This window comes from Pagrus major, chromosome 5 (assembly GCF_040436345.1).
Source record: "Pagrus major chromosome 5, Pma_NU_1.0".
NCBI lineage: Eukaryota > Metazoa > Chordata > Actinopteri > Spariformes > Sparidae > Pagrus > Pagrus major.
Genome location: NC_133219.1, coordinates 31,569,903 through 31,685,240, shown reverse-complemented (window position 1 = coordinate 31,685,240; position 115,338 = coordinate 31,569,903). Strand labels below are relative to the sequence as shown.

Sequence of the window (115,338 nt, the reverse complement as noted above, 5' to 3'; positions counted from 1 at the left end):
GCAACAGGCCACAAGTCAATTTCTATGAAAGCCTGAAGCCACAAACTGACACCAGAAACTTGTTGTGGCTGTGACTTGACAACAATGCCACACCTGGCCATTTTGGAGGGCTCTGGTGTTAAAAAATACAAAAGTAGTACGGACACTAAAGTAGAGGAGGGGACTGCCAGGTCCAATATCAAGCTGCAGAGTGTGGTGCTCAAGCCCAGAGTGTTGAGTTTTCCAATCAGATTCATGGGTGAGATTGTATTGAATGCTGAGCTAAAATCAACAAAACGCAATCTGATGTAGCAATTCTTATTCTCAAGGTGTGTGAAGACTGAGTTGAGGGCAGTGGATATGGCATCCTCCTGGATCTGTTGGTTCTGCATGCATACTAGAGGGTCCAGGCTGGCTGACACATGTTGCTGCATAACATGTTAGCAATCAAAGTTGAGCAAGTTTCAACAGGGACTTGGCAAAGTAGCAGGCCACTTCTGGCTGTTCTGTAACCAGGCATAAGAGAGCCAACAAGGGCCCAAAACACCCCTCTTACCCTTAAAATAAAATGCTGGAGAAACCCTTGGAGATTATCCTGTTCAGGGCACAAGCAAGACTATGGTGGAGACAGAGTTTTTGTCGGATGCAAAACAAAATGTTTGTCATGTGCAGACTAAGCAACTGTGCAATAACAATATAATCAGATCATCTCCGTTAAAGTTGGATTTGATAATCATCTTTGGATGTGAGGGTCAATTTTTGTTCTGTTTTCAGGCACTTCTGTGTTTGACTAAGTTGGATAAATCGGATCTGTCAGAAAAATCCCAGTCATATTTATGACTTGAGGTTGACATGACCACTATTTACACTTCTGGACTATATGACATGAGATTTTTAGTGTACTAATTCACACAGCAGTCTGGAAATGTGAACATTTTAGCTCACTATGCATCGTGCCTACATGCATAATGAGTGCAGAAGAATCACAATAGCCCTGAAGATACATACAGAAGTGGTATTTACATGTCAATTTGTTAAAAGCATTTTTTAAGTTCTCACATGACATAAATCAAATCTCTTGCATATTCATATTCAACATGACTGACCAAACGACCACAGCTGGTTGGTACCCCTGAGTTGACATTGATGAGTGTTGTTTGTTGCCATCCCGTTGCGTTAAACTTCTCTTTAGCCTCCCGATCACTGTAAGAGGATTTCAACTCTAAAGTAGATCCTCGACTCGGACATTTGCAGCCCAGGATCAGGACCTGTCTGCTTAAAGGACTTTCCTTTGGTGAAGACAGACCGACCTTCCTTCCCCTCTAGAAACAGCAAGAACATACCGTGATAGTCTGCCTGTTAATGTGCTGACTGGTGGTAACCATGATACCACCGGGATGAAAAACAAACATGTTTTTCCACTGACATCAGACGAGGTACATTTGCATGCCGTGGTTTATATGGTCTATGTACACAGAAAGTGAATGACACACCCAAAGATGTGTTTCATTTGAAAACACTTTGTTTCAGGTCTGCATTTCTGAGACAATGTGGTTACAGAATCCCACTAATGGTTTCTGTTCCTTGACGCCTGCAGTCTCACTGGAAAAAAAGACAAATCAGCTATTCTGTTGTGTAAAATCAGCACCTGCATCACGTCCAATGATCCATTCATTTGCATTGTATTTGCATTGATTTTTTCTAGAGACAAAACACACATGAATCACTCTCCACCTTTTGGACAAAGTAGCAAAATGGAGCTCTGTTTATTTGTCACACATCTTCCCGCAGTACTGCTATAAAACAAACAGTTTGAAGCTTCTGCATGGACAAAATCACAAAGACCTTCGTACAAACTGTAAAAAAAGAAAGAAAAATCGATGCATTGTGTTTGCCGTTCCTGAAATTACACCAGATACAAAACAGCAGGTAGCAGCAATCTGTCTAAGGCAAAAAATTAACAAGAAATATATTATTTCTCAGTTCAGTCTCCATTTTAAGTTTAAGGACAGTCCAGGTTTTCTTATTCACAGGTGGCAGACTCCCTACAAGCCTGCTTGCAGTGCGCACACAGACGCTCATTATATTCTGGGCAAAAGGAATTTCATTCATTCATGATGGCAACACCAGACCAACATACACTAGAAACCACATTTCCAACAAGCTCACACTGTAAAAAAAAAAAAAAAAGAAAAAATGCAACTTTTTTCTAACGTAAACCCAACATGCTGTATTTTGTTTTGTCATTCCACAATAAACTATTCACCCAAATCTCAGCAGAAACTTCTGAATCTTTATATCTCATTAAAGTGCAAGTACTGTCTCCTGCCGTGCACTTTTCTTCCTGTATTCAAAGTTTACTGACCACACCAAAGGCAGCAGCTAAAGCCTGCAGGCTGCAGCGATGGCTCCATGCGGGCACACTCCGAAGAAGAAATGCACAGAAACAGCTGGCAGTTAATATCAAAAACTTGCAGATCAGTGTGGGTTTTAGCTCTTCTGTGACTGTTTTAAAGGGATAAGGGCCCCGATACAGCTTTTGTCTTTGAGGCCTCGGAGTCAGTCAGTGCTGCCATAGTGGTTTCCATTGGAAGGGTTTTCCTGTAAACTGGTGTGTGAGGCGTCTTCCTCCTGTGTCACCACCGGCTCCACTGGTTGCTCAAAGAAATTGGCTACACAGAAAACCTGCAGAAAAACACGACAAAATCAAAACTTTATTATTGTAAGTGTGCTGTGAAGATGGACGTTATTAAACTAGACTTCATTTTTGTGGAGAACGGACCAAATATGATGAATATTTCCGTTTGATTAAATGGCGAAGTCATGGCTTTAAATATTTAACTGTGAAAAATAACTTCAATAAAGAGTTGAACAAGCTAAAACAGAATTTAAAGCAATTGATAATGTTAGGAAGCGTGATGTGAGATGTTTTTTCTAAGCTTAAAGCTTTTTGGAAGGAAATAACATGTTCAGGGGTTTAACCACATTGTCCTTGTGGATGTTTAGATAAGACTTACTGTGAGAATAGCTACTAAACCCCCCTGCAGGAGGCCAGCGAGCACATCGCTCCAGTGATGTTTGTAGTCGGACACCCGGGACAGACCCACATACACAGCAGTCGCAATCAGGAAGAACTGGATGGTGGGACGCAAAAGCCTCGTCCACTCCGACCTCAGTCTGGCTTGAATGTACAGCTACAGTAGTCAGAGGGAGACAATGAATAAAAATTTTAACATCACACCAAGGCATATCACACAGTAGGTCACAGGTGTTTGCAGCTAATGCTTTTGTTGCAGAGTTATGTCATTTATAACACAATAACTCGACTGCATTAGATTATGAAACTAGGTACAAACATTTAAGCAGATGCTTAACGCTACATATTAGGATTAAAATAGTTTTTAACATCTCTAGAGCTCACATGTCAGCCACATTTAGGCGATAAATAGTTTTTAAAGTAGAAAATAAGTACTTACTACTAGGAAGAGCATGCAGTACATAGAGAAGGATGAATGGCCGGAGTAGAAGGACAGTCTGCAAAAGATCCACAAAAGATACATCAGCTTAATCAAGTCACTGTTCATGACATATGAAGGCCTTTCCCCCTCCAAAAAAAAGAAGCAGCTCTTGTGGGTTTCATTTCATTCCCGTTCAAGGGTTTACCTGGCCTCATCCACCTGGAACTTGTCTCCAGTGCAGCTGAAGTTCTCGATGTATCCACCAGCTTTGCAGTTGATGCGATCCCAGACTGGATTGCACACAGCCAGGAAGTTTGGGCGCAGGCGACCGATGGAGTACTTGGCTATGTCTGTCAGAGACTGGCTCGCAGCAGCTCCAAACACGTAGCTCCCCACAGCTTTGTAGACACACGCCGCGTACTTGGTCCCCAAAGACTGGTTCCTGATGCGAGACATGTAAACAGAAAGGCACTCGCCACAGATGAGCTGCAACAGAGGACATGAAACAATAAGAAACCTGTTTTGTTCCGCAACATTCAGGAGAATTTATGCAAAAAGACGACCGCTGACTCACCACGATCAGAGTGAAGGGGATCATGACTCCTCCCAGCAGCTGGTATGATATGGTGTCCTCTTTGAGAGGGTATCTGATGGACTCATCGTTGCAGAAGAAACCCCGTTGGAAAGGCTTGTGTTGAGGTGTAAGGATGAAAAATGGAAGTCCAACTGTTCAAAAAAAGAAAAGGACAGATAATGACCTAATTTTACCTCACTCACATGTAATATCATGCACATCACATTCACAAGCAGATGTGACTCAGACTGATGACCCACTCCTACCGTTACACAATGCTCAATATCGTACGACTGAGTCACAGGAAACGTGCTATGTTGGAATCAAGAAAGTGTCTCCCCCTCCTAGAAAAGCTGGAAGCTGTTGGCTTTTTCCTTGCCTCGAGATAAACTCATCGTCAAAAGCACAAAGTTACTCAATAACTGAATTAAACAGTTCAGGCCTTCAGTTACGACAGAACAATATCGCAACAACAAGCAGAGGACGCAGGGAGACTATAGTTATACAGTCTTGCTGGCGTGTTTAATTCTAGACACGGGAACAATGAAGGTATCTGGAGAGACTCATCAGGATGTTTACCTGTGCAGAACCACATAAAACATGCTTTGACTTGCTTTGGTTGCACGTCCTTTATTCCAAAACTGAACTGAGATGACGAAAAACAGGGCTTTTGGCTAAACTGAAATCAGTGTTGTAAAACAGGCATTCTTCCAAAGAGGCTACGATCACTGCCGATGATGCTTTTTGGCGTAATGAGTGATCACAAAGGAAATTACACTGCAACACTTCTGCCTTTTGTAACTCTGGGCAAACTAAAACTGGGCTGATCTGATCAGGCAGTTAACCCTTCAAAAGATGAGGAAGACTTTTTCTTATTTTTATTCATTTCACTTTTTATTAATTCTGTCTTTTCTGCTGTAATTGAAGGTTCTGGATAGCGATATTAAAGACCTGTTTTTATGAGAATATTTGCTGTGTGCGTTCTCTGTATGAGTGCTTTAAATCCCCTTTATGTTGCAGTTGTTGCCAAAAAGTAGATTATCATGAGTCTCATGTTCAGATATGGTAATAATAAAACCAAAAACTATGAAGGCATTAGCTTATGAAACCAAGTTTAGTCAGTAAACTTAATAAGATGGGACAATGAAATGAAAACATTTTCACAGAAAACTTGAAAAGTGATTTGTATTTGACTAATAAAAAACATGACAACAGATAAAACATAACACACAACTAAGGTGATATAAGAATAATACTTATATAACCCTAAGATTTGTTTTGGCTTATTTTGGATGAATTTATTGACAACATTTTAATATATTTATAAAGGTCTAACATATCAGGGAAAGAATAATAAAGTCCTGGATTTATATCCATCATTGTCCCTGGACTTCACAAAGTCCAACGTCCTTTATCAGGGCGGAGACGTCCACTCAATGTCTAACATCAAGGTGTGTTTAAAAAAACACTTAACTTTATAAGATAGATGATTGAATCATGTCGACAATTAACTGATAACACTCTCAGAGAGTATTATGGACGACCAGAAGAGTTGTGTGACATAGTTCAAGGTACAAATATTAATGAATTGATAAGTAAATAAAAAGTACAGAAAACTTAATAGACATACTGATGGAATATTTATTACTTTTATGAAACAAGGAAATGACACTGTGGTTAAGTTTGCTACATTTCTTCAAGTACTGGAGTGAACATTTTAGATACTTTAGATACTTTATAGCTGTACTTTAGATTTCAGAGAGAAATATCGTACTTTGTACTCCACAACTTTTATGTGAGAGCTCTTTTATTACTTGTACTGTATCCATAACAGAGTTAACTTCACGTCAGGGCCGTCACTTTGAATCTTTAACATATGTGATTTTAGACAATGTAATAAGGGGAGCGTTTTTAAGCACAGTGTGGTGGTGAGGACATGTCGCCAACATCCACAGTGTGAATGATACCGATGCTTAATATACATGTAGCCTATTACATACATTGTTATAGATTAAACAACAAAACAGTTGATAGGTAAAGTCAGATTTAAAAAAAAAAATATGCTGCTGATCTAACAGTATAATAAATAAAAATGTAACACACACTGGGGAATATTTTTAAGCATAATGGGTACTTTAACTTTTGATACTTAAAGGGGCACTACGTAACTTTCTTTAACTTTCTATTGTTTAACTACAGGACATCTAGATGGGCAATGTGCTGTTTTTGTTCTCACCCTGCCATACCTAAATAAACAACCCCTTTTCTCACATTTCTACACATATAGATGTAAACATATTGCTTTAACAGTGCTATTTGTAAGAAAAGTTATTTTTGAGTCTCATTCCCGACTTGTCAAATAATGACGCTCTGGAATTGTAGGACGGGTCGGCCGCCATCCTAAAGCGTCAGTTTCTGATGAGTTGGGAATGAGCACCTTTACAGTAAACATTAAAGTCATGTTTCCTTGTATCAAGAGCTCTGTCTCTTTTCATAGGCCTGTAAAAAAGTTGCACAATGCACATTTGAAATAGATTTATAATAGTATGTACTTTTTAAACTATGTGTACAGTTTTAAAGCTATGCAAGTAAAAGTTTGCTTGAGTATTTCTGCTTTTATTGATGAATAGGATCTGAATATTTCCTCCACCTCTGTTTGTACGGTGACGTCCTGTTTGGACTGGAAATAAAAATGAAATTTTCCTGTTTGGATTGTTGCTGCCAACACTTAACGAGGGGACTGGTGCACAGTCAGCAGCACGGACAACCACAAGACACTGACTAAGCAGAGGGAGTGAGCGCAGATTAATCAGAGGGAAACATCTCTGGAGCTGTGTGTGTGTGTGTGTGTGTGTGTGTGTGTGTGTGTGTGTGTGTGTGTGTGTGTGTGTGTGTGTGTGTGCGTCCAAGCCTCTCTGTCCTTATCAAATACAGCAGCTATCAGACTGAACTCTCTGGGTGTTCCCCTGACTGTACAAAGGTTTCTTAAATAAATTTTTTATTGCAGTATCACTGCAGCATTGTCAGTCACACTCAGTGGTCCAGCAGCTTGTCTCTGTGCTGTGATTACACTCCAAACACTGAGCTAAAAATACAGCTTTGCTTGGAAAAAGCAACACACACACAGGGTTGGACTTTTTCTGCCTTTTTTTTTTCCATCTTCCTGCCTGCTTCCCTAAACCTCAAGCCTTCCCATGTGTATTTATATGACGTGTATGCAAAACATGTGAGTGGATTTGCTTAAACATCTCCTTTGTATAATACAGTATGTCTCTGCAGCAGGAGCAGTGCTGTAATTTCTGGGAGTCACTTTAAAAAGAGCTGCAAGTCTTGATAAATAAACAAACCTGATGAAAAGGTTGGTTTAACAGATAGGACAGGACGGGACAGGGCGGGGGTGGATGAGATTTACATACCCAGGATAAGACAGGTTATGTCCAGGGCGAACAGAGGGATCCCTGAAGCGTCAAACATATTGCGTCTCCGTCCTCTGGTGTCCGTCTGTGTGAAAAATGTCCGGTGGTCCCGGCTGCTTTGAGGCGAGACCAGACGCAGCCTATCTGCCGCACATGTCTCGCTATCCCAGCACAAAATTAAAACACACCAGTGTCATTGTCCTGCGTGGAAACTCCTGAGAGCTTAAAAAAAAAAACTAGGGGTTTCCAAAAACGGTCAAACAGAAGCTACTCTAAGTGGAAAAACACTCAACTAAAAGGCTAAAACACTAATCTAACACCACCAGCACACACGTGAAGAGCCTCTCACCCGTTCAGCTGCTCACAAACCATCATAACACAGCGGGATCTCTTCTGCTCATAATACCGTCCTGTCCTGTCCTCACAGGAGACATCACAGCTGAGGGACAGACACCAGCGCGCCTATACCTCGTTGCGATTAACGCCGCCTTCATGTGCAGCTCGGAAAAATGAGCGACGCGGTGAAAGTAGCTGGAAAACTAAGGGTTATGTCATTGAGTGGGTGGAGAGAGAAGTATTTGTAGACTACAAGGGAGATTCCTGCATTCAAGTAAAAGTACAGAAGTGTTAGAATAAAATATGTTAAAATATTAGATTGGTAAATGTGAAAGTCACACATACAAGTAATACTTGAATAAAAGTCTTAAAGTATCTGATATTAGATAGATGTTTTAGTCCACAAGGGAAATTTAGGATATTGGGTAAAGTCACAAAAACTCTCAATAACAAACAATATGAAGCCGATACAAGAATGGTAAAAATATAAACAAACAAAATATATACATATATACACCTGCCATACTATGTCTTCAAAAAAGATGAAGTAACACAAAAAGAGGGAACCTTAAAAACAAAAGCACAGTTTATTTTTAAATTAGATAACAAATGAAATGTATAATCACCAGATGATTAACAAGGGTGTGGTAAAATATGAGTTGAAAGGTCTGGGGAGATAATATATAAAATAAATGCAGCATCACTATAGGCTGTATTATGTGAGACAGTGGTCAGAACACAGTGATCTGTTTGGACAATTATGGAGGTCATTGATGTGATCTGGAGTGAGGCCATGGAGTGATTTCAAAGTACTTGTTTATAACCAACAGTCCAAACCCCAGGGATATTTAATTTGGCAATAGTGAACACTAAATCACGATATCACCTAAAATTAAGGCGCTCAAAGGGTTGGTTGACTGTTTTCTGTGTGTCTTAAAACATTAGGTGCCGATATGAACAGTGAAACCGGTTTAGCTTGCTGTAAACGCTGAGCAGAGGTCCCATCCTGAAGCACTTTCACTGTCAGTGATGGGAGGCAAAGTCTTCAGTCCTGACTACACACTAACGTCTTCATAAGTTTATGTGACTTACTTGTGCACTTACAGTCAAAGTGCATTAGGAGGGGACCTTTGAAAGGCCAGTATGAACAGGAGGAATCATCACAGCGAGTAAAACCTGTTTGTTTTAAGACACTAGTGTGTTTGTGAAACTATTCTTTAGGGTGGGTCCTGCTCCATCTTGGGGTGTACAGGGTGTACTTTACAGTTTCAGTTTAATAAAGTTTTGTTCTTACATGTTGCACACTCACACATATTGCACAGAGAGTGGGAGGTAGCGGGGGCTCAGCCATGCTGTCGATTTTTTTTTTATCAATAGACAATATTCAGTGTTCTAACAGATCAATACATTTATTCTTTGTTCTCTAATGGTTAAATGTCTAGAAATGAGCTAATGTTACATCGATTACTGTGTATCGTCTGACTCCCTGTGATTAAAGTCATCCTGACCCGAGCAAACAGAGTGATGTGTGTTTGTGACATTCTTTCTTGCCACTGGAAAAGTCTTGCATGGGATTTCCGAGGTGCACTTGAATGCAACACGAGACAGGGAAGTGGTAATGGGAGTTTCGGGCCTATCGCGTGCCTGTGTTGACTCTACGACAGCCCTCGGCCGATGCAGAGCTGCTCCTCCCTCCACTGTGTTCATCTCCAGAGGTAATCAGGTTAAATCAGTCTCACTATTTATAGAAGGAGAGTTTTACTGTCTTCTCATCACTGCACTGCAGAGATTATATCATCGATAGATAGATAGATAGATAGATAGATAGATAGATAGATAGATAGATAGATAGATAGATAGATAGATAGATATTGATCATACTTATTATGTTAGTGTATACTGTTGGGTAATCTTTAACAATACTAGATATTTTTTTATTTGATCACACTTTGATTTTTAAAAAATATTTTAGTCAGCAGAGGAAGCTATCATGTAAAATGTGTATGAACTACAAAACTCAGTAGAAGTAAATAGAAGCATACAGATTAAACTCACACAGGTACAAACACCTGGAGCTGATTGACAGATGTTCTCTGAGATGATGCATATGTCTGTGTGTGAGCCCTTACTCAGAGAAGGAGCCACTGTAAGCTAACACTGTATGTTGACACCAGTCTGATCATGTATGTCATGACTTTGTTCACACGCACGTGCATGCGTCTGACGTCAGACCGGAGGCCTATATAAACTCTGCCAATCCTTCCAATCTCCCCTTTTTTTTGCACATGAGTTTGGCACCAGTGGTCTGACGTTACTGCAAACATCTGAACGCTGAATAGCTGCATTGTTGGAGAGAGAGACAAACATCTTTTGGATTACCGGACGAGAGGATAATTACTGGAAAAGTGAACTGCTGCTGAAAAATGGCTCCTCGTTGGCTGGCTGGACCCACCTTGGAGGACCACCTGCTGCTTGGAGCTGCCCTTGAGCCAGACTGCCAGGATGGAGGTAGGAAAACTTTCATATTCACGTTTATTCACTTCCAAATATTTAAATTCATCCTCTCTCAGGTCAAAAATCAATTATGACAGATTGAAAACCACTCGGTTGATGTTTACTCGACGTTTTCTCTGTGTAAAATCGTCATTTTTCATTAAGAATACATGAAATTTCATGGGACAGCTGCAGTAACAATTATGTAGTAATTTGAAAACCGTTATTTTTGTTTGAGTGGGTCACTTTTTGCAAATTTGGGGTCAACATTTGTCCAAAAAAAGATGGCGACTGGGCCATTTTACGAAAAATGCCCCAAAATCTTAATTTTTTTTCTTGAGCTCCATGGAGACGGTGGAATTATTAGGAGCCCTGACGTCAGAACGTGCAGGACGTGCAGGTGTAAACAAACATGGCCGCTCCCTCTGCGTGGATAACTTAGTAGATTAATCAGTGTGTGACAGTCCAGGGATGTCGCTGTCTAAATGTCCCTGTTATTTGCAGCTCATAAAACGAGAGACAAAAACATGTATGAGTTACTGTCAGTGTGAACAGAAGCAAAAGATTATTGTGTGCTTATTTCAGAGAAGCCTTGCTGGTCACGATGCTCATAATTTATTAGGAAAACATTATTCATGTTTTTGAAACACCTAATAATTGCAATATGACTGTAACTGTGATACAGGTACTGTGATCCTGGAGGTGATCGGGCCCATCAGGAGAAGGTATGTATTGGTCCCCAGATGACAAGGGTGAGGTAAGTGAGCTTGATAGTGAGTATTCAGAAGGTGAATTCTACCTGATGTCTTCAGATGAGGAAGTTGAGTATGAGGAAGGTGAAGACATCTCCTCTCCCCCATCCCCTGTTCCTTCTCATCTTACTTCTCTTCTTCTTGCTAGTATTCAGATGCTGTACCTCAGCGACCTCAATCTGTCTTCGTATTTGGAAGGTGAGTACTACCCCGTGCTGTCTTCGGATGAGGAAAGTGAGCTTGACGGTGAGTTTTCAGAAGGTGATTTCTACCTGATGTCTTCAGATGAGGAAGGTGAGGACATCTCCTCTCCCCCATTCCCTGTTCCTTCTCGTCTGTTTTCTCCTCTTCTTGCTAGTATTCAGATGCTGTACCTCAGCAACCTCAATCTGTCTTCGTATGAGGAAGGTGAGTTTTTGGCGAGTATTTGGAAGGTGAGTACTACCCTGTGCTGTCTTTAGATAAGGAAGGTGAGTGTGAGGAAGATGAGTACATTACCCGCCCCCCCCATTTGTTCTTTGGGCACCCTCGGCTTCTCAGAAGAGGAGATGTGAGCAAAACATTATGGAGGTAAGTAACTCTAAAGAGTCAGATCCTTCACCGTCCGGAGCAAAAAGGAGCATTTGCTCACCTGGTTTGTGTGGGCGGCCCATATACTGAAGCAGAGTCCTCAGCAGCAGCCTGGGTTCGATTTCAACCTGTCACTTTCTTAGCTCGGTAAGATCAGTAAGTAAACAGGTAGGTAGATCACGTCAGAGTTAGGCTTGTTAGGCACAGGGTATTTAAGCAGGTAAGGTATACGCTGTTTGGCTGGCAGGCAGGAAGGCAGGCAGGTGGGATGGTAAGTAGATGTGCAAGTGAAGAATTTTCCTTCCAGTTCCAGCTGCAGGATGATACCCTGCATCCCCTGATCCAGGCATGGTCCCATGTTACTGCTCCTCTGACACCTGACAGCCAGAGAATAAAATACAACAAACCTGCAATTAATGGTGATCCATTCAAACATCACAGCATGTGGGAGAAAAGATTAATATAAGCTCCAATGAGTTTTTATCCTACTCACTTTTTTTCTTTTCTTTTTTTTCAGAGATGTGAAAAAAGTTTCCAGCAGTTTCCTTGATGACAAAGAAGAAGTTCGTTCTCCCGACCAGATGAGAAGGATGGCTGACCACATGATGAGCTGGAGACTAAGACTTCAAAAGCAGCGAAGGTGACATAAAGTGGTTATAATCTGAAGCTTACATGTTGATATTTATAATCATCTCTCGCTCATAATCGTCATTGTAAAAGATGGAGACAAAAACTTTCTGGCAGTAGACGTTAAAGTTGGTTTATTTAGAGATGGTTGAGTCTGCGGGAGAAATGTGGTCAACATCATGATGTCTGTTAACCTAAAGGAGGAACTGTGATGTTAGAAAAACAATTGTGACTTGCTTTTGTTTTCACAGCGCAGGACTCTTCCTGAGGCTCCTGTGAGTGGACGTGGACCAGCCAATCATCCCAGGATGTCCTCGCACCACAGCAGTCCACTGAACACCCTGAACTACTCTCAGCACACCTCCTGTTTCCAGACCCTGAAGATTATCTGAAGGCCCAGTGAGTCGGCCATTACCAGAAGATGACAGCCCTCTGAGTGGTCCAGACTGCCTTCCTACGCAGCCTACCCATCACTATTTTTTACAACTTGACTGGTTTGCCGTTGAATTCAATAAACGGCAACATCAGACATCTAAAATGATGTGTTTTGTGAGTTCTCTCAGACTAATTATTTATGTGTCCAAATGGCCTCAAAACAAAAAAGCCTTTAGTTTGAGAGGGTGATATATCAAAGGTATCTTATGTTTCTAAGACATCAATCTGTTAAACCCTCACAGTTTCAAGAGGTGAACTTTACTCATGAGTTAAATACACAAAACAGTACAGATCAAAACAAATGTGTGCACATTTGTTTGGGCATTTTTGTACAATGTTACAATGCACAGGTTTCCATCACTATTTAAGGTCTAAAGACATGAGAGGATCTTAAAGGGAAGATCCACCTCTTCTAGATTACATCAACATTTCATGGGTTATATTGTAAATAATTATTATATATTATTATAATATCAATTATTAGTGTTCTCAATTTTCAACACCCTCTACTTTTTATTTCAAATTCAGTTACTGTGATTTCTCAGAGCGCTTTTTGAGCAATTTCAGAAGAAAGGATGTAATAGTCACAGCAAACAGAAAAATTACTTTTATTTCAGCTGAGAGAATTTTTTGTGTATTAGAGTGATGTAGTTCAGCATGGTGTAATGCAAGAGGGTTAAAAAAGGAACTTTTTACGGCAAATATAATTCATTTTTACTTACAATGCCACACAAGGCTGTGGGGAAAATGAACCTACATCAAATAGTCATTCATACAGTTTTCTCTTGGCAATTCTCAAACATACAGTGGATGAAACCTTTGGAAATGATGTGGGAGGGAAGCAGACGCGTAATGTTTTGACGATATTTTACTGCTGAGGAACTGAGAGGCATGACTACATCATTCCTTCACATTTTCAATTTTGTCATCTTTTACAAAAACAGAATTATTTGATCAATTGGAAGACACAAAAGCTGAGCTAGTTTAATGTTTGGATAACTTGCAAGTGGTTTATTTATGTTTCTGAGCTGGAGTGGCACTGCTTCCCATAGGAGTTCATTGGACCAGGGTGTAAATTCTGCAACGCTGTTTTGCTGTGAAGCTCCATAAATGTTTTGTGGCATGAGGATGTGTAGATAATGACTGAATTATCATTTTTGGGAGAGCTGTTCCTTTACGACAGTAACTTATTGACATGAGGAGAAAAAGAAATAAGTTGTAATGCATTACAGCATTCTGCTATGAGTCAAAAAGTATGTCTATGAATCAGATTTATTTGGGAAGTGTCCTCAGTGTGAACCTGGCGATGCTCATCCACATGGAATTCAAGTTACTGATAATGGAAATTCAATAAAATACGACCTGTTGTTACTAGTTGCCCAGTTGAGAAATATGTATGTGCAAGGGGATTTTTGCTGCATGACAGGAAAAGTTTGTGAACGCCTGCCATGAGTAAACCACATCAAACCACACAAACATTAAGGGTATTTTTGGACTTCTGTAACTTTTCTGTGGAAAGAAATGGACGAGTAGATCACACAGTTCATTCTTTTATTGAAATATCAGTCATTATTGGTTTTGATGTCAGTTTTGTGTCCACATGGAGAACATAAATTATCATGAACATAGTAACCTATCACATCACCAAAGTCCTTTATATCTCATCTCCAGCCCCAGCTCAACTGTTCTCATTATGTTTCTCCTTTCCTCTGCATCTGGGAGTTCAAATGCAGCTCAATCTCTCGCTGGAAGAACAGCTCCCCCAGCTGTCCGTGCGAGGCTTCGCTCATGGCTTTGGTCTGCATGCACATCTTGTACTTGTCTGGAGGGAGCTCGTCTGCGCAGTTCTTCTCGTGCCACAGGTGGAAAAGGCCACGAGACGGAGAGCGAATCACCATCAGCTTACTGTGGAGGTACTTCCTGTACAGGTGCACGTCCTCCAACCCCCAACCTTTGATGTTACGGTCAAAACCCCCTGGGAGGAAGTAGAGAAGTTTGGACATATGTAGTGAGAATCAGAAGATGCATACAAGTTCAATTTAGTTGTATATTTAAGAGGATTTTGTGTCCATAAGATTTGAGGACTTAAAGGTTTTAGACAATCAGTAAAGACACAGAAAAACAGTGCAAGTTTCATATAAAAATCCACAGAATCATGTACTTCATGTATTTATTGCTACATCCATACGTTCATATTGTGAAACGGACCCTTGACAGTAATATTAAATTGTATTACGTCTTTGAAAACATGGAATTAGGAATGACACAAGCCTTTTCCATTACCTATGTTCATGAAATCAGACCTGTACTGGCATGTCATGCCAAACCCGAAGTCTCTCCAGAATCCGGTTTCCTTCCTCATCACCTGCAACAAAAACAGCAGCCGGACATGAGTGTTATATATCCTGACAACATTAGCTCTGATTCATTCAAGTAAATTTAACTCTATTGTTTGTTTTTTACCTACCAGTTGTTGTTGAAGAGAGGGTAGAAGTGTGTGATTATGGTAGATGATAGCTGGGTTGTACTGGCTGAAGAGCACTGGATAGTACACTTTCTTACCTTGAGAGAAAAAATAGTTACAGAAAAAATATAGTTAAAACAGTCAGTCACATAAACTCAATAATGTGTCTCATTTCCTACAAGTGCAGCCTGTAATAACAACAACACAGGCGGTGTAAATCGCTAATGTTATCCTTTTAATACCGGCAGCAAGAGCAGACGTTTGACCGGAGTGAAAAGAATAAGAAGAGGGTAGTTTGTTGAAAGCAACATAAACACCAGACCTGAACAGAGAAATGAATGACTGCACTCAACAGAAACTCACATTACTGTGCTGGACATAAAAACCACAGGTGTGGAAACTTATTGATCACGATGAGGACAAAATCAGCAGAAACTCATAGATTATGATTTTGATTATGAGGTTAGCACAAGTGTTTTTCACATCTTGTTCCTTTTTATGATCTGTGAACCTTCAACACTCTTCTCCACCTTGTTCCTGGTTGGCCACATGATACTTGTGTGAATTATGGCTGCGACTTCCGGTGGTTCCTTTCACTTATACGAGCGAGAATTAGGTAAGTGGATTTTATTTATATAGCCCAATACCACAAATCAAAAATTTGCCTCAAGAGGTTTTACAATTTGTGCACATAGGACATCCTTTAATGGGGAAAAATGGAGGAAACCTCAAGAAGACTAACAGATTAGGGATCCCTCTCCCAGAGTTAGCAGTATGTGACCAATATCTTCCCTTTTCTCAGACTTTTTAGAAAAATGATGTCATAACCTTCAGATAACTTACAGTAGCATAATTAGCTATTTTGAGAGGCGATCTCAAAGCCGACATAGAGCCAAGTCAAAACTTCAGAGTCCTACATGACCACATCATTTATCTAATCCCATCCCTTGGCATTTGAGGGGCAGAGGTACAATCACGTTATCTCCTTGAAGCCATTCCCCAAATTTCTCTGAGAATGGAGGAGACATCTGTTGCATGTTGCTAATGCTCATAGATGCAGTTCAGCGGAATGAATGAATGGAGCGAGGATTAATGTGGAGTGGCTGCTCTCCATTTGGCCGTGGCTATTGAGACGGGGTGCAGGCGGCAGGTGTGACGTTGAATCTCTATCAGTTGATACTCAAACAGCTGCTGTTGTAAAAGTAGCCGTTGATTGAGGTCATCATAGCAGCATGTGCAGTTTTGTTTGCCAAATTTAAATGGAAAGGAAACCACTCCATTTCAGTGGCTAAATACCGGCACTGTACATGGACTACCAACATCAACCTGAGCAGCCAGAACAATTGAAAACATGTGTGTACAGGGCCTTTAATTAATTCAATGAAACAGATAGCACAGACAATATGACACAAATAGAACATATAAATGCAATATGATGTAAAAAAGCAGTATACATTTTTGTTACAACTCCAGTAGAAACAGGTTGTATTATGAATCAGGCTGGATCACCCTCTCTGTGGTATAAATGTTGCATGATGTTAAAAAAGCTCCTGTGTAAATGTTTCATAAAGCTTCAATTGAAGCAATCTCTCACCAGGCTCCGCGTTGAGACGACAGGAGGTCAAGAAGTCAGCGGTGAAGTGGATGTCGACATCACAGAAGAAGAGCAGCACGTTCTGGCTCCGCCTCCACGCCCTGGCCCCCACGTCCAAGCCCCGCCCACGAGAAAACTCCTCATTCATCTGGATCAGAGTGAAGCTCCTGAACCGGGTCTCTCTGAGGGAAAGAAGACAGGAGGACTGTTTCATCAGACAGGTACTCTGAAGCTTCTGAGTGTTTTAATCTGAAATGTCAATGCCTCATGTTAGCCTTACTGTGAATTTAGGCATACGTATCATGCAAATGTGTAACATGGTGACATAGTGTGATGTCACGAAGTCACAAAGTTAAAGGCGGGACTACTGACAAGGTGTTTAAGGCACTTGAGAAGCAGTGTTTTCTGCGTTAACACGGACTTTAGGCTGTCAGTGATTGCACCTGCACTGGGCTGTCCTAGATCAGAGGAAGATATTGTTGGTGGATTTTGTTTAAAAGTGGCATTTTACTTGTAATGGGACCTTGGCTGATGATTAAACCGTAAATATGCTACATTTACCTGGTGGTTTGGTCCAGTATGGCTTTCACCTGGTCTATCTGATCTCGACCAAAGTAGACCACGGTGAGATGAACCCGGCCGTCCTGCTGGATGCAAACTTCTCTGAACCAAAAAAAAAAAACACAGAAGGAGTCATTATACAAATAAACACATGTTAAAACTACCTCTATACTGCTTTCTCCAGAGATAGCCACAAATTGCATTTTCTCAGATAAGAACAACAATTACATTCACACCTGTGAAACCAGCCTTTAAAATCTCATTTTCTCTGAAGTGGTGAGGAGTCTTATTGGCTTTCAACCAACCACTCTATTAAGATAAGGATTCACTCAGCACTTCCAAATGAATTACTATAAGACTGAGATCAATAATGTCAGGATACAATCACATTTAGAGCCTGCGAGCTGCTGCCAGCATGTTAATTTACTTTTCAAATGATACCTGAAGTTGTTGATGAACTGCCTGAATGCGTCCGCCCTCTTGGAAAGAGGTACGATGATGTTGATGAGGACGCTGCGCGTGTCCAGACTCTCGCTCTTCACCTTCAACACGGGACCGAACGGCCTGAAGAGCACGAGCTGAGTGAAGTCCCGCGGGCCGTCGCCTTTAAACACCAGCTCATAGATGGTTCCTCTGTCCCGCTCTGTACGAGTCAACCCTGTGGCAGAAAAAAAACAGGGGAAAGATTTTGCATTTGAAACATTGATGGAAAAGGATTATAAAATAGGATGTTTTGCTATCAACTACCCAATAGCATATACAAGTACAGCTGAAACAATTAGTCGTTTTAATCAATTAGTCATGTGGTACCGGCCAAATCTGACCAATCAACATAAATGATGCACCAGCAGAGGAGGAGAAAGGACAAAGCTTCTCTTGAAGAGTTGTTGCTTCCAGGCTGGGAACCAGAAACTGGACACTTTGCATTGACAAACGTTTTCCAGCCAGCCAACGATGATAAACATCTGCAGAAGATGAATGAATGAACGGAGATCTTCCTCACCTTCTATGAAATCTGCAGGGGAGTAAGTTCTTTTCCGCTTGATGTTGTCTGCGTGTTGCTGAGGTCCGTTCAGGACGTGCAGAGCTGTTTCCACTGTGCCTATCAGCTCGTCCCTGTGGTCTCTCCTCACAGGCCTCTCCTCTGGGTGCCTGGTCAGCCCCGTCTCCAGCTGGTACACCCTGAGTGAGTGACACAGCACAAAACCCTCTCGTGAGACATCAGAAGTAGGTCACACAGTTATACCTGGCCTCGATGGCTCCGCTGTCCCACTCACCTCCGCAGGGTGAACGTGTCAAAAGGAATCACTGCATATTCGCTCGGCAGCTTTACACCTGAGTTCACCTCCGCCTGGTTCAGCTGGGAGCGGAAGAACTCCTGGAGGACATGATGTAACATTTACTTCTACATCTACAATGTCAAACTTCATTTATCTCATCAGCACACATGGATTCAGCATCTTTCCTACCTTCAGGTCAGTCTGTGTCGAGGTTTTGTGCAGACTCTCCAGACCCTGAGGCAGAATCCCTTTAGTTTTAGCTTTATCCAGGGACTCCTGGAGCTGTTGCGTCCTGTCCTGGAGAGCCTCCTTCAGCTGGGCTATCTGCTTCGTCAGGCTGTTGATGTAATGTTTGTGAGAGTCCTCCCTCTCCTGCAACAAGGCCATGTATCCCTCCTTGCTGGTGGTCCCTCCAGACCACAGCAGAGACTGCTGGCTGGTGTGAGAGGTCGGTTTACAGGCCAGGAGGTAGAACAGGGACAGGCAGCAGCAGAGGCCCAACACAATGAGGCCCACTCGAGCCAACAGGGCTAGAAGCCACCGTTTAAACATGGTGGATTGTCTTTGTAAAAAATCCTTAAAAGCTTGAGGCCTTTAAATCATGTCTGTGCTTTTGTCACGTGGAGACGCACCCACAAAAATGTGAGCAATCCATAGCTCCTAAACAATACATTCAAAAATATGGCTGTTATATTAGACGTCCTCCTGTTTTCTCATGTTGTCCTTATCTGTCACATCCTCAGGCAGCATCTTCAAGCACTGTCCAAACATTCGATCCTCTGAAATATTCCACTAATGTGTTTGTGTTGCTTAATGAGAAGAGGAGAGCATCACCAGAGCGCTGAAACTCCCTATAATGAGAATAATATACATGTTTAACAGTCATATCAGCAAGTCTATTAAAGGGAGAGTTGAGCCTAAAATCAAAACTAGACATCTCAACTGTCGATATCTCAAAACTCTGCACCTCAGACCAAAACAGTCCGGACGGATAAATAGCACTACTGGTAAGCGAAAAAATATGTAATTTAGATTTTGGTGCGTACTGTGCCTTTAAATTAAATGCAAAAGCCTAATTACAGGATCTGGACACAATGTGAGCGGCAAGGGGTGTTTTTTCTCATTGATTGTTTTATTTTCAGGGTCTTTTAGACGCCTCAGTAGGTCAAAATATTGCAAAGCAGGTGCAAATTTTACCGACTCACCATGTTATTTTAGAGAGTTAGCATGCTAGCATTTGCTAATTCCCATGTAAGGTATTCTAGTATCAGGAGAAACTTCAGAAATGTTTAGCAAAGTATACCGGAGTACAAGCATGCTCTAGTTGTTGAGATATTTCAGTCTGGACTGACATTTCCATCACTAGAGCTATGCCGAGTAAGAAGCTGAGACGTGAAGCCGAGGCACTTAGTAGAGCGCATACCTCCGCCAAGGCCCAATAGTCCCCTTAAGCTCAGTCAAGCCTAATCCAATATTAAATAATACATATTTAAATCTATTTTTTTAATTGTACTCACTCATAGATAGCAGCCACCTTAATACATGATCCGTGCATTATTCCCTGAGAAACTTACGAAATCAACCAGTCTCGCAGCGTTAAAGAATGTGAGAAAATATTCTTGAATCTTTCTCTATCTGGATCCACACCAAAAGTTAATGGGATCTACTCTGGGCCAAGACCCATCCTCCATCCTTGTTTTGTAGAAATCTGTTCCGTAGTTTTTGTGTAATCCTGCTAACAAACCAACCAACCAACCAACAGGCACAGGCGTAAACATAACCTCCTAAATATCTTACAACATCCAACAAATCAAATGACAAACTGGAGAAAAGCAAACCGACCAACCTCATCAGTCTTGTCCTGGTGTGTGTGTGAGCAGCTTACTTCATTACCAGCCCGTCTTCTCGCTGCTGTTGGACCGCTGGTCAGGTTTTATAGGTTTGCCTGCTTTAAAATGCACAGGAACGAGAAATAACCTGACCTTACATTCACTCTGAGTGCCACGACGCTGAAGGTGGGAAGTGACAGAAACAAGCATTTCTCTGTGTGTCTCTCCACCCTGTATGTGTGTGTACGTGTGTGTGTACGTGTGTGTGTTGCCATCATCAGTTTATTCACAGCACAGATGGCTCTTTATTGCTCAGGTAGAGGCTGATCTCATGAAAGACTTGCTTATGTTTCCAGGTCCACTCAAGCAGTGTGTGTGTGTGTGTGTGTGTGTGTGTGTGTGTGTGTGTGTTGGTCATTACACATACATGTGTTCATACCATGCAGACCCTTTTAAAGCACTGGACAGGTACGTTTTTATAAAATTTCACCTTGTTTTCGACCCTTTCATGCTATTAAAAATCCGTCCATAGCTTCACCAGCTTTTCAGCTTAAATAATACAGTTATGGCTGTAATCTTTCATCTCTCGAGGCTCGCATTAAAGCCTTTCATCTGTTTTTAAATGACTGCAAAGCTTTTATCTCGCTGTCATCTCATTCGAACACCTTACAGGCAAGTTAATCACAGTGGGTCATCTCATTTATGAGCTATCATGATAGAAACTGATTGCAAAAAACTGACATCACAGGCTGAAACATGCAAACATCACCCTCCAACACATACTTAACACTCTACAAAGCTGAAATGACACTTTAAAAAAAAAAAAAAGCTATAATCACCAGTTGCTGTGAATCTCAAAGGAAAGTTGTGACCCGACGTCCATCATCCTAAACTGATCGTCTCTTCCTGCTTAAAAAAAACAGAGAAGTTTACGAATCCATACTATGATTTAATAACTCTCTATCTTGAGGGTTGAGTGGCCTTTCAGGAAGAAAGCGAACGTTATCCTGATGAGGTGCCTCCTCTCTTCCCCATCCTCTCTCCTCTCAGTCTCCACCTTTTCCCAGCACCTCCCTCTCCTCTCCTCTCCTCTCTCCCCTCTCCTTTTCCATCTCTCGCTCTTCTATCCGGCCCAGTGTTCACTTCCATCCCTCAGAGATCTCACACCATCTGCCTTCATCCTGAATTCCCTTTCAGGTCGTCCAAGGCTCCACCCTGCCCTTAAGTCTAATTAGAAGGCAACCGGGGTAAGGACTGCCCTTCAGACTTTCAATGCTCTGCCACCTGCAATCTGTTGCGGGGAAATAGCTAGGTACCGCTTGGATCCCACCAATAGGACGGGGTCTTGCACATTTAATGAGGCAGCGTACAGATGGTCCTTGTTTTCATTCGGGTGTCAAATCCTGAGCTCTGACTCCTCTAAATGTTGGAGTTGTGTCTTCGATAGAACGGATTTTCTTTTAAATGAAAACATGAATGCATTAAGTATAATATGATACAGAGTGGAGCTTATTTTCTGTCTATTGTATTGTTACTATTATTACCAGAGTTGGTTACCATTGTTTTTTCCAGCAGAGGACTATTGCTAAAGGCAGCTGAGATGGAGATGATTATTCACACTATCTGTATCCTGTCTAGACCGCTGTGAGGCAACTTTCACCTGTAAGACATCTCTGGATTGTTGCGATGTCTTTTATTGTGCAGCTGTCTTAGTGGTGTGTCTTACGTAGGTGTCGAGCAAATAATTGATACAAACACACACATTACTAGTGCTAGGACACACTACTTAGAAATAACAGAACAAAATTATGCCTAAATAAACTAAATTAACTCCTCATTTTCATGACTGAATGAACTGAATAAACAGACCTTATTTTCCTCTGAGAACAGCTTGTTTATTCAGTTATAGAAAAAAATGAATATTTCTGAGTTTGCATTATTACCTCATTCATATTGTAGTTTGAATTTATTCTCCAAAAACTACATAGTGCCCCTTTTCACCCTAAGTTGAAAACTAAATTCTCTTAATTGCCTTCAGCAGTGTGCAGTCTTGCAGAGAGTCTTGGTTTAAATTGATAAATCTCAGAGACAGACGAGTCAAAATCTGCGCTCAAACTGTCATAAAACAAAAATCCAAAATGCTCGATACTACTACCATTTTTTCTGACGCTAAAGACAACAGTGCTTCATATTCTGTAGAGCAGTGCCCCCTTTAGTTAAAACAATAAATCAAAAGAATAATCAAAAATTGCATATTAGACTAATAAATAATTGTTAGCAGCCCCTTAGCCCCTTTAAAAAGCAGGGAACATTTTAATTTCGATGGCTGAGTAAAGAGTCTCCAACAATACCTGAAAAGGGTAAATATTTCAGGAAATGTACATTATGAAATAATCATAGGTGTCATTTTCAATGGTGACGCCAGGGACATTTTTGAAAAGACTAGCGTTGTCCCCGTCACTTTTTAAAAACATTTGGTTAAAAATGAGTTTAAAAGTGAAGAAAAGTGAGATTAAATTAATTTTGATGCCCCATTATGCAATTTCTTTGACATCATAACTACTCTGAGCTCATATGATCTTATGTCTCCACCACTTTTCAACACAAAGTGACACTCTTGGAAATGATTGACTTTTTCTCTGAGGCATGCAGCTACAAAATGCTGAACATACTGAAAAACTAGAAATGTTATTTGAATCTGAAGTGAAGTGAACTTCGTATTATTTCCCTCTGCTTTTAGGAGTGGACTTAAGTTTATAAATGTCATCAATCAGAGGGACCTGTGTGGTTTTAAAGGACAAACATGAACATCAAGGACCCACAGAATGTGGTGCTGCAGTGTAACCCAGTTTTACATGATGTCCTTTTGTCTGTCTGTCAACAATAAAAAAACAAGTTTAAAAAAGAAAACAAGCAGGACAAACAAGAAAACTTAAGTGTTTGGTTAAATTACCTCTCACAGGAATTTAAGGTATTGTTTGGCTTCCGAGGGTCACAAGAAAAAAAAGGTGAAGAATCAGCAATCTACTGTAGATAGACTAACGTTTTCATACCTTATATGACCTGGTGATGGCGCCAGATACACGACTACCGGGAAATAAACAAGAGAAGCTGAGCAAAACAGACAACTGTATTTATTATTGTTTCAAGTTATTTACATCTGTTGGATTACAAAAATGTGGAATGTGGCCAGAATCCCAGTGAACGTTTCTCACGTGTCGACTTTTCCTTTTTTTTTTTCTTCTTATCTTTGCACACAACCGACTCGTGTGACTCCAGCAGCCTCACCTGTGTGTGTTTGGCTTTTAATTACAGTGCAGGTGCCGTCTGTATCTGCTTCAATGTGCTTTTGTGAGTTTTGTGCTCAATTTAGGCAGTGTTTCGCTTTCTGAATCGCTGTAAATCACAAAAAAAAATAACCCTACGGTACAACCGAGGAATGTAAAAACTGAATCACCAGCAATAATGCCACAAAAATGCAAGTGTTTGAAAGTGAGATTAAATTGCTTCCCCAGATGGATTCACAGAACAACACAGAAGGTCTGCTTCCTTTATCTTCAGAAGAAGCAGCGTCTCTGATACTTCACAGACTTTTATAAAAGATTCACCACACCTGAAAACAAGAGGACCTGCTGTGCCGCATCCAAACCTTAGTCGAACATTTTAGAAGAACAAAGGCATGGAAACTTTTTCTTTTTTGTGAAATTCAAAGTGCAATATCTAAAAAAAAAAAAAAAAAAATATCAACATATTTCAACAAGGAACCAAACTGTTACAGCGAGAGACAGGAGGTGTCAGTTCCTTCCATCTATATTAACACTTACAAAAAAACATGTCTGAACAAGAAAACAACTGGAGCATGAACATACATTATATCACTGTAGAGGTGGGCACCCATATGGATTTTACACATCAGTATCAGTTCAACAAATCAGCAAAGACACTAATCTGCTACACGTGGACTACAGTTTGAGCTGCTTCTTCTATGAATAATTTAGATCCTCATGCTGAGGCGTGAATCCGCTTTAATCACCCTGTTGATGTCTTTGCCACAGTATTTTTTAAATTTTCTTAAATTTTTTGCTCCTGGACAACTTTTGTTAAACCCTTGTTCTACCTCTCCTTTTTTTAAAAACTAAATTACTGGATTGTTAGAAGTGTAATCTCCTCTGTGTCTCAAATCCTCTCCTCCAGTGGCATCCAGAGTTAAAATAACCTCTTCCAATATCGATAATATCTCATATCAGTGACCACCGTGACAAATAGCACTCATTCATGCTTAGCGAGGCGGTCAGTGCCTCCCTTTGTCATCCTTGAACACTCACTTGTTCACATTGCTGTGAAAAATGCAACCGTGTCTCCTCCACTTCAGCTGTGCCATTAACCTCACTCGAGGAGATGTGACGGAGCGGGTGAATAGGGGGATGTTGAAAGAAGAGTGGTGGAGTGAGTGATGTGTGGGTGGATGGAGATAATCTCTCAGACACTACAAGGTGTCGTGCTGCCATCTCCGAGATGGTTGCTAGGCAACAGCATCCTTCATAGTCTTTCTCCGGGTGGTAACTAGGTTACCCCAACTTACTATCATCATGTTTGCTGTGTTTTTACGGCAAAAACAGTGTCCCTCGTCCTGTTGGTCGCTAACTTAAACCAGCTGGTTTTGGGCCGGGGGCGCCGGCGTCCCTCCCAGGCTGGCAGGGGTTGAGCGGTTACACCAGTTCATCCAACAGAGTCCCTATGCTGTGGTGCTGCTCAGGGGGGCCGGCTATGGGTTTGTTGCACATGGGGCAGACGCAGCGCACCTCCAGCCACTTTACCAGACACCTGTGAAGAAGAACATAGACAGGAGACCTCAAAAGCGGAGCCAAACTTCTTATCAAACAAACCTAAAGCCAGTACTTGTGACCCATGTACAGTGGTAGTATTGTGTATTGAGGTCTTTAAACGCACCGTGCGTAATTTCTGGCGCTGCGGGCCTCTCAATCCAAACAATACAAAAGATGTAGTTAATCACATCATGAAGCAGCGTGGGATCATGGGAGTCAGTGTCTTCATTGAGTGTGTTGGACGGAATAATGTTCAAGGACGAGGTAATGTGTTAAAGTCTTCACGTGTCATCTGATGTTGCCTCAGATGTTATAGCGACAGGCGACCAAATGAAACACACCTTGAATAAAACTATTGATTTTTCTGGATTTTAACCATTTGGGTTCATGTACGCACACAACTCATTAAAACACAAACAAAGGTCTAGTAATTTTTAGACATTTTAGTACAGAGATGTTACATATTTAACCTTTTAGGGAAAATAGCATAATATGAAAAACTCCATTACTGCCTGCAAGACTTTTTTTTTTTAATAAAAGTTATAGCAGCAAAGAGTTCTTCAAGTATCAAAAGTAAAAGTAGTCAGTAAGAGTGATCAATTAGCAGCATTTTGATGTTTTTAGCTGGTTGGCTTGTAGCTAATTCGCTTCATACTGTATTCAGTTGGCTGATTTAATCTTCAACCATTATACAATTGGAAACCCTGAGGGGCAAGTGAAGATTTATTTTTTCTGGTGATCCTTTTTCTAATCTGATCTGACTTGTTTTCTCTCCCGTGTTCATATCTTGTGGAAAACATTTTTTGCCAGGACAATCTTTTTTAAGTGCCTTAATTTTCTTGTCCATTTGTGAAAACATGTGAAAAAGAAATTTGAAGAGAAATTGTTTTTCCATGTGTGAAACTAAGTGATTTTTTTTTCCACCGGACTTTGTTTCACACATGATTTTTTTTTTTTTTTCACAGATGGAAAAAAAATTAGGGAACTGGCAAAACTTTTGTCCCACCAGTTCTCAACTCATAAACATAGGAGAGAAAATAATTTAGATCGGACTTAGAAAATGGATCACTAGAAAAAAAAAGAATTCTCACTTGCCCCTCTTTTTATTTTTATTTTTTCTACATTTTTATTATTATATTATATATTATATTGCCTTGTACACATACTAAAACATACAGTAACATGTAGAAACAAAGAGTAATAAATAAAGTCATAAAAGAATAAAATAAAATAAAATAATAATATGCCAAGTGGTTCAGTGGAATAAAGGAATCTATAATAAATAGAAGATGTTAATAAATAGTTAAATAGTTTGAACAGAAAAATCAATAAAAAACAATCTACAGAGAATTTAAAAGACGAATCGCAGAGGGAATAAAATATTTCTCTAAGGGGCTTCCGTATTATATACTTCATAAACTGATCATATTTTTTTGTGTGTAAAATGTTCAAAGTAACTAGTAACTGTAACTTAAAACCTAATAAACATCAGGAACATACAAGATCTTACTACGAGCTCGAAGCATGAAAGTGAACGAATGTCAGTGCTGCTGAACAAGACGTCCTGCGGTGCCGCGCTGCAGTCAGGAACCAATATTCCTGTGTAAATCCTGATCACCGAACTTCGGATCTCACATGAGCATTTTCATTTTTAACAAGCCCGGGCAGGCGGGCGCAGAGTGGTAACAAGAGCAGAGAAAGACCCCACTGTGCTCTCCTGTACTCACTTCCTGTGGAAGGCATGTTGGCATGGCAACACTCCCAGCTCGTCTTTCACTTTGAAGTCCTCGAGACACACGGCGCACGTCTGCTGTGTGAGGGACAGACAGGACGCAGTGAGACAGACAGCCATTAGATGAAGTGATCATGCATTATATAAGTGTGTTTGTTCCTACGAGTGGAAATCACATCCTTACCCCATGAAGACTCAACTTTTTTGGATCTCCTTTTAAAACCACCTGCAGGAGTGACAAAAAACAAAATGTGCTTAAGAGAGATTTTATTTTGATTATTTAGGCCTTAAAGAGTGCGAAATATTAAAGTCAGTTTTTACCTCTCTGTATCCAAACCGCTCACTCTGGGCTTGGTGTCGTAGTTTGCTGTGGATGAATAGAAACACATTCATGAGTAACTTTCTTTACGATCTGTGTAACCTTCAGGAGTACTGAAGGAGTACTTCTGCATATGTGAAAAAAGCAGTATAAAGCATTTTGTGGCCCCAGAGGAAGCTGCATGTAATCTAATACATTGCCTGCAGTGATGTCACTCTGCGGCTACGTTGCATTGTGGGTAATGTAGGCGCCAGGTTTCGAAAAGCAGTCCATCAGCCTAGCATTGTACTCCCATAACTCTGTTGGACTCTTAATGGACAGTTTAAAAACAAATGATCCAAATCGATACAGCAGAACCAGAGATGTCGCCTTTTTTTTATTCCACACATTTTCTTCCTATTTATTATGCAGAAAAGTTATTATTATTAGATTATTATTAATGATGCATTAGCATGTAGGCAAAAAAGCATTTTATTGCTGTTGCAAATGCAAAACAATCATATTGCTATTGTTGTGACAGATATTGTGATTTGAGTCAAGATTTTAGTGGGAGGGTAGTTTTTGCATTTTATTTTCAAAACACTTACATCTGGAGATTTATAGGCTGGGACGTCTCTGTAGTACCACAATGATTGATTTATAATGGTATGTTCTTGGCCATATTTCAATAATATTTTGATTTATTAAATTTCAGAGAAATGTAACAGACTAAACTACAATATTTCCCTCTGAACTGTAGTGGAATAAGAATAAAGTCTGACATTAAATGGATACTTGTAATGTAAGTACAGTACATGAGTACATGCACTTAGTTGCTTTCCACTGTTTTGCACATTAGGGTATAAAGATGCCTGCATTTATTCTAAGCTGAGTTCAACAGCAGGTCATTGTATTCACACTGAGATTCAAGTTTATGTGGTAAAAAGATGAGACTGTGATAACAGAAGCCGTGTAACTGCAGGGTAAACTCTGATAATTAACTGTCTTTTCAAACAGCTACGGTGGCCACACACACACATGTTCTCTGCAAACACACACACACACATTGTTCACAAGTAATCATGTAACTACACACACGCACACACACTTGTACACAAACACGGCTAATGAGTATGTTACGTCTTTGAATCCCTGCAACGCCCCCAAAACCAACAATGGAGAGCAGATCTTTATCACTTGGCGAGCTGTGTCTGTTCAGCCGGTTATTTTTGGCCTACTGTTTTTACACGACTAAACATAGACGCAAACGTCTATCACTGTCTGTGATTTGAGCCTGAAACTAAATGCAGTGAGCGCAGCTGAGATGAAAGATGAAATGTTTATTTGTGATCTGATGCTTCGAAAAATAAAAAATAAATAACTGAGAAATATCTCCGTGAGTCACTGCTTAAAGTAAGGAAACGACAGTTATTCATTGTTTTTGTCATTCGGTTTATTGTTTACGCTGATTGCCACTAACAATCCTCCGTGCAGAACAATGTGAGGATACACGTTTTACATGTGTTGAGGTTTCCCATGACTGGAGAATGATGTGAAGTGGGTGAGAGGGGGCCATGATGGGGATTTTCAGTGTTTCAGCTCAGCTATTGTGCCCAGTGTGCAGGAATAGAAAATCCTCACACAGCTACTGTGGACCAGTTCTTATTGTATGAAGTAACAATGAACTCAGCAGGTGTAGACAATATAATGAGAGGTGCACAAAAACTTCCACAAACTCAGTGAAATCAATGGTTTCCTTCTCATAAAGAACTGTTGACACTTTATTCAATGTGTTGAATGTGTGTGTAATATATGTTAACATTTCTACATCTTAGATATCAAAAGAGATCAAAGACGTCATTCCAAATCAGGCACTGACATTGTGTGTTTGAGTGCCGGCAGAGTAAAGACCATACTTAATACTAGCATGCTGATAATTAGACAATACATTGATTGGTTTAAATTAATTGGCAACTAAATACATGCTGCTGATGAAATAATTGGTGTGAATATAATGCAGTTTAGCTCCCAGCTATTACTCCTTCAGCAGCTTCTCCTTACAAATATAAGCCAGCTATGCAGTTCAGCTCCCAGCCATTATATCAAGCAATGCGGTTTAGTTGCCAGCTTATAATATATTTGACTTAGCTACTACGATCTCTAACTATTCATACTCCTACATCTGCTTCCTTATGCTATTTAAAGACAGCAATTCAGTTTAGCATCAGCTTTTAAACATACCTTAAAATATTCCACATCTGTCATACATTATTATTTTTATTCAACTTTTGAACTCAGCAATGCAGTTCAGCGTCGGCTTTCCAACATCCAGCATTCACACTGCAATTTCTTCTGAAACTGCTTTCCCTAGTTGTTTGAATCATTTTATAAGCAAAAACTATCAATAAATTACTAAGTTCCAGCTTTTTAAATGTGAGCATTTGCTGCTTTTCCTTGTTTTATATGTGTGTAGGATTTGGCATGTTAAAATACTGAACTTAAATATATGTCACCTTGGCCTGAATTAAGAGAAATACCAGCAGTTGCAATTGTTTTTTGCAGTCAACGATCCCTGTATACATTAAGAAAACTTTCCAATAAATGTCTCAAGATGCATATTTATGGTTCTACATGGTCCAGGAATTGTCTTATTTAAAGTTCAAACCGCACTTAACCACCTTGCTCCAAATAGTTTCATTTTTCAACTTAGTAGTTGTCCTTTTTTTTTCTCTTTTCGTTATGTTTTGTGAATTCACTGTGTCGAAAAAAGTATTTGGGAAAACAGTAAATACTTTTCTTTACAACAAAGCTCAATTTCACTCAAATTTTAGAGTACTGCTTGTAGGATGATGTTTTTGATTTGTTACTCTGTAAACAAAAGTGAATTTAAATGTGACAAGACATATGGAGAGACAGATGTTCTCATAACATCAAATGCAAACGTGCAAACAACTAGATACTTGAATCAACCTTTATTTCTGCAAGAAAACAAGTGACTGATGATTTGGATTAAATAAGATAAAACTGTTATTATTCCAGTGGTACACTACAAACTTGGTGTCGTGACAATGATCTCTACAGTCACATGTATTGCTTTTTTTTTGAGCACCATGGCTTTATGCAGCACTGGCCACAGTGGGGCGCATGCTCTACCAACTGAGCTACTGGCGTGTCCCACAGGTGTTGGTTTTGGATAACTTTTGTCTCAAGTTGAGCTCATTCGGGGTAAAGGAGACAACTTTCATAATGTCCTAATGTCTGTGACTTTAGTTGGGGAGAACGTTCCTGGTGGCTTAATATTTATGCTCTCAGTCACTGTAGTGTCAGACTAAACACACCTCTGCACATTGTGGTTCTCATAATATCTCTCTCAGTACTGCCGCCGCTGTGCTATTCCTTAACGGAGAAATAGACCCGCTGCTGTTCGAGCAGATTGGAGCATAATTAAAGATATGATATTTTTGGTGAGAGCTTTGGCACCCTTGCAGTTTTGCACTCTTGTGCACTGCCGTCACTGCTGTGTACACCCCCAGTTTGTTCCACAGTTTGAATATGAAGGGCTAAATGAGATTGCGTGTGCTCAGCAAATCCTCCCCACATCTCAAGGCTTTTTAGAAAAACTTCATATAATTGCTTTGTATGACTAAAAGGAGAAAATCTCACATCGATGAATTGAGACAGAGGGAAATGTTTTAAGTCATTAGATTAAGTTGAAATCGAACATCACAAACTCCCTGACACACAGGATTTACACAGAGCCTGTCTGAGAGGGATAATAGGAAACCTGCCCCTGACGGCGAATAGCATTCATCGCTCAGTATTCATCTGATGAATCATCCCGTCTATAAATGAATTCACAATCACACTCCTACCCAAGACTACCTTCAGCATGTTAATGGGGCCAAAAGGAAGTGACTCATTGGTTATGATTCAGAGGCTTTAAGAGAAACAGGAAGGATCCCAGCTTTTCTGGAGAGTTGATGATCAATTTATTGGCGAGCCCAGGCCAAACAAAACATTCATAATGACAGAAAAGTGTCTGACCTCACTACAACATGATAAATCTGAACTAAATAGTGATATGTGTTCTGGTTGTGTGATTGGTGCTTATTTTGTTGGATGCCAGACTGGACTGGCTGAAAGAAACTGAGAGTGTCAGGCCAGTTTTAAAAATGCTAAATGAAATGTGTAACTCAAACAGAAAACAACACAGGGCAGCTACAGTCCCTCAGAAACGTAGATGGACAGCCCGCCCAACTGCTTTTAACCTGATGTCTGTATCACATACACACACACGTCAACACAACGTTCAGTCAGTGCATGGAGTGTGTGTGGACGACCAATGTGGCGAGAAAATGGACAGCACAGGAGAAAGAAAAAATTACAAATACCTTCTCGAGCAAGGTAGAAAAAATGATCCTAGCAGGGTCGCCTTCGGTAAATCATATCACAGCTACCTCTCCTGTGTGGATTCTGTGTTTTAATAAACGCAGTCATGCTATGTCGGAAAGCAGGGAAGCGAATGCACTGAAATAATCTGGAAAATATGACCTCTGGAGCCCGACTGATGCTTGATTTTGGGGGGTGGATGCTGATACTGATATTATTCCGATGTCAATATATTGGCTGGTATAGACACTATTTTTGTGTGGTTATTAAACAATTGTGACATAGATGTGTAATGGAATTAATTAATCAACTAATAATTATATAGCACCCAAGCATCTTTTTCTGCATTATAATCTTTAAAAAAAAGAGTAGCAGAGAAACAACATATATGCTGATACGGATCTATCTGTGAGAGGCCAAAGTCAGCTGATAACTTAAGCCAACAGATTTATCGGTCGGCCTCTAATGACCTATATCCACTTTTTTGTCAGGTGGAAGTAGTTATTCAGAGCTCCCATAGCTTCATGGTCATCAACACAATTCCAGTCAGAGCTGTGAGGAAATGCCAGATGGAAAACAAACTCTCTAAAAGTTCACAATAACAATATATGTAAATATGTATTTCCTTAATTGCTCTTGAAACTTGAAACTTAGCAAGATTCTGGCCTGAAATATGATCCCAGTCCAGCCGTTTGTGACCGACCGACTTAATATTTAACAGAGTTCAGATAGGAATTCCCCGTTTTTCAAAATAACTACATCTCCAAACTAAACTAAAAGAGAAAAAAGAAATTAATACGGGGCAGGATTCATCCTGTCACTTTCTCAAAATGATTTTTATCATTTAAAAATGAATCTAATGACAGCGTCCACTTAATAGCTCTTGATCGTAACACACGTTGGATTAAAAAAAGAGGTTCAAAGTTCATTCCTGCGCCTTCCTGAACAGCTGTTAAAAAATAATTGTACCACGAAGTAAGAACAGCATGATCTTCATCACCAGGTGGAGTTTTTTTAAGTCAACATGAATGAGACATCCTTAAAACTGCTCAGAAAAAAACGGAAATCTGACATCAGATAAACCTGTTAATGAAGATTATGTGATATGATCAAAAGCTCCAGAACAGCTACCGAATGGACCTGCAGGTCAGACTGTAATCACCAAATCCCTCATTTATCTGTCAAAAACTAGTCAATTTAATTCAAAAACTGTTTGGGGGCAGCAAAAACAAGCCATGAAACAACGCTGACCTTTTGACCTGTAAGATGTAATGCAAGCGTGGTAGAAAACAGATGCTCATTTACACACAGCAGTTACAGAGCAGCATTAACATTCATTAGGAGTTATAAATATTGTTGTTTGGGGGTATTAACGCTCTGATAGCTCGCAACCAACTCCTGAGGGAAATAGCTGGCTCTTTAGCTGCTAAACAGTCCACATGTTCACCAGCTAGTCGGTAACTGTGTCTGCTGGCTGTTTCGCGATCATCAGTGTGTTTTTTGGAGGCCTGCAGTGTTTGAAGAAGAAGGAAAGCAGTGAAGGTGAAGTGAAATAGTAAAGCTGAGAGTCGGACGGTTAAACAATGAGATGAATCTCACTATAAAGTCTGTGAAGTCGAGCTGCAGGTTCAGACCAGTCACAAGTTCACCTGGTTTTCACATTTGATACATTGTTCTTATTAATTATAGCTAATTTAAAATATTGTAATCACTCTATAAAATATCCAACAAATATGGTGGTGTTGTGGTTATAGGCTGTTTTGAGGTCAAGAATGAACTTTAAACATGTTTTAAAGGCATCAAGATATTGATTAGGTTGTTAGGATTGTGTCTACTTCACTCGGTGCTGTTGACAGAATTCATTTATATAATATGAAAGAAAGAAAATGAGCCACACAAGAGGCAATTGCACAAAGTCCATCAAAAAGCACTGTACCCACTGTTTACCAGCTATCACTGTTAGTGACCTGTTCCAGTTGGTTCTGTATGTCTAACTTCCTCCCCCTTTTTTTTTTTTTTTTTATGCTTGACATTTCGACAACGCGGGCGATTTGGACAGCGCTAAAATTAGCACACCACATTACAAGACATCAGGAATTTTGCCAAATACAGATGTTCAGGCTCAAGATAAAAAACAAACCCTGCAGCAGGTGTTGACGTTTCCTCATGAGGTGCTGTACACCGCAGACGTTCATGTGTGTCGTTTTTGTGTACTCCCACTGCGTGCTATTCAGGCCGTGTTTATTCTGAGCAGAGGCTCTCTGCAGCTTTCCTCTCTGCTGTCCTCACACATTGTGACGGGAAGCTTCCTGTTGCCTCATATCCCGTCCTTCAGACACAAACGTCCCCTCAGCTCATCAGGGAGTTCACAATCAACAGCGGGAGAGGTCACCCTGTTCCTCTTTCTTTTTTTTGTCCCTCCCTCACTGTGTTTCACGCCTTTACACACACACACAAACACACACAGAGACACACACAATCTATCTACTGTGACTATTTCAGGATGGCAATGTTGGTCAGTCCACCACATTGGTCCAAACGGAAATATCTCAACAACTATTATACCCCTTTTCCACTGGTCAAAAATCCCACTTACACCCGCTAAGATCGAGCTTTTGTGAGCAATGGGAATGTGTAAACTCGATCAAATGACTCTGCAGTAGGCCCGGGTTTTTATTACCTCAGCTCGGCTTTGATCTAAATGTAAGACCCCGGTGAACCGCTAAAGTCCACCGCGCGAAGTGATGACATGTTATCAACATCCGGTGGTGGCACGTAAATAAAGAAGGAATTTGCGATGCAGTCTATGGGAATGGGATCAATAGATCAATAGTTGATTTTTAGCGGGTTGACCCGCGTTTAAAAGTCCTGTGTAGACCCGCTCTTTTTGATGGCGGTAAAGCGGTATTAGATGAATCGCCGTGAAATGTCATTACAGACATTCAAAGTCCCAAGAGGGTGAATCCCAGCCACTTTGGTGATCTTTTGCCATCATCAAGTCAAAATTTCTCTTCATCCAATACTTCAGTTTATGACTAAATGAATGTGTCACCCCGACACATTTCCTGTTTTTAATCACACATCCCTGCTTCTCTTGCCCCTCACCTGATGAAGTAACAGCAGAAGATGAGGCTCAGGATGAAGACGAAGATGCCTGTCCCAAAGATCACCATGTAGATGTTGAGGGGCAGGTCCTGGAAGGTGATGGGCGGCATGGTGCACGACTTGTTGGAGTAAACCAGTCCCAGACCACAGAAGCACCCTAAACAAAGACAGAGAGGGAAGATTTACAGAAAGAGATTAGCCAACAATATGTTTCCAAACATGAAGACCTGCAGCTCCATCTGCCGCTAATGGAAGCAACAAATTAAAGCTTCACACACACGTACGCACAGACACAAAGAAAGAGGTAGAGGAAGACGAACACTGCACTTTCCTGTCATGGTAAAAGAGTCCTTTTCAACAATGTCCTTAATAATCATGTGAAACACTATTAATGCGGTATCCAAGCAACACAGTTGTATCTGTCAACACGGCAGATCTACACCTCTTTGTTCTCCGATAACAGTCATAGATCACTCTAACCCCTCTTTTTAAGACACTGACGACTAGATCATGATATCTGTATTCTTCTGTAGAGGGAGGTGATTCATCCATATGCTCTACAAATGACATGTACGTTACAGATGAAAACTTAGCAGCGTGTTCCAATGCAAACACTTGGTTTTCCCATTAAAAGTGCCCATCTATGTTTCATCCTTCTTGCTCTGATGCTACACTCCTGCGCGTGTTTGTTTTACCATGAAATAGATTATCACTGTAGCACTGCTGTCTGCGGTCAAGGTCAGAGGAGGAGGGATGGGGGAGGGTAAGGATTGAGGGGGAAACGTGGCGTGACATCGGACAGGTTGCAGTACATTTGCAGTTTACAGTATTCAAAGGTCAGTTTACAGTATTTGACGGGTTGTGTTTATTGTGCTACTCATCAGGTTTAAATAAATTGAGAAGAACCACAAATCTCAAGGGAGAAACTAACCGAGAGAGAAACAGCTGTAGATTATACAGACTGAAACAAAGAGAGACAGCGAGCACACTTGTGTTTTGTCCGTCTGTATGAGTAATGAGAAGTCAGTATCTGTATGTGAGAGGGGACATTGTGAGATCAGGGTCACACTAACCCAGTGAGTGATAGTGAACCGGAGGTAACGCAAGACTCATCGCAGTCTGCTGATTACGAACCTCTTCACATTAGGAGACAGGAACAGGAGGCTGTGTACCACAGAGGGCCGCGGCAGTGTGCAGGTTTCCATTTTGATCAAACACTACAGCAGCTGATGTCACTGATTAGCACGACTTCACCCAGAGACAAGGTGGTAATCAGCGAAATCAGCTTGTGTATTGTTGAATCATAATAGAGAGCCCCTGACTCTTGGCCTTCAAAGCCACACGACAACAACTTATCTTTTAATAGACACAAAATGTACTACTTGAAATTATTCAAGAGCTTTGCCAGGAACAAATTCTTCAGCCACTCCTTATTGTGTAGCACTTCCTGTGTCTCATGCAGCTCATGTGGACTGCCTGTAGGTGTGTATGTGTCTGTCTACGGTTACTAGCCCTAAGATCAACTGGTAACCTGTCCAAGGAGCAGTTCGCCTCTTGCCTAGTGCATGCTGGGATCGACTCCCGCCCTGTATGACTGTATGACTCTGAGTGGGCTAAGAATTCTATAAAGTAGACGGATGGAGAAACAACTGGAAATAAAGAGAAACTAACTAGATGGATGGATGGATGGATGAACGGATGGATGGACGGCAGACGGACGGATGGATGGATGGATGGATGATGGATGGATGGTTGGATGGATGGACGGCAGACGGACAGACAGATGGACGGACGGACGGACGGATGGATGGAAAGACAGACAGGTGGATAGATGGATAGATGGATGGATGGATGGACGGATGGATGGACGGTTGGATGGACAGACAGACAGACGGACAGTAAGACGGAGGGATGGATGAACAAATGGAATGATGAATGAACAAATGGAATGATGGATGGACAAATGGATGGATGTGGATGGACGGACGGATATATGGATGGACGGACAGAGGGGCAGGCAGTCAGACGGACGGATGAATGAGCAAATGGTTTGATGGATGGATGGATGGATGGATGGATGGATGGATGGATGGATGGACAGACGGACTGAACAATGGGTACATGTACAGGTGGACAAACATATGTATAGCTGGACAGACGGATGGGTGGATGTATGGATCAGTGAGCAGACAGATGAACAGATGGATGGATGGATGGATGGAGGGATGAAGCCCTTTAGCAGTTTCATATCCCTGTGATTGGAATTGTTTTCTTGGGGCACAGTTTTTTTAATCGATCCTGGTATTTCTAGTCACTCCTGCAGCCGAAGTGACACGTTGACATTTCTATTTGACATTTCTCCCGCCTCACAGTGGAAATTGCAGTATGAGAGGATCAATACTTCCCACCTCTTAGTTCCACTCTCTCTGAATGAGCAGTGATGCTTCATTTATCGAGGCTCGTCGATGGCTACACATTCGAGATCCACCACTAAATGACTTCTCTCAGCGAGAGTCCTTGACACCTCGGCCTGATCCTGATCGTCAACATGAGTATGGATATTAAACACACACCAATAGCCAATATTTTACATAAACTGGGGTCAGGAGTCAAAATGATTACTGCCTTTTTGTGACTAGCCACCAACCGAAATCTGTAAGAATTTCAGAGTATTTAAAGATTAAACACTAAATTTCAAATCGTTTAATTGTATTTTCTGCAAAACGTTTAAACGAAACGTTTCTCTATGTTGCAACTTTGCACTCCTTTAGGTTCAATTCTCTATTCTCATTCTCACAATGCTGTGCTTACGGTCTGGTTAGGTTTAGGCACAAAAACTACTAGCTTATGGTTAGGGAAAAAAATCACGTCTTGGCTTAAAATAACTGTTTTAGTTGCCAAAAACATGCCTGGAAATGTCCCACAGTCAGGACATTTCACTGTAGAAAAATAAACTTGTCACTACTCTTTGGTGGACAAACTATAGAATAGTGACGCTCTCTGGCATTTCTGTACGTCAGTTTCTTGTCATCTATCGACTGACATATGTGCAGAAACGAAACATTGGTCAGGGCCTATTAGAAAAATCATTATTAAACTACCCAATTGTATGTAAAGTGGTTAAAACTAGCTTCAGATTTAATGACTACACCAGTAAAATGTTTTTTACACATTGATGCAAAAGTCATAAAAATCTAATAATGTCATACAATAACATATCAGTCACAGGGGCATTTTTTATTCAGGATGAATACTTTACAGTTTGATGATAATCCTTCTGTACTTTTACTTTTGAATGAGGGACTTTTTCCCTTCCCCATACAGGACACCTCGGACGCTGTTGAGGTTTTGTCAGAAAATCCCTACTCTTGTTTGTCATTGGAATCCACCTTGAAAACCCAACATGTGCAGCATATTTATGATTGTCTCCACTGCAGCTGGACACACGTGAAGATGTGAACACGCAAACCAACAGACCTAATTTTCTCCATCATCTTCACATTTGCGGAACGATCTGCTTCGCACAGATCGTCAGCAGACAAAGAGACACACACAGCGAGGAGGTTGGGGGGGGGGGGGGGGGGGGGGGGGGGGGGGAGTCATATCTCTGTTCCTGTATTCATGTCACTGCACAGCTGATGGCACAAATCACCTGTGAAGCTGCTGCAGACACACAAATCTGGGTCATTTATATTCAAGTCTTTGTGTGTTTGTCATGTCATGACTGTCTGTATGGATGGGCGCCCACGTGTACCTTTGTATGCTTGGAGAGCAGACAGCTATATGTGCTCTTTCACTTTGGGTGGAGCCCCACATAACCACTGACCTATATATTGGCACACTCAGGAGGCGCCCATTGCCATGGCGCCCAGGGTAGCAGATGCAGAAAAAAAGGATGGAGGCTAGCCTTAGCGAAAGTTCTCATTTCGACGACAGAGGAGATTGTGAGTCAGTCGTATTGAGCTGCCAGACAGATTCTCGTGTTTTTGTTCAAAAAGGCAGGAAAGTCCCTCCGTGATTTGATAGAGCTGTAAAATACCTCGACTATGGCAGCTTCCCTGACAGCTCCTACGAGATGCCTGGTGGGGTTTTGTCCTATATACGCCGTGTTCACACAAAGCTGCTTCTGCTGCTGCTGCTGCTTGCACTAAAGACAGAACTTGCCATCAAATATTCAACAGTTCACATGGGGGGAAACACTCAAGCCTGCCTGCATGACTGCTGCTGGTTTTCAAGCAGAAAGTAGGTTGGGCCCAAAAGTCCCCATCACATGCACGAAGGCTCTACATGTGTCACGCATAAATACAGGGACAAATAGGCATGATCACAGATATCCTGACACACAGGAGCAGACGCTGAGCTGTGGCTGCCTGATACTGCTTCATTTTCCAGCAGAATGTCACTCTTTGATACCGTGTGTGTGTGTGTGTGTGTGTTGTACTATTTCCCCTATGAATAGCAGGGGAGTTGAGCAGCACAAAGGGAGTAATTGTTCTTGTCTGAACACCACCAACAGTCGGCCGAGGAGGCTGCTGTGGCTGCCGCTGCACTTAAACAGGCGAAAGTCAGGGGAAAGAAGACCACTAATCCATCATCTTCACCAGGTCTCGCCCCGTGACAGTGAAGCACACTGACTTAACATGAAGGGATTCATTTTGTCTCCAAACAGCAGTTTCAAAACAAGACGTAGACGTTTTTAAGATAATTGGCCGAGGCCGAGAAGAGCGTAAGTAAGCGAGAGGCTTCAGATAGAGTCAGTCAGTGTAAACAGGATTACTCAGAGAGGCAACACGTTATACAGAGAGAGCACAACGACGGGCCTTGTGTGGCGCTCGGTTAGAGTTAGTTTAGATGGAAATAAAGGATTCTATTGATTAAGCAGTCCCTTATTCTACCAGTCAATACACAAATTGATTAAATGTTTGGATAATCACTGTTTGAACATGTTCACATCAGACCTTTAAGGGAAATTAGTTTGGATACACACACATCATTACGTGCACGGCTGCTTCTAAAGCATTACTTCATTATTGATGAATCCTCTTGTCAGAAAAAAAGCCTGTTGTAATTTCCCTCAGACGAAGGTGATGTACTGAAATAGCTTGTTTTATTTGACCGATAGTCCAAAATCAAAAAGATATTCAGTTAACCATCGCGTACGATAAAGAAAGGATCCAAAACATTGTAATTTAAATTTAGTATTTAAATAGCTTATTGATAAATGATCTGTTCTTGATGTTGTAGCTCTAATAATGTAATTATAAGCAGATATAAGGACATTTTTAGGTGTATTACTGTAAAGGATTTGCCAATAATTTTAACTTCACCTACAGAGACATGTATTTTTTTCTCACAATAAGTTGATCGTTGTGAATTTTCATTATCAGGATCATCGTGAATTTACATAATTGAGAATATATGATCACGCAAATGACTTGAAAAAGCTGTCTCGCTCGCTGACGTACAGTCCCATTCTGGTATTTGTTTTAGTTTTTATTGTAAAGTTTTGAGAATATTTTGATGATTATCAGGATAATATCGTGAATCACATTTAATTTCAATTCATCCCGTGCTTAATTATAACAACTGTCTTTTACTATATTGTCATTCAACATTGGAACATCCTGCATCAGTTATGGCTGCCCACAGGAGGAGCTTTAGTTGTTAACACGTACATTAATTAACATATATATAGCTTACAGTACTTTATACACCTACATTATAGTGTGTTACACAGGAGTTCCCAAATATTTAAGGTCAAAACCCCCCAAACAGATGCACATTAGACCCCTGACCCCAAATTTGAGAGGTTTCCCTCTGACTGTTTGTTCTGTTTTTATGCTTTAAGATGAGAAAAGTCTCGTCGATGGCTACACATTCGAGATCCACCACTAAATGACTTCTCTCAGCGAGAGTCCTTGACACCTCGGCCTGATCCTGATCGTCAACATGAGTATGGATATTAAACACACACCAATAGCATATTACGTTTATATTTTACATAAACTGGGGTCAGGAGTCAAAATGATTACTGCCTTTTTGTGACTAGCCACCAACCGAAATCTGTAAGAATTTCAGAGTATTTAAAGATTAAACACTATGACAATAGAGAAACAATGAGAACAATGAGAAAAGTCTTTATAATCAACCAATGATCAAACTAAGATCAATATGAAGTATAATCAATCAAAAAAAGCCAACCATATGCCTTCCAAGGACCCCAGTTTGAACACCACAGTGTCATAAAGCATTGATGAAACGTTTATATGCTGCTTATAAAAAAGTGTTGACACTTTCAAGTCACTGTGAAGCACAATGTGAGTCTCTTAAGGAAGTCTTTTGTTTTTTTTAGTAGGTGAAGGTGCGACGGATTGTCTTCTCTCACAGAGGAAATGTCTAAATATAGAAAACACTAGAGACTACAGTCTTGTCCTACAACACCGCTGCCGTGGAGCTACTAGAGATACCAGGCTGTACATTACACACATTGTGTGACAGACAGAGAGGCCTAACAGATATAAAATGACTGCTCACCGTTACACCACTGAAACGGGTGCATCAATGCACCAGAGGGAGTCCTTGCCGGCGGGATCCGATTCGTGTTTACCAACAAGCCGCAGCCGCCCGAGCAGATGGATGGCCGCAATAAAGTGCAGGAGCAGAGCCAGAGACTGTCTGCCAGCAGTGTGGTGAAATAAAAGGTGAAGCACACAATAGCACCTGTGGTAGAATAATAATAATAATTAAAAAAAAACAGACGAATACAAAGAAGCGTTTGTCGGAAGTTGAAGCGGGGTTATGTCACATTATTTGCGCGCTGGTTGGAGAAAAAAAAATCGAGAAATGTAGATGTGGATTTCCTCTCCTCGTCTCCTCGCTGTGGCTCTGTTATTATTAATAGACGGGCATAACAGTGACCCAGCAGCAGCATCTGTTAGAGAGAAGAGGAGGGCGAACTGGAGCACTGGCTCGATGCTCCTGCTCCCGCCCCCCCCACCACGCAGACGTGACTGACGTGCGGCGGGGCCAATCGTCAGGTCGCCCGGGTCGGCGTGTGTTGGTGACGGGCCTGGCTGTGTCCTCCACCATCACCTCCCTCTGTCTTATTCATGCGTGCTTTACGGGTTAATTCATCACAGGACGACAGCAATGCCAAGATATTAAAAACTATTGAGGTCATGAGTCCAAGTCGTCTCACAGGGCTGGAGGTAAACCCCGGGGCAAAGATTAGTTGTGGCCCCTTTTGCCCCCCCCCCCCCCCAAACATTTTCTATGCATGGGGTAAATATCAAATACATATATCATATGTGATTGATTTGTAATATTTTCTTCATAAATAGCTAATTTTCTTTGTCTTATGTGATAATAAACTGAATGTATTTGGACTGTTTGGACATAAAATGGCACCATTCAGTTTTTGTGGCATAATCCAAGTCTCCAGAAGCCCTGACATCCCAAATGGATTTGAAAAGATGTTATTTACACCCTTGACACGTGGTCGAGCTTGTGCCCCCACTTTAGACGGGGTGTACGCGCTTACGATTTTAGCTTAGCAGCCGCAGTTATTTCAGATTTCGGCATTTAGGATGTAAGTGAATTTCTAGATAGCTTCCAGAGACTTGGATTACGCCGTTTCTTTGTTGTTGTTGTTGTTTGCATTTAAACTGAGGATGCTTTGAAAAAAGATTTTTTTTAAAACATGAGATGCAGTTTAAAGACCCTGATGGAGATTTTTTTTTTTTGTCCAACTACTCTTTCCAAGATCAAGAATAAACTTTCAACCAAAACCTTAAAGGTGCAACAAGAAACATCCATTTTTGTTGATTCTGGCGCCCCCTGTGGACAAAAGCAGCATGAGCACCACCGCCTCATGTCGTAAAGATCTTAATCAGTGTGGAAACAAACACTACATAATAACAGCCTTCTATCCCTTACAGCCATAATGTACCTACCTGCATATCAAATCAATTGGTGAAACAAAGATTATTCTCATGATAAATTATCTCATTATCTCGAGAAAACAACATTTGTTATTTTGTGATAATGACATGAATAAATGTCTTTGAATAGTATTTTCCTTTTTTTTAAACGCAGCTGTTTTCAGGTTTATAGGTTTATGAGGTAATCTATCTATTAGTGGCTTTGTAGGATAAATAAGTGTAATATGATGTTGGTGAAACAAAGCAAACCGTGTTTTAGTGCCGTACCACCAGAATACAGAGCAGCTTCTTTCCTCAGACAGACCCCTCAATTCAATCTCAGCGCTCCACCATAAAAAATTATTTTCATTTAATGACTTATGATAATAGCTTATGTGACCTGCTGACAGGCATTATGAATAAGTATATAGAAATAGCCAATCTTCTTGCAGAATGTCTCGTTTACTGTGACTGTTTCATAGTTAATTTTTCCTCGTAGCACATTTAAAACTAAATGTATCAACCTAGAGGTCTTTGTGGCCCTTGGAGGACAGTTGCCTTATGCTGTTTAATATGAATACAATTTTATTTATTCAGTTAACTTCTCTGTCAATTTCATTTCCCTATGAAGGTCTAAACGCTGTCTCAAACAGCCGCCTCCGCGCTGTCAGGGCTAAAACTCGGTCAAGGGAATAATGAAGCCTTTATTATCTGAGACTGAAGGCTCATTCTTGACCTTGAAAATACTGAATGTTTGTGACATGACATTTGTGGTGAACTGCAAAGGTCAACAAAGAACTCTCAATCACAAGTTTCACTGTACAAGGAAGAGAAATCCACGCAAAAGCACAAAAAATAGATAAATAAATCTGAACATTTAAAATTGCATCACAAGTCCGTCTGCTGCTGAACATCATGGGATATGAACAGGTACTAAATGGACCTCGCAGTGAGATAGCTTGGTCAAATCCTTCACCTCTTTATTGGCCAATATGTAGTCAAATGTAAATATTGTGAGTCCCTTGAGGTTTTTAAAACAAATAATATACAAGATCCATCCGGACATTGTAATACAAAGGCTTTCATTTCCAAGAGGACAAAAAAAAATCAGAGTTTCTTTATGCGAAATAAGAACTTTAATAGCAGCAACAGCACATACAAGTACAGTATTTTAACTTCTTCTAAGTTGGTAAAACATCAAGTGCTGGTGCAGAAACCTCTCCTCAGTGTGATGAATGATCCCTGAATCAACGCATCAAGTGGCTGAAATCAGCCCTTTTTGTTTCCAGGCGTAGCTGTGAGACACTCAGAAGAAGTAGAGCTGTTCATATCCTGTGAAGTTTGCGGCGTAGACGGGCGTGTAGTTATAAATCAGCGATGAGGCCTCTTCCTCAGGATTGTCAAACCGATGTAAACTTCTCCTTCCTAAACAAAGCAGAAGTGAGATGCATGTGATTACGGGAGAATAAATAGAGCACAGCAGAACAGATTAATCATCTCCATGAGGAGAGAAGGTCAAACAGGTTATAGAAATGTTAAATGTGATATTTTTATGGTGGTTTGAGCATAAGTGGACTGAGATATAATGTGATTTACCCAACAGTAAACTTTTTTTCTAAACCCAATATGTTGCTCATGTTAATCTCTGTCTGTCCCTCCTGAATTAAGATCTAGTTGGGTTTCTGCGCGCTATGTGAATTTATAACAAATATTCTGGAAAATCCATTGACACATTTTTATGGATACAATAGCTATACATTTATGTTTTTTTCTGTTAAATCCAGTGAAATAAACACCATAAACACCTGACAAATTGACGTACTGCTTCCCATTAATGCAACAATTATATAAAAATTCATATTTATTTATTTATTTGCTGAGTCCTGATCAAGTAGGCTACCTTGTGCTCTTTTTAATGTAGCTTCCATTGTGTTTCTACGTTAACGTGTTTTAATGTGTCCTGTTTTGTATCTGATATGTTTTTAATGCACCCTTTTCTGCACATGCAAACAAGGACACATTTCTGCTTTTTTGTGCACAAAAGACAGATTATGACTATATTTTATAAAACAATATTCTACGTCTTTATATGTCGTCACCCTGTAACAATGCAGCTTTACAGGTATTCTTTATCTTCTTAAGACTTCCATGTGCATACATCTGTATAAGGTAACAAATAAAAACTAATACATTTCCACAACCACACTTAATACCTTATCATACAGACAGTAATTATGATTGATAATGTGTAATTGTCATTTCACCTTCATTGGAGAAAAACTCAGAGAGCCGAGCAGACAACTGAACAGCGTGACGGGAGTGAGGAAAGTTCAGCCTGCTGTCCCACTGAAAACGGTTCACCTCTGGGTGCCACTGTACTCCGTAGAAGGGGTATCTCTTACCTGGCAACAAAAAATATGGTTGTAATAAAAACTCTGTGACAGATCAACACTTATGTTAGTTTTTGAGCTGAAATAGTCTTGTAACCTTCTATGGTTGAGACGAAGTGGGCTGCGTTCTCAGCAACGTTTGTAGACAGGACGGAGAAGAAACTCTGCAGGTTCTCATTTTCCTGGAAGTTCTGTAAGAACATTTGTGTTATTACTCCTGGTGGTTATTGTGTATTTACTTTATTATTATTTTAACTCTCCATATGTTTTTGTGTTCATGTGCTTTCTTCTAAAGCTGTGTCCCTTTGTTTTCCCTTCAAGGTATCAGGCAAGTTTATCTGATTTATCTTTCTCAAGCACATGGATCTGTTCATGTGCTGAGGCGCCGCAAGACAAAAATACTCATCTCTCTGTACACTGTGTTCAGTCTTCTTCTGCTGGAATATTGAATAGAACAAGGTTTGTTCTCTGGCAATTTGATTAAAGACATATTGATTTAGGAATATGCACCATGCAAAATTAAGATCGGTTTAGACTTCAAGGATTTAATTAATCAAATTACCACAAACTGCCACATTGTGAGCCTGAGTTTGTGAGGCCCTGTGGAATTTATCCAGCCAGAAAAAATATTCTTATTGGATGTGAAATAATGCTTAATAAATATTATACCTGCTAATTGCTCATACATAGATTTATGTCTGCATACTGCATGTCTCATTAAGGTCTTGCTGAGTCAAAGTTTCAGTCAGAAACCCCGGGAAACACGCTTCTAGATGTTGAAATGATCAAATGGTTCAGAAAAAACCCAGAGAGGAAGTGAAACATCGTGCACAGTGACACAGGTCAGCAGAGGGATTCACTGTACCTTTACTTCAACTCCATAGTGGTGGAAGTTGCCGGTCAGAGGTTCATGGGTCAAAGCCTTCATGAGCTCGCTGGGGAAACCGTCAAACATCCTACTGGAGCCTGCCTCTGCAGGGAGACAGGTGAACGAGTGTTTAAATAAAGTGAGTAAACTTTATGTAAATATTGAAAACAACCCAACTTAAAAGATACAAGAATTCATCAAACAATGACAACACCCTCTGATTGGTAACTGGATTCTACTGACACCAAGTGGTACAGTTCAGTACATGCAAAAAATAAAAAAGTCCATCTCATATACATGTTCAGATCCTGTTCCTTGGTGCCCCCAAGGGTTAGGGTTAGGGTTAGGGTTAGAAAAAGAAGGAAGGGTCATTGCGTCACTGCATCTTGCTTTGGTGACAGCTGTATTGAAGTCAATGGGAGATGCATGGAGAAACACACTAAAACCTACAACATATCTACGTCTTGTGACATCCGATGAAGAAATGCCTCCAGGAAATGAAAGAACACAATTCACACAGTACTGTAGGTTAACGACAGATTGTTTTTTTTCCAAACAACTGATGGGGGATGAACTGTCCCTTTAGCCTGAAAAAAAAAACAAAAAGGTTACACATGAAACCAGCAATACAGGAATACTCTTACCTGTGGTCAGGTTGAGGGGCATCGCTACGTTCTCAGCTGTGGTGTTTGTCAGCAGATTCTCGCCGGCCACCAGCACAGTCAGTAGCTGCATGCCCATGCATGTACCCCAGATAGGGAAGAAGTCCCCGGCATCATTAGCCTGGAACACACACACACACACACACACAGACAATAAAGCAACACATCTTAATAATTTTAAAATCCTGCAATCTTGATAATAATAAAATGTATGTTAATATATATTAGTCCCCTGTGACTGATTTTAGAGTATTAATTACTGATGGACCGTCATGTTGAAGTATTTTAATTTTGGAGCTGGGTTAACTATTCCCCATACTTCAGGATGTTTTATGAGCCTTTGCTACGTCTTACCAGCAAAATCTAAGAGTGCAAAGGAAGTACAAGAGTACCAATCATTTAAATTCAGGTTAGTAAAAAAGTTTAATTATTCACTCTGAAATGCTGTGAGGTTAAAGATTGTCTAACGCCATGAAAATACTCCAGACAGGCGCAAGAACAGTCCCTCAAAACTGTTCTTCAGCACAATAAATTCAAATTTAAAAAGAAAAAGTACGTAAGAATATTTTTTAAAGAAGAGTTAGAGCGAGAGAAACAATGAAAACAAAGTTCTGCTGTACAAACCGTCTGAGCAAGTTTGAAAAAAACCTTTGCCACCCGGGCAAAGTCTGAGGTCTCCAAATCTGCAGCTCCCCCGATGAAAATCAAACTAAAGAGACAACACACAGTTAGAGCAGTGATAGACTGAAAAAACTAAAATGCAAAAAGTGTATTTATTTAAGATATGAATGTATTACACTCACCCATTTATCTTCCTAAAAATGTCTTCATACTCAGCAGTAGTAAGAGTCAATCTGTGGAAGGCAAACAAAACAAATAATGCCCCTCACGATATAATTTGACAGTGTTCAGGCAACGTAAAAGTGCAGATTACACAGGTGGAGACAAAGGAACCCAGGTAGCAGAAAGTTCCTCTTTTTCAACATAAGCAGCAAATGTCAGCAGTGACGTCATGAGTAAAAAGTAAATAAAACTATTTCCTAAACTATTGGTCACACACTTTCTATCAAGCCCGTGTCCATTGTAACGCATTATGAACATAGACTTCTCTATGAATAAATGAAGCAGCAAGTAAAAGCATAATGCAGACTACTATGGAGTAAACATGAAGATGTGACTAAAATCTTTTTTGGATATTTTAATGTTAAATGAAAAGTATTTGCCTTGTGATATATAACAGGAAGGTTGCCATTTCCAGGAAAATAAATATTTATGATTGTTTATAACTACAGCCACATTGTGTCGACATCATCATTATAATGAGTTATGATTATTCTTATAAAGCATTTTGAATGTTCCTGAGTGCTTCTATGATTAAACAGTGCTGTAGGTCCATCATAATGCATTATACATATGTTAATAATGGACTATAATGCATGGGCTTCATAGAAAGTGTTAGCAGAATAACTTTCTCTTACATGCTGCTCACTGATATCAACTGATTATATTTCAAAAAGCTCCAGTCAAACACGATTTATCATTACTGTTATTAAACAACATAGGAGGATTCAACCCACCTGATAGGCATCACTCTGCTGCCCCCAGACTCAATGTATTTCACATAGGAGGAAGGTATGTAGGTCCTCCCGAAGGGTTTCATGACTTCATCTGAAACTAGCTGAGTCAAAATACCTGCAGGACAAAAACACAGCAGCTGTGAATACAAAGGGGAATAAACTCAACAGCTAAAAATAATTTAGTCAAGTTTGCATGACCTGAAGTACATTTCACTTACCGATCACAGGTCTGTCGTTCACAGCCTCCTGGGTGAGTTTAGTTGGCATGGCTCTGTTGCAGCAGAAGCAGCCAGCAAGAAACAAACACAAATATGTCGAAAATCCTGTATTGGACATCTTCTCACCTTAATTATTTAATACTAGTGATCACACAAGACTTAATTCAGCATTTGTGAAGCTACGAGGCTGTCAGAGAGTGTCGATGTGAGAAAGAGCTGCAGCAGCTTAAATAAGTCGAGTGAGAAGAGGATATAGTCGGTACAGGGAAGTGAGGAATATCCAGGTTTACATGTGATGACTCCACAACTGCACACGCCGGTCGGGTAAGATGGTTGCTGATGTAAACAGAATTTTTTTCTGCTGACTGCACGGACTTTTTGGCAAAATTTGTATCACATTGTTTGCTGAGAAATTATGCACTTTCATGGGTCAGAGGAGGGTTTTGCAATAAAGTTCATAGAAGTTACATGAGAGCTTTAAAGAGAGCAGCTCTCAGTTCACACTGTCAAACAGGTTTCAGTGTGAAAACGAAAGAAGGCTGTCTATTTATAGGATTGGAAAAGTAGGGCACTTATTGAGGAGGGAGAGGTGTGCACAGACTCTAAGACATGAAGCCAAACTTCTTTAAAGGGGACCAGTTCAAGTTCTTCTAACAAAGAGTCCTGAACCTCGTAGTCACTTCAGTTGTCTCTATTTTAAATAAATGCATGAACAGACCTTTCTGCAGTAATGCTATGTGGACATTTTTGACAAAATTTTGAGCAAAATCACATCTCACTGATGCAATACCCTCTAAAAAAAACAATGATATCAATGAAGCAATGCAGCTATTGCAATAGGCGAGATTTCTACAGAGATTGGGCAACAGACAGACACATATGTCTTATGACAGCTGAGCAAAAACCATCCACTGATGAAGGAAGAAAGAAAGAAAGAAAGAAAATATCGGGTGAACTTTTGGGAAATGGAAGTTACATCGACAGCAAACAAGTCAAACATTAATTAGCCTCTAAACCAAATAAATTGGACGTTTTAATAACAATAACTTTCATTCTCCATCAGATCCAGGAAGTAACAAACACCAGTGTGTCTGTCCCAGGCTGATGTTGTCGCTTCGAGTTTATCTGGTAGTAAAATGCTGCTGTGACAACGCGTCCTCGCGGTACCAGCCACTGTGCTTGTGCAACATTTGAACCCTTCATCAGATCTAGGCCCTTATTCATATTCAAGTACACAAATCCCTGAAAGCCTTTGTACCAAGGCTGGATCACTTACTTTGCAAACTGTCTTATTTACAGACCCACAGATTAACTGACTGTGAAATGGTCTTATTAATATGATAAATATGTAGGGGAGAATACTAATGATTAAGTTTCAATTCCTTTTTTCTCTTTAAAACATAATGCATTCACATGATGCATATTCCTAAATAAAGTTTTGTTTAATTAGATCCCTACAGACTATGGGACATAGTTATTTTGGTATATTACAAATTGTGTTTTTGTCTCTGTATATAATAAAGCTGTCATGCAAATCTGCAGTGTGAAGTGTAGTTCATGAGAGGTAAGAGGGTGAATGTTTCTTTAAGGTGTTGAAGGGTCTTCAACTCAGGGTTTCTCTTACATTCACAAAAACATTGAATCCTAATCAGTTTTATGACAACACATAAAAAGTGCTTCAGGTGACTGAGTAGCGAGTTTCAAGTGTATAAGACTCAACCACCAGGTGGAGACAAAATGCCACTAATGGTTCAGATATGCAGAGTGTTGTTTCAATCCAGATTCAAAATCTGTTTTATGAACCCAAACTGAGCAAAGTCTTTGACAAATCATGCAAAACAAAAATAATCTTCACCAAACAGCATACAATGATTACTGTCTTATATTTGTGACATCCAAATACAAGTGAGAAATGATTAAAACCGATCTTTAGAAATTAGGCACACATTATGTATCTAATTATCTGGAGCTATATCACAAGTTAAGGTTGTATGTATGAACATGTGTAGTTAGACGGAGATTTATTCAGACTTTTAGGTCTAAATCCATAAAATATTAAAAGTCAACGCAGTGAGAGAGGAAACATTAGTTCACTGTATGTTTTATACCGAGCATCACCCTCATAGAGTCACAAATTCTTCATATATTGAGGTTTCCAAAAATTAATCCTATATTTTAAAAACACTGTTCATTACTATGTTGGCAAAGACATCAGGTTCACTGTGATTCATGTGAGACTTGGTTTGGTCCTTTCCGTCACATATTAGTTCAGATATGAACTTTCCTGACATCCATGGGAGCAGCAGGTACGATCTTCCATGAGGTAAACAAGTAAAACTCCAACTGTTTCAGTCTTTCTCTGCAAACAAAATGCACAAAATAAAATTAGTATTGTTTTTCTTTTGAGGAGCGCATCTTCTAGGTCTTGAAGACTCTCCACAATCACATTAATATTCAAACCTTTGAATTCAAAATAGTCTCAACAAGGAAAACAGAGTTGGTACAAAATTGTACAATTTGTCTAATGACTTTCAAATAATTTGTCGTTGAGGTATTGTTTAATATTGTTTGCAGCTGTCTGGCTTTATATCACGTCTGCTCGGCTGAAACATGTTTGCACGTCTTTTAAGTGTGGTTTTAAGTGTGTAGAAGGCTCACACTGTTAACCATTAAAATGTCAGTATACATACTAAAATACCCTTGATTTAATAGTGCGCTGTGGATGAGATAATCTGTGACAGAAATATCTTGGAAAACGTCCAAGCTTTCCTGCGACTAACCTCTGAGCCTTTCTATTTCCTGACAAACATCTTCATATACAGCAGCCAGCAGCTCTTCCTTTGGCTCCAGTCCATCCAGAAATACTGAAAGAATAGATATTCATCATATACATGTAATATATTCAAACATTTCATACCAGTACATCTGCTACAGTGATAATAGTTGCATTGCTTAACATGACCACAGTTTTTTATCCCATCAGCATCACATCTGTGCACATGTCATCTTTGACTGGACGCTCACCAATTCCAGACACCATGCTCTCCATCTGCTCACGGTTTTTCAGGTACATCGGCCACACGTGTCCATCAAAGTAGCCCGGAGGATCAGGAGGCGTGTACACCCTCGAACTGTCAGGAGGTCAAAACATTAAGAAGCAAACTTTTTCACACAGCTCAAACAGAAAACAGGGACATTTTGTTTAGATATTCTGATAATAAAAATGACACCTTCTTCTCCTTTTGCACACATCATAGGGTATTTCCATGAAGTATCTTTTGTCAAAGAGCTCATTCAGAGACCTGCAAAGACAAAAACATATCAGAAAGTTATTATCTAGAATTTCATACTCACTAATAAGAGATCAGTTTTAATATTATTAAATAAATCCTCGTGAATAGTTGACCCTTATTGTCAAAGAAAACCCACAACTGAATGGTAACTGTCTAAAAACAGGAACAATTTACATGGAAATCTCTACCTGAAGAACATAATTACATTTATATAATAATTTTATAAACTGAAATTATAAGAAACTGTAACAGTAACTTCACTAAAGCCTCTCTCATGTACCTATGGTTGAAAATGAGGAAGCCTTCCACTATCAGCACAAACACCTCCGTGTCAACTGGTGGTGTGGTGCGCTCTGGGTTCAGGCCTCGCTGCCTCAGGAACGAGTCCGGATCTCTTCGCCACGAGTCGACGTCTCTCATCATCGTGTCCATGTGGAGAGCACTGAGCACTTAAACAGAACACAGTGACACGGATTTCCTTTCTTTTTACAGAGAAGTGCATGTCTGATACATTTGTCATTCTCTGGTTCCAGCTTTTCAAATTTGAAGATTTTCCGCTTTTTCTCTGTTTTTATATCATTTTAACCTGAGGATCTTTTCGACTGTGGACAAAACACATCATCTGAAGACGCCACCTCTCACCAGGCTCTGGGAAATTATAATGAATACATTTTGTTTGATTTATTCACAGTATAATGCCATCAGTATGTTTAGGGAGGATTTGTCGTCTGTCGTGTCCTTACTGTCATATTGCTTGAACCCACTGCCGTCCACTGGTACCACAGAATTGTCCTGAAGAAGAAAAGGACCCACTGAGATCACTCAGTCTGAAATTTCCAGCATCACCTTTAAAGTGTAAAAAGCAGTATTCATTTTAAGAGAAGTCTCACCTTAAAATATGAGTCCTGTGCAATGATGCAGCTGTTGGGTATCTGCTGGTGTAGACTCCTAGAAAGAGTAGATTTTCCTCCGTTGGTCATCCTGACAGACAAACAGTGCGTATCGATTAGAAAACTTTAAAGCTGCACAAAAACATTGAGACCCTCTTTTATAAAATGGCAAAATAACCTCAACTACTCAACTAGAGTCAACTATTACAGTATGTGCCTCAAGTCAACAATAACCTTTAAAAAATAATTTACCGAAAGCTGAAAGTCTTGTTTTTGCTGACCTCTGGTGGTTTAACTTTTACTTGAGTACTCATTTACTGAGTCATAAATCAGTGTTTACACCAGCCGAAAAATAACTGAAAGAAATTGTAGAAATGCTTGTTTTCTACCTGTAAAATGTCCCGCTCAGAACATTTAAATGTCCTCATGAAAAAGTGTTTGTTTATGTTATTTGTTTAACTAAAAGGAGAAATAAAATCAACGCTGTTATAAGAATTTTGTGACTGATCAGAATCTGCCTCCAAACTGAGTATTTGACAGCTCGAGTTAACTCTCACAACAACAATATCTTGGTTTCTAATTAAATTCAATGAAACACATTACCTGGTGTAAAAAGATAAACATATCATTAGCAAATTATTTTCAACTATCCAATATCAGCATCTGCCTCAGTCATCCATTATCAGTTTGGCTGTGGTCGCAATGGTCCAAAGTGCAACATACTGTAAACCAGAAAAGGTCCGTGAAACACAACCTGATAAGTTATTATTTCAACACCACAAGTCACATTATGAAATACTGTAAAAGAGAGTAAATATTTATCGCTAACTGTTAACATTAGGGGTTGAACAATATGGCTTCTTCAGGGCCAGGGCCAATACCGATACCAATTATTAGAAATCAGTGTTTTTGAAAGCTGAAATTTGGGACGGATTTTCATTTGCAGTAAAAAAAATGAAACTCTTTGTGTCAAAATTTCAAACAGCCAGTGATGAAAGTACAATTTTCAGGTACTTTACTACATTTATTTGATACATTTAGTTACTAGTTACTTTGCTGATTCAGATTATTCGTGTTTATAGGCTCTTAATTGTGATGTGTGATCAGATAGTGTTGTGGATGGGACATTGTGTGAGAGGACGCTGCATCAAAGCCAAAGTAGCTCAATTTAAAATGAGTTTATTCTATCAGCGATACAGATAATGCTGAATATCGGCCCCGAAAATCAGCCAGGCCGATAATCAGTCTACCCCTAGTTAAAACTAATTCTCTCGAAAATGCAACATTTCAGTCATAGATCTTTGTCAGGAATCCTGACATTCCTCAAATGAATGTCAGAAAAACAAAAAAAGCTCTCAGGACTCTGATTTATTTTTTTCTCTGCAAACCAAACAACTCTTATCAGTCTCTGCCACATGGTTGTCACATGCTGCTGTACTGATCTGATGCTGTCCCTGCTGCCCCCACTGCATACATGCAACTGCAACATCAGCATGTCATTATTAGTGTTATTAGGCTAATGCATTTTCTCGTAATTAACCACAATAAACCACTAAGGAGCATTTCTGAATCTGAAACTGACTTATGAATTGAGAAGTATTGATAAAAACTATTCCTTGTAGTAAACATGCAGCTACAAACAGGCTCTCTGGACGCAGAATGACCAGAGGGAACAATAACAGACATGTTTCTGAGCAACATGTTAATGTTTACAATCCTTGAACTCACTCACCCGCCAACTCCAACAACTAGTGTCTTCATTTCAGCTTGTTGTGGATCCTCACTGCGACGTTTCTGATACATAAGACTGGTAAAAGCACATAAATGAACGAGCCTGCCACACAGGCATGCTGGTGCTGCGACGACTCCCTGAGCTCCCTCAAGCTGTTCCGCTATTGGACGCTTGTGATTCGCTGAAGGAGCTGCTACGTCATTCACGACCTACTCATTGAGAAAAAAAAAAGCTTAAATATGATATAGGTCCAAAATATATGCTACACTAAGTAAGAAAGTAGGAAAGAAAGTGTCACGTTTCTATAAATACAGTAAGATTACATAAAATAAAAATAAATATAAATAAAATAAAATACACTTCACAAAAGTTTAAAATAAAATATTATGAAAATTTAAGTACATAAAAAATCGGATAAAATGTTTCGTAATAAAAATATTTCAAGTAAGTTCAAATAAAATTAAATACAATTTTAAAAAATCTATAAATAAAATAAAATGCACAGCGCAAAAGTTCAGATTTTACATACAAAAATGTCATCAAAACATTTTAAAAAGTTTTGTAAGTATGTTTTTAAACTTATAATAGCAATAGAAAAAACAATAAAACCTAAAATAAATTACATTAAAAATAATGGAGAATTAATTACATAAAAAAAGATAGAAAATATTATTATAAAAACATTTCATGATAAAAGTATTTCGAGTAAGTTCAAATAAAATTAAATAATAAACAAATATAAATATAATAAAGCACGTTTTTCAGAAAGTTCAGGGTTTACACACAAAAACAAAATGAAAACATTTAAAAAAGTAATGTAAAGTAAGTTGTGCATTAAAAATTGTAACGATAATCGAAAAGAAATGTAATTAAAAATAATGGAGAATTAAGTTATGCATTAAAAACTGTAATGATAACAGAAAAAATCATCAAAATTACATTAAAGTAAAATTTAAAAAAATATATAGAATTTCGTGCATTAAAACATAATAAAATATAATTATAGAAACCTAAATGTTAGGCAATATAAATTAAAATATGAAAAAAATTGGAACATTTGTTAGATAAAGTAGAAGTAGATGTGTATGGATATGCAATAAAAGTTAAATGAAATGTGTCACATTATTTTTGGGGACCAAAAACATTCACACAAGACAAAATAAAAATTCAGATAAGTCACAGAGTAAACAACCAGCTGAAACACTGAAATACTATAATGTCCCTAACTAATTTGGAGTAGTGTAAAATAAAAGATAAGATAAAAATCATGATATATCATGAAAGTGTACACATGGAGGAAAATCACCCAAAAATGGAAGTTACAGCTTTAGATGTGCGCATGCGCAGCTGAACTTTTCCGCGTCCCCCGTAGAGCGCTGCTGCACTTCCTCATTGTGAGTGATAGCAAAGTGCTCCTCAGTCCTGCGACGCCTCTGACTGAAACAACACACACGTTTTGGTTTATATCCGAGCCTCGCAAATGTCGAAGCCTCCTCCCAAGCCGGCCAAGCCAGGTAAGACTCGCGTTATGAAGGTTTGTGGTTTATTTTTTTAGCTAAAACTTCAGCTCCTGTCTCTCGCGGGGACAACACACCTTGTCGGCGATGTAAGCTTAATGGGCGGGCGGTGAGCGGTGAGCACTTCACAGTCAGTGAAATCGGCTGATTTCTGTCGTTTGTTTGTGAAACTTTTATCAGCAAGTGGACAGAAGGCTAATTAACTGTGATTAACATCAACATCCTTGATTACTGACTGCACCAGGAGCACAGTGGGGTTGTTTAAAGTGCCCTGACTGCTGACTGACAGGGAGATCCAGCTCTCAGCTGCAGGCCTCTGCGACTTCCCTATTTCCATCACTCACGCAAGGAGGGAACTGTCATCCAGTGGCTTTGGGTCGTAGGTGAAGAGGTGATGATGAGTCTGCATGGTCAATGACATCAGTTTTACTTCCTGCAGGCTCAGTCTGTGCTGCTTCTCTGGTTTCTCAATCCCAGAGATAAGGAAATGAGTCTATTAGGCTGCTTCTTGAGTTATTTTTAGAGCATGGCATGTTTTTTCAAATGAGAATAAATAACATTTGCCTTCTCAGATTGTCTCTGTGCAACAGGTGTTGTCACGAGGATTGAGAAATTGTCATCTTTAGTAAAACCTACATTGCACTTTCACTGTCGAGTCATCTGTTGATTACAATCTCGATTAGTTGTTTTCAGAAAAATGTCGATCAGTGTTTCCCAAATCCAAAGATGACTCTCAATTGTCTTATGTGTCCGCAACCCAATGATATTTGGCTCACTGCCATGTAGGAGTAAATAAACCAGAAAATATTCACATTCAAAAAGCAGAAATCAGAGTTTTTTAAAAACGTATTTCTTGTCTTAAATACTCAAACCAATGAATCATGTATCAAAATAGTTTGTGATTAGTTTTAACTAATCGATTAATCGCTGCAGCTCTACATTTTATTGTCCGGGTCCAAAACTTTGTGACTTCTGCCTCCCGAGGACAAACTGTACAACACTTCCTCTAAAAAAAAAAAAATCTGTTTCATTTCATGAGAAAAATGACAGATGAGTTCTCACTGATTTGGCCTCAACATGTAAAACCTTTAACATTTAAGGGAGCGTTCTTCAGTGTTGTGAATCTTTAGGAGACAGAAGTCACGCTTTATTCGGCACAACTAATATTTATTATCATGTATTCCAACCGCCCTGCAATAGATTGTGATGATCATGAAGATTATATGTTCGGTTTTTGTTTAAACTGTTTTTAAATGGTCATTTAGGAGGTTGTAGTTCGTCGAGCTACTGAACTATATCACGCTTTACTGAGAGGTGAGTTTAAAAAACGCACTTCACCCACTTAATAAGATATAAATAGTATTAGAAACATCTTTCAGTGTACCGCCACAGCCTCCATCAAGTTAAACCAACACCTAAAACTGGACATCATACGCCTCGTGAGCCTTGGATTTATTTCAGGGATGTTATATTAGACCACATTAGTCTTTGCTTACCTAATAAACACACAGCTGAGTGTATTTTTGTGCATCAGAGGTTGTTACACAGGTAATGGCAGGTGTAAATAAGGGTCACATGTAAAAGCTGGTAGCACATGATGTCAGAGAGTTACTTAAATAATCTGAATATGTCTATTAAAAAAACATGCTTTGAAGGCGCGTTTCAGCAGACATCTGTGTGTCTGGTTTCGCCCACTAGCTCAAAACTTAAAGGATGGACGCATTATTATCAGTCGTACTCGTCACGGGTGTTAATGAGTCGGCTCCGTGACACCTCAGCCGGCGGTGAGATCGTCTGTCCTGACAGATGGCTGGTCGGCGTGTGCCTGTGTGAGAGCCAGCAGTCTCATTAGGCACATAGTCAGGACTGATGCACTCTTTATTTATGTGGCAATGCATGTTGAGACACAAAATTGTGAGACTGTCAGGAGCAAAGAGCTTGCTAGAACGCAGCGAGGGAACAGTTTAGATGTATTTATGTAGTATATGGTGGGGTGGAAATTAAAGGGCAGCTCTTGAGCTGAAGGCAGCTGGGTCAGACCTCCATGTTGGTTCGTTTTGGTCCTTTTCAAATAATTTTTTCTTTAGGGCTTCTGGTCTCTGTCTCTCTGATGGACATTTTTTAATGAGTTTCTGTATTGAGATCATTTTTTCCCAATGGCTGCTTGAAGAGATATTTGGCATTACATGAGTGCTGAGATAACTTTTATTGCAACACCCTGAGCAGTGTACTACTTTAACAGGACCAGGCTTGTGAGTTGACTTGCTTTTTGTGTTAACCAGAAATTTAGAGAGCTGTGTGTGTTCTCCCTATAGTTTGTGGACCTTGAGTCGTGGTGTCATATTTTCGGAGGCTTAGATGGCTTTTGGGTTGGGCTTCTTCAAACAGGAATGAGAAACCGAGTGTCAGACACATTTTTCTGTCGAGGCAAGACTTGAGCTGTCGGAGCTGCTTTTGCAATGAAATAACACAGCTGGAGATCATCTAAGAAACCACAGGCAAATAAAATATACTGTCTGTGTTGTGCTCACATTCAGATTACGTTTTCCTTCTGTTTTTTTGAAGCTAGAATAAATCTTTGAATGTGCCTGCAGCTTTAAAATGCAGAGAGAACGTGGACTCGTCAGCACAGGCTTTTGTGTGTTGTGAGCGACATGACCGGGCCTGCAGAGTAGACGCGCTCGTTGTGTTGAACAGAGCTCTGCTTGTGCAGCAGAAGCAGCAGCAGCTCAGCCCCTCTCATTCTGAGACACTGAGACAGTGTGTTAGCTAAATTGAAACCCTGAGTAACGGCAGAGGGGAGTTACAAACCGTCCAACATTTAGGTTTGTTAGCTGAAGCAATCAGCAGATAGAGGAGACACTCGCTCAGCCTTATGTGTCCGGAATAAAATGCACATATTACCAGTAAATATATCAGAGAGACAGACGCTGTCCACGAGTCAACAGCCTCTTTATTACACCATCATTAATTTATGAACATGCTTGTCTATTTATTGTTCACCAGATAAACATAGGGATAAGTTATGCAATAGATGAAGTAATAACAATGATATCGCTCTTCATTTGTATGGTGCTGTTATTAACAAGGCACTGCACAAGTACAAGCAACAGCTTTTAAAGGGTAACTCTGCCAATTTTACACATTAAAGTGTGTGTACAGGTATTGTACTACTGCATATGTGAAAAAAGTAGTTTAAAACCCTTTGTTGCTGCTGAGGAAGTTGCATGTAATCTAATAAATCGCCTCCATTGGTGTCAACCTGTGGTTAAGTTGCATTGTGGGTAATGTAGATGCCAGGTTTTGAAAAGGAAGAAAACCTGCATGGTTCTTGATTTTGGCTTTGTACAGCACTTTGATCAGCTGTTTCAAGCTGTTTTTTTAAACGTGCTTTATAAATAAAATACACTTAAATTTAGCCCTCTTCATGCCAGGGCTCGTCTCCACACATGCAAATGTCTCACCAAACAAGTCCTCCCGGACACTATTTTGCAAGAGCACCATCACTGCATCCTGGGCTTAGTGGTGCCAGAGATGACTATGATTGATGTAAAGAAATGCATACAAGCCAGAGTGTGTTTTTCTCCCCCTGTAACAGAATAATAATGGGTTTCAGGCAGACCTTTTTCTAGTGCTGGCACAGTACTCAAAGCAAGTGTGGAGATCAAATTAAAACAACTAAACAAACAAACAAAACAGATAACACAAATTCAAGATTAAAAAGAGATAAAACGGACTGTTTGCATCTTTATGCATTGTTTGTGTTGATGTTTTAAAGTGCATTATTTACATATCCTATAAGGGTGTGTACAACAGGACAAATTTATGGAAGGGAAGTCAGAAGAGTAAAAGCGCTGAGTGTCGTTTATCTACGAATCTGATGCAAATCAGAAGAGTTGCATCCCATGTGCAGTAGTGCTGAACGAGATTGGAGGCTGGTTATTTCAAAACAAAGGCTGCTGGTTCTGTTTAGTCAACATTGTGTGTTTGTTATAGTGAATAAAGTACAACATACCATACATGACTTCAGAAATCAAAGGTTGGTATAAATGTAAAATACGTCACTGTTTCTTTAAGGCCTTTCGTTGGTCTCCATGAAGTAGTTCAGCTGTGTCAGCTGAGGCCACAACCACTCTGGTAGCATTCCAGCAGCAGAGCTAACGCCAGGCTCCACACAGGCCCTGGGGGAAGCTACCTCAAGGCTGCACACACAAGAACCATCTGTGTGTTTCCGTCCCTGCACTGCCTGTAAAAATGTGTATTGTTGTTGGCTGAAGTTGTTTGTAGTGAACGCAGACATCAGGAGCTCTGTGTGGCAGCAACTCGTGGCAGTTATATTTTGAGGTTTTGGAGCAGGTTGCTTCGCTCAGGCACGGCATCAAGCAATTGGATTTATTGAGGTGATGGATGATGCTGCACTTCTGATTTATCGCTCTCGTATGAGGGTAATTTATCACATTAAAGCTGCGTTCTTCAGGCTCGATGTAGTGAAACTACTCTGGTTTTCCTGCAGGGCAGTGAAGTGGCAGCATGCGTGGTCACTTGATATCTCTAATTCTCTATTCTCAACTACTGTGTGCTCTGTTCACCACTATCTTATGCAAACAGCGTGAGGCTAACTTGCCACAAACGGTCTATAAATATGAAATCTAACGTGCATTCTTTGTGTGTGTGTTTTCTCTTTGCTAGGCCAAGTCAAGGTGTTCAGAGCGTTGTTCACCTTTGACCCCAGAACGGTATGAGCTCTTTGTTTATTATGATGGATTGTTTCTCTAATGTTTGATGATTGTTGAAGACTGTTTGCTGTGTCCTTTTAAAAATATTTTTGTCTAATCTGATTCATTTGACGTAGTTCTTTCATGGATTTCAATTAGGGATGCACGATATATACATATTACCCTCATATTATCAGGTATAAATCTAAAGATTTTTATGAAATTATGTAGAAAAGCTACATCACATGTTTTGGTACTGATTTCCACCGGAAATGAAGCAGGACAGAAAAAAGTAAAATCAAAAAAGTATTTTTTTAGGCTATCGAAAGTTCTTGTTGAGTGTACTGTTGTTTAAATTAAGAGTATCTAAGTGCATCTTCTTTCCTGTTTACAATCATTAACATAATATGTTAAGAAGTGAAATCAAAATGTGTTATTGGGTGCATCTAAATAATGTGCTGGTGCGCGTAAATGGAAAGGTTTTGTGCAAGAAGTTTGTCTGCAGCCTCGATATTGTACTGATAAAAACCAAACGGTTGTGAGCGTTATCATCTTCCTTTGGAAAAATATTTAATTTCCTGGAGAGCCGCCTACAAGTGGAACAAGTTAAACCAGTTCTAAAACATCACTTGACACTGGGAGTATTAATCCCTGAATTATTGTGCCGGATGGGAAGAAGTGAGATTAGCAGAGGTGTGGTGATAAACGGATGAAATCAACTGAAGTAACATATTGGAATGTACTTTGGTGTATGCATGCACTTCTCGTCTTCATCATTACAGAAGCATTACATTTGAATGGCTTCAGCTCTAAGATTAGAGAAGTTGCAGGGAGAAAAAAGAAAGAACAATAATTAAGTAGAGACAATATATTTCCCTCCAGTGAGGAGGGAGGTTAACTGAAAAATGTCCATCTCAATTTGTCAGGGCCCAAGGTGACATCTTCAGGTTGCATGTTTTCAGGCAAAAACCTAAAGATATTTAATTAACTATCAATTATCATCATTCATTATCAAAATAGTTGCAGATTACATTCTGATTGAATAATTAATACAGTTAATTAATCTTTTTTTTGATAAAAAACACTGAAATGAATGAATGAATGAAAGTAAAAACTCCCCACCCACCAGAAATTGTCACTTACCCCTCGTTTATATCCTCCGTCGACACAATGTAGCAGTCATGACTGTTTCCATTTGTGGTGAACAGGGGAAGATTGCGTGGGAAGAAGGGAGTGAAATGTAACACAACAGTCAGCCTTGAGGTCAGAATATTGTGAAGGCAAGAAACTTCTTGTTTCTGAGCCACTGTGACTGATTAGCCTGGAGTAACTTTGTCTTATTATATTACATTTTCAGCCGGACGAGCTGTTCTTTGAAGAAGGAGACTACTTGTACATTTCCGACACAGTGAGTAAAAACTTGGAGAGGTTCAGCTGCCGTCTTCATGCCCTCATATCCCGTTTAGTTTGACTTCTTCCTCTTTCTGTGGAAGCTGAGCGCTGCACTCTTGTTACTCCCTTTTGCTGCGTTTTATTTCTGCCATTTTCCACCTTAAGTCAATTTTTCCTCCATTTCATTTGACTTTTCTCTCCTTTTTCATTTGACTACTATTTTCCCTGCATTTGTTTTTTTAAAAATTTTTTTGTCCGTACTCATTTGCTTCTGCATTAATATTATCCTCAGAGTGACAGTAATTGGTGGAAGGGGACGTGCAAAGGAAGGACAGGACTAATTCCAAGTAACTATGGTGAGTAGAAACTATAGACAGACTGACTTACCAGAATATTACTCAATACTGATCAGATACTATCAGATGCACTAATTGTCTTATTTTGGTTTGTTTCAGTGGCTGAGCAAGCAGAGTCCGTCGACAATCCAATGCACGAAGCAGCCAAACGAGGTGCGACAACTACCGACAGATCTGAATTTTTTTCATGTGTTTATTTATTGTGACGTGTCTCTTTTTTATACTCAACAGTTCCTTCATCCAAGACACTTCTGTCTTACTTGAGACAAAACATTTTTGACAAGAGCTCTGACACTGTTTGCATCTATTTGTGTATTTTAACAGGCAATCTGAGCTGGCTGAGGGAATGTTTGGACAACAAGGTTGGAATCAACGGGCTGGATAAGGCTGGAAACACTGCTCTCTACTGGGGATGCCACGGAGGACATAAAGGTAATAACTGTGGTGTATAAAACATGTTATGATTGTCTTTATAATACGGCATTGCATTGATTAAAGTAGCTTCTTTGTTTGCCCTGTTGAAGTACTGACTGGATCTCATTTCATAAATCTTAATATTTGACACAAAGGAAACAAAAACAAGAACTAGTTCCAGTTTTTTCTGTACTCCTACGTTTGTTCCTGCATGTTTGTTATGTGATACATGTCATTAAATGGTCACACGATCCGTCACTCAGACTTCTCCTTTTGTTGTTTGAATCAGATGTGGTGGAGCTGTTGCTAAGCCAGCCCAACGTGGAGCTCAACCAGCAGGTGAGATTCACACGTGAAAGTTCACCAAAACTGACAAAATCAAAAATAAATAAAGAAACCAATGAATGGCTCACTAAATTAATTAACATGCCCTTAAATGCACCAAAAATACGATTGAAAATTCATGTAGGTATGAATTGATTTTACAAAATGTGACACAAATTGATATTTCTGCTTTAATTTCCCTCTGTATTTATTTACTTTTTTAATAATTCAACTATTTATCGACTTTTCCATTTAAGTTTCTATTTTATTTATGAATTGATCCTTTTTAAAATGTATTTATTGATTTACTTGTTTCTTTATTTAACTAATGAATTGTTGGATGAACGGTGTATCTTCCACATATTTTGCCGATCTCCATCTTAAATTTCAATGTGATCGCATAACTTAGTTTAATGATGTCTGTGTAAATGCTAATGTGAGCGTTCGTCGGTGATGAAAATGTTTTGTGTTTTAGAATAAACTTGGGGACACTCCTCTGCACGCTGCAGCCTGGAAAGGTTATTCTGACATTGTGGAAATGTTGCTAACCAAGAGTGAGTATCGAGTCACATCTCTTATGTGGTTTTATAAAAAAAAGAAATCAACCAGCAGCAGGTAGCCTTCTTTTTTTGAAATGATATTGAAACAGATGAGGGAAGGAACAAAGAGAGGAAGCTCTAGAAAGATTTGATCAAACCCTAATATGAGAACATGTGGTTACAGATTGAGGAAACAACATCCAGTACACAGTTCTACCTTTTGTGTCTTTCTGCGTGTAGTTTCTAGTGTTTTCAGCGTGAGTGTGTTTGTTTCAGATCCAAGGACAGACATCAGGAACAACGAGAATAAGCTGGCTCTGGACATGGCCACCAACGCCCAGTCTGCTTCACTTCTCAAAAGGAAGCAGGGAAGCAGTAAGTACAGCAGCCACTAGAGGGCAGCGCTGACGGGCCACACACTGAGTTTTTTTTACCTGAGCTCTCCATCGGGACTGATGAGCTGTAACCGGTTTGACCTATGTATGTACTGCATGTGTGCTCCCTACTGCTTATTTTCAGAAGCTTCAAGCATTGAGGCCTAAACAGAAACCTTTTATCAACAGGCTACAGACAAAAATAATTCTAATAAATAATCTTTAAACTTTAGCAAATAAGGAGCAAATGTATTGTAGTCTTTGTGCCAATTCGAGTTAATGTGCTTCAGCAAAGATAATGACATTTCTGTCCTGTGAGAATTTTTTACACAGAGTTATATATGATGGCTCATCTCATGTGATATTCATTTTAGTCATTAGCCAGAGATTATGAGGCTATTAAAATTAAAAAACAGAATGGCACTCAGTATAGCGCATACCACCCCCAAGACCCGACAGTCCCCTTTAATTCAATCAAGCCTGATCCAATATTAAATAAAACACATTTAAATCTGCTGGGTCCTGGATTTCTGTTTGGATCTACATCAAGTACGTCTTTTTACATCAAGATCCATGCATTATTCCCTGAGAAATAAATGAAAATGTATTTTAAAAAATGCTTTAGTCTTTGCGATGTGTTCAAGTGCAGCTTTTTGGCCGAGATAAAGGAGACGTGAGGCGACGCAACAGACAGCCTTTGTCGCAGCTAGTTCTTTGATGTCATTTTGGTGTGTAGGAGCCTTAACAATAGACAGTCAAGGTGTTATTTCTAGTCCTTGAATTACCGTAGAGTACTGCACCACATGAAGTCATTTTATCCATAAAGTTGAGCGTCATTCACATAATGAATAAGAATCTTATACAGGGAACAAATACCCTGTATCAGAGTCTCATTGATGGTGATGCTAACACTAACCTGAAGATACAGAATAACATGTGTAAAGCAAGGATGTTACATTAAAATCTGGACACAGTGTCGGAGTTGGAGCCCTGTTCATTCCTATGAAAGCTGCTCAGTGGTGCGTGAAGTCAAAAAGGCTCGACTTCTTGGCTGTAAAATTGCCCAGGCTCACTTTCGATTTAGTGCCCAGCTAACTTGAATAGAAATAAAATTATATAATCTTGCGACTGTTCTAGACTTTCCACATTTTATTGGACCGGATGGCTTAACTCATGCTAGTCTAACGAGTCGTTTCGCGCGGGGTTGTAATGTTCAAAAAAGGATGTAACAAACATTTAGCCACTAATATTTTAAGTTGATGTTTGACAGATGATTATTAACTGTCCATTTCTCTTGTTTCAGACATCACCCGCACACACAGCAACGCTGAAGAGTATTTGGACGATGAGGACTCGGACTGAGTCGACCCTGTCGAAGCACCATCACTGTCTTCCATTGGGTTTGGGGTGGGTGGGGTCGTGGAGCTCGGAGAGATTTATTACAGACCTAAAATGGATTTGATGCTCCGTTTCAAACTGCAACTCCATTTTGGTTCTGTTATTGTGCACGAACACGTCAGTTCTCGGCCCTCTGTGTCACATTTGTGTAAATTTCAAAGCGTTGAATTATTAATGCCTTTTTAAAGATCACCTGCTTTGCCAAGTGCATTGCTGCACGTTGGGGATTTGTCTTGGAGCAGCTGTTGCACACTGTGAACTGAGGTGTGGGATATGTGTCGAGGTGGAAAATGGACCAAAACTCTAAGAAACACATTCCAAACGTACAGATTATGTTCAACCCATTTACACTGGGCATTAAAGTGCCAGTGCAGATTAAAAGATTGATCTGGTCTGTGTCTCATTAGGTTTTAATGCTCCACTTTATCTACTGAGCTACAAAATCTCTACACAAAGAATTGGGAGCGCATCATCTCTATCACAACGTAGATCTCTTTATGTACACCAGGGAGACAACATGTATATTTAACCTTAATATTTCCCCTTTAAGTGGGAATTGCCCAATGAGACCTCACCTCACCTGTTACTCTCTGTACTGCAGGTGTTATAACATTTCCACTGCGGTTCAAGACCCTCTATCAGTTCAGTTTAACTAAAAAATCTGCCTCGTTTAAAACAGACTTTAAATCACTCTCTCGTCTTTCAAGCTTTTGATGGTTTGATTTCTATCCTGGGAGCAAATTTCTGGTTTTATTGCTGCTTTCTGACAAAAGTGCCTTAAATATGTGTAACATAGCACGCGTGTATTTGGTTATGTATCAATGTGAACGTGTATTTCTCCTCTGAGATTATGTGCTTTTGTTCTAGATTTCTATCTGCTCTGTTTTCAACCTGCAATAAAAGATTTTTAACATAAAATGTCACGTTGAGTGGACGTAATATGAAAGCTGACAATGAAGTGCATGAAAAGGTTTCAGGAAAAGGAAAAGCTGTGTCAGGATTTGGGTTTTTCCCACATTACAGGCGCCAAACTAGAGATTATAATTAATTACTCAAAGCTTCTCACAGCAAGACAAATTCCTATCATTAGTAAGTGTATGTGTGCAAACAAACGTACCCTTTACATGTAAAGTAATGCGATTGTGAGCTACGTGTAATTCTGAGCAGGAATGCACACTAAAATATGCTGAAATACTCCAAACAATATGTTCAAAAGTCAGAGAATTTCTTTATTACAAAGTCAGCATGTTGATGACATTCCAGAGAAGACGGAAAGGGCAAAAGAAGAGATGTGTGGACAGAAATACAGCGAGTCTTCATGACAGATTCAGGTACATGCTACATAATGTGCCAGACCAGAAAAAAAGACAGAAAAAAGCAGAGAAAAGGCTCCAAACTTTCAAATGATTTCCTTTCCACTTCATTTCTGACTTCAACATAAACAGGAACGGCTGCTTCTGGTTTTCCGGTTGTTCTTGCCAAACCCAAAGAAACAAACTCAAAATAGATCAAACTTTCTGTCCTTTATGAGAAGCAACGGGAAAACGTGGAGGGCCGAAACTGCCAAAATCAAAAGTAATTAAAGAAATAAATAAATGGCTCAATAAATAAATCAATGTCATTAAATTCACCAAAAATATATATTATAATCATTTATAAAATGCTTTCTGTATTTATTTACATTTGCAACAACAATTTATTTACTTTCCCATTTTATTTATTAATTTATCAATTGTTAAATGCAATGTCTTAGTGAATCAATTTATTAATTAATCATATTAATGAATGCCTAATTCTAAATTTCATCTTTGGTGAATTTAATGGCATATGACTAGTTATTGAGCCATTTATTTATTTTTGATTTTGGCAGTTACAATCCTCCAAACAAAAAGAAACGAATGTTGCTTATCAAGAGTGGAAGTGCCGACTAAATCATTTCTGCCATTCAGGTAATTTTTAATGAGCTGGTCGGGAGAGCTTATAAAAAACAAGAATTCTTGTCTCTCTTCTTTGAACAGAAAAGAGACGAAGTGACGAGTGGAAGCTACTTAATATTAGTGAAATACATCTGAATGTCAGTCTGAGGGAATCCTGCAGCAACAGGAGGAGAGGGACGAAGGGTCTTCAAAACCAACTGCCCTCTGGGATTTTTAGTAGCACTGAGCAGTCAACAGCAGCTAAATTGCGTCCGAACATGACTGTGTGTTTCCCTTAGCTTTTCATTTTTTATTATGGAGTATCAACGTCAGCATACATGCCTTGACTCTGCAGTACAAAATGCTAATCGATGATAATGCTCAATCAGGCAGCGCCCTGTGATTTAGGCCTCCAGAAACACAAAGCAGCTTTAGCAGACTCGACACAAGAAACACACATAAATTAATAACACACACATCCACACAGCAGCTTGAGGCTCCACTTTTAGTGAGCTCTGCTGATTCTGCAATACTGTAAGTTTGATTTGCTCTGCTACAAAATGTATGATCGACATAAGAATAAAAACTTGACTGCTGCACGTTAAAGCAAAGGTTTGACAATTCTGCCTGTTAACTATAAGGCCACAACACCACTACAGCTCACTAATTAACATGCTCATGATCTCTTTTTTGATTTTTACGAAAACTTTAAAAATTATGTGAATGAGCGCTAGATGGCAACCGCAGATTTGTGAAACTCGCATGATTTGTACGTGTTGTTTCTTCATTGTGCACACTTTATATGCACTCTATTTTATAAAGTGACAAAGCGTTGGTTAAGATCTGGTTAGGTTTATATTTATCTCCCCCCCTCCTGAATACCCAGTCTCCTCTGATTGGTCTGCTCACACACGCCTGAGCCAGCATCGCTCACAATGTATCTGTGATGTGGTGGGACTATTGACGAGGCATTTCAGGAGCGGTGTTTTCTGTGGGAGAGAGGAGCTTCTGTTGGTGCAGACTTTGGCCTTTTTAACTTTCAAGATCTTTTACATGCACAAGATCCCCTATAACAGACTTAAGGACATGGGGTGAAAAAAAACAAAAAAGCATAACAGGTCTCCATTAAGAAATAGTTTGGACTGTCAATAAATATTTATTGACCGTTTTACGCTTCAAAATTTGAAAAGGATTTTAAAAAACAAGATAAAATGTGTTAGTTTGTGAGCCGACTAGCAGTTTTTCTTACATTCGGACAGAGCCAGGTTAGCAGCTTTCAGTCTTTATGCTAAGCTAGGCTAACTGGCTGTGGCCTTATATTTAACGGACAGATCCAAGTGGTATCAAGCTGCTCATCTCGGGCAAAATCTCAGCAGTGAATAAGCATATTTTCCAATATGTTTAAATGTTTTTTTTAATGCGTCAGTGGAGAAATAAGGGGAAACAAGCAAAGAAATTAAAAAATCTGCTTTTTGGAGGAGAGATTTCCCCCCAGATATGATGCTAATGCAAAGTGAATTTCAACAAAATCTTGCCAAACCAAATTGTGGAATGAAAACTCGCATGAAAACAAGCAAATCACAGCCGAAGGGGCAGATATCAATCAGTACTCACAATGATTCTGAGTTTCAACTTCATCCTGTAATTCATTTTCAGGATGAAGATGCCGCCCCATCAACAAGGCACATTAGAGTGTACAACTTAGCCATGTCATAACAAGGGCTTTTCAAACATAAAATGTGGTTAATAGGAAGTTTTTTCCAAGGAGACTGGATGACAATCCATCATCACAGACAGGCAAAATGAGCAAATGTTTGTTTTTTAAACCAAACTTAAATTAGAAATACAGACATAAAAAATTGCACTTTTTCTTCATGTTGGTTACAAATGGTGTGGAAAAGATGAGTTTACTGTCACCGCCCTGTGTCTCCAATACCTATCGTATCCATGAGCTGAGGAAAAACAGCCTTGTTTTAAGGTATGTGACACTGCAACAAGATAAACCCATTTCTTTCCAGATGGTTTACTTATCTCATGAAGTAGGAGAATTTTCACCCAATCGTTCGTTTATCACAGAATGTCGAAATCTGCAAAGTTTCACTGGACTGCAAGACACTGCAACCATGTTTGCTAATTTCTGAGAATAGAAATGTCTTTTCATTAAGGTAAAAAACACCTTGATGAGGGGATTTTCTACCAAACTTCTGAGGATTTTTTTAAATAAATAAAAAACATTATCGAGGAATAATCACCAGGCACTGAACAAGAGAACTCTCAGCCATCTAAACCCTGTTCTGTCGTGTCGACATGGCCTCATGAACATGACAAATATTATCAGATATGACTAGAGCGCTAGAGCAAAGTCAATGATATGAAATTAGTTCGAACTAAAGGATGAGGATGAAAGAAGGGCTGGAGCATTTGCTGGTATTCAGACCATTGAAATGAAGTAGGAAAGGTCAGACAGTAATACTGATGGACTGATACACACTATCTCACTACCATGCACTATGAATACATGATAACATCACTGCCCTATTGCACATTCAGTAGCACAACTGAAGTCCTAAGAGATCAGTTTATGGATGCTGAAACTTTTCCTGCTGATCTGATGTTGACTACATTGCACCAAAATTGCCAGGTGTCTTTCGTGTGTCTGCTGGCTCCCAAGAGCAACTTAAATATTAACCAGCCCTGGTCTGAAATCCAGTAGATTCAACTTGTACGTCACAGATTGCGTCACTTTCACAGATCAACAGCTTTAACTGAAGACTAAACTTAAGACCGTTCAGAATCACATCAAAAATGGGAAGACATAAAAAGGCAAATATTTGAGATAATTTGCTTCATTTTTCTTGCCAGACAAACTTCAGAAGCTGACAAACAGTATCATCACTTCATGAGTATGAGTTGGACTCCAGCTGAGCGTGAAAGGAAACAGCTCAACAATAAAGTTTTAACTGGAGCTTTCGTTCGCATCCAACAATCTGAAAAACCTCCATCTTTTAAAGGAAACTGTGAGAAGTTAGAAGCTTCAGAAAAGGCTTGTAAGTGGACCTCAGGTTAAATTGTTTTGGTCAAATAACACTGATCAGGACAAAACCCAGCCACAGTGCGTCAGTCTGCTTTGATCCATTAAGTGTCCTCTCTTTCCAGCATAAAAAGGGGATGTGACAAAATTAATTTGAGGCTGCATTTGTCTATTTCATCACACTCTCTTTTCTCTATTTCCACTCTACCTTGACCTCTGTACATCATAAAAGGTCAAGGGAAAGTTACACAAAAACAAAGATTTAGATAACTTAAAACGCAGTCTGAGATTCAGAGTGTGTGTGGAAGTACAAAGTCACATCGTAGACAGCTTCTCTCTTAACTTTAAAGCCCACTGCCCGGCTACAAGTAAGGTATAAAATAATGGAACTCTTTCTTTAAATAAATACAATTCTTAGGATGGTTAAAAGAAAATAAAATAGAATAAAGTGAACTAACTGGGATAAAACACGTGACGCCTTGGACAAGCAGCTAATAAAAATTCCCTCCCAGAAAATAATTTCTTTAACTGATTTTTCTCTTCTTTTCTCTTTTTTCTTTTTTTTGCAAAAATGAAAATATAGTTTGTTTTTTTCAATTTTTCTTTGCAAGTGTCCATTTAAAAAAAATTATAGTACCAATGAGTCCTCTTTGAAATATATCTACAGCTGTACAATAGGTCTTGCAAGTGGATTCATGAAAAAAAAAAAACATTAGCGCATCATTTTACATAAAAAAGCCTCTTTACAGATATGGGTTAAAAAGGGTCATAATAAACAATATAAAAAGAAGATAGAAAGACAGCGTTTGCTAATGAGATTCTTCAAGATTCGTTTTCTCTTCAATGGCCTGTTTCACTATTTCAGCCAACTTCAGGCGGTCGACTTTATCAGAGAAGGATCGACCTGCGGAGAAAAAGAAGGTGGTTAAGGACCTTCGTAAACAACAACAACAACACATAAATGAGAAAATGATGAATTCCATTAACTGGAGAGGAGATCAGGAATGTGTTCCTTAAAGCAGCAATAGACAACTTTGTGCTTTGACTCATCGTTCAGACTAATAAATGCCTTGGGACAGACTTTTATGTATTTGGTGTTATGTAGTCTGGAGTTATGTCAAATTGCCGAGTGTCTGTGGGATCAAATAACATAATCATGATCCCATAGACATCCAAGAATTGAGGTAAACTAAGTAAGTAAACTGGAGATGCCTTTTTCTGAGGGGAGACACGCAGTTTCTGAGTGTAAAAAAATAATAATGAATTAAGGTCTTCAAAGTTCACAAAGGTGATATCTTGGTTAGTCCAAAACTGGAAAATAATCAGTTTTTATGATCTTGTAATACAAAGAAAAGCAGTTGATCCACACGCAAGTTTGGCAATTTTAGCTTAAAAATGACTTAATCAGTGAACACATTCGTTATTGATTCATTTTCTGTTGTTTTGAATGAACTGACCTATCACTTTTACTTTACTTCACCGGTAATCAATCAGTCCTCAGTCTTTCAAGATCACATCAGGTTTGAGCTGCTATGTCACATTTGGATTATTTATTAGTTGATATGGACAACTGAGCTGTGTTGTAACTGCAACTGATTAAATAAACAACAAGGAAAAGAAAAATATTTAATAGTTATGTTATTCATTGTTAATTCATCTGACATCACAAACATGAGACAGACAACCACAGGCCCTTTCTTGAAGCTGCTTTGTTTTTATCTGTTAAATACAAAAGAGAATGAAGAGAATTTTGCCAGAATAAGATCAGATGAAATGGTACTGACCGTCCCAGCTGAGGCCCTGCAGGCCGTCTCTCAGCAGTTTACAGTCTCTGTTAACCCTCCAGGCTTCATACATCACCTCATTCAGCTTTTCGTCCTCGTTCTCTCCTGCACAAACAAAAACATCCACTTTAGAAGCTGCGAGAGCTACAACTTCACAATCATTCCTCACATAAACTATAAAATATATTATATTTTGGTTGTCTTACACAGCCAAATTTAAGTCATAGCCAATTAGATTTTTGGAAAAGCAGAACATTATTAATAGCTGATTATTTTCTAGCTTATTTCCGTAAGTTAAATTTAATGTGCACTCCAAAAGTAAAAAAAAAATCTTCTTAATTTAATGAAATGACTGAAAAACAAACACGACTTCAGGAGAAATAAAAATTTGGCATCATGTGGGTTTACTGACCAGCTTGTGGTAGTATACACTGTGCAATGACGTCTCGTAATTTCTCCACCGCTACGTTTGAGTCTTCCCCTCCGTTCTCTGGGTCATGAATGAAGAAACCGTCACTGGGCTTCGGGCTGCAACACGGAAACAAGAACACACTTCAGACCAAACTTTGACATTTTAATCGAATAAAAGGACCCCCAAAATACATAATTAGAAGACCAGACTAGGGACTACTTGGACAGTCAGAGACACAATTAGAAGAAGTAGTAAGTAAAACAGGAGTAAAACATTGCTGTAGGTAGGTATGTCAGTAGAAACATCAGAAAATGTTATCACACTACCCACACTGAGCTACTCTACCTCATCAGTGCATTAATCATGTTCTAATTTTACACATTCAAATGTGTTTACAGGCCTTGAGTAGTACTGCTGTATGTGTGAAAAAACAAAAGCCATCATACCCTAGTAGTTTCCGCTTCCTGAGGATTGGGTTGTTGACAGAGTTTAAGGGCTTCAGGCTGACGTTCAGATCCTGAATTCTCATGTTGGCCAACTGCTCTGCGTGGGCCTGCTGGATACCTGCGACTACCGCCTGGGAAGGGAAGAGGACGCCAAGTGAGTTATCCGACTAACTTTCAACACTGGCCTCTGTGGGTCAGTTTAGTCAGGAACAGCTGCCAGATTTTGCACCCTTTAACTTCCAACTCACCTTGTCCATCATCATCTGGGCGGAGGGCAGCACGTTATCGAGGGCTTCGGTGCAGTTGAGCCAAGGGTGAGCCAAGACTCCCTCAATAGTCAGCCTCTCCTCTGGCTTCACCTTCAGCAGCCTGCAGGGAACAGACAAGGATGGGAGGAGGCACAAATTATTGGACGGAGAAAGGATGAATGAAGAAGGTAAGAATGAGAGTGAGGAAGTAGGAGGAAAGGAAATATGGGCAGGATAGTAGGGACAATAACAAATATAATATAGAATGCAGGAATATAGCATTAAAGGTGAAAGGTATTTAACCGTTTATTTAGCTAAATGTGGCTTGCAGCTGTTACAATGGAGAGGCACGCTACGTTTGGAGGGAATAAGATGAGACAGCCAGACCACAGCAGGGGAAAAGAAACAGACTCACTTGCGTACGATGTCCTTGGCCATCTCAGAGATCTGGCTCCACTCATCTTCAGGGAAGTCGAAGCTGCCTGTCATGATCTTCTTCCTCATGTCCTTCGGGATGGTGCGACTGTGGTGCTTGGAGTAGAATGGAGGATAGCCACACAGCATCACATAGATGATCACACCGAGAGACCACAAGTCACAGCTCTGAAGAACAATTGAAAGAGAAAAATATTTTAATATTATTTAGAGCGTACATTCAGAAGTGAAATTTGTATGAAACCTAGCACAGTCCGGAAAACTACATTAAATTAAATTTGAAGAATGATACTCTCTGCTAAGCAAAATCTCAACAGACTTGAGTCTCACCTTGTTATAGGTATAAGGAGTGGGTGAGGTAGGTATAATTCCAGACTTTTCCTTCTGGTGTCTTCTTTGAGCCTCAAGTACCTGAAAAGAAAGAACAACAGGAGGGAAACATGATGGAATCTGTGCATGTATATTTGACAAGTATATATCGGATTAATTCTAATTGAGCTTTTTACCTGAGGTGCTACGTAGTAGGGAGTGAACTGAGGGGTCATCAAGTCTCCTTGATCAATTTTGGCAAAGCCAAAGTCACACAACTTCACAGGTGCATCCTGTGGCAAAGACAGAATCACAGAGCGAGCAGCATGAACGTGGAGTAGCTTTCAGTAAAAAAAAATCTAATTTTGCTTGTGTCTCAGGGGCTTTAGTTTCAGGAAGATCACTGTGTTGCCAGACGAAAGGTGAATTGCAAAGTCTAGCACAGCAAATGCAGATTGGGTATCTACAAATCCTCAACACCATCTTTATGCCAAATACAGCCAGTAAATTTCACACAGATGCTGTGTGCTTACTTAGCACAAAAGCGTCAGCATCAGTAGTGGTTCAATTTAAAAACCTGCAATTTGCAACTGCAGCTACCTACCAGAGAGTTGTCTTTGAAGAGTAGGTTCTCTGGCTTCAGGTCGCGATGTGCAATATTTAGGGAGTGACAATGTTCCAAGGCTTGACTGATCTGCAGGAGGAAGAGACATCAGACTGAGTGACCACTCCATGTGTGTGTGCGTCAAAGCAGCCTTTAAACACACTTGATTTAAACTGGTGATGTGTGTTGCTTTCTTTTGACCCTGTGTCTCACTGTTTGACTGCCTCATTTGCTGCTTTATCCATGAAGGGACTGCGAGATATGTTGTTACACAAAAAGAAACACGCAGACAAGACAAGACATAAACATCTTAATATCTAGAGAATTACACTTTAAGAGTCTAACAGTCTTGACTCCTGGCATACTAAAGTGTGTGTGTGTCTTCAGCTACCTGTTTGGTGACCTGGCTGGCCATCTTTTCAGTAAAGTGCCTGTGCTGACTGATTCTGTGGAACAGCTCGCCGCCCTCCATCATCTCCATGACGATCAGGAGCCTCGCTCTGTCAGAAAAAACAAGAGAGGAGGTGCCGATGGTCAGAGGAAACAGCATAAGAGAGGAGGTGGATTGATGTACAGTTAAAAAGAAATCTCTTTACCTCGGGCTGGACTCGTGTGGGAACTGGACACTGTTGGCGTAAACCTCCAGGATTTGCACTATGTTTGGGTGGTTGGCACACATCATATGAAGACGCACCTGCATGCAAGAAAATCAAACACTGTGTATGCAATCATTCGTTTAAATAAGTTTCGTTTGCATTTAAAACTAGACGAAATAGGTGCAACACAGAACAGCGTTTTCAACTCAAGAAGACTGTTATGAAAAAGGCATATTCCACCATGATATATGTATTTTATACCCTGATAGCAATACATATGGTAGCACAGTACAGTCTGATCCAATATTGTGATTAAAAGTAGTCCTGCTCATTGATTTGTGACACTTCCCAGCACCCACAATGATGTAATACAACAAGAGATATTGACTTCACTGATTATGGAGAGCCTACAAGCTCTATAATGTCACTGATATGGTCTCTTTTATATATGGGCCAGCCCTAACTGCTTAAGGACTTGTTTACTGCCCTTTTCTTTCATATTTACAGACTAGAATTACCACCTTGCAGTTGTATGCCTTTTGCATGCCAGTCAAGTTACTATTCCTGTGCTGTGGCATTTAAAAATGGCAAGAACATTTTTTTGCAAAACATTACGGTGTCACAGTGAAGTTGACCTTTGACCTTTTGGATATATAATATCACAACTTCATCATTTTGGATGGATGGACAGAAGGCAAATCTGAAAACGTGAATTCATAATGCCTCCGGCCACCACTATTGCTGGCGCAGAGGCATAAAAAGGTCAGGGGAGTTTTTGTGCATGTGTGTGAGCAAGAATGTGCCTCTCGTTCAACCAACTATTGAACGAGAACACAGCATGTATCCGAGGTGCAGCCTCATTTACAAAGATGTTAATAGCGGCTGAAGAATATATTGTTGAGTGGAAATAATCTGTGTGTGCAGTCAGTGACAGCTCTCACAGTTCAGCAGTGAGAGCTTGTGTGAACCAAGTCCGTGTTGTTTGTTTTGACTGCATGTCTCCCTGCTGTGTAAGCGGCTTGATCAAAACAGAAGGCTGCTAATGACATGAAGAGGCTGCTAGACACACTGTTCACCACCGGAAAACAACGATACAGACAAGGAAAGATGAGGACAGAAAACAGGAATTAATAAAGACTGATAACAGGCAGGCAGACAGACCAAAAGCATATTGATGATACAGCCCAAAACAACAGACAACAGACATCAATCACGACTGCGACAGTGTTTCCTCTAACCTCATTTCTGGCCTTGGGGCGATCAATGAGGATCTTCAGGGCCAGGCGTTCCTGAGTTGACTTCTTCACACAAACTCTGGACAGGAAGAAAACAGGACAAACATCTCAGTCAACATGATAACCACATTTGTGTCAGAGATGTAATCATGTATGCAAAGAATCTATAAGGTTGTTTCTTTCATCTTATTTTCAGGTGTTTCCTTTACAAATCATTCAAGTCATGTGTTCTAAATCCTTGTCTGCTAAATGTAATCACTTTATCTGTATATCAAATACACAGCCAGGCATTTTGTCGCCATTCTTGTTTGTATGGTAAAGAAACAAGACCATTATCAAGTATCTATACAACCCGAAACCACAAATCTGTCTCAGAGGGGATCAAATGTTCAGTGAAAGGCCAGACAGTATCCTCACAAACAAAACACAGCTGGTATTAATATGTAGCCTAATAAAGAATCCAGTGTGTGTGTCTATCCTCTGCTTGTTCTTCTACTGATGTGCGGTCATCTTTGATACCAATAAAAGGTATAATGTTCAAGAGAGCCATTGATCTCTTACCATAGAGTTTCCCTTTAATGAAAGTTAAAATTATCTTATTCAACACCACCTGACAGCATCCAACTCTTCATTGAAGCATTATGATCAAGATTCTTACAGCTTTATAAGAGTAAAATTCAAGCACTCAACATAACTAAACCCAAAATTCTCTCAAAGCCTTTATCATCAAATCTAAATTGTTACTAAATGTACATCAAAACATAAATATAAATCCAAAATCAACCAAATTATCTCTTAAGTTTTAGGATTTTTATGTAACTGAATGTTAATTGACATTATCTTTTTTTTTTTGTCAAAAATTACCCAATGTTTTAATGGCTTTGGCTTTTTTACTAGCCTGTCGTGGGTTGTGTTTTTACTCAGTCAGCATTTCCCCTCATAATTGTTCTTTCTTTTCTTTGTTTTGATTGACTTGATGTCATTGTAAAGGAGGGTTACCCCACGTTGATCTCTTGAGTATAAATAAAGGTTTGATTGATGGATTGATTGATTTTTAAAAAAATTTAGTTTACAGGATCACTTTATACACACACTATTTTACCAGATGTTCATATTAACTTTGATTTGTATGTTTAGATCATGATTATCTTATTCTTGCTCATTTCAACACCAGGAGACAACTTCCAAATATGACAATTGAATTGTTTCATTTTTCAAATACTAAAAGATATTTCCCTCACAGGTCGAGACGAAACACCAGATTATGTTGAAAATAATCAAGCATTTCTAAAAGGAGTATGATCTCATTCAAGCATATTCCTATCCTTGAAAACGTATCTTTTACAATTAAGCATTTTCTAAACCTCCAAGACATAGCAGGAACATTTTTTTTTTTTAATTTTATGAAAATTTAACCACATGTACTTGGTTTTTATTATGTTTCTGTTGGTTTGAATCAGACCTATGTATCAGCTGATACTGGCTTATTACAGTTAAATCAGTATCTGTGCACACGTCAGGTGATAAGTATTAAGAAATTGCAGGACATAAAGAAACACTGTTGCCACTGCATAATTTGTCCAGCGGAGAGCACTGACAAGTTGTTTAGTTCAACAGTGACATGTATGGTCACAAGCTGAGAGCCACATGTCTTTCAGTGTTGGACCCAAACTCTTTTAATGGTCAGACTGCAGTTTGAACATGAGTTAGTGGTGCTTAATTTCTAATCTTTATTTAATTTGAGCTTTGTTGTTAATTTATATTTACTTGAATATGGTTCTGCAGGTGTTATACATTTCCACCAGTCTTGGTGAAATGTGCTGCGAGGTTAAATTTGGCCTGATAGAGACTATCAGCTGACTGGCTCGAGTTAAGAGCAATATTTTGTCAACATCACAGGTTGTTGTGGGAAATATGAATCTTATCTGCATCTTTGGAATTAAGGTAAAAGTAAATAGTGTGAGTCTGACCTAAGATTTTTATATATTTATATTCATGGTTGAGAGAAAATCTGAATGTATATCTCCTGCTGATGGTTTCCTTTAGGATTGCAGCAGAAAACTGAATAAATATGGACCACAGGGGTTTATATTTCATTTCCTAAAACACTCTTGACACCTTTCTGCCTCCTCTCAGCAAAAAGGACTCAAATGTTCACTTTAAACAGCAACCTCTAAAAACTCAGATTACGCTATTACAGCATTACTGTGAGAAACATTCTGCTTCGGCCAAAGTTCACTTCACTGGAAAGCAATACCTTCCTAATGAATCACAGAGTTAGATGGAGGGGGCTGGTACAGTAAACAGCACGAATGTGTGAGTAACGATGAGAATCAAAACACATTCATATCAGGCAAAAGTCTCCATGAATCAGAGTCTCTAATACCAAGTTAGACAATATGATACGGGGTAAGCATAAGAGTTGCAGAGAAAGAAACAAAGACCTGCCATGAATCATCAGAGTTTAGGAGTGTGTTTACTGATAAGTCACTATCTCCATATTCTTGTCACTTGAGGCCAAAACTACACACATTAGGAAATAACAAGTATTTCTCTGCTGATCCAGACCAACAGTAGCTTCAAAGTGCAGAATGGGCAGGAGGAATCAGTGACACACACTGATATATTATAGCAGGAATCAGCAGGGTAGTCAGGCTTGCAGAGGAAAAAACTGCACAAAGCAGAAACGGACTTACAAAGCTGTTTGGGCAGCCTCTGCCTCTCTGTAATGTTTGGCTTTAACTGAGTAAATCTTACGATTACAAATACTGGTAATAAGAGATATTAGCTACTATTAACAATTTCAATTCAGTTTGTAAACCAATATCTCCAGTGTCTTCTCTTTGATATAACAGAGAAAAGTCTTGTTTCCACGCCTGATGACAACTTTAATCTGTCCTACAGATTCACAATATATGCTTTCCTGTGACATATTATTCCCCGATCCCCCAAGCATCCACTATTTGAATGCATCTTCTCAAAAGGTTAGTTGCTTTGCATACAGTTTCATTAATAGCATGCAATGACTTAAAACTGCCAAAGGCAAAGAATGAAACATAAATATTCTTTAAATCAAAGAATAATATGACCTTAAGAAACAGGCTAAGATACTTCCACTCAAATGTGTGAGGGACAAAGGTTTGGGGTTGGATTCAGGCCGAGGACGCTGCAGCTACATGTTGCTGAGCCAAATGAGCCACCACCAACCACAACAGAAACAGTGCCAAACATCTCTGTAATAAGCCTCAAGTTGTGACGGTGCTACACACCATTAGGTTGTCCAGATGGGTCAAGTGACAAGCATCTGGCCCTGTCATATTCTCAATGTGTGTTAATGTGTCATGGATAAAGTCAGATTGTGCTGAGGAATTCGTGCCACAGTGAACACGATGCAATAAAAACACAGGAGAAGTAGAAAGCAGTAGAAACATGTAGGAAGGTTTTTTTTTGGCAGCAGTCACAAAGTGTGTCCAGTCAACAGCCCAGTTAAAAAATAATCTGCTCTGGCATCATACTTGAATCCAGCTGTGTGCCAAAAGTGTACAGCAACATTCACAGATGTGGTTTTAGTCATGCACATGAAGGGCTGTGGAATACATCAATATTTAACTCTATCTTTAATCCTATCATTGGGTTTTCATTGAGTCATGTTATACTCTGCTCTCTACTCTGAGGGCTCTGCTCTCACAGCTCGGTTTTACCTGGTGCTTTCGTCAACCAGTAAATTTAAAAAATGATTGCTGCAATACAATAACCCACTTACAATTAAACAGGTGATTTCCCAATCACAAACTGATGATGTCTCCTGGTTATGTAATACCACTTGTCCTAGTTTAGTAAAACATTTTGTTTACACAATCGTGCTCTGGCAGCACCAGTCTGACATCAATCTGATGCAACACAAATGCTTTGACGTCAGTAGAAAAGATCATATTTAGAGACTGGAGAAACACCACAGCGAGAAGTACTTCTTAAGACTCTCTTTCTCACACTCACCTGACAGGTCCACTGATGCCGGCTCCCAACTTCTGTGTCCAGTTAATGTTGTACTCATCTAGAATGGAGGTCTCCTGTATGGAAGAGAATCATACCAAACAAACACTTTTCCATGTATAAATGTGGTATTTTTCCTCATATAAGATTGTCAAAAGATCTGTTTGGTTGTCATCTCAGAGACACCATCAGGCAACACACCCCTGTCCCTGGGACACTGGGATGTTTAACAAATCTATGTTTATGGATCCCTTTTACTTTTCACAGTTATCAGCATAGTCCTCACAGTGCCACCAAAACCCCCACAAGACAGAAAAAGAAAAACATTCTGTCAAAATCATCCCCAATTACTGTCAGTAGAGAATATCAACTGAATCTTCGGTTTACCTAGACTGTTTACAAAAGATTTTCCACTGAGTAAGAGAGCCAAGACATCCATTGTTTGAGCACTGGGTTGTGTATTAGCCATCGTGTCCATCATCACCTGTCTAGTGTTTTACGAAAGCTAATCCCTAACACAGATTATTACTGAAAGAAAGACAGTTTGGCTGCCATAAGCTCGGCCACTGCTGCCTAAAAAAAAAGGATAATAAAAGGAAGATGAGCTATTCATGATGCTATTCAAATAGGAAGGAACAACTGTGACATCCGTGATCTACCAGGTTGAAAAGCCGGTGCTTGAATTGGTTTGTCAATATTTCCAACTTTATTCTGTATTCAAATTATGACTGTTAACTGGCAAACCTTCTGCGTTTCCTCCTTTCCTGACATTATATTGGTCTTAGCCAGCACAACCACTTCATTGTGTGCCACTGCCAACGGCTACCATAATTTCTCCTCCCCACTGTCCCTACCAGCCCAATCTAGGATTCATGGTGGTTATGTAACACAGGACAAGAGGCTGGTATTTACTACACAACAACCCAGGGGTCTTTACTTCAAATCGTTGAAGGATCTGATTTCACTATTCCCAACATTGGCAGGATGATGGATCTAACAAAGTTTGGTCTCTTAACTCTAAAGTTTTTCTCAATTCAGCTATCAATAAGTTCTGAGCCGTTATCATGATTATATCTTGGCTCCAGGGTCTTCATACCAGAGTACCTGAGTTAAACCCAAAGATAGCAAGCCAACCCGCTAATCTTTCTTCATGATAACGGTCCCAGTGTGTGTTGCAGTTCTCAGCGTCGTGGCCCCAGTCAACCCAGCATTAGGCACATTCTGACCCAACTGGAAGAGATCACATTTTACTGCTGACATAAATGTCCTGGCAGCGACAGGCTGAGAGGAGAAGGCCAGGCACAAATCCCAGGGCACAAGTGTATACGAGTGTTGCCAGTGACTGTAACCACGCTGGATAGATCCAAGCTCCACAGCAATCTTTATCAAGGTTAAAACTTTGCATGACACACTGTCCATGATTCACATTTTTGCTATTTTGGGTACAAATCCATGACTCACACCACAAGACATTTTAGTGTAGACGTCACTGGAATCATTAGATCATCACATGTGGCCTAAAACTGACAATCATGTAAACATTCAAACTTCAATAATTGAAAGGCCAAACGTGATTACTTCTACAGAGCTGCAATGTGTACTTGCATGAAGATTCACGAGGGATTTTTGTTGAACTTACCTTGATGAACTTGTCTGCGTTGTTATCCTCCGACATGGTGTCTGCTCTTGACAGATGAAGTCTGTCTCGTCAATCTCAGACAGTATACAGTGGAGACAAAAAGTCTTTCTCTGACCTTCACAAAGTTTAGGTCTTGCAACCCCGGGCTTGACCAAGACTTGTTACAACACTACTGATGACGGCAGAGGCCCATTAGAGCATAATGATATTCGGCCACCAGTCACCCAAAGCCGGGTTTCGTTCCCCTGGAGACCTGAAGCCCTCCAGCCGCTGCGACGTCGCGTCAGATCAGGCGAGCTCGGCTCACAACCTCCAGGTCCGACTCGCTCTTCAAGTCGTCTTAAATTCACTGTAGTGACCATGTAGAGTGCCAGACTCCGAGCACGGTAACCAGAAAAGCCGAAGACGAGCCCAATGTGGACTGGCCCACCACTTTTGGAGGGGCACGAAGTGTATTTATAGCCAGCGCAATGAGAGCAGTGCTCTGCTAACGCTGCGAAGACACAGGGGACCGGCTAAGTTGCTGTTAGCCTGCTTGCTAGCAAGTGAGCTGGTGCCACTCCATCCCACGGTTAAGGCAGATGATTACACAACAAAGGCGATCCTGAAAGATGCGGTAGACCACAGCTACTGTCTGAAAAACGCCGGCACTGTTCTCGATGAGCGCTCGGTTGATCTGACACAACAAGCACACCGTGTTCCCAAAAGCAGAGCAGCCTATTATGTCGTCGAGTCGAGTCTGCTAACGGGCTAACGAGTTAGCTCAGGTGGCAAGTTCGTGTTCCGGCTCTACTCGGAGCCAGAGATGATAACATTCTCCAGCGAGACAGTGTAATAAAAAGGAGCGCTCGTACGGAACATTTACACCATCTCAGTAATGGAAATGGTTCATGAAAAATGTGTTCAGAGGTGACCAGGGAGACACACGCATCTCTGGACTATTTTGCTAATCCCATATCTTCTAGTCAGTGGAAATACACAACCCGAGTCGGCACTACGCAGTAGCAGTCCGTGTAGATCGCCTGATGAAAATCATCGACGCGTTATCTACATTTGGCTAATACGTGGATGTGTATTGATTTTCTGTCAATAAATATACATTTTTGATACGTATGAAGTAGGTCTTGGTCAGTACATTTTAAACTGAACTGTTTTTAAACGTTTATCAAAAATACTCTTGAAGTGGCCAGACTCCGATGGGTCCTTATGAGGTCCCAGTTTTTTTTAAATGAAACTTTATTAACAATTTATTTTGTGTACAAAACAAGGTAAATACAGCGTTGAAATATTTACCACTGAACATACACACATTAAATTAAAATAAAGAATAACTAAAATAAACAAAAAAGTAATATGGGTTTTAGATTTTAAAAAATGATATCACACGAAAAGGTCAAACAAATATTTTAGAGCTTAACCAATTATGTGAGTCATCCCAAAATGTTTTGGTGAATGTGAACGAGAAGAATAAGTAGTCACCTTTACAAAAATAACTAGCAGGGCTGATGGGCTGACCCTGTTATTCAACATATTTGACACAAGGGCCGCCTCCCACCAGGACCCCCACCCCCCACCCCCTCAACCATCACAGCTGATCAGGTGAGATAGAAAAAGGACCACACACACTCCACTCAGGAAATGCTACAGGCCCTGACAGTGTGAGCATGGGGGTGCTCAAGGTATATGCTGTACACCTGTGTGGAGTCCAGCAGCACATTTTCAACCCCGACACTGAGACTGGAAAAGGCCCCCATGCTGTTGAAGACGTAATGCAAGGTCTCAGTACCCAAGATATAGCATGTACAAGTCCTAAAAGACTACAGGCCCATGGCCCTGACATGCCATGTGATGAAGACCCTTGAGAGACTGATACTCGCCCACCTCCACCCACTGGTCAGACCACAGCTGGACCTTCTTCAGTTTGTCTACCAGGCGAACATCGAAGTGGAAGGTGCCATTATTTACTTGCTAAACCTGGACAATGCTGGGAGCACAGTGAGGTTCATTTCCTTTGAGTTCTCTAGTGCTTTTACTGCACAGTCTGATGCTGTTGTGAGACAAGCTCAGGGCCATGCAGATGAACACCTTACTTGCATCCTGGGTGATGGATTACCTGACCTGCAGACCACAGTTTGTAGGACTGAGGAACTGAGTGTCGGGAGCTTTCTTCCCCCAGGGGACTGTCCTCTAACCCTTTCTGTTTACTTTATACTCCTGTCAGCTACAGCACGGAGTCATGGCAAGTGCAGAAGTTCTTCAAGCTAGTCATTCTTTGTTTCTACTGTTTTTCTATCCACAAGCACTTATTGCACCATTTTTAGGCACATCTGTAACCCATAATCAAATGCAACAGCAGTGCAGTAAATCCCACCTTTGCAAACCTCACAATGTTCCATTTTTGTTGAGGTTCCTTATTTATTCAAATACCCTTTCAAGTCGTAGTTGTTGACTGTACAGAGCAAAGTGTTTCTATTATTTTACCCACCCCCTTTTTGTCCACATGAGGGGGACAAAATATGTGCACAATACAATGTCTATTTTGAATTACATCAGAGCTTGTCAGGTCTTGAATAAGTTTACAAAGACTCACTGTAGGTATTTTGCCGCAAATGTTAATGCAAATATTTTGATCAGAAAGAAACCGCTGAAAGTAGTGCTTGAGACGTGATTAGTATGACATGGAAAATTATAAAATGCATCTAACATATGGTCATTGTCCCCTTATGAAGCGTGCTAACTCGAAAAAATGGGAAAGTCGATGAATGTTACTGGAGAATGTAAATAAAATTTGATCACGAGATTTAAAAAAAAGGGCGATGAAGATGGAAATTGGTGTTAATTTAAAAAAAAAAGGTTTGCAGACTTGATGCTGTTTAATTTGTTGTCTGTGATTATTTATTGGATTTATGCAAAAAATTAAGACATATATATTAAAAACACCACATGATAAACAGTATAAACACAGCATATATAAGAAAAGGAAGAATAATAAGAGAAAAGTCGTTTTTAAATTATTGAGATTAGATTAAAATATACACATGTTAAGATCTGTCACATCAGACCATAATCATGTCACGTTTTGGGAATAAATGCATTGAACTAATGGCTTCTACATTAAATAAAAAATCCTTATCTTTCCCTTTTATGTTTAAAACATCATTGTATGTTTCTTGCTCATGAATAAGCTCTTAAAGCAATTTACCTGTGCAGCCAACTCCCCTTACTGTGTGTCCGTTCGTCAGGTCGGACCAGTTTATTTGCACGATTGCGAAAAACCTCAATTAAAGCGTCATCTTTATCAGGCTAATTCACTGCGGTCATGTTGTAATATGTACGTGTATTTGCCATTACATAGGCACACGGCAGCAGCGTGTGAGCTGTGTGTTTCTATTCGTGTGTGTGTGTAGTGTGTTCGCCGGCTCACGTGGATGCCACCAAACAGCCATTCGGGATGCATGGACTTCCTGAAAATAGTGCCGTGATGGAGGTGTAATTTTACAAAACTAAAGGAGTATCTACGCGTTTCTTCTGGTGGCGTAGATTAAATAGGATCGCATTCGTCTTTTTTTTTTTGTTGTTGCCATTTTCATCGTTGCCAAAGAGCACAATGTAGGAATATCTGGTGATATGTTGTGAGCCGTTACGCCTTTCATATATCCATCCGCTGTTTTTTGTCCCCTTTCAGACTGTTTTGGTCTTTTCGCTGTTAGCAACGGAAAGAAACCGAGATAGCTGTAAACCCAATTTTGAGATAATCGAATATTTTTGTTAGGATTACACAACAAATTGACAAGAGGTGTAATACCCATGTCTGTTTTGGAAGAGTGATTTACGCGTGTTGTCTTTTTTAAATATTGTTTATTTCTGTTTTAATAGGAATTGTACAGATTGCTAATTTGGCTAGGAGCTGTTAGCCAGCTAGCTTGTTAGCATAGCATCTTCCTCAAGAGGCACGTTGACATTAGCCCGCAAGCTAGCCAGATCTTAGGATTGCTAACGTTAGCAAACTGTCACACAACCATACGCCGCCTCGTCGTCAAGAATTTGCGGTGCGAAGCTGGTCGTTTTGAGACGCTGTCTTTTATGGGATCACAATGTCAATGAAGGCCGGTGGAAATCGCAGCAAGCCCGGCGGTGGCAACACCGCTGGTGCCGCCGCCTCCGGTGCCGGAGGAAGCGGCGGGGGAAGACAGAATCTGGGCAGGTCTGTGAAATTAAAACGTTAACCTAGCGAAATAAAAACGCAGCAGCGTGGGTTCACGTCGCCAGCTTTCGACTCGTCCACACAGTCATCTTCTACAGTGTCGGTCTTGTGAGATGACATTCGCGTTAAGTGGTCTAAAACTAGTACGTGTTCGTGAACGGTATGTGGGCCTTGCGACGTGTTGGTGGTCACCTAGCGTAACGTTGTGCAGTTTAGCTAGCGAGGCCTGTCCGCTTGCTCCAATAATGTTGCAACTTCGACGTTACGCTACCTCCTCTTGCACGCTAGTCAAACCACACCATCTAGTTTCTTAATATGCATGTGGACACGGTTGGGTGACGAACATTTTTTTTTTTTTTCCAAATGTGTGCACCGGTGAAGCCGCTCGCCAAGTCGCTGGTATCAGTTTACTATCAGCTCGGAGTCAATTTAGCTAGCGTTAATTAGCCGTGTGACAGCCCATGCTTGTTATTCCGTGCACTTGCCTCATTCAGCATGTTAAGGGGCTAGCTAACGGGACACCCCTGGCGACTTTGCATCCTAAGAGACCCGGCGATGAAGCCGCCGTGTTTGTTTTCATTTGGCTGTCATGATGCTTGGTACGTTACCGCAATATTGCTGCAGCGGGTTTTGCCAAGAAATTGATATAAAGCGTGTGGGCGCACGATGGAAAGGGGCGGGTGTGGAGACGGGGGGTGAGGAGGAGAAGGAGGAGAAGGGGGGAATCACAGACCGACGGGCTTTCAACCTTGACGTTGCCGTCGCTGCTCGTGTGAAATTGTGTCCTTGAAGCATGACATTTCTCTACATGTCGTCCTCGGATAAAGCTAACACAAGCTGTCAGTGCGGGAGCTGCACGCTTTTTGTGGATCTTGATGATGATAATGTGGCCTGGCTTCTGCTCACCGGTCACTAGGACAGTACGGCCCATTCATTGCGTAGGTTTTATCTATAAAGGCCGTGTGGGGATGTTGTAAAATAAGATTGGACCAGTTGGACTCAAACACACAAAACGAGCTGAATTCAGCTCAAAATGTACTTGGTTTCGTTTTTTACATTGATGGACAGTGTGTTACTGGTTTACTACAGCAGATATAACGTGGTCATTGCCTACATTGTGAATGCCTGGCCATGTGCCAGCTGCTGAACAAGGTGCATTTTAGGACATGCTAGTAAAAATGTTAGCTACTTTAAATGGTTGGCAATTAGTCAAACCAGCTAAATATGGTGGGATCTGTGGGAAAAAATCGAAATCTACATTACATTTCATCCAATGTGTAATGGACGTACATTTGTGAGACATTGCAGTGCAGATTAAGCTGCTGCTGATGATGGTTCATGGGGTTTCCCTTTAAAATCAAAAAGATGAACCGCTGTTGCACATTTCAAACCACCGCATCCTGACATTTCTGTCATTCAGATGTACCGTCACCCCCATCAGAGAGCGCTGTGACAGTCGGTATGCTAGCAAGAATTTCAGTGCTAATGATGATTGCTTTGTAAACAATGCCAATTGTTTTCTTTCAGGGGAAGACACAGTGGTAAAGGTCCTGCAGCGGTAAGTAACCGGTTACCTCTCACAAGTCAGTGAAAAATGAGTGAGTGCTGTATTTTATGAAAAAAACGGAAGCAGACGCACACACTGGATTAATGCTTCCTTTTCTTCATTCTGCAGAGTAATTTGAATACATTTTCATGTTTTTGTAAGGCGTGCGATTTGGTATAGAGGTTGCACAGAAAATAAATCCAGTGGTTACATATCTGTCCTGAAAGTTAGCATACGTTATTTTTTGCAAACGCGGAACATCTGATCCTTACTGTTTTTTTCCTTAGGTCATTTTCAATGGTGTATATGCAAATATGAGGATGGTCCACGTCTTGACTTCAGTGGTGGTATGTTTACTGTGCGTCTGTCTTGTTGAGTGTTTCAGACGATGTTCCAGATATAGCTATTCTGTCCTTCTGAATTTAGTCTCCTGTGTAATAACAGTAATAAATAGAGAAGTAAGCACAGTCACAAGGAAACGATGGCTGAAACAGCCATGTGAATCATGCTTACTGTAAAGGAATTTGCGCCAGCTGTATGTACTGCAGTGTGTCTTTCACCACATGCTGCTTCTTCAAAATGTCTACGCTGCTATAAACAAAGCCTGTGTGATTTGTAGAGACAGCTGGTTGCATAAACAAAGCAGAGATTGATCAATCATTTATCTGTATCACCGCAGATGGGTTTCTGAACTTGTTTCCTGAATGTGTAAATTGACATTGACACTGCATACGGTGAATAATGATGGGCCTGTTTATTTACAGGGGGCCAAGTGTGAGCTTAAAGTGAAAAACGGAGCAGTCTATGAAGGAGTATTTAAGACATACGGTCCAGAGGTAAGGATCACATCACCCGCACAGTTCGATGTTCGTTATAGGTGCTAATATGGAGCTGGATGTGTGATTTTCTCAGCAGCAGTAATGTTTAAGGTTAACTGTGCCGGGAAGATAGTGCCCAGCCAGCACTCAATAGCAGCTTCACCCCTGAGGTGGTTTAGACAAAGATCAGCCTTTTCATCTTTCCTTTTTTGGAAGAGAGGTATGTGGCCCTTCATCTTCCCTTTTAGGCTGAAGTATTCCCCAATCTTTCTCCTGTGGGGAAAATATCACTTTGCACAAATGAAAAGCTTAACTTGAGCAATGGTGGACATTTCTGTCCTGTTCAATACGGGCAGAGCTGGGCTTTAACTTCAGTTCTTGAAACATACATTATTCTGTTTTTACACCCAGCAGCAGATTTGTTATGTATCTTATATCTCTCTCCTCTTTTATAGAAAAAAGTTGTGTGACTGAATGTGAGTAAGGCTGGCAGGTTACTTCAAAAGAAATTGGATTTGGTGGGCTTGCACAGGCAAACACACCACTTTGTTCTGAGACCAAAACAAAGCATCACATTTGGTTTTTATTAGAACAGTGTGTGCAAGCTGAACAGTCAAACATGCGGAAATATTCACACAGCTCGACACCGTCTCTTAGTCAACAATGTAATGTTTGGTTGCAGGGCTTGTGTTTTCACTTTCATTCCTTTAGTATTTTACTAGTTTTGTTTCTTGGAAATCGGAGGTTGTGTCTGCTCCCACTGCAACTCACAAGCTCCTCCATCTGGCGTGTTTGCAATAAATAAACAGAACTCAATTAATTGATGTCACTCAAACTTTTGTTCATGTATGCTGTGAGCCAAAACACTTGGAAAGGATTTCCTGTGGTTCGACTGTAGGCGAGCATGTTGATGTGCCACGCCGGGCCAAGATGGCAGGTTTTATTCCAAACAAACACACAAAGTGATTGAATAGATCAGGTACTCTTTTCCCTCGTCATGCTCATCAGGTTTTTACAATTTATTATTATTATTTTTTTAATCATTATCCATTAATCTATCAAATTTTTTAATAAGAAAATAGTGAAAGAAGTCTTCCACAAGGAGACCTCTTCAAACAACAGTGGTGTATGATTTGGATGAAACAATTCATGGTATTGGTCCTTGATATCCTGTGGTTCCTCATCTCTTCTACAGATGGTTCAGGGTTTTGCTTTATTTCTGATTCCCCTTTAATCCAATTTGATATAACTTTCTCCCTCAGTGTGACCTGGTGTTGGATGCAGCCCACAGAAAGAGCCCAGAGCCGAGCATAGCCCCCAGGAAAGAGGATATTGTGGAGAGCATCATTTTCAAGGCCTCAGATGTTGTAGTGGTGACCTTCAAAGATGTGGACCTGAATTTCGCCAGGAAAGGTACTAATAATTATTATCTAGGTTCACAGACAACACTCTTGATATGCCTTAGTCTTGGGGAAACGTACGTTAAATAGGTTAGTTTGTCACTTTGTATTCCCTGGACACACAAAACAAACATGCCACAGTGAATGCCCATCAGTGTATACACACAACCTATTGATCTTCTTCAGTCTGTATTCACTACCTTAATGTCATAGAGGCTTTGCCATGAGTTAAATCTCGTGTGTCTCCTCTGAGTGGCCAGTCATTGAAGGCTAATGTGATCTATTGATTGGTCCGAAGGTTGCCCCGGCGCAGCAAGGACACTCAATAAAGGCCGAATGAGGCTTCTTCATCCAATTCATCTTGACCCATACAATTCTCCTTTTGAGCGATAATGGACTGTGGGAGGGTATTATTTTCTGAAAATGAACAGGTGAAAAAGCGTGAGGGTTCGAAAAGATGGCACTGCACTCGTGCCACTTCGAAGAATCTAATTATTATCCTTGTTAAACTGAACACTTGTGGGCTGACAGGAAAAAGCACCACCTAAGGCACCATTGCTAGACTAGATTACTATTACGATTATGAAAACCACTCAAGTTGTTAAAACAATGAAATACGTTCCCTATAAAACTTACAGATGATTCATGTCGTACAATTTGTTGTTGGTGTGATTGCCAGTCAGTCATTCTGTCTGTCAGTCCATCTTCTGACTCTCTGTCATCTGTCTGTCTCTCCTCTCCACTGGTCTAGTCTCTTCTGACACAGGTAATACATGGCTGTTTTCTCCTCTCGCACATCTCTGTATGCACTCAAACAGAATTGTGAATCTCTTTGGCTTGGGCCTGATCTGTTGCAACCTATTGCTGCATTTGAAATCCAATTTTGATGAATAGAATATGGGGATCACTGCTTTTCTGTAACCTAAAATATATTAATCAATATCTGGTGAAGGTCAGTCTTGCTCCATCTTTTCACCAGATCCTTTGTTATCTTTAAGACTGGATGTTGCTTTCGGTGGAAGAGTTGCTACTTTCCCTTTTTATACACTATTTAATTCAGTCTTTAGAGCTCGGCAGAGGCTCAAAATTAAAGCCAATGTTGTCGTAGCCATCATACATACGGCCTTATGCTTACTCATAAGGAATCTGATGATGTGTGAGAGATGGACAGCTAATAGTGTAACATGTTTAATGTAGTAAACTAACGCTAATACCTGTTTTATTTGTTGTAAACTAACACTAATACTTGTTTCATTTGTTTTTAACAGTAGTTTTAGCTGTAGTTCAAAGCTGTCATTTGAATTGATATTCCAAAATTTAAATTTATTGTATTTTTTTTAGAAGAGAGAAGGATCTATTATTTTCCTAAACATGGGGTTGATTTCAAACCAAATGGGAAATTATAAGCAGCGTTACAGCTATGATTCCATTGAAAGCAGCAGGTTGAAATCTCATGTTGAGCACTTGCACCTCAATCTTCTTTTTGAGCATTGTATTAAAAATGGAGTTTTGTCACAATGTTTAATTTGGTTTTGCCCTGAAGTGCTTTGAAGTCTTGTAATTGACTGCAATCTAAATGCATGTTTGCTTACCCCTCACTCTGCCCACATTTGATTTGTCAGTGCTCCTGATTTTATGTACGATTCCCTCGATGGACAATGTGCATAGAGCATCCCGACCACCTTTGTTAATATAATTCAGGCCTGTTAGTCCAACCGTCTGTACGGTGCCAATCTAATTTCCTTTCCTAATTTCTGAACTTGCATTCTGCCAAAAATGCTTAAAGGCACGCTGTATTGTGGGATGAGTTGGGATGACTGAGTTATGTAACTCCAGGTGGTTCATCATGCTTTATGCACTCCATTGGTGCCAGCTCTCAGAATGTGAGAGCAGACTTGGGCAGACATGAGATCAGTTTTCCTTTCAAATATAATTGGGGGGGTTTCTTTGAGCATGCCCGTCCCTAGTCTTAGTTGAGCCATCTAAAGTCTTCTGTAAGTTTACTTGAATATAATGAATGGTCCTGAAAGCTTGGACTACCACCAGCACCAAGTAGATACTTATAAATGTGAATGTTTAAAGATGTTGCCATGGATGATGAGTAACAAATGAAGTGGCGGAAAAAGTCAGGCATTGTAGAAGACACTCTGTGATATTTAATTTAGCCAGCTGAAAATATTGTAGCACTATGCTTCCTGATTTAATTAGGGTTGTTCCGACTCCGATGCCAGTAAGTTGATGCATCAATCTTGATAGCACATTGGTCCGGAAACTGTAACCTGCTACTTCCCAGCAGCGTCCAGTACACCTGTGTGCACCTGAACATATTTTTTACTGCACAAGCAGCCAATGTTCATAAACAGCAAGCAACGTGTGTAACTTCACGCCCTGACACACCAAGCTGACATCAAAGAATTTGCTGCATCAATGGCCGACGTCTCCTGTGTCCTGGACAAAAAGCTGCATTTGAACAAACTACAAAGACTGCAGCCGTCATGCTTGTATGTTCTGCGCCTGCGTGAAAGGCAATACCTCTCTGCCGATATACAGACAGTTATTATAATTGAGCAGCGTTTTTTGAGACCACTCTCGCTAAAATAGCCGCTTCTAATGGAGAGTATGTCTGATAGAAAATGTTGAAAATGGCACTGGCATAGAGGCACAAAAGAAAAATAAGAAGAAACCACATAAAATGGGTGAAATCATGGACACTATAGCGACAGACTCAAGAGAATTTCCCTTTCTTTTTCCGTTTCTCTTTTCGTACACTGCTCAGTTTACCTGAACAGCCAATCTGAGGGATTCCTCTCAATCACAAGCCGCAGCTGATTCTATAAGCTGAATCGGCCCAAAAGTCTCGACAAGAGCTGTGTAGTGCCAACGATGCAGGACATGCTGCACCAGGTACAGCCACCGACGCTCACTGACGACCATGACAATGCCCGACGGCCAGCTGTCGGCTTGGTGTGTCAGGGCCTTTAAGCACGCGTCAGCAAACTTACATTTCTCGAGATTTTTGTTCTTTTTCAGTTAAGATGGTCAAACTAGATAATGAAAGAAAGTTATATGGTTTTCTCTTTATTTATTAGTGAGAGAGCTGGTACATGTTTGCTCTTTATTATAATAATATTGATAATCTATTTTATTTTTCAAACACAAAGGGTATATCCTGAGCCACGCCATACAGCAATATAAACAATTATATTACATCTATACGGCATTACTAGTATACAGCTGCTAAAAAGTAATAAATATAATTATACATACATATATATTTTTTAATGCGCTGGTATCAGGTCTGCATCAGAATTCGGAACATCTCTAGATTAAATTTGGATTATTTTGTTACAACCAACAGTAGTGCATGGGGACTACCTTTTCTTTACAAGGCTGTTTTCATATTCTGACTCACACTGCCAAAACCCTTTATTTGTGTTAGCTTTAAGGCCAGCTCAAGCAAAGGGCTCAATTTATTTTTCTTTGAAAGGATTTTTCCCCCAATCCAGTTGGGCCCATGTCTGGTTGTGAGTGGGTGTGCCTGGTGAACCACCCCTACCTCCCTATAGACCTTTGCTGTGAGTGCTTGTGGCAGAAGCTCTCGAGGCATGAGCGCTTCCCTACATAAACAGTGAGAGTGCAGCCATGTGACTGTATGCCGTCATGAGCCTCTGCGTGGGTGTGTATGGGTATGTGTGTGTGGCAGTCTGCTGTACATAGATGTATATTCTTTGTGTGTGCCGCAGACAACTTCACAGATGCAGCAGTGAGCAGCAGGATCAATGGCGAGCACAAAGAGAAAGATCTAGAGCCCTGGGATGGAGGAGAGACCCACAACTCTGACAGCCTCGAGTCTCTGGATACAGACGTGGTGAGAAAACAAACACAGAAAAACACAGTGATGCTACACTTTTGAGCACATAGAATGGAATCCATACAGGCCTTCATACATTTGACAGTGAGAGGAGTAAACACAGGTTGTGTCATCTCATTTCTTTATAGTCCATCTGTAAAACTCTCTCTCTCTGCTCCTCTCTCTCTCTTCATATCAGTCAAACGGGTGGGACCCCAACGACATGTTCAAGTACAATGAGGAGAAGTATGGAGTCTTGTCTACATATGACAGCAGCCTGTCAACATACACGTAAGCATCATCTGTGTTCTGTTAGAATATGTTCCTTTTCAAGCACATTTTCCTGCATATACTGTAAGAAATCTACATGTTTTACTTAAAATTTAACGAGAAGATTAAACAAAAGATATTTTTAAACGTATCTGGTCATTGAGCTATGCTATATCACTCCTCTAATCTTGTTAAGTGTGACCTCACGTGACAAAAACTTGAAATCAAGCCTCCTATAGACACTCGATCATCCCGCTGCCCTTGTCTGACCTGAGCTTGTTTCCTAGGGTCCCCCTGGAGCGAGACAACTCAGAAGAGTTCCTCAAGAGGGAGGCGCGTGCTGCCCAGCTGGCGGAAGAGATCGAGGCCAGTGCCACGTATAAGGCCCGCGTGGCCCTGGAAAACGATGAACGCTCTGAGGAGGAGAAGTATACAGCTGTGGTGCGAGGGGAGAGGGAGACTCACACACTCAGCAGGTGAGACCAGGACACACATGCAAATACTCATACTACTTGTGCTGGTGAGTGTGTGTCAGTGCAGAGCTTGCAATTACGTAATCGAAATTTGTGTTCACTGCCAGCATGTGCCTATCAAATTTCATTCGTACTCATTTTGGTAATTGGCTCTTGATGTGTGCTAGAATGCAGCAGCATAATACAACACTGCAACATTTACATTCCTGTTGTGGGATTTAGTTTATAATTATACTCATCAAGATATTATAAAATGTGCATACTGTGAAGTCGGGGGGCTGGCCTAGAAATGTATCAAGTCAGCAGCTTAATTGTTAACGCCTGCAAATTTCATTGCCTGTAGGTCTTTTGGAACATAGAGGATTCATGTTTTATTGTCATAAGTGATTAAATAAAATATATCTTGCACCTTTTTTTTTTTTTTTAACAAATTGCAACATATTCATACAGTAAAACTGACTATAAATATCATCAGAGATGACTTATGATCTGGGAATGCTGATTTCTCCACTCACAGGGGCTGGGTTTATTAAGAAAGAACTGTAAAGATATGCATTGTATATACTAACGCACTCCACATACTTAATTTCCTTTTCATTTCATTTTACAAAGGCAAGAGAAGGATCTATGTGCTTACCACACATCGGAATTATTTGTAAAGAGCTTAAAGCTCTCATCATTAAAGTGAAAGGATGAGAGAACAAGTACATATTCTATATGTACATAATGCTTCCACATGGTGTGGATCTGCGGTAGAAGGACTCAGGCACAGGCTTAAGAAGCATATTCGAGCATTGAAGGGAGACAAAGTAATTCCAGCAATTCACTAAGTAGGCAGCAGCTGCTGTCAGAACAAACACTTCCTTGGTAATTAAAGAAAACATGCTCATTTTGGCTGATGAGAAGTACTTTGTTGAATTTATTAGAGTGTAGAATTAATTCCTCCCCTTTATCTTGACTATTGTCTCTGCCTGTGTTGTGTTGTGTGTATATGTGTGTGTGCAGAGAGAACAAGTACATTCCTCCAGGTCAGAGGAACAGGGAGGCAATGTCATGGGGACCGGGACGTCAGAATTCACCTCGTCTGGCTCAGAGCTCAGCTGGACCCTCAGCTCCTCGACCAGGACCTCACGACTACAGCCCCAGCTCCGGGGCCGACCAGAGAGTGGTTAACGGAGGTGCGTTTAAGACATGACACACAAAGCTCTGCTGTTATTTGCTACGCCCTTAAGACAAAACATTGAAATGTACAGAGATGCGTTGGTCGGTGAGTGAGTTGGTCAGTATAATGAAAGAAATGGTGTTATTTTTGATTGTTTAACTGATATAAAAGGCTGAGTTTATTTGGCTTAGTGTCGCTGGGATGTTCATGTTTGTTCTTTTTATGCACTTATCGTTCTTTACTTAATTAAATAATTGTATTCCTGCCTTGCCATTCTTTCATGTTTATTAATCTCCCCCTTCTTGTTTATTCTTACTGTTTTCCCCCTTTAACTGGTTGTCATCTGCATCCTTGATCATTTGTCCTTCCCTCTTTTAGGTTCATCCCATTGGCCCTCACCCTGTCCGTCTCCTTCCTCCCGCCCCCCCTCTCGTTACCAGTCTGGCCCCTCCTCCCTGCCTCCTCGGGCGACCACGCCCACCAGGCCACCCTCCAGACCCCCCTCTCGACCTTCCAGGCCTCCCTCTCATTCATCCCACCCCTCCTATCCCTCCTCCTCCTCATCCTCCTTTTCCCACCATGGGCCCACGTCGCCAGCCTCCACTCTGCCCAAACGCATGTCTTCAGAAGGTACCCACATCAGTGTGGAGTAGACCTGGGCAAAGCATGAGTTGAAGGTGGATGGATTGATCGCAATATGGAAACTAAATTCTCAGTCAAGATGTTAGAAGTGTCTTCAAATTAAAATAAGTAAACTGCTTTCAAAGATAAGTTTGCCCAGGTCTAGTGTGAAAAAACAGAAACAGGTGAAGCAGCTTCTTCAGACTGATTTGGGGTCAGATTTAATAATCCACAAAGCTGATCCTTTGTCAGTGCATCAGGCAGTTTCACCTTGGCATGTGGGTGCACCACGGTGTGTGCTGTGCTTTCTGTTTAGCAAGAGTTATGCCACGAAAACACCAACTCGCCAGTTTTTCAAAAGCTGAGAAGGACAAGATGATGAGTATCTTAGACTAAACCTACCACTGAGCTCAAGGGTTTTTAGTCTGTTGCATCTCTAATGACACCCAGCATCAGTGGCTACGTTTTGCATGCACACAATATTCTGGGTTTTGCCCATATTCCAAAAAAGACAATATTCCAACTAAGCAGTTAACATGGCAAATTGAAATGAATATTCCACTGATATTCCTATTTACATGCAGCCATGCATACTTTTTACGGCCATGTCCCGGAAGAGATTCTTACAACTTATGCAGCTGGTGGCCTACTCGGTTATGATGTACAAAGCTCAATGTATACTGTAAACACACAAGATGCTGTGTGTTACAAACTGCCGTAAAAACCCTAGTTGAGGCGCATAATCTGTATGCACTATATACATGTCTAGGGAATGCTCCTTAAACAAGAACAGTACTGGTCTTATCCCACATGTCTTAAATGCTATATTTGGAATAAGGCCTAATTAGGAATATGTTAACGCAATATGCTGTTTACATGACTTGTACCAAATTCTGAATATTGTCATATTCTGAATAATAATGGAAAATTAGTGTGCATGTAAACGGAGCCACTGTTGACCAGAAGTGTAACGTGTTATGCCTGTAATGACAAGTTAACATGAGTGCAGCGAGGTGAAAACATCAACCACTGGAGGACAGCAAAAACAAGACAACAAAGTTACTCTTTCATTAAGTTAAATTTGTTATTTTAAAATGTTAATAGGTGTCTTTTTGGTTGTAGACTCACCACTATCTTCCACAGTGATGGCGTTGTCAAACACACAACTGTTAGCGAGTCCTTCAACCTGTCAGTCCCTGTTTTATGCTAATCCAGTGAGCTTGGAGTACTGACAAAATAGTTTTGGGTCATGTTTATACTTTTCAAATGTTTCTACAGTGAAATGGCAAAAATGTTCAACTAGTCTTGAGTGTTTTTCGTACAAACTCTGCTAAACAGTGAATTCTTTAAAAAAGGGTTTCCACCTCACCTTCTTCCCTCTCTTTCCCTGTTTCTCATCTCTCACTTCACTTGGTTGTGGTTTGAAAAGTGTGCTGTGTTGTTTGATCACTTTACAGGATCATCTGCAGTTTCTCCACTAACATGCATGTCACAAAATAACATTACCGTATGATGTGATTAATATGTTCTCAAGGGTTGGGTTTTTTAAAAAGCTTTTGTGAGACAGATCCTCCACAGAAGGATGTTAGGAAACACACGCTGTTGAGTGTGTTTACCTCACCTCCACTGTTTGTGTATGGAGTTTTGTCTGTCTTCATCTGTCTTTCTTCATCTATAGGTCCACCCAGGATGTCTCCAAAATCCCAGCGGACGCCTCGTGCTCATAGAGTGCCACCCTGCCGGACCGCTGGAGTCCCTCCAGGAGTGGACTTAATTTCCCACAATGCCCCTGGAGAGGTCCCAGTGACTCCACCGACCAGGAGCAGCTCCTCTGGAGGGACATGGTCTTCAGTGGTTAGTGGAGGTACAGTAGTTCTTCCTTTTTCTTTTTCTTTTTTCGTTTTGTTTAATGTGAACTTTTTAATGTAAATTTCCAGCTATATGAACTTTTACACATATCTCCAAAAGAGAAAGGAAGTTATGGTTTAGCATGATTGTTGTGAAGAAGCGATTTAAAGATTTCCTTAATATATTCCACCTCATAGCATTATTAAAGAAGCACCTTATAGTATGAGTATGAGTGCAGACATGCTTGAAACCCAAATCTCTAATTTCAGGTAGTCGTGCAAGATGAGGTAGTTGGGGTAACTTAGAATATGTGATCACCATTATCTCATTTCCTCTTTTCGTTCTCAGCCCATAGACCTCGCTCCCCCCGACAGAACAGTATGGGTGGAGCCTCCACTGGCTCCTCCTCCCTCCCATCACCCCAGACAGGAACGGCTCCTGTGGAAACTGCTGCTACACCAACATCAGCTCCCTCTCCGACTGCTGCTAGCCCCGCCCCCAACATGGTCGCCTCTCCACCAGGAGATGGTGAGTTTTAAAGTTAATCCAGTCAATGAAGAATGCTAAGTGTGATATACATACATGATTTCTGCGTACTTGTATTTGTCGTTTTAGTGTAGGTTCTGCCACTATCTACAGTACAAATCTCTGCTTTTATCCTGGTAATAAAGAGACTACTTTTCTGTTCTGTGCAGCAAAAGAGTGTCGTGTCCAGGAGACAAGACAAACATCCCCCACGGCAAACAAGGAGAACATCAAGCCCTTGGATAGCTCACCTAGTATCACCAGACCAGTCTGTAAAGGTACAGCATCCACTAGAGACGGCAGTATTGACTTCAGAAACAATGCTTCAGACTTCAGAGTGCTGCGGAGCTTTATCACTTAGATATTTGAAGAAGGGATGATTCAGAGACTCCCCAGTCTCATCTGAGTTTATGTATAATTTTAATTACTTTATTTATATAGATCCTTTCGAGACAAAGTGTTTTACATTTAAAAACAATAAATAAAAAAAGTCAGTGAGATCAAAACCCAAAGTATAAAACAAGATAAAAGATTCTTTAAAATAGTTACAATAAAATACCATCAGTTAAGATGGCTTAAGAAGAGATTTAAAAGTGGACACTGAGCTTGCTTACCTGAGATCGATAGCTGCTAATATAATATAACTGAGGTTGTTGTCTTGTCTTAAAAAATAAATATTTCCAGAATCTCAATCCATTTCATAACAACTGATACCCTCATGTCTCTCCCTCTACTCATCTTACAGGACCCCCTTCTATGGCACCAGACCACAGAAAACAAATAGATAATTTAAAGAAATTTAGTGTAGATTTTAGGGTAAGTATCTTTCATTTGTACAATATAGAAATACTGAAAATCTGGCATGATTAGGAGCTTGTATGTGCCTCGTCTAACTCTTATTATCGTCCTCCCTCTTCCAGTTGCAGTCTAGTTCAAACTCAGACCCTGCCTTTGACCAGATGATGACCAAGCCTCCCAGAGATCCAGCAGACAAGCCTAAAGACCTTCCCCTGGACAAAGCCTCCACAGCGGGGCGGGAGGGCACAGAAGATGGTGTTGTAGTAATAACTGCTGGCACCCCCGGTGGTGCCCAAACACCATCCACCACCGCCACAAACACCAGTAAGCCTGGCAGCCCCGCTGCATTGTCCCCGTCTCCTTCAGCCCCAGACCAGAAGAGAGCGGGGCTGGATGTGACATCACAGGGAGTTCAGACGACGGCCACTTCCGCATTTAGTGGAGCCAAACATGAAGACAAGGAGGACAAAAAGGAGCCAGTACAAGAGTGAGTGAAAGCTTGAGAGGGGAGACTGTACTTATTTATATCTTGTCATCATCATCAGATCCCATGAAAAGACCGAACATAGACTTAATATTTCCTGCCTAGTCAAAGACTAATATATATTGTGTGCTATACCATAATCATCTAAATCAAAGCACTGTGGTTAACTAAATCCTACATACACATTCTGCTGGAAATACTCACTAAAACATCAAATGTGTATGAATCCGCTGCTATAAGATAGTGCCCAACAAATGCACTTTTCACTCCTGTTTGAATAATGTTGGCTAAAAACTACAGTTCCCATCCATTTTAGAAAATACTGAACCTTTTTGACAAGAAGACAAGAAGAATATAATCAGGGCTGCATCTAACAATTAACACAGTTAAGATGCTGGAATCAGAATTTTGAAATTAGTTAAGCTGATTAATTCAAGAAAATCCATCAATTGGTGAAGCTCCAAATATAATGATAATTCCATACTGATCCTTTAAACTTAACCTTTTCACTGTTTGCTCTCCTCCTGCAGTCAAGTGAGAAAATCAACCCTGAACCCAAATGCAAATGAGTTCAAACCCAGGTTCAATTCGCAGGTCAGTATGCCCTGCTGCTGCCACATTAAATCATTTAAATACAACAAACTCAGATTATTAGTGAACTCATTTTTTGTCTCGTTTTATATGCTCCTTCAACAGCCCAAACCAGCCAACACCCCGACACCTCCGCGGCCTCAGGGCCAGCCCAGTCCTTCCATCGTGGTCCAGCAGCCCCCGGCTGTGTACGGTCAGACAGTCTGCTTCCCACAGATGTATCCCCTCACACCAGTCAGCCCTGGAGTGCAGGTATGAAGTATGATTGTTTCTATTAAGTGCAGCATCACATTAAAACAGTATGAAATTCATTAAAACAATTCACTAACGACCTTCACCATGAACTCTCCCAACATGTCTACTTATGTTTGTCCTCACTTTGTTCCTTTCTTTTTCTGTCTTGATTCATCTCTAACGAATGTCTGTATTAGTTTCTCCATATTTCTTTACCTATTTTATTTTAGATAGGCTACATCTAACATTTTTTAGTTTTTTCTTTTTTTTGTACACCTTACGTGCTTTCCCCGTCATCACTTCTCTTTCTCTGCTCTTGTCATCTTCCCAACACTTATTCATCTGAATTATTTTTGCTGAATTATTTGAAAAATGTTTAGGTAAATATCTGAGATAACAAGGTTAGAAATGTTTAAAGAAAGGAAGTATGTAAAGTTTATATACAGTATGATGTCAAAATAATATTTTTAAGCAAACTCAAAGCACTTCTTGCATATTTTTGATGAAAGCTATTTACATTTGTAGTCGTAAATCAATCTTCTTTTCCTGTGTTGCTTTAAGAAAAACTTGGTGATCCAACATCAGACACATGTAAACAATAGAATACTTTGGTGAACAACTAAAGAGTGGTTCTCTTTTCCTTTTCTCCCCCTCCTCCTCTCTCTCTCGCTCCATTAGAAAAGCATAATATGGAAGGTTTGTAAATTTTTTAAATCCTTTTTTTTTTTTTAAGCCCAATCAATACTGAGATGTTTTGCTTGCTTGTTGAATTGATGCCATCAGATGTTGGTTTGCCAACTTCTTATTGCAATTCATTTTAAACTGTCATCACAGATGAACCTATAACGTCATCTTATTTTCTATTGGCTTCATCTGTTTACTGAACAAATGGCTGCAAGCTAATAGGAGTTTAAGGCTTTGTTTTCACTGCAGTACTGTTTGTAATGAAAATGCATGGTGTATAATGTTAAGGAGTTAAGGAATGAAAGATGACAAACACTGTTTTAGGATCTAGTTTTCTGCCCAACTATAGACCGGTATAGCAAATGCATGTGGTCCCAGGTAAGAGATATTTGCCAATCTCGCAGTTGCATATGTGTTTTTAAAATATGTTTTTGTACGTGTTGAATGACGGGTTATCTATCTAGCCCCAAAGACCACAGAAATAAGCAAAAAAATCACCTGTTTCTTATTGGAGGGCTGGTTTTCATTCTTGTGGAAATGATGCCGAAGAAGATTGAGCATAAACTTGTGTTCTTGATTCCCTTCCTCACTCTAGTCTCCAGCTATGTACCAGGTTCAGATGCCTCATATGACAGTCAGCCAGTCTAAACCCTATAGACCAGGTAAAGGTGAGAATAACCACCGTTTTATCTCTTTTCCCTGTCACCTGTGTCTCTTTCTCATTCTCTCTCTGAACCTAACTACATGAACCTGGTTTGGAAAGAAACCATATTGGCCCCGAAGATGAAGATATTTTTTTTGTGGATTTAATGTTTGGACTCGTATTATTATATTCGAGGACTACACGTATTCACGTTTTATATCTTTACGTATTTGCAACATTACGCACTGCCCTATTCCTTAAAGGAGCTACACAACTTTCCAACAGATTTATTCTAGTAACACACGCTGCTGCAAGGCAATAGCCATTATTGTGTGGGCATCACGTTGATAGGCATCACTAAAGCTTGATTTATGCTTCTGCATTGAATCGACTCCATACCTACAGCGTAGCCTCTGCGTAGGTGCATGTCATACACCGTAGCATGACGGGCACATGTATGCTCACATATTTGCAGTGTTTAACAGTAGTAAAGTAAAAACATTCAAGGCCATAGTCCAATAATGGCAGAATTTGATACAAGAAATATTAGAAACTGAGGTTAGCACAAGTGTGAACTGTTGAACTGAATGAAGAAATAGTTGCACTTAACCGGAACAACCTACATACATTTATTATAGTTTTTGTCAGTTCACTATGACAAAAGAAGAGACTTAAGAAAACTTTTTTGACTGCTAGTATCTTGGGGGGACCTTTCCCTTCAGTAGTAGTTTGATGAAACATTTCTCATCTTCAGAAAGTTTGTCTTCCCAAAGACAGGTTGAAAAAAGGTCATCTTTATAATGAGTCATCTTGTATTCGGGCCAATTCAGGGAATAATCTTCCTTCTTCAAAACTTACACTTCTTTTTTTCTCCATGATTCTTTTTGGTTCAGATTTTCAGAGATGTTCAACAAAACATCTCCCCTATATAATCTCTTTGCATGAACCTCCAGTAACAAACATGCCCCAGCAGAGGTCAGACCAGCACCACCCACCAGGCACGCCCACCATGATGCACCCAGCCACGGCAGCAGGACCACCAATTGTAGCACCGAGCCCCGCCTACTCTGCCCAGTACTTTACCTGCAGCCCGCAGCAGTTCACCAGTCAGCCGCTGGTCCAGCAGATGACGCATTACCAATCACAGGTAAGATTTACTCTGTCAGTGCCAGTTCAGAACAAAACAACGTTCAGCCCAGGAGGCTCCTCTATCAAGGACCATATGTAACCATTACAGTTACTCTGGTATCATCAGTTAGTGCTGGCAGTCCGTATCTCTCCCAGCTGTTCACTAGTCAGCCATTTGTCTGACAGATGCCTGCAGTCCAGCAGCTTGACAGGGTGCCAGCATGATGCCAGCATTTAATCACTTCTGATTTGTGGAGCTGACTGCAGGCTTCTGCCTCTTACACCTGAACTTTTATTCGCAAACAGGTTGTGATAGAACATGGAGGAAGTTAGGAGATCGGCTTCTGGCTGTTTCAGGGAAAACATATTGATTAGGGACGGGAATTTCATTCAGTTAAGTGGCGTTGACACTAATGAAACTGACGATACAATTTAGTCCAAAAAGAAGGGATGAGATAATGAGGAGAAAGAGATGAAAATTAAACGGAAAACAACTTTATTAGAAGCTAATTTCAGTGCAATTACTTAAAGCATAAAAAATCTCCAGAAAAATCCCCACTAATGAGGAGCAAGTCAAGACACCAATTTAAATTTAAATGACTACGTGAGGCAGTGTGGGTATTGATAGAAATTATGGCTGCAGGACATGGTTAAAAAAATCATTTGCCATTATTTTGACGGATATTACAATTGCGATGTGATTCACGATTGGTTGGAATGATCATTTTTGCATCACAATCTCATTTCATTTTCACTGAAAAAAAACTCAAATCATGCTAATGTGACATTTGTTGGGGTATTTACCAAACAAACATGTTTTTTTACATCTAAAGAACAAGATTTGTTGGCCAGGGCATCTCTACAGCACCACAGTAAGTCATTATAATGCTGTTTTGTCACACATGTTACATTTATCAAAACACTGCGTAGGGGCACCTTGGTAGAGCGTGCGCCCATGTAAGGAGGTTAAGTCTTCAGCAGCAGCCCAAGTTCAATTCCGACATGCGGCCCTTTGCTCTGTGTCCCTCCCCCTTCCCTGTCTAAAGCTTTAACTGTTCTATCAAAGAAAGGCCATTGGACTTAGCCATATTGCTATTTAGATAATTTTTCGATTAATTGCGAAGTCCTTCTAGAAATCTGCATTGTTATTGACAATACAATATCTGGGGTTTGGGACCGTAATGAATTCTTTTAAATACCCACGTTTGAGAAACGGACACATTTTTCTACAAAACCTTTTTTTTTATTGAACAAACACAGCCAAACCAACTGAAATGCTGTCTACACACACACACACACACACACACACACACACACACACACACACACACACACACACACACACACACACCAGATATTACGGCGAGGAGATAGATCACTGAAGGCTTTTTGAATAGAAAAGTCCGTAACGCTAAAGATTGCATTTGTATGACACATATCCCGCCCCTTCCCCCTCAAAAGCCAATCGTCAGCTTTATAGCAGCTGAACCAGGCAAGATATCAGCCAATCGCATTGTTGCATTGATGGGAGCCCACAGTTTAGATTCACGACAGTTTCAACCGATATGGTGCGGCTGCAGAGGCACTTCTTATAAGCATGGAAGAGGAGGACAGGTGTCCTGAAACCTTGCGCATGTGTAGATGTATAACTTGTTGGAAAAAGGCATTTTTTTAAACCTTGTTTTGGGGCAGAGGCAAAGATTTGTTCTGGCTCTCTGCCCATTCATTTAGATAAGGGCCTTGTAAGCCCAAATAACTGCCTGGGGCGTTGCCAAGGTGGCCGCCGAGAGGCAAGACTTGCCTCATTGGACTTGCTAATAGTGATGTTGTCTGTCTGTCTGTCTGTGTCCTCCAGGCGCAGCATGTGTTCAGTCCGGTAATGCAGGGCAGTGCCAGGATGATGGCACCTCCCACGCATGGGCAACCCAGCCTAGTCTCTTCCTCGACTACACAGTACCCAGAGCAGACACACACCATGTATGGTACGTCAGCCCACAACAACAGCACATTTTTGTCTTTGTTCTTTTTTTGATCAGATTCGTGTATATTTATATTTAACACGGCGTCCCAACTCTTTTGTAATCAATGTTGTATGTTCGTATTAGTATGCAATGAAACGATTGCATTATGGGTGCTGTTCTAATAAGATTCCTGTGTCACAGTGTCTCAAGGGCCAATGCCTCAGCAGTATCCCCACCCCAGTGCCACCTTGCACCCCCACCCGCAGCACCCCCAGCCTTCTGCCACGCCTACAGGCCAAGGCCAGCAGGGTGGCCCCCCACAACACGGGGGTCCTCCTAGCCACCCAGCTGCCAGCCCAGTCCAGCACCAACAGCACCAGCAGGCAGCGGCAGGTGAGTACACTCAGGATGAAAGCTGTGATTTTCCCTCATTTTTGCAGCTGGATAGTTTCAGAAGGAGTATTGTGGCATTGTGTGCAATAGTGTTGTATTTCTGATTGTGTGTTGTAGCTGCAGCAGCGGCCCAGGCCCTCCACCTGGCCAACCAGCCCCCTCAGCAGCAGATGTACTCTGCTTTGGCCCCTACGCCCCCCTCTATGACCCCGGGGCCCAACCCTCAGAGTCCCCAGGCATCGTTCCCCTCTGCCCAGCAGACGGTCTATATCCACCCGCAGCAGGTGCAGCACGGCTACAACCACAACCACATGGCACACGTGCAGCAGGTAGGTCAAAACACGCTATCAGCCGACCGCAGAGGCTCCGGCCTCATAATCAGATTGACTGTGATTCCTGTACGGGGTTTTAAATGTGGGAGTGAGGAAATCTGGGATCAGTTCCAGCAGGTGTTTAAGTTTATGAATGGGTCTTCTTTGGGTGCTGATAATGCTGTGAGTGCAGTGGATGTTGTTTTGGCAGTCTGAGTTCAGATTAGGATGTGTCTCACTTGCGAATTTAGTTGGAAGGGGAACACGGTAACAGGATACAGAGGAAAAACAAAGCCTTTCATTGATTAGTCTAACCATGTTAAATCCATTGAGCTAAATAGAAATGCTGTGCTGATAACTTTGTTTTGGGCTGTTTTCTGTCTTTAAAGGAACAGTTCACCACAGTGGGAAAGACACTTTTTTGTTTTTAGGGCTTTGAATGTTGTGGCGTTGCTGTCAGTCTGTTTCATCTCTTGTCTCTACTCCTTCTGTTGTCACACTTTTTCTCGCACCGTCACACACACTAACCTCCATTCTCTCACACCCAGGCCCATATGCAGTCCGGTATGGTGCCGTCTCACCACCCGGCGCCCACCCACCCCACGATGATGCTGATGGCTACCCAGGGTCCTCCAGGGGGTCCGCAGCCACCCATGCCCCAGACTGCCCTCAACCCCATCCCTGTTTCTTCCACCACACATTTCTCCTACCTGGCACATCCACAAGGTATGTTTATTATATTAGTTAGAACACTTCTGCAGGGTGGAGTCAGGAAGATGATTAGTGTACCATACTCGTGATTAACCCTTAATGGGACTGGTTGATTTATCAAAATAATTCCATGAATTCAAAATGTAGTTTTTGCTCAATGTTAAGTGTATCCATGTAATGAAAATCATTAATGTAGATGATAACTGTCTACATCAGCTGTTCATGACAGTCCTGTACACTGTAACAAGAACAGCTGCAGTCTGTGCTGATCTGCTGTCCTGACTCCAGACGACCAGATGGATCTGGCTCATCTCATAGCAGATCTAACAGTCACGTACAGACTGAAAAAGACTCATTTCTGGTGTCAGTATTTCTTGGCAAGATCTTATCAAGAGTAGGAGCCATGGAGGAGGACCACACAGCAGGTGGACTCTCCTGTTCAGAGTCTGGTCCTAGCCATGGCAGTATGACACCGTGTCCGAACTGCATGTGACGCGCTGTCGGACACTCGCTGTCCACACCGAATCGGTTGAATATGCATTCTGTGACATTATGTGAACAACCCACGAAATTACTGTATCAGCTGTGTGCTTGAGATCAGATTGGGGACTTAACCACTCAAGTAAAAGATGGGCGAGTTTGCTAAAATAGCTACCTACGTTTGTACTTTATAAACAGAAAAAAACCTGTTTTATTCTGTTATTTTTAGTTGTTTCTCTACTGGAAATGACATCAGCCAACAGCAAGTGGAGATGTTTTCTTTCAGCTCCCTCCAGGCAGTTTGCACCTTATTTAGGTTTTTGTAGTGACTAAAGCGACTGTATTGTACAGATGACCTCTCATTTCCACTTCATGAATCAACCGTTGTTGTCCATGCTTTCAACGCGAGCGACAGGAATGAAAATAGAAATAGGGCATCAGGTTCAAAACGGTGCAGCTCGTCACGCTGCATCACTCACGGCCAGTTGGGAAACTTCAATAGGAAACAATAAAATCAAGCTGATACTGTCGCCACTCGCCTGCGTCACATGCAGTTAGGACCCTGTGTTTCTTGTCAAGAAAGCAGCAGATGAATTAGTGAGCAGACTTTCAGTTTGTGGCCTATTTTGTACAGAAAATTGTTCTTAAAGCAAATGTCTGTGCTCTACTTAGTTGAAGCATCTTTAACTGACACTGTGGCTGTCGTGATCAAACCGTTAATTTAAACAGCTTTACAGTTTTTTGTCAATATGCATTTTAGTTAATATACATCTTGTTTTGTAAATAGTTACTGGAAATAAAGTAGGATACACAGAAAAGATTGTGAGAAGTGTTTGAAGTCGTGCTGTGCTTTTATTGCAGATTTCTAATGCTCTCTGTAACGGCAAGAATATTCTCCTCTCTCTCTGAACAAAAGGAAATTCCCTCTTTGTTTCTCAAGTGTTACAGTAACAAAAAGAGCGTTTTGTTCTCAAAAGCCATGAACTTTGTGAGAGACTCTCTTGATTTGTCATACTCAGTCTGCAGAAGCCTTATATTATCTTCGGACAAGCTTTGAAGCAGAACAAGGACTGTAGTTTCTCTCCTTTTAATCAAATCTCAGAGGAGCGAGGCATCTCTTAATGGCCAGAATGAACAAAAGAAATGATTACATCAAGCCTTAACTGTCTTCAAACATAGGAGGCATGTGAGTTTTGTTTAAAGACGCATGTGGGACAGCTTCTAAATCCATGAACTTTTCCATTTCCCCCATTTTGTCTCATCCCTGCAGTGCAACCTCATCATCAGCAGCAGCTGTAGATAGAGGGCGCCATCGAGCTGAGGGACCCGCTCTGTGTCGCGCTTCTCAACCAGAGCCTTCATAACCAGGCGACGAAGAGAGCGAGAGCCCTCCCTCTCCTCTCTTTCCTCGTCCTCACCAGACATGCTACACATCAGCTTTTCTCTTCCCCCTCCCTCCCTCCCTCCCTCCCTCCCAGACTAGGCAATAAGAGAATGTTAACAGGTTGATGCAGTGACATGTTTTAACGAGCTAGAGTTTTAACAGGCGAGACTGCTCCTATTCAGCCCCTGTTTACACGCAGACAACTGCAGACACAACACACAGATAACACACAGAAAACAAAACACCCACACACACGCACACGTTCAGGGGTCCCAAATTGCAATTTGAGTCAGCTTGCCAAGTAAGACGTGAAAGAGAGAATGAGAGTAACTAATCAGTGAGAGTGAAGAAGAAAATTCAACTGGAACTTGTATTTTGTCTGCACCTTGTTATGAAAAAAAGAAATCTTCCAACCTTTAGACAGTATTAATCTTACTGTTTATTGCTGCTGCTGCTGTGTGCTGCGTTTGTTCCCAGACTACATGAAAGGTTTCTAACCAAACTAAAAACGAAACATGACAAGAAGCTTCCTGTGAAATAAACGCGTTTCGGCAGCCAGAGGACAGGAGAAAACGTTATTTATGAAATTATAATGGCTGAGGTGATCAGATCCCACTTCTCACCTGACCCTTATGTAACTTTTAAGTTAAAACTTTTACTTTGTAGATAATATAAATAATTTAAAAAATGAGCAAAAAAATTTAAAAACAATAAAAAAGTTTTAAAAACTGAACGAATGGTGTACTGTGTTTGCTTCATCTGTTCCTTCATGCCTTTCAATCAATACCACATTAGAGTCCTACTGCTGTAATTACTCATGAGTGTGAAAATGTGTATTTAAACCTTATTTTTTGAGAGAGGCTCAAGATCTCCTTTACAGGCGAATAACTGAGAATAGACGACACGGGTCACAACATCATTCAGTTTATTACAGTAGAAAGCTTCACAGTAAATCAACAAATACAGATTTACTCCTGGTTGAGTAATGTTCATGTAAAACCAGTGACCACCTGTTACAGGTAATCAAAATGTATTATAAAAGATCATTATTCATGAGTCCACATCTGAAGCAGTCTTTAATGTCTGCTGAACTTTGTCTCAGTTTCCTCTGTTGCTTTGTCGTATACACAGTTTATCATTATTTATTTATTATTTATCATTATTATTACAGAAAATGTTTCATTTTGCTAGTCTCGTCTTTATTTCAACATACCAAGTAATTGGCAAAATACTTGGTATCTTATTTTCAGATACTCAGTCATTATTTTGCAATACTGAGTCTTTATTTTAAGATGACTCATTGTTTCTAGAAAGTTTGCCATCATAAGCCAGAGAGCGAAGTCATCGAGATAAACTGACATTTTATGCTGATTAATTTGAGATACAAAGTTTTTATCTTGAGTGTATTTATTATTTTGCAATTCTCAGTGATAATTTTCAGACAGTCATTTTGAGGCAAGTCATTATTTTGAGAAAGTAATTTGCGGAAATGGGCTTCCGTACAGAGCCTGTACATTTTTTGCTCACTTATAATATATAATATAATAATGTCGGTCAGCGTGGGAATATTGTAATCTTTCTTTGATTTAACGTAGATGGACGTCGACATTTCTTCTGATTTCATTAGGACAGTGGTGGATTGTAACTAAGTAGATTTACTGAAGTACTGTTCTTACTTGTACTTGAATATTTCCATTGTCTGCCACTTTATACTTCAGCTCCACCACATTTTGGAGGCAAATATTTTTTTACTGCGCTACATTTATTAGATAACTTTAGTTACTTTGAAGATCGCACGCTGCATCAGAGCCAACGGTGCATTTCTTTAAAATAATTAATTTTAATGGCAATTGGATAAAAAAGTACAGTTTCTAATAATCAGAAAAATGCTTTAGCCAGGCTGATAATCGGTTGACCCATAATAAACCGAATATACATGCATATAAACATATGTAGGATTTACTTTAATACTTGAGTACATTTATTGCCGGAAAACATACTTTTGATACTTAAGTACATTTAATGATACTTTTACTCAAGTGCTATTTGTATGGGTGACCTTAACTTTGACCAAAGTAATATTTTAACACAATATTTTTACTTTCACTCAAGTATGAACTATGAACTGTCATCACTCTGAACCTAATCCATCACCTGAACAGTCGATATGTTGTCGTGGTTCATCACATGCTCATTATTTTGTCCAGCATTAACCAGAGAAACAACACACGCACACGCACACACACACAAAACACAAACTGATCATGTGAATTTTTTTTGGTTAGGTTTATTTTACAAAAAGTCAAATATACAGTTGATATATATTTAATATAATTTAGATGCTTATTACTGAAAAGGATGCAAACACAATGACAGATCTGAAAAGCTGTTGTGGTTTTCATTGGCTGCTGAGGGGACGTTGGGGTTGAACTGGAATGTTTACAGTGCTAAGTGAACAAACAGGATGAACAGTATTGAGAACACATTACATTCATCAACTGGACATTTTATTAAAACAAACAAACGGGGGGAGACTGAAGGTGTCGCTGGAGTTGATACTGAGGATTGAAGACACCTGAGGTACACTGGGATTTTTCTGAAGCGCTAACTTGATTCTTGCAGACAAACTGGAGTAAAAAGCAATAGTGGTAGCCCTGGTTTTAAATATAGCATTTTCTTCTGGAAACTTTGGCGTTCGTCAGATTTGGGTTTTTTTTTGAGCAGGTGCAAACACTGAATTCTCACTTAAGTCCTCCATCTAGAAGCCTCTGATCGCTCCCTACATACATTAAACAGGTGTGAAGCACTGCATCTCTCAGATATTGCACTACACAAGTTCTGCACCACATCACATCCTGAGCTTTCAAAAAGAAAAGGGGAAAAGCAACAGCAGCTTTCTGGCAAAGGCACAGTCATTCTCCCTAAGAAGAAAGAAAGAAAGAGGGGACTGATAGTCAAAATAGTTGTTACCGTTGCTTTCCTTTAGCAGAAACGAGACACAGAGGTGACGAGGGATTTGTTTAGACTCAGACACATAAAGGCAGGAAGACCAACCGTACTTTTGCCAAAAACATCCTTGTTTTTGTTCCCCTTAAACACTTTAGAGATGTCAGTCTTGATCATGATGATACATTAAAAGAGAACTACACAACCATTGTAAAAATGTTCCTTTGGTAGCTGACTTATTGCGCAACAAGAGGAGTAATCACAGCGGACTTACTCTGGTCATGGCCGTGAGGAAATGAAGTCGCATTCATGCATTTCTCTTAAAAAAAACAAAACAGGAAACTACAATGATAAAGAGTGCAGGGAGACAGAGTCATTAAGCACAAGTTTACTGAAGTTAAATCTTAATCAGCTGCTGAAGTTAGTGTTAAAGCAAAGGATTAGAAGACAAACAGATGCGTCCTAGCACGCTATTTCCCAAAGGCATCCCGCTGCTAATGGAAGAGAAGCTTCAGTTATTGAGCAAAATCACAGAAAATCAGACTTTTCATCTTTGGTGTGTCAAAACTGCCGCATTTATGCAAAAAGGAAGTCAATGTTCATAAGATATTTTGTGTTTTCTGGAATGAGAGATGTCACAAATCCAGTGTGGCCACAGGCTGATGTCAAGATGGAAACACTGAAAGGTTTGGATCACTTTTTGGATCACTTTTTTTACAAATCAGCTCTTCGGACGCTTTTGAGAAATCTGAAACTATTAAAAAAAAAAACAGTTGCTTTGGTAAAGCCTTCATTTTATGTATTCCTCTAACCTCCAGTAAAAAACAGGTATAATGTCAACTCCTGACAATAAAATTCACACCTGAGTTGAGTGATGGACGGCTGTTTTAGTCAGTGCAGCTTTAAAACTGGTGGTATAAACCTTTAAAAGGTATGATGACAAACTCAGAAGGCACAACACATTACTGATTGGTCATAAAATCCAGTTAAAGAGCACAGAAACATGAAGCGAGAGGACAAAGACCAAATTTTTGGTGTTAAACATCACATCACACACATAAAACCTCTCTTTTAAACACAGAGATCATACGTCTATTAAAAATGATGTAAAAATATATCATTCTGACAGTCCCTCCTTGGTTTTTCTGTTGGCTGCTGTGGTGAAGTTGTACAGAAACTACTAAGAAAAATAATTAATGCTGTGAGTGTAAAAGAATTGGAGACATGATGCTACTCCAAGAGTAGAGATTAGCCTGAAGATGCTGTAAGAAAATAAATGTTTATATCTGCAGAGGCACTTCTGTCTTTCAGGAGTTGCATCATGTCACCGTCTTCTTCAGGATGTTAGATTATCAAACCACGACAAAACTGATCCTCATGCTCCCACGCTCACTTTTGAAAGGACAAGATGAGGCGAATAAATTTTGATTTGAGATTTCGATTCCTACTGTTTTGGTTCGTACGTGGAGCGGTTCCTCCTCTATTACTCCTTGGAGTGAAGCCTTTCGGGGTTTATGTTTTTATTGGGTGCCTATTTTCTGCTTTACAAAAGTCACCTTGAGGTGCAAAGTCTCATTTTGGTGACATAATACTTTCCAAGCCACAAAATCAATACAAATGGATCGGAATTATTATAGTGTGATGATTAAAGCTGCTGTAAGCGTTATTCTCTTACTAAAATACGTGTTAAATAGCTCGACATTGCAACAGTAATCAGTGTTAGAGAACTCGTGTCTCTCCTCCTGCTGCTCAAGCAGCAAAAGAGAAAATACATTTTCAGGTATCCCTGCCCACTTTATCCAATCAGGACAGGATCCTCCATCGCTCCCGATGACACTACCCAACAGGCCAAGTGATGAAAAATGTTTGAAGGAAAGAAAAAGAGGCTGCCTCGAAAAACAGAAAGGAGGCGTGCAGGTGCGGAGGGGTAGAGAGTAGGGAGGGCGTTGCCAACTGCGAAAAGGACAGAAGTTTGCTAAAACGACGACAACGCTTACAACAACTTTAATATTTCCTTAATAATTTTAAACACAATTCGTTTTAAGTATTTGTTGAAGGTGTACTGTGCTACACAAAAACCCTAACTCAAACCCGTGTGCACATCGAGTTGCCGTCAAGACATAAACTCCTGCACAGAGAAGCTTATCTTTTCTCCTGATAGTGGCCTCTGAACGACGTGTACTGGCCGATATGGAGTGCCGATCTGATACCAGTGCGTTAAAAAATATATTTAACAGCTGTATACTACTAGCCCAGAATAGATGTTATGCAAGTCTTTTTCCGTTTATGGATATCAGCTACAAGAACTCTGGTTTTTGAGACGCCACTGGGACACACAAGCAGGCTCCGGTTTTCTAATAAATGAATAAAAAAAATTACGTCTTGTGTGTGAACTGTGTACTTGCCGATACTGATTCAAGCATATAGGCAGTATCAGGGGCATTTCCGATGCTACTGTTGGTATCAAACGCTAATGATGGCCCTTCTGTCAAACCTCTACATGAAAATTTATACATAAAACAGGGCAGAAGTTGATTTTTTTCAAAAGTAATTTACTGGCACAAACTATCTTTTGTGACTTGAAACTGGAAAGGTGGCTTTGCATCAAGTGTTCTATGGTCTACGATCTATTATGGTAATAATTTTGTTGCAGGATGCAAAATAAATAAATAATATTCAATTCTTTCTTTGATTACTTTGTTTTCACTCAGAGGTTAACTTTGTGCACATAATGCCTTTGGTGCTTGAAATGTAACGCAACAAAGACACTAAAAAAAAAATCTTTTCATGAGTCTTGAGACACGAATTCACACGCAGACTTGCGGTCGAGAACCATACTTGCCAACCCTGTCACCTCAAAAGTAGGGAGGATTTTCGAAATCTCAGCTGAGACTTTGTTTCCTGCATTCTGGTGAAGTTTAAAGAATTAAAATAACAAAATAAGTGCATTGCAACAGCAGTTTTATGTGAAATACTTAATTTTTTCTTTTAATTCTCAGGAAATGATGCAGAATAATTCCCCCCTCTGGCATGAACTAATTTCTTTCATTTATTTCGATGCAGCAGATTTTACAAAATGCATGCCCCTTTCCGTAAGAAACTAAAATTTGAAATTGTCTGAAATTTGCTTGAGTATTTCTTTCAGTCAGTTTCTCACTCACTGAGGAGGGCAAGGCGTAAAAGTACGGTAAACAACATGCTACCGGCCAGAAAGGAAAAAGGTGCGAGAATCTATCGTTAACTGGAAGAAATCCAGGAGAATTGTGAAACCGGGGAGAAACTGGAAGAGGGCATTGAAAAAACAGGAGGGTTGGCAAGTGTGGCAAAGAACTGTACCAGCCTGAGATCAGCACAATCATGCTGATCGACTACACTTTCAATCCTCTCACATACACTCCATCACGGACATCCAGATGAACAAACACACCACAAACAGCGACACGTTCCCGCTAACAAAAGCTGATCTGGAATCATTTCTGTATTTGCTTCAGCGAAGGTTTGAAGGAGGTGGTAGCACATCAGCTTCCCAACTGACTTTAACCAAGTTTTCCCCTTTTTACTTAATTTTTTAAACATTTTTCTACAAAAGAATCTGTGTATAGAAAAAATACACATTGTTTCCAAAGTGCACTGAAAGCATTGTGCACTTCAAAATATAATAATGAGCAAGAGGAGGAATATCTAATAGAGTGTATAGACACTCTGAAATAGAGTGTTTGTATAAAAAGGTGGGAGTGTGCTCCACACGAAATCTTGCGTGTGAAGATTAAATGTCTCTTAAATATTTTACAGGAGCACTTGATTTAACTCATTTCACAGGCAGTGCCTCCCCACCAGATCAGGTTGAGTGCCAAAGAAGTTAAATCAAGCGCACCCCTACAAATTCACAATGATCGAAACATTTAAAGATATTTTTTGCCCGGGCTCGA

General features: G+C 40.2%; 8 protein-coding genes across 16 annotated transcripts; 2 read left to right on the top strand and 6 right to left on the bottom strand.

Annotated features, from left to right (window-relative positions):
• Window positions 1-1,710: 1,710 nt before the first annotated feature.
• Window positions 1,711-7,904, bottom strand: LOC140996775 (phospholipid phosphatase 1-like). The gene is made up of 7 exons (XM_073467259.1): window positions 7,777-7,904; window positions 7,428-7,588; window positions 4,012-4,163; window positions 3,643-3,923; window positions 3,456-3,513; window positions 2,997-3,173; window positions 1,711-2,664 (listed from the first exon to the last, which is right to left on the bottom strand). Exons 1-7 carry the CDS (start codon window positions 7,800-7,802, stop codon window positions 2,539-2,541), a joined length of 981 nt encoding a protein of 326 aa, XP_073323360.1. The 5' UTR covers window positions 7,803-7,904; the 3' UTR covers window positions 1,711-2,538.
• Window positions 7,905-14,331: 6,427 nt separating this feature from the next.
• Window positions 14,332-19,091, bottom strand: LOC140995692 (chondroitin sulfate N-acetylgalactosaminyltransferase 1-like). The gene is made up of 9 exons (XM_073465769.1): window positions 18,729-19,091; window positions 18,537-18,637; window positions 18,263-18,441; window positions 17,701-17,917; window positions 17,260-17,361; window positions 16,699-16,880; window positions 15,108-15,202; window positions 14,924-15,005; window positions 14,332-14,615 (listed from the first exon to the last, which is right to left on the bottom strand). Exons 1-9 carry the CDS (start codon window positions 19,089-19,091, stop codon window positions 14,332-14,334), a joined length of 1,605 nt encoding a protein of 534 aa, XP_073321870.1.
• A 4,389-nt stretch (window positions 19,092-23,480) lies between these two features.
• On the bottom strand, window positions 23,481-41,662 carry rnf122 (ring finger protein 122). Of its 2 annotated transcripts, none has more exons than XM_073467260.1 (6): window positions 41,253-41,662; window positions 34,719-34,875; window positions 27,248-27,293; window positions 27,111-27,152; window positions 26,922-27,004; window positions 23,481-25,192 (listed from the first exon to the last, which is right to left on the bottom strand). In XM_073467260.1, exons 1-6 carry the CDS (start codon window positions 41,275-41,277, stop codon window positions 25,078-25,080), a joined length of 468 nt encoding a protein of 155 aa, XP_073323361.1. In that variant the 5' UTR covers window positions 41,278-41,662; the 3' UTR covers window positions 23,481-25,077. The 2 variants fall into 2 exon arrangements, with proteins under 2 accessions (XP_073323361.1, XP_073323362.1); XM_073467261.1 differs by having other exon boundaries at window positions 26,922-27,001; window positions 41,253-41,588.
• Window positions 41,663-43,759: 2,097 nt separating this feature from the next.
• On the bottom strand, window positions 43,760-48,593 carry LOC140996347 (gamma-glutamyl hydrolase). Its single transcript, XM_073466721.1, has 9 exons — window positions 48,353-48,593; window positions 48,135-48,249; window positions 47,361-47,411; window positions 47,182-47,266; window positions 46,540-46,678; window positions 45,893-45,999; window positions 45,125-45,218; window positions 44,902-45,039; window positions 43,760-44,062 (listed from the first exon to the last, which is right to left on the bottom strand). The coding sequence occupies exons 1-9, from the start codon at window positions 48,468-48,470 to the stop codon at window positions 43,944-43,946; spliced, it is 966 nt and encodes a 321-aa protein (XP_073322822.1). The 5' UTR covers window positions 48,471-48,593; the 3' UTR covers window positions 43,760-43,943.
• Window positions 48,594-50,216: 1,623 nt separating this feature from the next.
• On the bottom strand, window positions 50,217-54,409 carry nmrk1 (nicotinamide riboside kinase 1). The gene is made up of 8 exons (XM_073466722.1): window positions 54,268-54,409; window positions 52,536-52,626; window positions 52,389-52,437; window positions 51,926-52,094; window positions 51,583-51,654; window positions 51,377-51,483; window positions 51,133-51,216; window positions 50,217-50,711 (listed from the first exon to the last, which is right to left on the bottom strand). The coding sequence occupies exons 1-8, from the start codon at window positions 54,336-54,338 to the stop codon at window positions 50,701-50,703; spliced, it is 654 nt and encodes a 217-aa protein (XP_073322823.1). The 5' UTR covers window positions 54,339-54,409; the 3' UTR covers window positions 50,217-50,700.
• Window positions 54,410-55,638: 1,229 nt separating this feature from the next.
• On the top strand, window positions 55,639-66,214 carry ostf1 (osteoclast stimulating factor 1). Its single transcript, XM_073467101.1, has 10 exons — window positions 55,639-55,781; window positions 60,474-60,520; window positions 61,857-61,907; window positions 62,184-62,247; window positions 62,347-62,400; window positions 62,572-62,679; window positions 62,951-63,000; window positions 63,461-63,539; window positions 63,801-63,899; window positions 65,202-66,214. Exons 1-10 carry the CDS (start codon window positions 55,748-55,750, stop codon window positions 65,258-65,260), a joined length of 645 nt encoding a protein of 214 aa, XP_073323202.1. The 5' UTR covers window positions 55,639-55,747; the 3' UTR covers window positions 65,261-66,214.
• A 4,184-nt stretch (window positions 66,215-70,398) lies between these two features.
• Window positions 70,399-82,924, bottom strand: mapkapk5 (MAPK activated protein kinase 5). The gene is made up of 14 exons (XM_073466280.1): window positions 81,945-82,924; window positions 80,309-80,382; window positions 76,316-76,391; window positions 75,078-75,175; window positions 74,873-74,981; window positions 74,482-74,571; window positions 74,075-74,170; window positions 73,899-73,979; window positions 73,549-73,736; window positions 73,134-73,254; window positions 72,886-73,016; window positions 72,440-72,555; window positions 72,028-72,132; window positions 70,399-71,147 (listed from the first exon to the last, which is right to left on the bottom strand). Exons 1-14 carry the CDS (start codon window positions 81,978-81,980, stop codon window positions 71,053-71,055), a joined length of 1,416 nt encoding a protein of 471 aa, XP_073322381.1. The 5' UTR covers window positions 81,981-82,924; the 3' UTR covers window positions 70,399-71,052.
• Window positions 82,925-85,372: 2,448 nt separating this feature from the next.
• atxn2 (ataxin 2) lies at window positions 85,373-109,196 on the top strand. Of its 8 annotated transcripts, none has more exons than XM_073465890.1 (27): window positions 85,373-86,148; window positions 87,676-87,706; window positions 87,982-88,041; window positions 88,459-88,530; window positions 89,775-89,925; window positions 90,664-90,678; window positions 93,656-93,780; window positions 93,962-94,053; window positions 94,320-94,508; window positions 95,511-95,683; window positions 96,046-96,297; window positions 97,967-98,152; window positions 98,485-98,664; window positions 98,832-98,939; window positions 99,407-99,477; window positions 99,582-99,946; window positions 100,474-100,537; window positions 100,640-100,786; window positions 101,447-101,464; window positions 102,048-102,114; window positions 103,049-103,242; window positions 104,057-104,095; window positions 105,079-105,205; window positions 105,386-105,577; window positions 105,695-105,906; window positions 106,437-106,614; window positions 108,350-109,196. In XM_073465890.1, exons 1-27 carry the CDS (start codon window positions 86,039-86,041, stop codon window positions 108,376-108,378), a joined length of 3,447 nt encoding a protein of 1,148 aa, XP_073321991.1. In that variant the 5' UTR covers window positions 85,373-86,038; the 3' UTR covers window positions 108,379-109,196. The 8 variants fall into 8 exon arrangements, with proteins under 8 accessions (XP_073321991.1, XP_073321994.1, XP_073321990.1 ...); XM_073465889.1 differs by having other exon boundaries at window positions 85,375-86,148; window positions 102,048-102,120; XM_073465893.1 differs by lacking the exon at window positions 101,447-101,464 and having other exon boundaries at window positions 85,374-86,148.
• The last annotated feature ends 6,142 nt before the right edge of the window (window positions 109,197-115,338 follow it).

Excerpts from the sequence above, each read along its gene's own strand:
- LOC140996775 (XM_073467259.1), bottom strand. The coding sequence starts at position 7,802 with ATGATGGTTTGTGAGCAGCTGAACGG. Across the intron at positions 7,589-7,776 it reads GTTTGTGAGCAGCTGAACGG|CGAGACATGTGCGGCAGATA; the intron begins GTGAGAGGCTCT and ends GTGCTGGGATAG. Across the intron at positions 4,164-7,427 it reads CATAACCTGTCTTATCCTGG|TTGGACTTCCATTTTTCATC; the intron begins GTATGTAAATCT and ends TTTTTTGAACAG.
- rnf122 (XM_073467260.1), bottom strand. The coding sequence starts at position 41,277 with ATGCACCCGTTTCAGTGGTGTAACG. Across the intron at positions 27,005-27,110 it reads AAAAGTTGAGTCTTCATGGG|CAGACGTGCGCCGTGTGTCT; the intron begins GTAAGGATGTGA and ends TCCCTCACACAG. Across the intron at positions 25,193-26,921 it reads CAACATGCCTTCCACAGGAA|GTGTCTGGTAAAGTGGCTGG; the intron begins GTGAGTACAGGA and ends TCTTCTTCACAG.
- LOC140995692 (XM_073465769.1), bottom strand. The coding sequence starts at position 19,091 with ATGTTTAAACGGTGGCTTCTAGCCCTGTTGGCTCGAGTGGGCCTCATT. Across the intron at positions 17,918-18,262 it reads CCCTGCAGATTTCATAGAAG|GGTTGACTCGTACAGAGCGG; the intron begins GTGAGGAAGATC and ends TTTCTGCCACAG. Across the intron at positions 17,362-17,700 it reads CAGTTCATCAACAACTTCAG|AGAAGTTTGCATCCAGCAGG; the intron begins GTATCATTTGAA and ends TTTTTGGTTCAG.
- atxn2 (XM_073465889.1), top strand. The coding sequence starts at position 86,039 with ATGTCAATGAAGGCCGGTGGAAATCGCAGCAAGCCCGGCGGTGGCAAC. Across the intron at positions 86,149-87,675 it reads GGAAGACAGAATCTGGGCAG|GGGAAGACACAGTGGTAAAG; the intron begins GTCTGTGAAATT and ends GTTTTCTTTCAG. Across the intron at positions 88,042-88,458 it reads ACGTCTTGACTTCAGTGGTG|GGGGCCAAGTGTGAGCTTAA; the intron begins GTATGTTTACTG and ends GTTTATTTACAG.
- nmrk1 (XM_073466722.1), bottom strand. The coding sequence starts at position 54,338 with ATGTATCAGAAACGTCGCAGTGAGGATCCACAACAAGCTGAAATGAAG. Across the intron at positions 52,438-52,535 it reads CACAGGACTCATATTTTAAG|GACAATTCTGTGGTACCAGT; the intron begins GTGAGACTTCTC and ends TTTCTTCTTCAG. Across the intron at positions 51,655-51,925 it reads TTCCTCATTTTCAACCATAG|GTCTCTGAATGAGCTCTTTG; the intron begins GTACATGAGAGA and ends TTGTCTTTGCAG.
- mapkapk5 (XM_073466280.1), bottom strand. The coding sequence starts at position 81,980 with ATGTCGGAGGATAACAACGCAGACAAGTTCATCAAG. Across the intron at positions 74,171-74,481 it reads TCTTCAAAGACAACTCTCTG|GATGCACCTGTGAAGTTGTG; the intron begins GTAGGTAGCTGC and ends TCTTTGCCACAG. Across the intron at positions 73,255-73,548 it reads GCCAAGGACATCGTACGCAA|GCTGCTGAAGGTGAAGCCAG; the intron begins GTGAGTCTGTTT and ends TGTTCCCTGCAG.
- ostf1 (XM_073467101.1), top strand. The coding sequence starts at position 55,748 with ATGTCGAAGCCTCCTCCCAAGCCGGCCAAGCCAG. Across the intron at positions 62,680-62,950 it reads ATGCCACGGAGGACATAAAG|ATGTGGTGGAGCTGTTGCTA; the intron begins GTAATAACTGTG and ends TGTTTGAATCAG. Across the intron at positions 63,540-63,800 it reads GGAAATGTTGCTAACCAAGA|ATCCAAGGACAGACATCAGG; the intron begins GTGAGTATCGAG and ends TGTTTGTTTCAG.
- LOC140996347 (XM_073466721.1), bottom strand. The coding sequence starts at position 48,470 with ATGTCCAATACAGGATTTTCGACATATTTGTGTTTGTTTCTTGCTGGC. Across the intron at positions 47,412-48,134 it reads AGCAGAGTGATGCCTATCAG|ATTGACTCTTACTACTGCTG; the intron begins GTGGGTTGAATC and ends TGCCTTCCACAG. Across the intron at positions 45,040-45,124 it reads CTTCGTCTCAACCATAGAAG|GTAAGAGATACCCCTTCTAC; the intron begins GTTACAAGACTA and ends TTTTGTTGCCAG.